The sequence below is a fragment of the Pyrus communis genome, chromosome 6 (assembly GCF_041283825.1).
Source record: "Pyrus communis isolate YQ-2024b chromosome 6, ASM4128382v1, whole genome shotgun sequence".
NCBI classification, from domain to species: domain Eukaryota; kingdom Viridiplantae; phylum Streptophyta; class Magnoliopsida; order Rosales; family Rosaceae; genus Pyrus; species Pyrus communis.
Window position 1 is genome coordinate 5766421 of NC_142570.1, and position 137568 is coordinate 5903988.

Genomic DNA, 137568 nt, shown 5'->3' on the forward strand with positions numbered 1-137568 from the left:
CGGAATAGTTTCTTGATATTTTGTCATACATATTATGATTGGGAATATTCCTATAAGAAATTGAATGGGTTTCATGTTTCCAACCTCTACAATGAAAATTTGGTTTCATGTTTCCAACCTCTACAATGAAAGATTAATCATAAAATGATTTCATATTGAGGAAATTTAATTGTCATACCTTTCATTTGAGTTATAAAAAGGATCTCATAATGTTTAGTTGATGTGCTTTGGTGATACCTGCACTCAGGTTTAGCAAGCATCTCATAATGTTTGGTAGTACTTTGGTTTCTTTTATCTTCAAGGGAAGGGATCCTTACTTTTTTTTTTATTTTATGAAAATAGGGTTTAGTTGTAGTGTCCATACTACATTGAACTTTAATGCTAAACCGTTTATTTTTCAAGTTGCACCTCATAGATCATCCTTGCAAAATATTAGCCAAATCGGAAGTGTTTAAAACATCTAATTGGGTTCAAAGAAATTAACAAATACTTTGTTATATAAGAAAAAATGAAACTTTATCCTGATAATTAAATAGGTAAATGGTTTCGGATTGAATTGAATTTTTGCAAGGATGATCTATGAATCGAGACTTACAAAATAGATGTTCGGATCCTTGAAGTTCAATGTGGAGTGAACCCCACACCTAATCCTTTTTTTTTTTGAAAAAAAAGAAAAGGAAAAGGGATCCCTTTGCATAAAGGCTTGCTCCTTTAAATTTTGAATTGTAAATCTCATGAGGTTGCTATGAAATTGTGTTTGCACGATGGAATGATGATCCTCTCCAGATTCTATTTACGAGAATCCTGAGAATCCTTCAATCACATTCGTTTATCGTACATCGTGCGGCTAGTTTTCATCAAGTACTGTTTATATTTAATCTTAAATAAAAAGATTTACAATGATTTATGACCATACAATATACGATAAACGGATATGATTAGAGAATTCCCAGGATCCTCAAAAAGAGGATTCGAAGAGGATCCTCATTCTGCACGATGAAATTGCCATGTTCAAGATTTTTTTGTTTAATGTTAAAATTTCCACATGGCAATCAATCCACGTGGCATTTCTTAAACCATGTGGCATCTTAGGTTCTACGAGTAGGATCCAAATTGTAAGATCCAACATCGCCCAGGGGAGTGATCTTTATATGTATATTCTTATCTCTACCTAGCACGAGGCCTTTTGGGAACTCACTGGCTTCGGGTTCCATCGGAACTCCGAAGTTAAGCAAGTAGCGCGCGAGAGCATTCCCAAGATGGGTGACCTATCGGGAAGTTCTCATGTGAGTTCCCAAAAACAAAACCGTGAGGGCGTGGTTGGGGCCCAAAGCGGACAATATCGTGCTACAGTGGAGTTGGGCCCGGGAAATGGTCCCGCCCGGGCCGGGATGTGACAATTTGGTATCAAAGCCTAACCTTAGCCGTGATGTGTCGACGAGGACGTCGGGCCCCTAAGGGGGGTGGATTATAAGATCCCACATTGTCCAAGTGAGTGATCCTTATATGTATATTCTCATCTCTACCTAGCATGAGGCCTTTTGGGAGCTTACTGGCTTCAGGTTCCATCGGAACTCCGAAATTAAACGAGTAGCGCGCGAGAGCATTCCCAGGATGGGTGACCCATCGGAAAGTTCTCGTGTGAGTTCCCAAAAACAAAACCGTGAAGGCGTGGTTGGGGCCCAAAGCGAACAATATTGTGCTACGGTGGAGTCGGGCCCGGGAAGTGGTCTCGCCCGTGCCGGGATGTGACATAAATCCTCTCCGGATCTAAGGATCCTGAACCTAAGGATCAAATGATTCGACCTGTTGAAATTTGATCCAACGGTTACAAACAGGAGACCCGTTTAAAAGTTATAATAATTGTAGCCGTTGGATCAAATTTCAACGGACCGGATCATTTGATCCTTAGGCTTAGGATCCTTAGATCTGGAGAGGATCTGGATCCCTATGAGTGCAACTTTTGGCAGGATAACTGGGAGATATTTTTCAATGTGATCGGTACACGGGGTAATACACCACGTGTTACTATACAAATTGTGGGATACGTGTGTTAAAAAGTTAATAACTTAAAAAATAAAATTTCACCACTTATATAAAAACACGTGGTGTACCACTCGTGTTCCTGTCACAATAAAAAATTACTTGATAATTGGGTCTGATTAGGTGATGTGGTTACTAACAGTAGTGAAAGTGGCGAGATGCTAAAGTTTTTGTTTATGCGTGCTTAGAGACTTCCAATATAGGTCTACATTTATAAGAGGAGAATGTAGCAATGATCCTTCAATTTTAACTGAATTTGGAGCAATGGTTCCTCAATTAAAAATTTGTAACCAATGATCCCTTTCTCATCAAAGATTCAAAACGTACGGATAAGATCATTTTTATTAACTCCGTCAGAAGTTCCGTCAAAATGGAGTCACGTTGAACACAAGTGAGATTGAATCAATGGCTAATATGAAAAACCAAATGAGAAAATTATAGCAATAGTCCTTTAACTTTAACCAAATTAGAGCAACGGTCCCTCAACTTTAACTCAACTAAAGCATTGGTCCCTCAACTTTAACTAAAAATTTTGACGGAGTTGACTAAAAGAAGTATAGCTACACGTTTTAATAAGTTAAGAGATTAATAATTATAGATTATAGTTAAGAGACCAACACTCTAAGTAATTAAACTTAAGAAACTAATACTACAATTTTCTCGATTTATAAATTGTACTAATTTTATAAAATGACCACAAACTCTGAAAATTAGAAATACTTTTGTCTCATGTGCAAATTGCTCTAAAAAGTACAAAGACCTTTGTCTCATGTGCAAATTGATCCCATCGATACGTTTTGATATTTATTTTCTTCCCAAAACCCCTTTATTAATAATATCATATAGAATTATACAATATTGTATGCACGTAAGGTGCACCAAATACTTTTTATTTTTGCAAGTTGAGTACAACATTTTGGATGAAATTAATCATCTAATTTTAGCCCCTAGTTGCTAAAATGATTAGCTCTTGACACATGGTTGATATTTGAGCGATATGTCGTCACCAAGGAAATTTGATTTTGGTCGAAATTTAATCAAAAACTTTGAACCACATGGTTATGGGATGACACAAACGTCATCGACATTTGAGGGGTTCATACATAAAAAATTTCCCATCACATCTGTGGTCTCCAACTCGCTCTAAAGTGCAAGTGGCCCTTATCACAATGATGAAAATATATTGAGCCCTTACATGACGGTGTAGATTCAAACCCTATCAGTAGCTAATTTAACATCTAATCGAACAACATCTATTGTTTGACCAAAAAAAACCCTCTAAAGTCGTATGCAGCCGTTCGGACATAAGTTTATGAGAATTTAGGCAACGCAAAAAGTCCAAAAGGACAAACCAAACAGGCATACATGATTCATAAGTCCGAGGAGAATAAATTTGAGAATTTAACCGGAAATTTCAGATAATGTAACATGAAGAAACCTCCATGTCTTTGAAGTGTGAGAAGTTAGTATTATCCATCTCATGTACACCCCACTTCTGGGTGTCACCATAACCTTAAAACCACGAAAGCTGCAGGTCGATTTCGATTGCTAAAGCAATAATTGGGATGGACCATATCAAAAAAGAACGTCTACGATGTATTCAAGAATTTAGGGCCTGAAGTTGCCTTCGAAGATCTTCTAGGTCGTCGATAGTACCCTCTGTAGCTTCAGTTGGCGGTTTTTGGAACTCATCTGCACTGGGGAGCTCGCGAACAAGACCTTCTGGAAGTGCATCTGATGACAGGTGATGATGAGAAAACAAGTGATTCATAAATTTGGAAACTCATAAACAGATCAAATATAAAAGGAATTGTAAAACCTTACATAATTTCAGTTTTAAAAGGTGGAAAAGTGTGTTGAGTGAAATCAATAGAACTTGCAACATTAAAGGATAAATCACCTGAAGTTTTGGCATCTGTACTTTCCGGCTCGGTATCATCAACAACACTGCAAACAAACACAAACCGAACGTATGTTTTCATTTCCACGAAACTAGTCCTCCGAAATGCATGTCATTCTTTTTATATGCAACATAGGACACATCCCTGATGTGCGTAAGTATTAACATGAAGAAACATTAACTACTAAATATGAAGAACGTTCCATTGTTGGTAGAATTACCTTATTTCCCATTCATTATCAAGATGAAGTGGAGATTCCGGAACTGATGATGCTTCAGCTTCCATCTTTGCTTTAATTGCAGCATCCCTAGCTGGCTTTACAAGCAAGTATTCTTTCTGCACGGTAGACATTGCCTCAGCGTCAATGACAAACCAATTAACCAGATGTTTAAATAATCATTAGGTTCAGTTCCGGTGCCCAAGGCTGGATCTTAGTTTCTTTACCTGCCGTTCCAGACAAGCAAAATTAGAACACTGAGGGTTTGGCTTCATTTCCATGGTTGGGAAGAAGTCTTTAAGAGAATTATATCCCTGCAACCAAGAAAATCAAAATTTAGGCGGATCAGCATGGAGCAGTGACGAAGCATTTGATGCTAAATGTTAAAAATATAGATCTATGAACTTACTAAATCCTTTGAGATGTTTTTGCCAAATAAAAGCAGAACAAGAGAGAATGCAACATACAACTTACCAAGTATGGGGAGACGTTTCCGAAGTTCAGCAAGTATTTTAGTGTATTTTGGACTAGAAGCCCAGCAACAACTCCCTGTAAGATGAAACGAAAGTTAGTTGCTATTGCTATATGAATAACAGCTGTACAATTGTCCATAGTACCACAACATAAATCTGAAGCAAAGTACCAGTGCAAACCCAAACACTAATAAGTTTGAATAACAAAAGTCCCAAGAAGGGACAGCCACCAGAGATTGGAAGGGAAACCTTCTTACCATAGTGGTAGGTAAAGATGCAGCACAAACCCCTTCACGCTTAAGTGTACGTTCATCCACTCCAGATGCTACAACCTAAGGAAGAGATACAGAAGAAGAAAAAAGTTATCACTTTTCCAGCATTCATGTTCCATGTTTCTCACTGAGAATCCTCCAACATCATCAAAATTCAAACAAAAACAAAACAAGCATACCAAAGGTGGTGCACATGCAAAACATGCAGTTTCACCAGGAATCAGCAACTGAATATGGCCTGAAACGGCATCCTCAGACACACCTGTCAAAGTTTATGTTCTTCGTGTGAATTTCCACGTAAATTATAACTAGATTTCGTATAGATATGTATTTCAAAAATTTTCTTTTTTCAAGATATAGCCCGTATGTCTCTTTGATTAAGAAAAACACATGCAGAATAAAGTTTGTATGTCTAACAAATGCGAGTACCATATATTTCATACATACAAATGATACATGCACATATATCTACAGCTGAGATGCATCTGATCAACTGTGCACTTCAGCCTTGTATATCTGATCTAGATGTGGGTATCTTAGGTCCTGATTAGATCTCACCAAATATGAATGTCAATGCATGTTGCACACCATGGGACCTTCAGTTAACGCTTAGGGTACTACAATTAGTAACTACTTTGCTTACCAGACTCCATCCATGTCTGATTCAGTTCATTGCAAGCCTGTATCAGACAGGGAAAGAAATTAGACAAAAGTTTTCTTGGAGGCAGAAGGAACAAAGACAACTAACTATATAACCTCATACCTGATTAACAGCCATTCTTGCTTCATAATTATCAACACAGCTTAACACAAGGTCTATTCCAGTGCCTTCTTTATTTGGGCGAAACGATTTATTTTTTAAACTAGACATAAAGGTATCAAAACCTTGCACTGTTGTGATGTTCAGTGTATAGCTCTAAACACAAAGAAGTTGATCAGCACGGTTATAAAATTGGCACTATGTTTGAACAATTAAATATACAAGGATCCGTACTAATAGCATCAACATATAATCACTCATCTACGCCTAGAAACTATAGATGGAAATTCAAGATTGGATGCATTTTACAGACATAATGAAATTAGGTAGAAGAAAAATCATGAGAAATGATTACCTCGAGTATAACATCGGGATTTATGTCTGAAAGGGTCTGTACAGCAGCATCTGTTTTTGTCATGCCACTCTGAAACGGAAAAAAAAAATCACATTAAAATTTTAATCATGAAGTACTTGGAAATTATAATGATGATCGCAGCACCTAACCTTTGAAGCAGAAAATGACATGACTGAGACAAAACTAGTGAAGACAATTCAAAAACAAAGAATGACGAATGAGAAAAACAAGTATCAATACCTGTTCTGGTCGAAAGAATAACCTATTCATGTTAGCTAACTCTACTTTGTCATAATCATACAACAAAAGGCGACCAATACCACATCTTGTAAGCATCTCAGCTGCTACACTTCCTACACCGCCTACTCCCTGCAAACAAACCAAATAGGAAGTCAGGCATTGATATAACAAAATTAAATTTCATTCTACAATAACAGAAGGAACACTAAAGAGGAGATAAATACAGACAACAATGGCAACTGAGAAATCCCGTATTCTTTCATAGTTCTCCACAATACCCATCCTCTGAAGTGCCATAAGCCTACTGTAAGGATTGCTATCTACCACCTCGGCGCTCATATCCTGTCAACACAAACATGTAATGCATGAACCAACAATACAATCATCATCACACATTTTGACAATGATAGTAGATAAACCGTAAAATTACCTTCACTTTTGAACGCCGGACAGGTCCAGACTTTGAAAGGCTCGTAAGGCGTTCTACGCGCAATTGTAGCTACAAATTACATTTTTCATGAAGCAAATAGAAAAGTCAGTTCTACAAGAAAAAATTACAAAACTTTAAACTCATCCTTTAAACTTATCAGCATTCGGCGAGCTGAAACTCACAATTTACTAAATTTTCATAAATTAAACTTCAAGCTGAACAAAGATAAAATCAATTATCCTTGTTTCTTTCTCTTAATTTCTCAGGAAACAAACAACCACCATAAAACTAAACTAATAAAACATGCAACCAATAAACAAGCAATCCTAATCAAATGATTGCGCATATATTACTGAAAATTATCACAGATTAACGACCGGCACCTGAATTTTCACATGAACAATTAACAATATTTAATAAAACAAAAAACTGATCCGTTTCAGCCAAATCAAGCAGCTAATTCGATCGAAACCAGTAAAATCCAAACCAAAAGCTCTCACAAATTCTCATCTGTATCTCAAACGAATCGGAAATGTGAGATTTCACCTTATCGATTGGAGCATGATGAGAAGGATCGGCCAGCGATCTCTTCAGCGATTCCAGATCGTTCAGCATCTCCTTCAGTTCCACCTCCATTGCCTCTCTCTCTCTCTCTCCTCCCTCTCTCTCTCTCTCAAAAAGGCTCTTAAATTCGGTCCTATTCGGATCGCTACCTTCCTTGCGAGAAGCGTTTACATGCGATGCACTTTACCGTTGCGAATTGTTTTTATTTATTTTTTTCTTGGCGGAATTGGAATTTGGCAGCGAAGGAATTGCCGTCACTGTTGCCACTTCGCCGGAGCTGGTCTGTGAGTCTGTGAGACTGAGAGTGGAACAACAACCAACTTTGCTACCTTTTGCGTTGTTGGGCCGAGTTGAGGCCGGCCCAATTATAATTTGGGCTCATGTACGACAGCAAAGCACGCTTTTGGGGTGTTGGCACGGAATTCCACTTTCGTTTTTGTTGATTGACGAAATTAAGCTATTATTATCCTTGGTCAAATTAGCAAGCTACACGACTTAAATTGTGACAATTTAGTGGTGTATTCCATTGGGATATAAGGTCAAAGTTGAACTTCGTTGCCAATAGCAATATGGCTTGTGATATTCCTCGTCCTATGAAGTGGGAGGTTTTATGATCGATTCAGTTTGATGATAAATTTGATATCTAATTATTATGGATGCTTTATTGTACGTGTTAGCCTAAATTTCGCACCCTTAATGTAGAATATTGTCATATCAACAGTATAACTTCATCCAAACTACATGAATCAAAGCCATTATTTTCCCTTTGTATGTAACGTAAAGGTGGAGCCTAAAGTGAAGGAAACCTTTCGACTTATTGTAATATTGTGTGCAATTGTGCATCCCGACTTTTGTTCCTGCTGGCGAAATTTCAGATGGAATTATCGAAATTTCAGATGGAATTATCAATCATACAGTTTGATACGCCACCCCAACAGCCACCACCCAATTTTTTGTCAACCATATATTTCCATGTTTTAGTGGGTCTAAGTTGTGGTCTTGTACAACTTCCCACACCTTTCAGTTTCCATTTTGTCCTCTCTCTAGAATTCTAGGACCATTTTAATCCTAAAGAAAAATTGATGGGAAGTAGGAACATATTCTTTGGTGCACTGAACCAAGTAAAAGCTTTCATGAACTTGGACTAATTCAATCCTAGGTATGATGGTATCTGTTCGTGATTGAGATACGATTGGAACTGAACTATGAATCTATTCTAATTTTATTTCTTCCCATTTAGGACAACACCAAACGCAACTCATATACAACTTTTACTATGATGAATCCCATGTTCTTCATCAATTTAGATGTATTCGATCTTACGTATAACGTGTGTGTGTGTGTGTGTATGGTATGTAGTGTGTGGTATTTACAAGGTTATCATTTTGTAGTTTTTGGCTTTGACCAAAAGCAGACAAGCAAGCTGTTGTCATTTGTCAGGAATGCAACCTTATAGCTGCAATAGCAACAGTAAAGCTCATGATAAAACCGATAGCGTACCACATATCATGGTATTATTCATATATATGTGCCCTTAGCGTGCACAAAAAGGAAGGTGCACTCCTAGGGTTCTAGCTTCACAATTGATCACAATCCACATTTGATGACCTAAAAACCTTAGCCAACACTAAATCAATCGATCGATCGCACAGATTTTGTGTCAGTTCGGAAGGTAGCAGCCGAGCTTTTCGGCCTTAGCATGCCGCGGCAAGAGAAGCAACAGCACCATCCATGTATCATTACAAGAATGAATGCCAATCAAGTAGTGAAGTTTCACTGCATATATTCTTCGTTTAGTAGTGAAATTATTGTTGCACAAAAGTTGCAGATAAATGGGTCTCTAAAATTTGTTTGGATAGATTTGGGAATCCTTCAACAATGAGCATTGTTTTACAAATAATTTAGGGTTTAAATTTATCATTGAGTCTTTTTCACTCAATATGCATGCATGTGAAGAAGCACTTGGTGTTGTGATTATGCCCCTCAACATGAGTTATAATCACTTGTAAATTCTCTCAACAAACTTGTACACTGCTTTTGAATAGAACAGCTTATATAAAACGGATTAACCGCTAAATAACATGCTTAATAATGAAGTATTATGTCAATAAAAAATTTATGCATGACATACAATGACTTAATAAATCCCTTTCATATATATCCATATCGATTTTAAAGAGTGGTTTATCCTTCTATCTCAAATTCTCATAAGCACAGAAAATAGTTAATTTAAGATGTGGGGAACCTTACATCAGTCAGTCACTGTCATTCCCTCTTGAGTTGCGAAGTCAATAAGCGAAATCTAGCTATGACACTCAGAAATTTGCATCATTTACTTGCCCAGGTATTTGAGAAAACAATCATGTGAATATAAAACAAGAACAGATGACCGACCATGCTCTAGAAGTTATCTAAAAAATTATTAACCCCTGATGATGCAACTTTGCTTGTTGTTATGGCTAATTAGTAATTAACCCCTCCTAATTAATATTAATATATATATATATATGATATAAATATCTGTGGGTATATCTGTCTCTTTTGAAACGTGGGTTCTCACTTCTCATTATGTTTTTCTGGGCTGGAGACGATGAAAAATATTAAAACAAATATTTAATCGTATTATAGTTGCTCCGAAAGTACCGTTGTTAGTTAATTAGTATGTGTTCTTGTGTATAGATTTATATATTAGTACTGTCGTTGGAGACTCAAGTGAGGTCTTCATATATTAATTAAGCAGCTAGTCATCGGATTGGGATAACTTGCAGAAGAAGATGGACATTATTTAGATGTTTATGCAGCACGCAACGCAACCACGTATATAATTGCATCGCATGGATGATGAACAAGTTAATGTCGACATTTTCTATTGATTTAATCGTTAAAACAATAACTTTCTTCATCAACTGAGATTAATCATGGCTGACTTCTAAGTTCTATATCTTTCTCTATCAAATGAAATTATTAATTGTCGCCCAAGTTTCCTTTTCGCGAGAAATTTTAGTAAAATGTGATATATATAGCATTACTCAAGTTTCACACATAATATCGTATGTACATCATATACTTACGTAAAATCGTCATAAATGTAGAGATTTTTCACAATATGAATTTTACATAATGACGCCACAATGGAATGACAAACGTATCCTTTCTCTACTTAAAGTTAAATCGATATCTAATATCGTAATGCATACAATCGAGTTCATACTGCACATAAAAATATAAAGAGTAATGTGTAGGTAGATCAAATTTTAGACCAAATTTGCAAATCATGTTATGTATCACCAATAGAAAATAAGCACGTTAATCAGTACTTAAGTAATAATCCAATCATCAACAACCACGTCATATGATTTACATAATTTGGTCTAAATAATTAGTCTTCCTAACATTAACCGAGTATAAAATATGTCACCTAGATGAGCCATCGCACACCTAATTAAAAGATGTGGACAAGGTTTTGGTCGGTAATATGGTACAAATAATTTTGATTAACAAATTTGTCACTTAGCGTTAGCGTAACAAAACTATGGCCGGACCCCAAAATTGAAAAGATCTAAGTCTACTTTCTCACGAGGCTTCAGTAATGATGCATGTATATAGCCAACTAACTGGTTCTAATTATTTGAGGTCTTTAGCATTAGCCATATGTAATCCATTAAACGACGTCGCAACTACCTTAAAAAGCTTAAATTGATTGATGACATTGCCACCTTAACCTAATAGGCAAAAGATTAAGCCAAGTGTTTGAACATGCAGTTAGCCTAATAGCCTCCTTTCCAGATTAGTTTAGTGGTATAATTTTGTCCTGGACCAAAGCACCTACATTGCGACTGCTTTACATCATGGGGGTTTTAATTAATTAATTAATTAACCATTGATTTAGCTCCTTGTGTCTAGATTATGATTGAGTTAAACAAAATGATTATAAATCTGAATAAATAAATAAACGATAAGGCCTAAAGAGATACAATTGTTAAATTGTTAATATCTGAAATGTCAAAGGTGAATGCATGCTTGTGGCAAATGGCGGCAACGCAGCACTCAGTTTCCACCAAACTGTTTTGAAATGGGCAAGAGTTGTATTCCACCAACAGATCCACATCTTCACGCCTTATCCAAATCCTCATTTCGATAACCAAACTGTAGAGGTTTGGAATTTTTTTACTATTTTTGGTATTCAATTTTCGTTCATGTCCCCACCGAGGTGAAATATATATGTATCCACGTTAATAACTTGGTTTGCAAAACTTTCCCACCTCACAACTTGCACCATCATGCCCTAGGGTATGAAATGTGTAATCAAGATAAAGATGGGGGCAGATGGAGACATCGTATTAGGGCCTTGACTCTGATGAAAAGTTTTGAGTGCATGAGCCGGTAATATTAGAGTGATTTTTGAAAGAATCGAATCGGAAGTAACAAGCAGCATTCTCATGAAGAACTGTTTCTTTGTTTTATGCATATAAATGGCGAAAAGGTCTCCAAATTGAATTATTATTTTGCATATATTATCTTTAAATGATGATAGAAAACATGAACTATTCCGATTATGATGCTCAGATGGTAAAGATTCGTTAATTGTAAGTAGGGAGGACAAGTAGGTTTTTCTATGGGAGAACACAAGTATTATAATTATGTATATGCTTATGTATAAATTCATTAAATTTCGTGGTATACTATAGTATGTTTATACTTTTTTTTTATACACAAGTGTATGATTAATATGAAAACCATGAACGAAATGTATCCACAACTAACATTAAAATACAAAAGTTAATTACAAATTACATCACTTTAGAAAATAATTAACATTAAACATCAAAATATTTCATAATTATTTTAACGAAATAAGTTTGAAACACTTGGAAATTTTTTAAACCGGGAATTCAGAATTGTCGAAATCTCTAATTAAATGCAATTGAATTTTCCCCATTTCAAATTTTCAGAATAAAAATACTATTCCAACTTGCACCTTAGGTAATACCGCCATGTGTTATTTGTACGAGTGACGTAATTAGTTTATTTCTAAAATAAAATAATAATAAAAGTACGTATATAAAATAAACAACTATACTTTGTGTGACGACACTTTACGCGACAACGATTGGCGTCGCACAAAACTGTTTTGCGCGACATAGGTGCACCTGCGTCACTCAAACAGTTTTGCGCAACGTTTGGTGTTTAGTATCGCGCAAACATACTTTGCGCGACAAAATTTACTGCGTCACTCAAGTTGCCATCGTGCAAATATATTTTTGTACTAGTGCTAGATTAATAATACTACATAACAATATTGCAAAAAGTCTAGAAAAATGCCTCCTACATTATATAATAATCCCTAACAACTAATATTTGCATGAAAATTTGAGACTTAAACAATGGTTTATGCATGTGACAACTTCCATGTTTAATTACAAGAGAAAAGATAAGACACGTGTATATATTTTTTATAAAAGGTTGTGAAACTTTCACGACTCTCAGTTTGCAACTTGCACGACCATGGGCTAGAGTATGAAATATGTAATGAATCGATGGGGGCAGATATAGACATCGTATTAGGGTTTTGACTGTCATGATTTTTTTTTTTCTTCCATAAAATCGTAATACCGTTACGTCTTATAGTATGAGTGTGATTATTTTTTTGTTTTTTTTGTTGAAAATTATGAAAGATTACATAAGAATATCACGAGACTACAAGACATCAACTATAACTGCAACTAGCAACCGATAACAAGAAGAAAGAGCTTGCTCAAAAAAATTGGACCCAAACTGCATGACAAACCCAAACAAACCAAATCATCACTAACAAAATTCTTTTCACTATAAATATGACGAATTTCACAAGACGTGCATAAAGACACGATAATTCAGTACTAAACTTTCTAAAGGATGATTATCCACTTTTGCATTTAAAATCAATTGTAGTGAAATTGGAGATCCAATTTCACCATCATTTTCTTATTTCCATTATTCCATCCAAGTTGCAGCTCAATAAAACATCTCAACTTCAACACATAGAATCTCACCTCGACCAAAATTAGCATAAAAATACTTAATATTATTAAAGTAAATACGTATTATTACATAAATGAGTTGACAACATCACATGGTACTGTTACGATCTGTTCACAAAATTTATCATACATCAAATGAGATTATATTTATTACAAGAGATTATACTTGCATGAATATTCGAACTTACAAAATGGTGTATGTATGTGCCGACCTTCCACCTTTAATTCAACGAGAAAAAAGGATATGCATGCACACATTGGTTGTTTGGATTGAATAATGTAAGGTCTTACTCTTACCCAATTTTCTGATGGCAGTTAGGACCGAGAAAATGATGAAGACTTAGACCCTTCGACTTGGAAAGTTTGGCTTTTCCGTCGCTCATACTGACAGCGCTAAAAATAAAGTAATAGTCAATAAACATGTTTTTCATGCTGCTTGCCATGAGAACGAAACATATATTCTGCAATCAATAAAGTTATTTAGACACACAGAACAGATGCGTTACTATTCTACGTAGAATCTACGTACGTAAAATAGTGTACTAACAAGTGTTCTAGTTTTGTACATTCAAATAACAGCCACAAATTGTGGGCAAATACACTTCTAAGCATATAAACATTTATATTTTTTCCATTGCACAAGATCCACGTGCTACCAGTGCCGGTCCTAGTGCCATAAATTGTCGACAGCCACCTTCATTGTGGCCAAAACTTTTTTCCAATTGCTGGAAAATTTCAAGTTCAACAATGGCTTAAAAAAAGCAATATGTGCAACTTTTAAGCTTCAATTATGTTTTGTTGTGTGAGTTTATTATTGTTTTAGATATATACACACCAAAATTAGAGAACATATGAAAAAATTCATTACGAAACATGTTTTTTTGAAGGTCAATGTTGGACAATGACCTTTAAGAATGAAAATTTTGAATGGCCGATTGCAGAAAAATTTGATTAACCGATTGTAGGAAAAGGTTGGTTGGCCGAAAGAATTGAGTGACAATCATGTAATTATTTTGAGTTATGATAGTACTTATAGAATTGTTGTGGTTGAATTTTTCATTGGTACCTATACTAAAAACATGATATTTTAGCTAAAAGTTTTTTAAGAATTGGTAACTAAAAGATTCTGTATTTTTATTCATGTGTTTACTGAAAAACAAGAAATAAAAAAGTAAGTACATCTCATACCCGTTATATTCCTCGAATATCTAAAAAGTAAAGGTATGAGATAACTAAGACTATCTCCAAATGAGATGTCAAATTCTAAGTGAAATGTCATATGATTAAATTTGAAAGTAGGAGCAAGCTCCAACCGATATGTTAATCCTATATGGATTGACATTTGAAAACTCATATGTTAATCCACATAGGATTGACATATCGGTTGGAGCTTACTTCTACCTTAAAATTTGATTGCATGACATTTCACTTAGGATTTGAAATCTCATTTGGAGGTAGTGTGAGAAAATGTGATGTCAAATAATTTTTAATTATTTTATTGTGTGGGTCCCATTACTACACCAATTAGGCCATTTCCAACCGATGGCTGGTCAGAGGGCTCGTTTTAGCCCTTTGGCCCTCCAAGATTCTCCAAGATATTAATATTTTAATTAACAGTACATGGCCATATTTGCCTCTGTCTCCAACCGAGGGCCAGAGGGCTTGTTTTAGCCCTACCACAAAAAATCGTCTCCAATCGAGGGCCAAATAGCCAAACATAATTTATTATTTAAATTTAAAAACTACAACAACTTAAATTTAAAAAAACAACTTAAATTTAAAAATTACAACTAAAATTTAAAAACGACAAATTAAATTTAAAAACTACAAATTAAATTCGAAAACAACATTAACTTAAATTTAAAAACTAAAACAACTTAAATTTAATATCCATAATCAACTTAAATTTAAAAACGACAAATTAAATTTAAAAACTAAAACAACTTAAATTTAAATTCCATTTTCATCCATATCTACAGTTGAGGATGCAATTTCGAACACCAGCGTAGGAGCTCTCTTTGGCGGATCTTCAAATAACACCCACCCTTTACAAATTTCCCAACAACTGTGAAACTGAAAGGGTTTTGAGCTGCTCTCCATATACAATTCCTCCGCTTGGCGTACCTAGAAAAAAATTAAAGGAAATTAATTTATGAAATTAAATGTAATATAATTAAATATTTAAAATAAATTGTGAAAACATTTACTTCGTCGTAGTAATTAGCGCCGCTTTCATGTCTACTTGCGGCTACTAACAATGCTTGATGCCATTTGTTCAAACTTGGCTGAAGATGTTTCTTTCATCTTGAAGAACAACTCTCGTGGATTCGAATATTCACTGGAGTGGTGCCTTCATAGAATTCTAAGTATTTTTTGGACACACGAGTCCAAACACCGTCATTTGTTTGACAATTCCCCCTCACACTATCTTCCGACACCCATCTATAAGCCTTGCAAAGAGCTTCATCTTCTTTTCGGGTCCAAGCCCTACCTTTCATTGCAGAAGAGGCCATTTCAAAATTATTCAAAAAATTGAAGGATAGATTTTTGAAAGAGGAAGGAAAATGGTAGGAATGGTGAAAATTTTGTGAGGAATGGTTTAGGTATTTATAGGAAGAAAAGAAGGCCCAAAAAACCCTTAAAAAAAAAATTGAATCCAACGGTAACCGGCGCCAGCTAGCTGTTGGTTTCAAAATTATTTTTAAAAATTCCTGTCAGTTATAACTAACAAGATTCTAAGTATTTCTGGCCAGCCCCAGGCTGACTAGCTGGCTGCTTGCAGCTAGCCCTCCAGCCCTCCAACCCTCTAGCCCTCTCCGATTCCGTGGGGCTCTCCGAGATTTCACAGCCCTCTGGCCTAGCCCTCGGTTGGAGATGGTTTTCAGGCTATTTTCGGCCCTCTGACCCTCTGGACCCTTTGGTTGGAGATGGCCTTATAGATCTTAAAAATTATTTTAATTAATTTCTTTTTAAAATAGGCCCTACAAATATTATTTATAATGAAAAAATATATCGGTTGGAAAAAGATAAAATTTGACATTGCCACGTCAGCCATCAAATTATCATTTAACATTTATCTTTTGACATCTCCATTGGAGATGGTCTAAGGCAGACAACTTATTCTATACTTGTTCATTCTCATGATCACACTAAGTAAACATATCCTAAATTATTATTATTTTCTTTATCTAGTTACAGTAAAAATGAAATACGCACAAATAACATTTCACTCAACTATAAACATGGATTTGCTTTTTTCCTAACAATGGAATTGTTTTTTTTTTCTTAACAAATGGATTTGTTTTCTTAACTATAAAACTAAATTGGATGTTAAAAATCCAATGATGGTCAGAGGGAGGCTGAAATACCTCCGTGAGTTTTTTCGGCTCCTCGAAAGGATGAACTGTTGTAGCAAAGCCACCATCTGGTCCCTATTTTGGATGAATAAAATTTCAATTGTGCCCAAGTTTTATATATTTTGACCATCCTTGTAGTTTGAATCTAATCACTTCCCAATTCCAAAACAAGGAAAATAGTGATTAATTGTAGAAAAAAAGTTTATAGCTACCAAACCAAATATATAGTCTAATTAGATGTTTAAATTAAACTAAATATTATATAAGGGGACTTTTCAAATCACTTGTCAAAAAGAAAAAATGTTTGCAAACCTAAATTTGTTACAAAAAAGATTTTTGATTGGCTAATAGTTTAATTAGACGTTATGTCTAGTAAGGTATTTGACAAAGAACATGTACTACATCATTATGAATACGACCATAGTGAAAATTCCAAGGAAGTTTTCAATTCCATCTCTCATGGAAGTTTCATGGAAGTTTAAGGCCAATGGAAGTGATGTCACATCCTAGATCGGCTCCGCCGTAGAACGACATTATCTGTTTTGGGCTACGCCCCATGGTTTTGTTTATGGGAACTCATACGAGAACTTCCCAGTAGGTCACTCATCCTAGGATTGCTCTCGCCCAAACTCGCTTAACTTCGAAGTTCCGATAGAAACCGAAGCCAGTGAGTTCTCAAAAGGGCTCGTGCTATAAAGAGGGGAGCCTGTACATATAAGGCACATCACCCCCTCTCCGTTGGTCGATGTGGGATGTTACAGGTGTTGTTAGCAAGTGGTGGAATGTCGTGGTGAATAGAAATTTTCTATTTAATCTACTACGTTATTTTCAACTCTCTCATCTCTATAATTTAGTTGAATTACGTTCGTTTGCAAGTTTTTTAAAATGATTAAAATCGATTTTGGTAAAAATATTTTGTAACAAATTTTCAATAAAAATATAAATGAATTTAAAAAAAAAAAAGCAGTTGAAGTACAGAAATACATAATTGATATTTTAGTTTTTCAAAAAAAAAACTTGAAATCCTCTCGAAATCCAAAACAATTTTAGTCAAAGCCGTTTTCAACCATTGCAAAACACTTCAACCGAGCTTTATCATAGATTATTCAATTATTGTTTTTAGAAATTATCAATAACTCCAAGGAGAATTATGAATAAATAAATTGATTAAAAAAAAAGAAAAGAAAGAGGATTCGAAGGTGAATTCGGCAGAACAATCGGGCGCGTACTGGGCCTGCACTTGCTGGCCTAAAGCTCAATCGGGGGTCCACGGTGAGTCCTTTGACCATTCCTTTCGTCTCACCCCAAACCACTAGAGCCGGAGAGCATTTCCCACTTAAAATTAAATTAAATCAAACAAAAAACGTAATCAAGAATTAAAAGTTAATTTAATTAATTAATATCATTATTTAACTCTCGATCAATTAATAACTGATTCTCTTCAAATCAATCTCGCGGGCCCCACGCATTGGCTTGTCTTTTGCTGTATATAAGTCCCTCCCGACGCCATCGTGCTCGCCCTTCATCTCCACACTCACACAACACACAAACATCCAATCATACGCAGAGAGAGAGAGAGAGAGAGAGAGAGAGCGGTTGGATTATGTGAAGGTTCTGCAGAAGAAGAAGAAGAAGAAAGCTAAACATGGAGGCGGCGACGCCGCAAATAAAAAGGCTCAGAAGCTCGCGAAGATCGACCACCGCCGCGAAGTCGGATTTCTTCGACGGCTTGCCCGACGATCTCGTCGTATTCATCCTCTGCAAGCTCAGCTCCTCCGCTTCCTCGCCGTCCGATCTCATCAGCGTCCTCATCACGTAAGCACTGTGAGAACTCGGATTTCTTTTCTTTTTTTCTCTTGGTTTAGATGAAGGTGTTAATTTTTTATTTTTGGATAATTATATAAATTTTAGGTGTAAGAGATTGAACCGGTTAGGACTCTACTCCCTGGTGTTATCAAAAGCCGGTCCAAAAGCATTCGCAATCCGGGCCAAAAACTGGTCCGATTCGGCTCACCGGTTTCTCAAACAGTGCGTCAGCGCCGGTAACGTTGAAGCCTCCTACACTCTCGGAATGGTCAGACACTTAAATTTATATTTTTATTTGATTTTTTTTTTTTTTTTTTGTAATTTTTAAAAATAATTTTACGCTTTTGTTGCTACAGATCCAATTTTACTGTTTACAAAACCGAGCAAGCGGAGCCTCGCTCATGGCAAAAGCCGCCATGAGATCCCACGCGCCGGCGCTGTACTCGCTAGCGGTGATTCAGTTCAACGGCAGCGGCTGTTCGAAGAAAGGGAAGGACTTAAGAGCCGGCGTGGCATTTTGCGCGCGAGCCGCTTCGCTCGGCCTCGTCGACGCACTCCGCGAGCTCGGCCATTGCCTCCAGGACGGTTACGGAGTCAAGCAAAACGTCGCCGAGGGACGCCGATTGCTGGTCCAGGCCAACGCGCGGGAGCTCGCGTCCGTTCTACGTTCTTCCGCGGCGTGGCGGTCCCACCACTACCAGCACTTCTACGCGTGCTTGACAGGGCTGGTCTGCTGCCCTCTGCTGAGCGACTACGGATGCAACGTCCCCGTCCAGGAGTTCCACCCCGTAAACCGGTTCATGAGGGAGTGGTACGGGTCGAGTCGGTGGATGGCGGGGCAGGGTATGAGGCTGTGCTCTCACATGGGGTGCGGGCGGCCGGAGACGAGGCCGCACGAGTTTAGGAGGTGCTCGGTTTGCGGGACGGTGAATTATTGCTCGCGTGGGTGCCAAGCGCTGGACTGGAAGCTGAGACACAATGTGAAGTGTAAGCCAATGGAACGGTGGCTGGCGGTTGACGGTGAGGCGGAGGAGGAGTTGGGGGGACTGGTGGAGGGTGGGGAAGGTGAGAATGTGGCAGTTGGATAATAAATTGATATATTTAATGGAAATATAAAAAAGAAAAAAATTTAATTAATTTCGATGCTTTTTTTTTATTTTTTATTATTATGGGTAAAATTACATGTATGTACATTGTACAGTATGCAGAAAGGGCAATTAGCATTTTATGTTGGACTTGTTAATAATCTGTCAAGTTAGTTGGGTGTTGGGGGAAATTCGTACTTACATTTACAAACCCCACAAAAACATGCATGCAAATTGCAATGCCTATGGAGTAATTTTATTTTATGCTGTAATTAGTGTGTTTTTAAATAATTAAAGGCAAAATATGATTTATTAGATTTTGTTGACTGTTGTTAAATTATCCTAAAAAGCGTTAACCTAAAATTGGCATGGGAGGAATCAATACGTGTGCATATATAGGGTATCATAAGTAACAGGCTCTTTGTGCAAAAAGATTCTCATTTTTTTTCTAAAAAATAGAGATTAGGTGTGGAACCTACTACACAACAAATTTCAACGATTCAAACCGTCTAGTTTGTAAGTCTTGATTCATAGATCATCCTAGCAAAAATTCAATTCAATCCAAAATCATTTGCCTATTTAATTATCAAGATATAATTTTATTGTTTCTTATATAACTAAGTATTCGTTAATTTTTTTGAACCAAGTTAGATATCTTAAACATTTCCGATTTGGCTAATATTTTGCAAGGATTATCTATGCAACTTGAAAAATAAATGGTTCGACATGTTAAAATTCGATGTCATATGGACCCCACAATTAATCCCCATTTTTATAAAAAAAAAATAATAAGGATCCCTTCCCTTAAAAGCTTTCCAGAAATAAAATCATTTACTTGTGACTGTTTTTCTATTTATTTATGTTGTACTATTTAATGTTGTCGTGTTTCTTTTTTCTTCATTTTGATTTCTGAGTTTCTTATGCCTACTAAAATATATGAATGGGTATTAGTTTATTTTTAAACTTTCTCATGTTAAGACGTAAGGAATCAGAAAATTGTTGATTTTTCTTAAAATCCGTAATCAAATATCTAAATATTAGAAATCGGTCAACTAGGGTGCTAGCTAATACAATTTCTTTTGCTTACTTTTCCTATTTTTAAGTTCTCTCGTTCCTTCCTCATTCTATTTCTATTAAGTAAACGTGTTACCAACAATTCTGTTAAAATGGTTGTTTGATAACCATTTCGTTTTCATTTTTTAGTAATGATTTTCAATTTAGTATTTTTCTTTAACTGAAATTTGTTCTATAATTACTTTCAGTTTTCAAAAAAAATGAAAACTTAAAAACCAAAAAGTGGAATTCAAGGTCAAAATTTGAAACTATTTTGATTAGTTTTAAAAAATGTGGAAACAAAAACCTAAAAAACTAAAAAAAAAACGATTATCTCCTTATTTTCTCACGCACCTTATGTTACTTTATCATCTATAATTTTTGTTATGAACTACTGATTTTCACCCATCATTTACTGGCCAACCCTTGCAATGGATCAAATGTCAAAGGTGTTCAAAATGATTTAACGAAATTAACCATTCTTACCAGGAATCATAATTCTATCTTCAGTTTAATTGAAAAAATTAAGCTTTTGTTTTTTCAATTTCGTTTTCATCGTAGGCCAGCCACCCACAGAGGGATTTAGGAATTAGGATCCTAATTTCTACATTACTTTCCGTCCATGTACCATCTAAACTTGTAATCATGTGCGATAATACCACCTAAACTTTCAACTTTTATTTCTTACCACATGTGTTATCTTAACTGTTGGAATCTACCACCTATGTTATTTTCCGTCCATTTTTCCATTAATTGTAAGGGACAATTAAAAACCCTTATTCCCTTCTATCTCCTCCTAAAACCAACATAAATGGTGTTTCGATACATGTTTTCATATATTCCAAACTTCCCGCAGAAATATTGAAATCGGAAGATGAAAAGTCACTTCCACAAGAAGATCACAATGGGTTGCTAGCAGAGCAGAGTGCAGAATTGAACATAAACATTGTACCTACAAGTGATTCATGATTCAAGAGACAACCAAAAAACAGATGCGTACAGAAGCGAGGCGAAAAGGTGTTACCGCGAGCATGAAGACCCGTTTACCAGTTTATTGTACGGTTGATGTTTCCTGACCTGCAATTTGAGACGCAACAACAGAGATATCAGTTGAGTTTTCGGCACCTGTATTAAGTAAGAAGGATTTGAAGGTTCACACAATTGGATAACTCTTTGGAGGTTCACGCAAGCAATCTCATAGACGCATTAGCATTATAAAGGCCAAATTAGCGAAACTATTAGGGACCGCTCATCGAAACAAGGAAACGCGAAGCTCAATAGATTAAAAGCGTACGGTTCTAATTGTAAACAGCATATGCTAAATCAAAATGAATTTGATAGAACAGTTCAAGAAATGAATGAGACTTACTTTCACGCCAGCCAACGATAGTAGTATGTGGGAAGCAATGTAGGAGACATCTGGATTGTTTAACCTCTTTTCCACAAAATATACAACTTCAGCGACTCCTGACTGCAAGTAAGAAGAAATTGGCAGGAAAAAGAAACTGTTAGACACTGGCAACGTACCAGATTGGACGTGCAAAATGCAGTTTAAGTGATGCTCATTAGTAGAGTTTTGGCGGTTGGGAGGGACTACGAAGGGAGGGGAAGGCAGGAGGTGGGAAGAACATAAGCATGGTAGTTTCAAATTCGTATACCGTATATTACAAGCACAAAAAAAGCATAGGAAAAACCTGAATGATTATCTTGGCACACTCATTGCAGGGGAACATGGTCACATGAAGCCTCTGCAAAGAAATAGAGAATAAGCATTCACACAGTACTTTCAGTCGCAGAGGGCAACAAAACAAAAGAACCACAAAAGAGAAAAGAAGTGAATATAGTCGACCATCATTTAAACTTGAGCACATTTTACGAGTTTATACCGAAACATATCCACGTAAAAGTCCCTAAGGGATGATCATTTCATCAAGTTGGTCGATGACAACATTTCAGTTCAGCAGATGGAGATGATATGTTCATGGTAAATGGGAAAGGGGAAGTGTAATTAGAAGTAACCTGTCCAGCAGCAGAAGCAACATAACTTCAAAACAAAATCAGAAATACCAAGAGCAATAACCAGAGATTTGAAAGAAAATAAAAATTATTAGTAGGGGTAAAGGATAAATCAGTATACAATGAAGCACAGCCGTTAGATATGATCATATGCGTGATAACGGTGGAAAGATAGATTTCACTAGTGCAGTAGAAAGAAGACAGATATTAGATGCCAAGTTGCCAACTTCAGAACAAGTTCAGAGTAAACAGCAGACCACGAATCAAGAAATTAATTTCAGATACCTTGTCTCCAAAGGATCCCCAGTTCTGGATTTCTGAACAAGAAAGGACAGCTTTACTGATTACTACTCTGAGTACTCACCAGAGCATCATACAATCATTCTTTTTGCATTTTGCAATTTCATGAAATAACGTACATAAACCTTGCCCGAGGAAGCCTGTCATCCGAACAACCTCTCGGGAACCCATTATACCCAATTCATGAAAAGAGATAAATTAGCTTGGAAGTCGAATGGAACTACATTCGTGGAAATTCAATGCTCATAAAAATCATAGACAAAGTAATGTACGATTCGATGCAACTTTGGATGTATAATTACACCATTTGGGAACCCATTCTTACCTAGAATTACACCATTTTCACTCACTAAGCAGGCTCCAACCTATACACCACAAATACAAAACATACCACCAATCAATATACTGTCTAACTCACCAAGTTCTTACCAAATACAAATCGAAAAAATTCGCAACACTCTCATTGCTAAATCTCAAAACATTTAATTCCTCCTCATTTATTCACAAATTCATCAGCATTCATGGAGGAAAAAAAAAAAAAAAGGAGCAGATAACAATGACCTGCTTGTTAGAGTTTTTGGATCTTTCCGCTGATAAAAATGCAATTGCCATGAAATAATCATCCCATGACAAATATCTGCAATCAAAACAAAAAAAATACAGTAAAAAGCCAAAAATAATATGACTGAAAATTAACCATTTTCGTAACATTTTGCCACTAATTAGGCATACATTTGTTACTTCAACACAACAGCCTGACCAAAAACAAAACTTGGAATTTTCGACACTAACCCTTGGCGCTTTGAAGGGTCAAAACGGCTATGAGAAGGGCGTTTCCTGAAACGACGCCGTTTTTGGACAAATCGAGTTTGGTGGACTGCCTCTTAGACCATCTCCAATGGTGACCTAAAACCTAAAAATATTTAGCCCAGAAACAGCTTTTCTACTCCAACCCTTCTGGCTTAAAATTTTAACCCAGATTATCAAAGAATGAATTAAGGCTATTTTTTTAAATTAACTTTTTTTTAAAAACAAATTTATGTAGACTATCCTAAATTAATTTTATGAACATTTTAACCTAAAAATATTTAAATTCCGATAAATTTTGAAAAATTACTAAATCAATACATGAAAATATAAAACTAAAAAAAATAAAAAAGTAGCCGTTGGATCCATTTAACATCACCATTCAATTACAAAAAGCTGCCTAACAGCTACTTTTTGCTTTGAAACATGAGGGAACAGCCCCACGTGGGGTTGTTGTGGCAGACAGTTGGTGGGGCCCATTTTGGTTTGTGGCTTAAATCTGGATTGGTATTTGACCTTCAAATGAGTTTTAGTTTTTAGGTTAATTTTGGGTCATGGGTTGGAGTAGGTTTTTGGGGGGGGAAGGGAAATTTTAGGTTTTAGGTCATTGTTGGAGATGATCTTAGGGTTTGAAAAGAAGAAGCGGCAAGTGAGCGCAGAGGCCAGGGCACCGAAAACGGCTGCCGTGGAGACCAGAGCGAGCTCGCGGCAGTTCATCGAGTTCGAAAGGGCGAAACTTCGGCGGCACTGTCACTTTCCCGAGAAGAATTCCAGCTTCGAGCTATGGTGGTCGAAGAAATAGCGGGAAAATTAGGTAGAGAACTGGGGTGAAGAAACCGAAACGCGCGGCAAAATGCGGTTGAGAAAGTTTTGTGGTCTGTTTAGAAATATGTAGCCCAATCCAATAGTCTTTCTTTAGGTGGGCTAAGCCCATATAGAATCTTTGCGCAATAATCTAAAACTTGTGGAGTAATATGTAAGCCCAATCCAATAGTCTTTCTTTAGGTTGGGCCCCGATTTTATTTTCAAAATTCTTATATTAAAGGACACAATTTGCTAGCTTGAAGAAGTAGCAACTGATACTGTAAATATACAATGCTAAATTTTTAAATTGCTAATTGGGTTGCTACCTTCGTTTGAGATGTATTTTTCTTACGGGGCATAGCAAATCTAACTTTGTTACCTAAATACTACCTTCCTTGGAGATGCTCTAAGCACATATGTTCATAATTTCCATAAGTGCCATGGAGCAAATCTTTTCGGCCTCGATTTTTTTTTTTTTTAAATGACTCCTTAAACAATGGCACATCTTGTGATGTTTAAAAACGCAATGGAATGGTTTTCAACTTTTCATGACGTTTTTTCAGGCATCACAATAAGTGGATTTCTTAGTAGTGGTTGTTTGTGTGCGATGGTCATTTCCCGAAGATTGTTAGAATGGATTCCAAGTATAATACTTTAGGTATGATCTCAATGTTGTTTGGGCAAACTCTTAAAATTAATGGAGAAGATGAAATTCAAAATTGGGTACAGTTCATTTTATTTTTGGAGAAGATGAAATTTAAGATAGTACAATACTCAAACAGTGTGAGACTCGAACTTAAGATATCTAATATAGAGACAAAAATAGAATATTCTAGCTCAAATTGGTTGTGTACATGCATACGATAGATTATTAAAACCGATAATTTAAGCATATTAAAAAATAAATATTCTTAATCATTTTAAACTACGAATCTCTGGCCGTCATTGTTGTTACTACTCAATAGTCATAAGGTGTAGGTCCTCCAAATTTACCGACATTTCGAAGGGGACACTCCCACTGTCCCACACTTGACTTACCATAGGATTGTCCTCCTAGACATTATCTCCCTAGGAATACTTTAGGGTTGAAATACGTGATAGAGGTGTAGGGATTGGGGTGGGGTGGGGGACCCAAAAGAAGAAAAATTGATGAAAGTCTTAGTTGGAGGGCATGATAAATTAATCATTGTCCTAAAGTTTGAGTGAGCTCCATCACTACCCCCAAATGAGGTGGGTTAATTTGGGCAGATAGAAAAGGATGATACCTATAGATTAGCGGCACATACCCTTAGAAAAGCCCTCTCCAATTCCCAAACTTCCACATGCACCTTGCCCACCCCAAAACCTACCACTTTCCCTTTTAAAGAAAGAATAATGATTAGAAGACTAAATTTATAGACTAAATTTTGTAAACTAAATGGCATGAAAGTTGATGATTGGATTATTACTTAAATGTTGATAAACGTGCTTATTTCCTACTGGTGACACATCATTTAGTTTGCAAATTTAGAAGGGGTGTATTCAATTGGGATTTTGAGGGATTTTAATTCTTTTAATGAATCTAGGTGTATTCAATCAGGATTTTAAGTGATTCTTTGAAATTCAATGTGTATTCAATCAAGATCTTAAGATAGTTTATTAAAATCCTTAAAAATCCTGGTGTATTCAATTATAATTTTAAAGAAGTTTATAACATTCCAGGTATATTCAATGAAAATTAAAATTTAGAGAATTTGGAAAAGTTGAGGAATTAGAGGGAATTAGAGAGATTTTGTAGTGTATTTTAAGCATCCACAAATCTCACCTCTTCCCATGAGATTTCGAGGGAATTGAATCAAAATTTTACATAGAATCTCTACAAATCAGTTAAACTCCGTAAAAAATCTATGGATTTATAAATCCATTAAAATCTCTCAAATTCCCAATTGAATACACCCCCCTTAATATATAAATTTAGGGGGTGTATTAAATTGGGAATTTGAGAGATTTTCATGGATTTTTATGGAGTTTAACTGATTTGTAGAAATTCCATATAAAATTTTAATTCAATTCCCTCGAAATCTCATGGGGAGAGGTGAGATTTGTGGATGCTTAAAATACACTACAAAATCTCTCTAAATCCTCAATTTTTCCAAATTCTAATTGAATACACCTAGAATGTTATAAACTTCTTTAAAATTCTAATTAAATACACCCGGATTTCTAAGAATTTTAATAAACTATCTTAAAATCCTGATTGAATACACATTGAATTTCAGATAATCATTTAAAATCCTGATTGAATACCCCTATATTCATTAAAAGAATTAAAATCCCTCAAAATTCCAATTGAATACACCCTATATTCATTAAAAGAATTAAAATCCCTCAAAATTTCAATTAAATACACATCCCTTAGTCTCCCTAACATTACTCTTAAAGAAAACTTTCCACTTGATTTTTAAAACTTTCCACTTGATTTTTATGGTGGCATCTTAGTGACAAATGAATAACAACAACCTAAGTTATTGGTGGGACTTGTCACGTCCATGATCCGATTTCACTTGCATTTCAATCACACGTTGATACACATATAATTAATTTTTAGTTTTTAATTTCCAATCGATAATTATTGTTCATGAGAATTGAATTTGGTACCTCATTGAATAAAATAAAAATTGAAGCGTGGCAAGATCAAATCCTCGTGTGCAATAAAATGGTTGATTAAATTGAATTTATTAGTTTCAATGAACTTTGAACACACTATGGACGTATCGTCATGTATGTTGTGTAAATGTCGTCACTTTTTTTATTCATCATAAGAGGCTGTTTTTTAACTTTTGATCCTCCTTTTAAAAAAATAAATAAATAAATGTATCGTCATGTTCTTCAAGAGATTTTTCAATGTGCATAGAACACCACATGTCATTATGCAATTGGAAGAAATTTTTTTTCTAAGTGTCCCTCTAATTATATAATGATATGTGGTATTCCGGGCACAGTGAAAAATCTCTCGTTCTGCGATGATGTGCCAGTAATATTTCTGTCATATGTTTATCTTTCACATGTAACACCACCAAGTTGATATGGCCGAGTTGGTCTAAGGCGCCAGATTAAGGTTCTGGTCCGAAAGGGCGTGGGTTCAAATCCCACTGTCAACATTCCTTTTTGCCTTTTTGTTTGCAGCATTCCTTTTTCTACTGCATCATGTCACATGTTTGTTTATACGGAATGTGATCTAAAATTATTATGATTCATGACCTTTAAGAGTTCATTAAAATATGAATGTTTAATTTGATTTTAATTCTAAACTTTTCATCCATGAATTATATGCAAGTTTCACATTTAAATTCGTAATCTGAAACTTCAAAAAAAAAAAAAAAAAAAAAGGATCAAATCAAGTTTATAGGGTTCATTGATCACATAGCCGATCATTCATTTTCCGACTCACAATTTTTGTCTTTCTAAGTAGATATGTCATAAGAAGCAAAATAAGAATCTAAACATCATGGAATCTAGGTAAATAACCGACACAGTTGAATCCTACATGTTTACTACAATAACTATAATTTTTTACCTCCATGCGTATTAAGACATGAGTATTGAAATTATTCCAATTTCACACGTTTCTTGTGTTAGTGCATATCGAATATAAAAAAAAAACTTGAGTTTTCACATTTAAATTTGTAATGCAATACTTGAAATATCAAGAATCAAATCACCTATGATTAGTTGATAGCATATTCATTCCTTTTTTCTCCTTTTTAATTTACAGTTTATATCGTTTCAAGTAAATAAACATGCCGAACTCAAAAATTGTATCGGCCAGCAAGTTAAAAGAATTTGATGCGCACAATGTTCCTCTTTTATTAAACAGCAAATTTCATTTGATGAATTGATAATATACCAAACGTTTTGTTATTAACGTGTTATTAAAGTTACCAACCGCACCTTATAAAGTACATACGTCAAATCCAAGGAAGTACTAAACTCAAGCAAAGTTGTGCGTTCAACTGCGTACCCACCATTTTTTCGGTGAACCTCCCAATCACACGATGTCACAGTAAGGGAGGTCTGTTAAGGGGGACCCGGTGATCCAACGGTTCAAGTGGCAGGATCAGAGACCCAATCATGGTCCTCATCTCACAGTTCACACTTTGAGGGTGAGCCCATCCCCACGTGCCAATCTGCCCGAAGCGTGAGCTGCCGAGATAGAAAGTGGGTCGCTTTTTTGGAACAAGAGGGCCGACAACCTTGGGCCTACCAATAAAGCTTATAAATCCACGTCCAAAAAACAAATTTAAAAAAATTGTGAGGAGAAAAAAAAGCCCATCTCAAAACCGAAACGCACGTGAGATTGTAATTATTACATGCCCTTTCCTCCTCGTCCTTGAATTGCAATCCTTTTTGGATTTCTGTATCTAGAAACAACGAATTTAGAAATTCAGACCATTCATTTTAAATTACGTTATTCTTATTAACGCATTTTGCATGTTCATCGCGTACGGATTAAGAATCCAAGTCTTTCTTTTTTTCTCTTCAGTAGTCCAAATCTCTAAATTCTCATACTTCAAACACAAAAATTCAAAGAGAATCTCGACTACTCATCTCTCTCAAAAAGAAAAGTCAAAGAGATTAAATATTAAGAATGAAGGGGGAAAAAGGAAAAACCACTCCATATAAGTCCACATGAACACATAAAAAAGGCAAATCATACCCCAATTACGTTATCCGTTAGTTTTTTCATAGGGTTTGGGTCTTCTATAACGGACATTGGGATTCACGTTGTTCAAATCTTTCTAAAATTGTGTAAATTCACCAATATACCCTTCTACTTAAGAATAGGACGTTTAAAACTCATGTGAGTAACGTTTTCTTACCCCATATATATTTTTTTAGTAAATTGGGGGTCAAAAGACCAAAGAAAAACAACTACTATTGACAAAACGGGTTTGAGGAAACCCAACTGCATCCTCAAAAATCAATTTATCCACAAGAGGAGGAGGCACATAAAATACATAAAGACCAATGTCAAACTCAGGGCCTAATTCTATCATTAGCCACCTTATCATTTTCACGATAAACATGTGAAAGTGAGCTAATTCAATTCCTCCGCAATAACTCCCAGCAAGCAGTAATGAGATGAGTTTGACAAAAAGATGGATTGACCAGTAAACATTTCTTGGATATATGTAAGACTGTTTGACCATAAAACATTTATCAAACTATATGCAAATGAAGGTTATAAATGTCTAAGGCGGATATTATAATATAACATGTGAGACAGTTTGACAAGGGAAGATTTCTCAAATTATATGTTAAATATCCTCGTTATCTATCTTCATCACCGGTTATGCCTTTTTTTTATTCTTTGATTGATTAATCTCCTTGACTTCTCTTTTAAATAATTAATTTTGAAATAATATAACATGTGAGACTGTTTGACAATAAATAGACGTCTCTCTTGATTAGTATTTTTGACTTTCTAGATTACCTTTCTGAGTTCCATTATCCCTTTGAATAATCCACAAATTAACATTAAACATGGGCATGATGGTAATTTGGGTTTGCTTGAGTTGCGTGTATATATAGGGCGCACAAGTTTTGGAATATCGCACAAGCTATTTTGCATCAGTCATATCTCTACTCAAAACCTTTCATTTGCTTCTTTTTTATCTCCAATGGATGGAGATGATCAAAAGGAGTTGCAGCTCCTCCCTTCTCCTCACTTGATGACATCTCGGCCGTCGGGTTCTTCAGTAAGATATCATCGATCAAAGTCAGCGGTGCAGGAAGGGCCTAATAATTCCCAGCTTGACCTGCAATTATCAATCAGTGTAAGGCCAGCCAAACCTTCTTCCTCGGATCATTACGTTTTCGCAAATCCAAACACTTCCGAGTTTGATGCCTTGAATCCCAAGGCAGCCGGCCGCGTGGAGTCTTTGAAATGGCAGGCGGCGGAGCAAATCAGACTGGCGGCAATGGAGAAGGCCTACGCGGAGCGAGTGAGGGAGCTGACGAGGAGAGAGATGGAGTTGGCTCAGTCGGAGTTTGCGCGTGCCCGGAACGTGTGGGAGAGAGCGAGAGAGGAAGTGGAGAAGGCTGAGAGAATGAAGGAGAAGGCAATGCTTCAGATGGACTCTACGTGCATGGAGATCACTTGCCAGTCGTGCCGGCAAAGGTTTAGGCCGTAAAAAAGAAAGGGTCCGTTTGGTTCGCGGATTCAAGACGAGAGATCAAGAGAAGAAGATTTTTGTGTATTTCTTTCCTGATTGAGTATTGGATTTTGTGGAATGTTTCTTTGGAGAAAACACAAGGAAAATAATTACAAATTGATGAATACAATAAAAGTGTAACATGATGAGATTTGAACTATGTTCACTTTTTGTGATGAAGGTGTTATGTTTAATTTGTAAAATTTAGAGTTGAACCAGCCTATGCATGTGTGTTCTAAATGTTTAATTTGTATTCCAACTGGATAAGGTTGAAGGAAAATTTTCTTTTGATACGAGGACTAATCCTCACCTCTTACTTCGCATCCTCTAGCGATCCTGAATATGGTATACACCAGAGAGGAAAGAAAGCAAAATTTTATTTACACGAACCAAACTGGGTCAAGCTTGAAGCGCATTTTTGTTTTTGTACTAGGACAAATTCTCCCATTCTAGTTTGCACCCTCGAGTATCTCTGAAGATGTACACCGGAGAGAAAATACGGCAAAACTTTGATCACACAAACCTAATTGGAAGAAGTTTAATTAAAGCCCCATTTTATATGCTGCATAATTCTATCTGAACAATTTATGCATTAATTGACTGGGGAACTTGATTGAAAAATGTTTAATTATCTGGAGGCTACAAGATAATTTCAGCAAAAATACAGCATATATATTAATATGAAATAATTTGGAATCTGGACCCAAAAATTATGCTTCTATGAATGCCAAGGAACATAAACAAAACCAGACTTTTTAGGCTTCCATATCGAGCATGTGGACTTGGAGCAGACTGCAAACAAATTGACTCAGTTCATCAACCATTCTCTTAATTAAAGAGAATAATTAGGATTAGGATTTTAATTAAGCTAATTGCATTTGACTGACTGAACCATCATACATAAGATTGGCCAAGATTGCATAGAATTCAGAGCAAAGAAAAAGTATCCTCTTTTATCAGTTTCTGAGCCTTTGCAGTTATCGACTTCGCAGTATCTGAACATATACAACAAATTAGCCTGTTGGACTTGGGTAGAAATTAGAATTAGTATGACAAATTATAAAAACTACTTTTTAACCTAACTATGATTTCTTTATGCCAGAAAACGATATTTTATGCTATATTCTTTAAGTTGATTTGGATGCAATAAGGCAGGTACATTATCCGATGATATTCTTAAATCGCAAGCAAAACCACAAAACTAACAACCTTAGTTTGAATATTGTACATCTCTTTCTAAATGTTTGAAGAGATTTTTAAGTTCGAATATCTCTCCGTTGATTGAAAAATGTAGTCGTAAGAAAACCCTAACTCCAAGATTTTTTATTTTACATGGATTAGAATATGTATATTGAAATTTGAAACCCAAGTGAAGTGAAGACAGGGAAAGATCGATCGGGCTAGGGTACGGTCAAATCTGACGTAAAAAGGGTCAAGTTTCAGAACTTGATGTCGATATAGAAAGGCAAATGGCAAATGAATCAGAACAAAAAGGGGCAAGTAATTCAGCGGCAACAAGACATTATTGCTGTGCATCCACTTGGATTCAACCTCTTAAACTTTTGTTCATGAAACCAAACACCCACTACCCATGTCTCCGATCCAACACAAAAAGGAAAGCATTTCTTGGGATAAGATCATGACTCTACTAAAAAAGCTTCAATCACAGCACTCAACAGTACTAGTGACCAAACATTCATCGATGCCTTATACGTAATGAGTCATTCCTCCTTAACTGCAAATTATTGTCCGGTTGACGCTACACAAAAACATCTCATTAAAACCTCAAAAGTAAAAGTTTTGCCGACATATCGATTTATAAATGTCTTATTACATGTAAAGAGACAAGTATTTTCTCAAGCTAGCTAGCTTCGTTTGTCAATAGCTTCTACACATAGTCAAATACAATTAATCAGGGAAGGATATATATGGTTGCCTACAATAATGCAATGACTTTGATTCTGGATGAGTTCATAAGAGCAAGAGCTAGACATAGTTTAGTGGGCACAAAGGATCACAAACTTTCAAAAACTAGGTGCTTCTGAAAAGTGCAAGGAGGCATGGGAAGGAAAACAAAGGGTAATAAAAGATTTGGCTAATTATTTCAAGACAGATCCTTTATTTGATTTTCGAATCCCAGTATAAAAAGAAAGATACACTGCCTTAATGAACTGTATGTCATCCTCTTTTTTCACTTTTTGGGTTTACTGCTTAGCTCCCCAACTGTCCTAACATTAAACTTACAAAGACAGAAATACCCACCACCCTTCCCTTGTTCACTGTTTGTCCTTTGAAAAAGATGATTCCCTACAACAATCTTTTGGTCTGCAGATATGAGCATGGCCTTGTGGTTTCATTATCATGGCTGCTTTTTATTTTAAGTGATTTTCCTTTGCATGTTTCTATATTTACTCCTGTGAAAAGGATCAAAATCTTCACCAATGAGCAAAAGAAAGATAATATTTTAAAGAATTGAATGTACTTGTCCTATAGGAACCCAACAGTTGTTATCATGAGATGCCCTCTGCTCAAAAGTTGGAAACCAATGATGGAAGTTCATGGCTCTTGAAAGCATAAAAGTTAACAAAAATAAAATAAGGGTATTATAACTTAGTTGATTAAGAATATTCATTATTGAACTCGATATTCTGTGTTCAATGAAAGAAGTTAAGTTGAGGTTCTTTCTCAGGGTCAAGTGCCAATGAGGGGAGTAAATCAACTTTTTATAAGCCTTTATGAGGTTTCTTAACTTTCTGATATTGAAACAATTCTTCACGTCCTCATACATCGATTTCACACATAAGTAAACTTGCTATGATACTAAGAAGAAAATTGAAGTTCCACTTCAAAGCTAATTGTCATGCAATTAGGAAAGTTGATCAACGTCTATAAACCCTTGCAAGGTTTGTCAATCTTTACGATGTTGATAAGTCTCCAAATCCTCACATTCGACTCCTCTCTTTCTCAATACCATTTGTACCAAAAAAAAATATAATTATAAAAAGTGCCTACTAATGGAGCCTAATTGATTTAAGGTCGTGTGGTAGCTAAGGTCTCTGAACTTACCACATGTTAGTTTTCGTCCTTTAATTCTCATATTGGTTTCTCTATCAAATTTAATTGTATAGTGGTTTTTTCAAAATTGTCTCTCAACTTAACAGAAAAGTTGAAAGAATTAACCAAAATGACTACTAGTGCAACAAATGACATAATTTGAAGACAAGATAAACTATTAGTAGGTTTAAGGACGAAACAAAACTCATGGTATATAATATATCATAGTCCTTTCCTAAATTTTGCCTTGATTTAATGTATGATGTAATAGTAAACTTTGATGATATATATACAGGCAGTACTCTGACAGATGACTACCCACAGTATGGGTGATGCCTTGTCTTTGAATTTCTTATCTGCAGAAATACCAAATACTACCAAAATACGAGGGCCATCCATCAATTCTTTCAGAAGGTTGGAAGAGCAAAGGGATAAAAGATGTAGGGCATCTGCTTGTTGAACCATCAAACTAGGCCATCATGACATAACCTTAACATTTGTCTTTTCATATTGTCCACTTATGATGCATTTGATGCTCTTATTTCTGTAGAGATTTATACTTTTAACCATACATATAACTCTACATTTTACTTACTCTTACGATCTTTATTACATTAGGGTTATACTGTTGTACCATCCACACGCGCGATGACTATTGATTAATATTTATGTATTGGTGCGTGGACAGCTGATATATTAGTATGAGTCCTGACTCGAGAACGTTAGACAATCATAGAAATTAATTAATGTTCACGTATGGGTGCATGGATGGTTGATATACTAGTACGAGTCACAACGCGAGAGCGTTAGACAATTATTGATTAATGTTCTCGTATTGGTGCGTGAACGGCTGATATACTAGTACGAGTCACACCTCGAGGGCATTAGACTATTATTAATTAATGTTCATGTTAATGCGTGGACGGCTGATATGCTAGTACGAGTCACAACTCGAGAGCATTAGACGATTATTAATTAATGTTCACATATTGGTGCGTGGATGGCTGATATACTAGTATGAGTCATGACTCGAGACCGTTAGACATATCAAGTGAGACGTTCTTGGTAGGACAAAGAAATCTTTTTCCAATATCTCGTAGATGAGCAAAGGGGGAACCACAGAACCCACAGATATCACAAACAAATAGACAACACATTCATACGTTTGATATTTTTTTTTGTACAAGTTCTACAGAGCATTCAAGTATTATTGTGGAGCATATAATTTACTGTTCATATGCTGTGCAGCATGACCGAATCTAAATGGAATTCAGAACCAACCATTGTCCATGTGGCACAATAAAATGTTGTAGATATTATCATAGAACCAACTTTTGGAGTTTTGAAAAGTAGTCGAATTCTCGACATGTTAAAGACTTTTAGCTGTATTTTCATTTTCAACATTTTAATCACTTGCGAGGAGTTTGAGTACTGCTCAAACGTCTCAAGAGGAGTTCGAGCACTGCTCAGGAATCTCAAGAAAAATCCGATCACTGCTCGAGCTCCCAAGAGTAGTAGTGCCTATGCTTTTACAATAACTGAGAGTTGGCAAAAGATTTGGCAAGATGTGGGAGACATGATAGGGTGGAGTTCATAGTCACATGCATTCATTTGTTCATAGATTTGATCTGGGAATGTTAAATTTCCATAAATAATGAGACTTTTGTACATATGTTTTAACAAGTAACAAAGTAGAGATAGACATTAGTATTATTGTTGTGCAGTCAACTCAAGTCTATCATCTTCCATGAACCAAATGGAGAAAAAAGAGGAGGTCACTTTTGAAGATGGGAAAGTTCAGACGATCATGGATTCATGGTGGGACTCAAATTGTTGCAGTCATACATGTGGAAATGTCATTCACACCCCATTGCATCACTGGATTGTACCGTTATCTTGATATTTCAGTTGTGTGAAAGTTTTTCTCTGAGAACATAAACGTTTGATTAATTTGAAATATCGACATTTTGATGTTCCAGTTGTGTGAGAGTTTCTCTCTAACAACTAGAAAATTTATCGTCGCGTGATTGATTTAGAATACCGTCATCTTAATGTTCCAATTACTTGAACGATGAGACTGAGTTTATTCCCACAAAAAAGAACTTATCCTGTAAAGTTTTTCTCCAACAGTAAAATCCTCAAAATTTTGTTACCAGCAGTAATAAAAACTTTACTCGAAATTAACCAAGGAAAAAATGTTGATCACGTCGGTCCAAACGTCGTGACTAACATTTTTTCTTGCAGTAGCGATATTCGACTATGGTACGGGAAACAGCGCCGTTATCAGACTGTGAAATCGTTGACAGAAACCGCGACTTCAGTGGCAGTTAGCGACGGTTAAACGTTTGCCTCCAAATTCCGAACAAAATAGAGGGAGGAAGGGGACGATCACAGTCGAACCCTAAAACCCAATCGAAAGATGCAGGAGAAGAGGCAAGAGATCACGAAGAAGAAGAAGAAGTACGAGTTCGAGTACTGCGTGGTTTGCAAGCTCAATCACGACCAAGGTCCGAGCCACAAGTACATCCCGAACCACACCAAGTCCCTCTCCGCCTTCCTCTCTCGCTTCCAGTCCAAGCTCGCCGACGTCCGCTTCTTTCTCAAAAACCCTAGCCCTCTCCGCCCCGAACACGCCTCCCGCAATCGCCTCTGGTGCGTCTTCTGCGACTCCGATATCGACGAGCTCTATAGCTCCTTCGCCTGGTAAGATTTCTGTCCTTAATTTTCAATTAGCTGTTTAAGTTTTGTTTGTTTGCCGAGAAATCAAACGAAAGTGGTAGAAAATAGGGAGACTTGTGCAGTTTGTATAATTGGAAAAAAATTGAATCGTGCATTGTGATATATTGATATATATCACATTGGGTTTATGCTCTGTTTTTGGTTTTCTAATTGTCAGTGGTAATGCGATTAATCACCTTGCGACCGCTGAACATCTGAAGAATTTGAAGCATTTCTTGTGGAAATACGGTGGAGGAATGGACCGCATCGATACATTTAGAATTTCGGAAAATGAACTTGCTAAGGTATATATATATATATATATATATATATATATGCTTTCAGTTTCAGTCATCATTGATGTGATTTGTTGAGAAAAGATACTAGAATAGTGACTTCTAGTCAATTTTAGAGGCAATTCATTAACGAACGGTGATTATTTTGTGTCTGCAGTGGGAGAAGAAGTGTAATTCACTGAAGCTTGAAGCTGTGCCTTGTGGTGAAGGCTCTCGAGGACCGGCATTTGGACCTTCGAATGATATCCATACTGAACTGAAATATGGAATTATAGATACTTCTGAAAATAATAGTAATTCATGTTTTTCCCATGGTGTCATTCCTTTACCATATCATACAAATGAGAATCAGGTATCCCATTCAGGACTCCCTCAAGATACAAATGTTGGCTGCTTTCCGCAAGCTGTTGCTAACGTTTCTTATCATGTGGGAATACGGTCTGGTACAAATTCCATAAATTCAAACGGTTTAACAGGTATGCATGTTCAATTATGTGATGTTGATATCATATTTATTATCTGTTTGGTTTGTATGTAATAGAAGCTCCTCCCGTATGAGTAAAAGGCTTATGCGTGTTTTGTGTTCTCTGGTGCTTACTCACTCACCCAGTTAGCAGGAGTACCCAACATCCTTTGGTTTCTAATGGTAGAAAATTCTCAGCTGATGGTTACTTCGATAACGAAAGGGTAAGTTTGATCATCCACACTCTTCACTAAAAGCATCTGGTTCTTGTGATTGCATTTAAATGAATGGCTATAAAATTGGAAAACACGTGATATGTTTGGTGTAGATGAGAGAGGGGTCTCAGCATGGAAGAATGACAAAAGGGCAGAGCAGTTCTCCAGGTATCAACCTTTGGTTTTTTTTTTTCTTTTTCTTTTTATGTTCGTATTCTCTCTGCTTCTGTTCAGCTGATCATCCTGATGCACAATGTATGCATAACTTGAGCAATGAGCCATCAATTCTTAGGAATTGTAGCAAAACTCGTATGCATCTGTCTCGAATCTGAATGGCTTGGCATAGGAGGTTGATATAGTATGTTCTAGCTGTGGATCCTCATTTAAGATTTCTCTTCAGGTTTTCAGAATCTCACTCAAATATCATCCTTGGGTCCTAAAGAGGCTAGTGGAAATGTGCATACTGGGGCACCTCCTCCTTGGCTTCAAGCAGATGAAGAAATTCAGTTTAGTGTTCCACTGACACCAGTTTCAGGTAGCCTTATCTCCCTGTCAAATAAGTCGGGGAAGTCCAAGAAATTGAATCCAAACCGTGTCGGAGCAGCTTGGGCAGAAAGGAGAAAGAGGGAGATGGAGATGGAGAAAAGAGGGGAAATTGTCATGAGTGACTGTGATGCCAATTGGCTCCCTAATTTTGGTAGAGTTTGGCAGTCTGGTAGCCGAAAAGAGTCCAGAAAAGAATTTGAGTTGGAGAAACACAAATTACGTAAGGTTGAGATTCAGTCGGACATGCCAATTAAGATACAGCCTTACGTCAGCAAACGAATGGTGAGTTCCATGTTCCATCTTAGCTTTAAGTTTTTGGTGGATTCAAGATTTTTAAAGCTAGTTTTTTTTCCGTTTTAGTAGATTTTTCTTTGAAGTAATCCCCATCCCTCATATTGGTTGAGCATATTCACTCATATACATACTTAAACCCACTTTCCACCTCATGGTTATGAGGATGAGATGTTTGGCGCGGCCCCAAAAAGAAGTTTCCACCATTGGGTCTCCAAAGGGTTTTTTTTTTTTTTTTTTTTTAAACAAACGATATTATCTACACTAAGGGGGTGGGGGAGGAAACTGACCCTAAGCCCAAAGGGTTTAGTTTAGTGGCTTTTATTTTATTGCTTTGGGATTATAGATTTCTGAACTTATCACAGTCCAGACCATGCAGAGAACTGACCAGAGGCTTTCATTTTAGTGTTTTTGTGAGTAAAGTTCATGAAATTTAGGCAGACACAACACCACACACTCTTCAAGATTTACCGATTCCTTAGGCACTTAATTTGTTTCCCTCTTCTTGTAGAGAACTGATGCGAGTGAATAATTTTGCCGTGATGGTTATGCAAGTTGACAGTAGCTCCAATGACAGACATGTCGGAAGAATGAATGTGCATGTTCTCTACTTTTTCCCTTGAATTTGGAGGTGTAGATCTCGTCAAATGGAGCTAGAAGTATGAAGGCAGGCAGGTAGCACACTTGTGAAATTCAACCGGAATTTGATTATTAGTCTACTGTACAAAATAGAGCTGTAAGTTCAAACGACTATGGCACTCATTTGTATCCAACTTGAATTTTTCCTGATAAAATATATTCAATGAAAATTTTGCCTTAGATCTTATGCATGTTGCAAATGAGAACAATATTTCTTTGGTGACATTAATGCCTAGATCATCTTTAATTAGTTCATGTTCAAACAGCGTAATTAGTAGAATTGATTTTGTTAGGCACTGGATATCAGAGCCTGCAAGGCCCTGCACTTGGACTGCAGATTTATCATCTGTACATTTCCGCATTCCAGTCATAGACACAGAGATTTGCACACAAATAATGATTCTTATTTGTAAAGAAAATAAAAATAATTGTTGTAAATCTTTGTCTACTAGGTCTCTGTACCCCAAGAGAAATAGAAAGAGCTCCTACTCTATTTGTGATTGAAATCTCACAATTTGAAATAACCGTCTTTCTATCTTCGATGTTGAGCTGGTTCACGAGGAACTGCTTTGGCATCCGGTTTTCCTACTTTTTACCACTGCTCTATTGAAAAAGCTTAATAATCAAGGGAGCTTGTTCTTTGTACTTATGGCTCAGGGTGACAAGCTAAATTATAAAGCTATTATGTTACTCTATCCTAATTGCTTTGGCAGGGCAAAAATTTGTAGAATTTGATTGGCTTGTGATCCTAAAGTTCCATAATCTCCCCTTGGAAGAAACTAAGTTCTCATCACACAGAAACTCCCAGGAAAACCACTTCTCGATCATTCGGTCTACATCATGCACTACCACATGCGTAATGTTTGCATTTCTTGCTATCATACTAGCAGAATAGATTGCTGACATCCTACCTGGTTCCTCTGGTGCATTCCCGCTCGGTCCATCCACCACCACCACATCCCATTTAAGCTGGTAAACTTCTTGTGGTAAATTTTTCAATGCAAGTTGACATTTTGATCGTTGAAGCAGTTTTGAGCTGGGTGCGCAGTCTGGGTGTTCCCTTGCGTGCTTGAGCAGCCTGTACGCCTCTTTTGCAGGTATCTGGTAGTCCACCTTGTAGACTCTGGTGGTGTTGGAATTTGGTTTCAGTGTGCTTATCTTCTTTTGATCATCCTCTAGAAAGACAGTGATGCCGCCTGCATTGATTGATGACAGAGACATATACTGAGGTTCAAGCCCGAATATGAGGAGGTTGCAGGGAGCTTTCTGCGAAATGAGATTCAACAGCAGTTGGTATTCCTTTTTCATGAGGCCGGAGGTGTTGGCAGAGGCGTTTGTTTCTGCACGAAACTTGGTGCATGTGGAAGAGAAAGAACATGTCTTTCCAAGAGTAGGAGGCGGAGGAGGTGTAGTTACAGCAATTCTAACTAGTCTGAGCACCGAAACGATCGAAAGGATCAAAACAAGGAAAGGGAAGAGTTTGGTTCTGGAAAAGTTCATGGCTTTAGATCCTCTCGATTGCTTGTGTCTATGAGGCTGGCACTCTTGTGCTTCTGGTGAGACAGGAGAAGAGAACCGAACCAGAGGAGTTACGATAGAGCGAAAATGAGGCACTTCTGGTGGCATTTTTTCGGGTCTCTCTTTTCTTTCACCTCCTCTGCAGCCGCTATCACACCTTGTAAGGAGATGTCCGGTGGTGGGGTATTTGATGGTTGAAGCAGTTAGGCTGAAGGACAGCGTGGTGGCTCACCGGCTGGTTGAGTGAAGACCAAGTAAAGGTTTGCTTTGGTTTCAAGGGTTTCTTTTGTTTTTTTATTAGTCAGGTGCGTGGTTGTTACATAATAAAACGCTGCGTTTTGGTATCCAGTTGCTATTTGTTTACCTCTGGAAAATGAATAACAACAATTTCTACGGGTGAGTAGTTGCTGGGCAACTTTCAATGACTTTTTTTCCACCATTTGTTAGGTTCTAACAAAGTAACAATATGACTGATGATTGATTTTGATGGCTTGTAGGCACCGATGTAAACGATTTGGGAAGTAATTTTCACGCATCATTTTTCTTCCATGGCGCACACTCGTTCACCTTTGACATTTCAATTGAAGAACTCAATGAAAGATCTGAAGATAGAAATAAAGATGGACGTGCATAATGAGAAAAAAAGTGTGCGGATATCACCTCTAAAAGTTTGTATAGTACGTAACTGTATTAGTCACGACTTGGGTGCTTTGGAGTACGGCATGCTCTGAATATTCTAACCGCTAAATCTTGATTTTTATATTTTGAAATAAAGATCTAATGGTTAAGATATTCGGAGTATCCGTTACTCTATACTCATGCAGTACCCAAGAAAGTACCGTCACATAATTTAATTATTAAAAAAAAAAAAAAATCCCTAACTGAAGAGCCGTTGAAGCATCCGACATCGAAAAGAACTAAGAACATTCAATGATTCTACGTTGAACGCTGAAAATTATGACATCCTCAAACTATTAATAATGGTAACAGAGTTTCTCCGCCTTATTGCTTTACGAATGGAAAATGACTTTCACTAGCTTCTTACGCACCCCACATTATTCCTAGTCATCGGATTCAATAAATCAAACAAAATCAACGGCCATGATTAAACATGAGTGCGTAAGTGGCTAAAAATGATGCGTGTATCATTTTCTGAGAGAGAGAGAGAGAGAGAGAGAGAGAGAGAGAGAGAGAGAGATTAAACATGAGTGCGTACGTGGCTAAAAATGGTGCATCTATCATTTTCTGAGAGAGAGAGAGAGAGAGAGAGAGAGCTAAAACCTAGGAGGTTTGATTAATAAGAAATGAGCCACAATGATTGGAGTTAGCAACAAGAGAGAAGATAGCCTAAATTATAGAAGACTGCACATTTAATATTACACAGCAGTGATTTTCCAACGGCTCTGGATCAATAGTCTTACCAGGTCTTTAAGTCATCCTCATAAGAAAGAACAATAATATTAATTCAGCAATTCAAAAATCATCCGCCGATCGTTCCTCCGTGCCCCCCACGCAGCAAATCATCCTCAAATTAGTCTCTTTAACTGCATACAGAAATTGGAAACACTCGGTATTAGTATTTGTTTCGAGTTACAAAGGTTGGTGCTACAGCTTAGAAAGTTTCATGCTAATGGTTCAATAATCACAATTCCACGGCCAATCAGTAAGGTCACCTTTACTGATGCACCCAAGGAACTAAATTCCCTTCACAAAATGACTTGTTTGCAGAAGGAACTAAAATCCCGGAAGGAATTTAAACCGACAATAAACTCAACAGGCATTTTGAACCATCACCGCGAAATGCAGGTTTTTTAATGCATGATCACGAAGTTTTGTAATATACAGTCCATAGCAGGTCAGCGAAGTGATGGCAAAGAAAATGCAGAAGGTAGTCCGTTCGGAAGATAAATCAATCAATCGATACAAAGCAAATTGGCTTGATTTCAGTTTTTGGGATGGCAAGTACCCGTCATTTAAGTTGACTCCAGACACAGAAAACATAAAGGCAACTCTGCAAAGAAGATCATCGGACAGTATCATAGACTACTGCAATGGTTCCAAGACCACTCTTCCCCGTTACATAGAAGGTGAAAGTGTGAAACTCATAAGGAATTTGACTTGGATCATTACTATACCACTAGTAAAGGGAACATCTTTGTCGTGCTAATAATTTTCCTTGTTCTCCTCAAACTCTTTTCCCCAAACAAGCAGATCCATAAATCACCAAGCCATTGAATTTGAGTACATAACCCCATAGCAACAATACCCACAGAAATACTACTTTCAAGAGTTGGATGCAAATGGCAGTCTCAAGTTTCATGTTGCGTCAACTTCGATACTATAAGACCTATTCCAACCCTGGGAGTAAAACTCAAATTTTAGGTTCTAAACTTACCCCAACTTGCTACAACCCTTAGCAAATATGAGTTTTAACCCAAAATTCATTTCTGCGGCAAATTTAGGCCAGATTCCCTTGGGTTAGTGGGGTTGGCTCACCATATATGTGTATTTTTTTTAGTTTTATATTCATAAATTCATTCACTCCAACAGCTAAGATCTAATATGATCAAATCCAATGATAAAAAAAAAAGATCTAACGGTTCAAATTTAAATCCAACAGCTAAAGTAATTAAAAATAATTCTTGTATGTGTTTCATATTATTTCATAGTGTTTCACGAGTTTCATGGTGTCGGTTTAGTAATTTTTCAATATTTATCCGAATCTAAATATTTTTAAGTTAAAATGTTCATAAAATTAAATTATGAGAGTCTACTTAATTTTTTTTTTTTTTTAAATGTTACTTCTATAAAACAATTATCCTAAATTCATTCTTTAATAAAATTTAACCTAGAAGAATTGGAGGACAAAAATTGTTTCTGGATTAAAACTTAAATTTTACAAGTTAAAAATTTTAGGTTTTAACCGAGGGTTGGAGATGGTCTAATTAGATTATCCAATTCATCCAAGATTTCCATTTTCTTAATAAGCAATGAAATATAATCTTTGCAAACTCGAAAGTCCGAATCACACAACACTCAAATGCTTCTCTTGGAATAAAGATAAGTTATGCCTCGAAACCTATAAAATTTAGCTCCTTCAGGCAACTTCCGTAACTCCTATTCAACGCAGAAGACACTCACAAAGAAACCATTTCAAACTTCACAAATTAAGCTACACATTTCGCCTAATCACGCTAACGAAAACAGAACATAACCGAAAAGAAGCTAAATTTGTCGAAGAAGCCGTGAAACTGTCACAAACCCAGTTACTGAATACTTCAAAAGTACAATTCCCACATCAAGAATCATCAAAGTTTTTCCGAAAAGAAGCCACATTTCGATAGATAAGTACGATACACAGTACCTTTGACCGTCGAGGTTGCCCTGTCCACTGCTCCCTCCACTCCCGTACGACCCATCATCCGCCGCAGTCTGCCACACCGACTGCCACGCCTGCGACGGCGGCTGCACGCCATAAACCCCAGCAGGGTCCACCGCAGGCCTCCCTATCATCATCCCTCCGGGGCCACCAGCCGGCTGCCCCATCGGCGGATAGTAGTACGGCACCCCACTAGCCGTCGCCCCGACCATCCCTCCAAGCCCCACCGCCTCCTCCTTGATCTCGTCGCGGGGTACTATATCCACCAAGAAATCGAATATGTCGGTGCGGGTAATGGCAGCGGCAATGTCGTTTTTCTGGAGGGTCCGGCGCTTGTTCTCCTCGGCGTGGAGCCAGGAGCGGATGGTGAGCTCGAGGATGAAGAGCTCGCAGGCTTTGGCGAAGAGGACGGGGGCCTCGGCGGAGATCATGCGGACGTCCTCGTCGGCCTTCATGATCTTCTTGATGCGGGCAAGCGGCAGCTGGTGGTTCTTGAAGTCGTTGACGCTCTCAATCTCGTGGCGCTGGTAGGTCCAGAACATCTGGAGCTGCTGCTGCTGCTGCTGGAGGAGGTGGTGGAATGGGAGGGCGGGGACGGAGGATTGGGTTGCTCCGTAAGGGGAGGATTGGGCTTGCGGTGGTTGCTGGGTCGGGGCGGCGGCGGCGGAGGTGGGTGCGCCGGAGTTGGGGTTGGGGTCCATTGGTGGGATGGGAAGGAACTAAATGGTGGGTTTTTTTGGGGGGAGTGGGGGTGTGGGATTGAGATTTGATTTTTGGTGATTTTTGTGGTGGGGATTTGAGGATTTCAAGGGCTGGAGATGTATATCATACGAGGACAGAGAGAGGAATCGAGACAGGGATGGGATATAATACAGCACTGCAGATGCTCTTTTATTGGGGGGTTTTCTTGCCTTCCAATATGCTTTATACCACCTAAGTATTTTTTTTTTTGTTTTTTGTTTTTTGCTTTTAAATACTGGGACATAAATTAAACCAAATGCCAACGGTTACAATGAGTTTTCATACACTCAAATAAATAGACCTTGTGAGCCATAATAGATATCGATCTATCCCACACATAGAAGATTATTAAAATGAAATCTAGCACTAGTAATCGCATCTGGTAAAAAATTTGCTTCTCTAACTACGTGAATCCAAGAAATAGAATAAAAAAAAGACCGCCAAACTTTTAAACGCCAAGGAATATTGCAAGATCCTAAAATGGTATCAATCACTAATTTAGAATCAACTTCCACATAAATTTTCTTAAAACCTCTACTTCTCGCCATCCAGAGAGCATCCCACAAAGCCGCATTCGGCAACAGACATTGAATTTTCCCCCAAGTATCTAGCAAAATTGCACATTACACATAGGGCAAGTAGCAACATTGCAATATATCTCCCACCTTTTAGTGTATCGTTGTATAAAAAAATTAAGTAATCATTTATCATTGTTTATTTTTTATTATATTAACTTCTTTTTTTTTTCTTTTTTTTTTTTTTTGTAAATACAAATAAGGTATAGCTGAACATTATCAAAAGTAATCGACGAAGAGCCTTCTCTTAAGTATCCTACATATGCATAATATGTTGCAAAGTATACATACTTGGAGTGAATATTTTATAGTACTATTTTGTTACTTAGTACTACAGTCTAGTAATATTCATCTTTGTTTGTAAGTGAGAGATCTTAGGTTTGATTCTCGTCAAAGACGAATTCAAACCATATTATTGATAACTTATTGTGAGGTGAGTACACTCGTGTCAGTTTGTTCGAGTTTCGTATTGACATGAGAAAAAGAAAAGATATTTTATACAAACGTCTCGCCCATAAGAGTTTCATACACTGGAATCTTGAGGAAATACAATATAGAGGAAGAATTATTTTGAAATGATTTTCGGTCACCAAATTTCTATTTCTACACATTCCTGCTTATTTATGTTTGTTAAATTTTGTTGGTTTGGTCACTTCAAAAATTAAAAATGAACAGATGTGTGCTAATGTGAAAAATAATACTGCAAAAATCGCTTCCTTTGTTATTAACACTTTAAAATAATCACCATATGCATAGGCATAAGTGCATAATATAAGTTTGTGATAAAACTAAAAAATTAAAAAAATAATAATATCGAAAATTTAAGAATTAAATCTCTTCAACCATGATGCAAACAATCTTTTTACTTATTTAATATACATGTATCATAGATTTTTTTTTTGTCGATAATCTACTTATATCACATATAAATCATTTTTAACTACCTATATTATAAATATTGTTTACTTGTAATCAACCTATTCGGAATTCGTTATATTTAATTTATCTTAAACACATTTCGCTTGGAAAACTTTATAGTATCTTGATATAAATATTTTGTAATTAAACTTAATTTAAAAAACAGGTTGAACCACAACAAGTGGCTCAATAGTTGAGGCGCGAACTACAGCTCTTCAATAAATAAATAAATATGAGAGATTTCGAATTCGATGTTCCGAACTGATGAGTCTCTAACAGAACCTGCAAGTTAGGCTTGCCAATGATTTAAAAGTCAATGAGCAAAAGCAAACACTTTGTCGTTGACGTATGCCTACTGTCCCTTACTTTAAACAACATTTACCAAAACAAGAATGAGAATCTCGTATCCAGTTTTCATGCAGTGCTTTATTCTAAGACACTCTCGAACTCTCTAAAAAAAACTTGTGCACGGACCCTTGGATCACACTATTTGAAGCGTCAACACTGTTCTTACAAACACATAAGATTTTATGTATTTTAGTTTTACTTGGTGTGATAATTGCTTTATTGAAATTTTCCGTCATCTGTAATGTAGTTCTCACGAAAACATAAGACTTTATGGATACGGATCTCATCTAGAGTTGGTTACCTGCCGAAGTTTCTCTCTATTTCTACGTTGCATTTTCTTAACCTACCAAACATTATTTTTAACTCCTTTTTGTGTAACTCAGTTTTTAGTACCATTTGCTTACCCAAAGCTATGAAAACACAGGGATTTCACAAGTATTCCTGCAATCTTAGCATTTTCTTTGAAAACCACAAGACCTGTAGAAACTTACTAAAACATTTACAAGACAAATACCACGATTCGATTCGAAATCCCTCAAAAATGAATGTGAAATGCTGAAATTTAATACGATCAAGAATCAAGTATATGATAAAGTTATGAGAACAGCAATCAAAAGCAAGTAACACAAGGAACTAACAACTTGAATATTTCATTCAGTTTACTCTTTCTGCTTTGGCTCAAGAGTTTATCCAAGTTTGATACAACACAGAAAACAAACCCATAAACCATTTTTTGGTATACCAATAAAAAGATCTAGCAGCTCCTAGGTCTGCATTTTCGACCAGCTGCAACAACATCGAAAAAGTCCTTCTCCGGGTACTAAAACTTCGAAAATAAAAGCTCCTAAACTGTTGTTCAAATTGAAAATACAACTGAAACTTGTCTCATGGGCATTTGCACGCCTTCGGACTAAACTGTGGATTCATCAATATAAAGATACGAGAACTAAAACCGATATACCTTAGTATTGTGACTCATTATAACTGATCTGCTTAATTGGAGAAGAAGATGCAGGAAAAGGGGATGAACTTCCAATTCCACGGGTGGATACGAGATTGCAAGTCTTCTACTTCTGTTAACGACCAGTCCACTAAATCTGCAATCACTTAGCAGTCGGCACCCTTCTTTTTGTCTTCCCTGAAACATTTCCGACTATACACTAGCAACGTCGGCCCTTTGTGTTCCTTCTCCCTCTTCATCATGTCTGCCAAGTCTTTTTTCTCAGCCTCTTCTATCAAGCCTGTTTCTGTAGTTACTTTGCCATTATCCAACAGAGCCTCTTCCTTGGTGGTTTTTGACAATCCAACTGGATCTTCACCATCACATCCTTCACCTGTCACCTCCATGTCATCCTCATATTCTTCTGATTCCACCTGAAGCAGTTCCAAGGGAGTAGCCGCCGGATCAAGCTCCAAGCATCCTTTCGGAGCATTGTGACCTTCATTTCCGGTGAGAATTATAGAAGGGACCTGGTGAGAGAAACGAAAGAGTTCTTCCCTTGGAAATTTCATGATTTTACCTTGGTCCCAATGTTGGCGGAACACTGTTTTGAAACCCGCTACTTTAAAGAGTGGGACAACTTTCACGCCTTGCTCCTCATTGTAATCTTCAAGCACTTGCACCATATCATATTTCTGAATAACGTCATCTGGGGTATGTTCGTTCCAAACGGGGGACCAGTTCCTGAACAGTCCCCAGACTTCTCCTTTTGATGGATATATGCAGATAACTCCTCTTTTGCCTTTTGTCCACCTAACCACCTTGTGTGAGAAAGAAGGAAGATGGTCATAGACTACAAGCTTCCCTTTCCGAAGTTCCCCGCTAGTCTTAGAAAAACCACAAGCAATCCAATCTAGCGGAGCAATCTCGCTGTTGGTTTTGGCGTTGAGCCAGTTCATGCTAAGTTTGAACGGTTTCAAAGATATCACACTGTGAACCATAGCATAATAACGGGGCATGGCATCATCTTCATCGTAGACGGCCCAAACCTGGTTGCTACCAAATGACTTTTCTGTACGATCCTTGTCGAAATCATGAAAATCAGGGTCTGGAACAGTCATTTTCACTGTACCTTGTTGCTCCATATCAGTGTCCACATGAGAATTGGCAAGGGAAGACTTCTTGGGATTCACAAATGCCGTACATCCTGTAACACTAGTTTTTACACCACGCTGACCAGCTTCTTCCTTTTGCTTCTCTTTCACCTGGTTATTATCTGCAGCAGCTTTTGGTGTAAATGAAGTCTTCGACGCAGGAGCCTCCTTCCACACTTTAAGCTTCTGGGAAATTTCTTTCTGAATCATTCCTTGCAACGCACTCCTCGCTTGTATTTTGGGCAGATCCCCTGTGAAGTTAAGTCCATGCGTTCCAGCTACATCAAAACTTCCTGTACCAACACTACCATTGTTAGGTCCGAATACACTTTCCATAGCAACTCCTCCATTAGTCATTCCCATCTCTTGCCCGCTCAGATGCCTTTTCTTCGTAGGCATCTCTTTGTTGGGTACGGAACTAGAAGCAGAGGCAGGAGACTCAGACGCTAAGGCAGCATCTGTTTTTTTAAAAGCATCAAGATTGCACGTATGCGCCTCCTTATTTGGAAACGCCTCTTCATGCCTTCTCTTTGATTCCCCAAATTCTTGGCGAACGTCACTTGCAGTTTGACCAGCACAGGAACCTGGTACTTGCCCACTGTCTAAATTTTCCGGTTCGAACAATTTGCCTGCCAAATCTTGCGTTGATGTGTCAACTCCAGAATTTCCAGTTAATCCCACATTTATGCTAGCAGTTTGTGAACTTCCTGGAGCACAGGTCTTCTTGGTCCTGGTGCGCTGCCCAGAAATCTTTTGCTGAAAGTAGGAAATCCATGGAGAGGATGTCAAATTGGGTACTTTTGGGGCTGGTGTCTCAAGAGCTAAAAAGCCCTGATTGCAGTTGCGACACAGAAGGTGGTGGTTCAGATAAGTCTTAAGATACTCAAAATGCATCTTGCAACTACTGCACACTGTCCAAAATGTCTGTTTCGGTAGAGAAGGAGGTCTACTAGGCTTGGTATTGCGTCTAGTAGGCTTGGTACTGCGTCTAGTAGGCTTGGTATGACTAGCACTAGCACTACTCTGATCCCTTCCGTTAGAACGATTATCGTTGGAGGAGGTATGGAAATCATTCCGGCACACTGGTGTAGTAGGCTCAACAGAAGGCTCAACAGAAGTAGCACCCTTCTGATCCCTTCTGTTTGAACGACTATCATTGGAGGGGGTATGGAAATCATTCTGGCACACTGGTCTAGCAGGCTCGACAGAAGTAGCACTCCTCTGATCCCTTCCGTTTGAATGATTAATGTGGGAGGTATAGAAACCATCCTGACTTGTTACTCTTGTTGGCTCAGAATGAGTAGCACTAATCTGATCCCTTCCGTTTGAATGCTTATAGTTCGAGGAGGTACGGGAACCATTCTGACACATTGGTGTAGGCTCGGTAGGAGTAGCACTCCTCTGATCCATTCCGTTTGAATGATTATAGTCGGAGGAGGTATAAAAGCCATCCTGACTCGTTACTCCAGCAGGCTCATTACGAGTAGCACTCCTCTGGTCCCTTCCGTTTGAATGATTACAGTTGGAGGAGGTATGGTAACCATTCTGACTCATAGTAACAGGATCGGTATAACTAGCACTCCACTGATCCCTTCCGTTTGACTGATTATAGTTGGAGAAGGTGTGGAAACCATTCCGCCTCATTGCAGTAACAGGATCGGTATAATTAGAACTCCACTGATCCTTTCTGTTTGACTGGTTATAGTTGGAGAAGGTATGGAAAGCATTCCAACTCATTGTCGTAAAAGGGTCAGTGTAATTAGCACTCCACTGATCCCTTCCGTTTGACTGATTATGGTTGGAGAAGGTATGAAAACCATTCTGACTCATCACTGCAGATGATTTGCAATCCGAAACTCTTTCAACCATGTAGCTTAAGCTCCGCCTCTGGTCATAAAGAAATCTCTCGGCTTCATCAGACAACAAATTCCAGGCTTCCTTAACAATTTGGAAAGCACTGTCCGCGCCTACAGATTTATTTTTGTCTGGATGAAGAGAGAGAGCCAGTCTCTTGTATTGCTTTCGGATTGTGTCCTTGTCAGCCAACGGTTCCACAGCAAGGACCTTATAGTAATCGGTCTCACCAGTTGTTCCCTTCTGAGCGGAGGTGTGAACATAAAGAGTTATCAAAAGTTGAGGAAGACCATCAAGCTCGGGATACAAGCTCTGCGCCTTTAAAGCAAATCTTAGAGCCCCAGAGAAGTCACGCTCTGAAGCCTTCAACTCTGCGACCTCTTTCGCCTTGAGGGCCTCGTCTTTATTACATTCCATTTTCACTGGTTGGTGACTCTCTGTGTCTGCGCACGATATTTCCTTTGATGCTTCTTTTATCGATAGACTGCCACGTTGCGAAATAAGAATCAACCTGGATATTGTTCTTATCTGACACCCGATATTTTCAGCTGAGATTGGAAGACAGAAAAACCACAATAAGGAAACTGAATTAACTCAGATATTAGACAAAGATGCAAAGATTATCAAGAGAAATACAGACATGATCAATCAAACACAACAACTACAAACATAGAAAAAAAGAGCTAATGAATGCTTCTCCGATATATCAGTTACCGAATCTTCAACACCTTCTAATCTAGAATTCCTCAATTCAACGATAACAAATATACGCGGGAAATCACATATCCACCAACAAGTTAAAGAACTGAACTTCCAAATAAACACAGGATGAATTGACAAAAGTACAGTAAGGATCATATGACTGCAATGTGACACATTCAACATTCAGTTATCGAATCTTCCTAATATATATCAGTTACCAAATCGTTAACACCTCCTAATCTAGAATACTCAATACAACGATCAAATAAATTACGCGGGAAATCACGTATCTACAAAGCTCAACAAGTTAAAATTTTGAACTTTCAAATAAACACAGGTTGAATTAACAAAATCACATTGAGGACCATATGATTGCAATGTTACACAAATTCCACATTTAGTTACCGAATCTTCCTAAGATATGTCAGTTACTGAATCTTTAACACCTCCTAATCTAGAATACTCAATACAACGATCAAACAAATTACGCGGGAAATCACGTATCTACAAAACTCAACAAGTTAAAAGCACTGAACTTTCAAATAAACACAGGTTGAATTAACAAAAGCATATTGAGAATCATATGATTGCACTGTCCTAAGATATATCAGTTACCGAATCTTTAACACCTCCTAATCTAGAATACTCAATACAACAAATTACGCGGGAAATCACGTATCTACAAAACTCAACAAGTTAAAGCATTGAACTTTCAAATAAACACAGGTTGAATCAACAAAAGCACAATGAAATCCAACTAATCGGAAAAACCATGATCCCAATCAACAAGAGGCCGCAAAATGAAATCCAACGGCCTATTTTGTTCCCACGAAACTCTGGTAATCCTAATGACAGATCACAGGGTGTATGTATATATCTGAATTCCAAGTTTTTCGTTTCCCACAATTCATCACAAAACCAAATGAGAATTCCTTTTAGAAGTAAAATCTCAGCTATCAAACACTTCAAGTGAATAAGAAAAAAACCAAACTCCAAGTTTGAACAATTAAGAACAAAAACCAAACATCCAGTTCTCAAATTTACTAAAATTTGAAGATATATGATGAAATATGCAAATCCCACACAAGCAAAAAGACATGCAAACAATCCAAATAGCTTCCAATAAGAGTTCAAATTACACATCCAACCTGCCCAATTTCAGTAGCTTTGACTAAATCCCTAGATTCTCATTAGCATTGCTGATAACTTATGAGAAGAAACAGCAAAAAAAAAAAATCCATATATGCCACAGTGAAACCATACAGAAACATATATACAAGAGATATGAACTTTACCAGTTTCAATATTTTGGTCAAAGAGACGCCTTAGATGAATTCTCCACAAAATTCTTATGCTCGCCCTCTATTTCCCTTGATCAAAATTCAAATAATCCCAACTTCAGGACTTTGTTTTTTTTTTTTTTTTTTTTTTGGTGCAATTCTTTCAATGGCTGAGGAGTTTTGCATGTACATTTTTCTATACATCCAGAAACATATATATGGGTGTAGCATCGGCTTTTGTAAAATGATGCCACCAAATCATTTGTTGGCCTATGGTTAAAACCCTAACCATGGTTAATTTTTTGGTGAAATTGCAACGACAGTCCCTGTAGTTTGCCTGAGATTTCACTTTCGACCTCATAGAAAGTGAAACAAAAAACCTACAATGGCAAAATGAAATCTCGGATAAACTACAGGGAGCATCTATGTAATTTCAGTTTTTTGTAAATCGTGCCACATGTCCATTTTAAAACCCTAACCATGGTTATATTTTGCGCCGATTTGCAACAATAGTCCTAGTTTATTTGAGATTTCACTTTTGTCCTCGTAGAAAGTGAAACAAATTTCTACAATGACAAAAGTGAAATCTCGGATAAATACAGGGACCATTGTTGCAATTTGGCTTAATTTTTGTTTTGGTATGCATGGTTGCTATTTTCCTAAGTTGCCATATTTATTTTTCCCTAATACGGCAATTTTAATTAGGAATACAAGGTTAACAAAATTTAAATCTTGTTTTGCCACATATTTTGTCTAAGTTTATTTTATTCTCATCGATGTTATATTACGTAATGTCCCTTTCGGTCACATTCTTGAACCGTTGTACAAGTTATGAGCGTATCTATTTAAAAGAACTGCTCAAAAATGCGGCGTAACTAACTTCGCAAGGCCGCACACACAACAACGTTAGGTTAAATGAATGACACATGAGTACCACTCCTTATATATGTGTAAAATTAAAACTTAATTATCACATAACTTTTTTTTTTTGAACAAAATTATCACATAACTTAGTTTGCAAGTAAACACAATGAAAATTTAAAATTTATTATCTTATCCTCCAATTTCACTTTTATTGTTCAAGTCATGGGTAGATTTTCTTTTATTACTCATGGATTTGAAATTAATTATGTAATCCTCCCAAAAATGGATATTTTTTGAAAAATATTTAATGGATATTAAGTTCAATGTATTTTCTTTTTACTATTTTTGGCAAACAAAATCCAATGTATACAACCTCAGATTCGCTTAGGTGAATATGCATGTATATGTGTTTAGTTTCTTTCCAAATGTTGAAGGATTTATGTAGATTTTTTTTTACCAAGAAAATTCATTTCATGCTGACGTGGAAACCAACAAAATTTGCCATATTAAGTAAGAGAGTTAGCTAATTACCTTATTAAAGCAACCATATTAGGCATTCCCAAAAAATTATATATGTTTCTTATTTTTGTATATTTTCCATATTAATAATCTTGACTGTACGAGGAAGAGTTGAAACCATAACATAAATGGTGGTGCTATCAACACACTTCTTTTTATCTCTTACACACTCTTCTTAATTTTTTAACTGTCGGATCAAATAAAAAGATCAATGTACAAAAACTAACATGGGTGTGTAGAAGGTAACCAGAGTGTATAAACAACTCCACCCTAATAGAAAGTGTGAAATACTACACTATGAATTTGTTTGGTGGGCTGGATGAGATTAAACCTTAGGGATCGGATTAGATTGGCATGGACTTTAGGATAAGTTAGATAACTGATAACCCATTCTATTGTAATTCATAACTCATCATGTCTCGTTTGATCATCTCATACTTTGACATAATAAACAATAGACTAGACTTAAGTATATTTTAGTTGATCACAACTTATTCTATCTAGCCCACCAAACAGTTCCTATAGGCATTTTTGCCTTCAATTGGATTTTGGGCCACTTGGCGGGCTTCGCTTTCCGGGTATCTTTCCGTAACCCTCAAGAAATCTCAGCCTTCTGAAGCCATTGATGTTGTAGCTATCAAGAAGTTGAAGCGTTATTCATTTTTCATTGAACTGTAATATGTCTGAGCTCCAGTCATGAATAAAAAATCTACTGTGCTCACATATCGTGATCAGTCGGATGAAATATTCTTCATATCTTTCGAATGAAAGATGATAGAATGTATTTGTAGAACTCAACTCAATGAATGAGTGAGCCAATTATTATTGATATATACAGGGCTACAAAGTAATCGTGTAGACAGAAAACATAAAATACAATCAGTATAGGAGAATATAAATCCTTCTCGGACTGGGACTGGGCTGCTGCTTGCGTGTCCTTGTTGGAGATGGAGTGAAGAACCTTATCCTTGTTGGAGTGGGAACGTGTTGCAGCAACCAGAGAGGACTCTGGTTTATCATCGAATTGTTCTTCCGTTGTAACACGAAAAGGAAAAGAATTCCATTTCATGTTCAGTGCAGAACTTGGATTCATAGGGAAGAAAGGCCTTTCAGGCGCAATGTGCTGATCGCCATAGGTATCCAGTTGCCTTTCACTTTCGCAGCTCAACTGCTCGATCCATAGAGCTGCGTATAAACCCTCCTAGTCCGATAAATAACGATTAAACTTAAGACACAAGCAACAATGCATAGTCCTGAAAGTATTCCACAAGTGATGGAATAGCATACAGTGCCAACACAAGTGAGTGAGTCGTCATCCCGGAGGGGTTTTATGAGCATTGAACCCGAAATTTGGCGTCTGAGCACGGCTTGTTCCTTTGCGTAGTGATCGTATATTCCACTGGCAATCACTTCTGAGAATATAAGAGAACCAGCAGGATTTGCCATTGTAAGAAAATTGTACAAGGCCCCGAAACTCTTCAGCCCGAATAGCTCTGAGACTGCAGCTGGCAAAATTGCCCAGTGAGCACCATAACCAAGTCCTACCAGCACAGTTATCACATAAATCTGCCCTGGCAATCCCATGGCATAGTAGAAAAGCCCGAGTGCCATGATGACCTGAACTACCGCCATGGCCACGGGTCTAGGGTATGCGTAATCTCTGGTAAAAACAACACAGATGCACATTAGGACTAGTAGGTCATCGTATGAAATGTATTAAGGAAATATTTACCGAAATTTATGATTGCAAATTATGTCACCTTACTATAATCTCAGAGAAGTAACCGCCCCCAACGCGTCCAAGAAAGTTCCAAATGCTGATCATGGAAACATAAATACTCGAATCATCGTACCCAAGTGACTCGGTTATTTGACCTAAATTGTCAATAATTGTCAAACCAGAACCAGCAGCCAGCAGTAGGGAAACAAATATGAGCCAGAAATCTGCCTTTACCAATGCCTGTAACAAAGTAAAATTCTCTCCTCTACGAGGGCCTTTTCGCCTCTTAACTCTCACTGCTCCGACAGCAGCTGCCTGGAACAGCTTAGCCTGAAGCTGAGCAATTCTTTTCTGTCTTTCGGACATGGGAAGCGAATCCACTTCCCGGGACTTCTCATCCTCCACCTCACTCTCCACCTCACTTAAAATGACCTCAGTCTTGTCCCGCTCAGATTTTCCAGCCTCTTCACTTTGCGATTCGAGGAGAAGGCTCTCCTGCACCGAATGTGTTGGCTCGGAAAAGAAAACCAGTATGACGGGGATCACAATTGGAAGCAGAATGAGAATGATTAAGATAACTGCACACAATGTGATCAAAGTTTGACTTATGTTGACCAAATCCTCAAGGAGCAAAACTCCCAACAAATAAGCTGCCAGAACAAGGCAAACGCTGTAAGTAAATAGGAAGCTTGAATTGTCAGATGGCCTCACTTGCCTGTGACCTCCCACAGGCCTAACAATGAACATCAGAGCAACAGCAACCATCGATGGACCGACTGCAATCATAAAAATAAACGAGGATTCATTCGGAGCATTGATCATTGCATAAATCTGAGTCAGTATTGCGCCACTCAACCCGGCGTAGCCTTTTAGAATACCGACTATAGGACCCCGGCTTTTGGGGAAGTTTTGCACACATGATATCAATGCTGCTGTGTTGAAGAAGGTCTCTCCGTTGGTTCCCACATATATACAAATGCAGAGCTGCAGAGAAAGGGGAAATAAAACTTGGTTACCAATTTTGGACACAACAAAATGCAGATGCAGACGAGTTTTGAAATATCAATGAACAAATTGCACGTCCAATTCAGTACACCGAAAGTACGAGCCTAAACGGGCAGCGAATAATCAATTGAACCAAATCCACACCCCAATTCAGCTTCGACATGAACAGAAACTGTATGACAGTTTATGCCAAGAAAAAAACATTAAGATAGACTACAACAACTCTTTCCAATTGAATGCACAAACAAATTTCCATAGATAATTCTAACCGTACATCAAAGACGTCTACAGAAGCAAAAGCAGCGAGCTCAAAAGGCAGCAAAGAATCAGCAGTCAGCACTTAACTCCTCTCTTTTCCTACCATTTGATTTACCAACCGAAAAAATTTCGACCTATTTACCCTTTCCAAATCCGAAGCCCGGTTCGAGACTACTTTTATAGAAAGTACTCAAGTTCGTAAGGAGTTTTGCTAAAAGTGTTTTTGTTAAAAACATGGATGCTGTTTATTAAAAATCCAACTACTTTCTAAAAAAGTTAGTTCGAAGTGTTTCCTGAAGAAGCGTGAAGCGCCTTACTTCTCCACACAGTGCTCCTATGATCTAGAATCACAAAAGCACTTTTGGTTGCCAGAAAACGCTTTTGGCCCTTATAGGAGCCATCCCGAACATCCAAAACCAATCATAAAAATGAAAATTGAAAAAAAAAAAAAAAAAAAAAGACAAGAAGACTTTGATGAAGAGAATGAGACTTTGGATTGAAGTTGAACAAATTAACTCACCACCCAGAGAGGGAAAGCAGGCAAAGTCTGAGAGACTATAAGCCAAAGCAAGCCATACCCAACAAGGTTGAAGGCTGCTCCAATTACCAAAAGTCCCCAGGTGGGCAATATTTCAGACAGGCTTCCAGCCACAAACCCTACAGAGTCCCCCAAGTCCTTGGCCACTCCAAGAATTGCCAACTGTCTCTGGCTGTAGCCCATGGTGGACTTGATCACAGGTGATATGCTCCCAAACAGGTACCCTATTCCTGCGAAGGATTGGATCCACATTGCACACACGAACACCAGCCATCTGCTGTTGGCGAAGGCCTTGAACTTCCCATGGAGTTGGACCATCTTGTATTTCCAGATGGAGTCGACGGCTGGCGATCACTGATCAGAGAAGCTAAGTCTGATGCTGCATCACAATTCCATCTGCTAAGTCTGATGCTGCATCACAATTCTATGTGGGATAGTTGAGATCTCTGATGAACGTGAAAAATGGATGAGCGGTGAATGATTGGTTTTTTGGTTGTCTGGCTTGAACTTGCTATATAAATATAATATGGATTTGACCGCAGGTGAGTGATATTTGTAGATCGCATAGCTGTAAACTAATCTTCCTGGTCTGACCAAAGGTCACTATAACCACGAGAAGGTCAATACGTATGTCTCTCTTATAATGATAACATGAGGGATCAACGGTAGTAATAATAATACCGATATTATCTTCAGTTTAACTGTTCGTGTATACTAATAGGTGTGAGGTTTTTTACAAAAAGCTTCGATTGATGATATTAGTGTTGAGAGTTGTCCGATATTGGTGAGGGACAAGATTTATTATGTGCTTATATGATCTTGGACTACTCCCCATATTGTCAATTAGTTTTATGGTGGAACTCCAATTTCATCATAGTAATAATAATACCGATATTATCTTTAGTTTAACTGTTCGTGTATACTAATAGGTGTGAGGTTTGTACAAAAAGCTTCGATATATCGATGATATTAGAGTAGTTTTGGTTTTTTTTTTTTTTTTCCTTCCTATATTGGCCTTACATTCTTCAATAAGAAGACATGCTACTATGCCATCTACGAAATAATTTTGAGTGATAGTCATACTGCTATAATATGAGTGACCAACATGTTATTATTAATCTCACTTCCTATAATATGAGTGAAAGACATGATTAATATATGTCATAGACCTAGTAAAAACAATCCATGTATTACAATATGAGTGAAAAACATGACGAATATTTCATGAACCAATGATCTAGCATTAATACATTGATACAGGGCTTATAATATGGGTGGATTGATGACACCACTTGATAACCACTTATTGGTGTGATGATTATACTGAAAAATTACTCATAATCAGCCTATGAAGCACTAACTTTATGTGTTTTAGTTAAAGAATGACGCCAATCGATTTCAGTTTTTTTTTTTTTTTTTAACAAACAATATTATTTACACTAAGGAGAGGTGGGCCGAGCCTCACAATAAGTTAGTATAATGTGGTTCAAATTCACCTTTGGCCAGTCGATTTTAGTTATCATAACAAATTGTAAGATTTGCTTCACTAGGGATAGAGTATTAATCAGGATACAAATGTTTTAAAGAGTTCCAATTTCTTAATTTAGGTTCTTGTTGTTTTCCACATTCTATGAGGCAGTGGAGTACGTGGTGTGGTCAAATAAGTTACTTGATAAGATATGAACGTGATGGGATCATAGGAGGATTGGAAATTAGCATCTCAAACAAATCTGAGGATGATTAATTTACGAGTTGACAAAATTAAAAGAAAAAGTGCTTAATTACTTCTTAGTCTCTTGCCCTCACGTTATCATTTTTTAAGTATTAATTTGGAAATTTCATTACAGGTGTGATTGCTTATCTGTCACAATTTAAGCAGTTTTTGTGCACATTAAAATATTCTCTCTCATGTGGCATGAATATGTTTTGTGTGTTTCTTATATTTTTTTACTCATTCTTTATTTTTAGACAAAAGGGTAGAACTCGAACTTGAAATATCTCCCAACTTTAAGAGGAATGAAACAAAAACAAACTCTCGTAGTTCCATGTGTGCGCTCCAACTATTTCTTCAATAGTCAGCTAGAGACTTCTTTCGATTTGAATATAAAATGTCAAGATTTTAGAGTTGGTCCAGCAGTCCACTACTTGTTACATCAATATTGTCTGAACTTAACCATTTGCATAACCAACAAATGTTTGGTTTTATCATAAAATATCTTAGTAATATTAGTACTTGAACTATTGACCATAATATTGATTAGATATTTCAGATTAATCCACCCAACTTTTTTTTTTGTCGGATTAATCCCCCAATACGAACGAGGATCCTCTCTCGATCCTCTTTGTGGGGATCTCGGAGATCCTCGCATCGTGCAGTAAAAAATTATTTTATTTAAAATTAAACATAAACAATACTTAAAAAAAACTGATCGCATGATATACAATGAATGGACACGATGTAGGAATCCCTGAAATTATGACGAAGAATCCGGAAAGGATCCTCATTCCCCCTATATATATAATCGACCTTGATTGTCACACGTGTATAAAATGTAAGGCCCTTTGTCAAGTGGCTGTTTCATCATTGGCCTTCTCTGTACGTTGATTTGATGTCTTTTCCATAAGAATTGGAATCAATTTTGAGCCTGCATGTGACCCGATAGTGACATAAATTCCAAGGACCCAAATTCCAAACCCAACACAAGGTCGTCGTTCAGGAGGGAGTAGACAATGTGTATCCAAAGGATACATAACTACCAGTCTACCACCGCTACCTTTGCTATCACCACCGCCGCATCTCCAATACCATCCCTACCTACCGCCATTTTTTGTCACTACCACCATCAACGTCATATTTATAATACCAAATGGAAATTGGGTACTCATTCACAGAGTCTGTGATCTGGCAAGCTTATCAACAGTTGAATGTATGTTCTGCAACTTAAAGCATCAATTGGGGGGTTTTTCTGAGATTTTGGTAACCTTAGACGTAAAGTTACAGTTAATGTCACCCTTTTTGATACTCTGTTTTCACGTCCAGCGTTACACGCAAGGTTTTAAATATTGATCGTTACGGGAATATTCATTTTACGGATGTATCGACGGATATTTAAAAAAGTTATTTTGTACATGAATATAAAAATTAAGTAATTGTTGTGAGTAAAATTATTAATTAGGAATGTGATTGTATAGACTTAAAAGTAGAATCTCAATATGATTGGAGACCAAATCCTCATAAATTTGTATTACTTGCAATGCTTCTCCAATATGTGCTAATATATACAAACAAATACGGTAACTGATGGAAGAGGGGTAGCCTAAGGGGTATGTAAACTAACTTTACCTTGATTGAAGCTGCAGAATACTTGGCCTCGAAGGAAATTCGACATGCTAGTTGAGGGCGGGGTAGCGAAGGACGAAAATGATAAATTCATTTTCAGTTTGTCGCTCGTGGGTCAAAAGCACAGGTTGGGGTGGGAATAAATTATGAGGGTGGAAAGTAGAGGGAGGGGATGGGGGAAAATGAAGGTTTATGTTTGTAAAATGGGGTGTGCTATCCACACACCCCATTTTACTTCTCATACACCTCTTGATAATTTATGTCCGTTGATCTTCTTCAATTCATCCAATCTGACGGCCGAAAATTAAAAAGGTGTGTGAGAAGTAAAATAAGGTGTGTGGATATCACACCCCTTGTAAAATGACAACAAGCAGATAGAAAAGGTGGAAGACTAATAAAAATAAAGCAAGAAAAGCTAGTGATAAATGCTGGGGAAGTGGCGCTAAACGTAAGAATGTTCCTTTTCCTGATTTTCGACTTGACTGTGGGTTAATCATGGTGGGTGGTTCCCATCTAATGCCTAGGTCGATTTTTAAAACAATGGTTACCGTCAATCTCGAGCAAGGACGAGGGGCGGCAGCTATCAGATCTCTGGTTTTTAATTTTTTACAAAGAGAGAGGCTCGAGCATAAACATGCCCTAGGGTTTGTGAGAATTTGGCTATCTATCAATTTACTTTCCTAGTGCATGTGATCTTGCAACCCCATTCTTTTAACAACCGTGTAATTGAAGTGGCGGTGGCAAGTTGAACTTTCCTCTTCCCACATACACCAAATTTGTACAACAAATTATGTGTGGGTGGTCGGTTGAACTTTTCGATTTTTAAAACCCTTTTCACATGTACTTTTTTTTTTTTTTGTGGGATCATAATAGTTTAACTAAAATAAAATTATGTAATCCAAAACTAGGGTACTTAAAGAGAAATTGAAAAATTCTTCCATATATGCTACATAGTATGAAATGTAACGAGTATTGAATATTTTAGATTGGTTTGAATTATTAATTTTATTATGGTTCATTCATCCATACTATTCAATACTCATAACATTTAACATCACGTCACATGAAAAATGAAATACGAGAGATCGAAGAAAAAGAGAACAGAGAAAAGTAAAAATAAGCTTTGCATGTTTGGATTATAAATTTAATACTCCTTTTTCTTTAGTCTGGTTTTATAAGTTTATACTTAATTTGTCCACTTAGTTAATACACTAGTAATCAAGGAATTAGTTTAATCAACACCTGACATGACATGTATAGCCAACAATTGAAAATGAAAGAAGAGCCAAGAGTAAATCAACTTGAATACGCATGCACCACATCGTCGATTGTTTGTTCGGATTATAAATAGAGTATTTTCTGTCACCTCCTAATCAACTTGGACACCTATGCACCACTTGTTGGGATTATAAATAGAGTATTTTCTGTCACCTCCTAATTCAAAGTAGTGATTGTTTTTCTTTTTCAGATACTGTTAATTTTAACGAAAAATTATATTTTTACACTAAAAGTCAATCTTGTTATTGTTCATTTTCACGAAAAATCACATTTTTACACTAAAAAATCAATCATGATACTATTTACTTTACCCCTTATTTTGTCATTGTCGTTAAAACTCAAAATTTTCAAGTTATTTTCATTTGTTTTCCTTTAAATATATTTGAAAAAAATATTATACAATTTATTCCTTACTATATCCATCAATTATAAACTGATTGACACACCCCGACCGAAAACAAGGCGTGCTGGCCGTCACATGAACCCACATTGCCCAGGGGAGTGATCCTTATATGTATATTCCCATCCCTACCTAGCATAAGGCCTTTTTTGAGCTCACTGGCTTCAGGTTCCATTGGAACTCAGAAGTTAAGCAAGTAGCGCGTGAGAGCAATCTTATGATGAATGACCCACTAGGAAGTTCTCGTGTAAGTTCCTAGAAACAAAACCGTGAGGGCATGGTCGGGGCCCAAAGCAGACAATATCGTGCTACGGTGGAGTTGAGCCCGGGATGTAGTGGTGGCTCGGGTCAGGATGTGACAATTTGGTATGAGAGCCTAACATTGGCCATGGTGTGCCGACAAGAACGTCGGGCCCCTAAGGGGGGTGGATTGTTAGAGCCCAGGAAAGTGATCCTTATATGTATATTCCCATCCCTACCTAGCACGAGGCCTTTTAGGAGCTCACTGGCTTCGGGTTCTATCAGAACTCCGAAGTTAAGCAAGTACCGCGCAAGAGCAATCCCATGATCGGTGACCCACTGGGAAGTTCTCGTGTGAATTCTCAGAAACAAAACCGTGAGAGCGTGGTCGGGACCCAAAGCGGACAATATCTTGCTACGGTGGAGTTGAGCCTGAGATGCGATGAAGGCCTGAGTCGAGATGTGACACTGATTTTGAAGTACTTTTAAAATGACTGAAAGTGTTTTTAGCGAAAATATTTTTGAAACTTAAAGTGCACTTGCATTTTTACTAGATGATTGGTTTAAAAAATATTTTCACCAAAAATATTTTCAACTATTTTAAAAATACTTCCAAACGAGCTATATGAATTAACTGAATTAACCTCTTTAACTCTCCTGCTACAAGATCGAAAGAAAAAGAATCAAGGGTTCACCGACCGCAGTTCGCACATATTGATACTGGCTACCTTAGGTTAAGGGAGTAAGCAAAAATTACCTTAGGTTAAGGGAGTAAGCAAAAACAGACTCTCATATATACAGAGAAGGTGTTATGCTATATGCAGCACATTGAGATCAAGGTAGCCCCAGAACTATTAGGAGTTTGAGAAATATACTTGAGAATGTCTTTTGAGGATCATCTGAATGTTTTGTACGAATCTTTTTTGCACCTCCTAAGTGTTTGATGTAATACCTGTTAGGCATATCTCGACATGTTGCATCGACAATACTCGCCAAATTCTCTCATGTCACTTATTAGATTATTTCAACATATATCGATATTTGTTAACATGTGCACAACATAATTTAACCGACAATAACATATCCACCAAGTATTCGATAAAATTTGTTAGTAAATAATTTAATTGCGCACTTTTGTTCTGTCATAATCTAAAAAAATATAAATTGAGACCTCAAGATTCGAGCCAGATTTTCGATAAGACAAATTTACCTTATTGCCTTGCCTTATCCATTGGAGTGGTGAAATGTTGAGGTGGCAAGATTATTGAATTGGATTTACTTTCTCATTTGCCTTGTCATACAACGCGCGAGAATAAGCAGGATATTGAATGAACTACTTTAAATTAGAAGTTACTAGCAAATCTAACTTACGAGGGTAAGTGGTTCTTTATTACGGTGGTAGAATTGTGTTGAGTCTTTACATGACAGCGTAAGTTCAAATTCTGTTGGTGACTAATCTAATAAAATCTATCATTTGTCAAAAAAAAAAAAAAAACTTACGAGGAATCAAGAACTCCACAATTAGATTAAATGATAATAAGAGATAACCACCATAACATTTATACCAAAAAAATGTCACGGGAAATATTCTAAAATCTTAAATGATAAACATTTACACCAAGAAATTTGACCTAAAACACCCATATGTCACGAAAAAAAAAAACCATTCCCTACGACTCATGATTCTGTTCTCTTAGAAATGACAGCTTATGGGCCCAAGCCAGAAACTGTAGCTCAGATCTACAATACTTGATCTTTGTTGCCGATTTTACTCTTACATAGTTGGCACAGAGATTTCAGCCATAATTCTCCCACCAAGTTCTAAGGATTTGAATATTTAGATTTTTGAAATTTAATTCAACGGTTACAATTATAATTACTTTTAGAATGACCTCCTGTTTTGTAGCCGTTGAATCAAATTTTAACAATTCACATATTTGAATCCTTAAGATTTGATGGGATGAGATCCAGCTGGGATATCTGTCTATATAATTGTACTTCAATTCTTTCAGTCATATGTTGTACACCACTTTGTCTGTTAGAGATGTTTTAATCAATGAACCTCATTCTAAATGGAAGAAACACATCAATCATAGACCATGTGCCCCTAACTAAATAAATGGCCCTTTCAAAAAACAAATGCTTATCACATTTAAAATATGGTCCTTTCAATATGTTTTTTGAAATGCTTATCACATTAAAAATACAGTTTCTTTCTACATCTAGGCAAAGTTAAAAAAGAAAACAAGTTAGACAGAGAGATTATAAATGTACCACATGACCATTAATAAGAGAGAAATTGGCAAAAGGTGTACTTAGAATCAATCATTTATAAATTCCTCTTATATACCATTGTAATGCTCATGTAATGAATTTTCTAAATCCTGTTATTCCACTTTTTATGATCAATTTGTTTTTCATCTTGCCTTACAATTTGGATATCCCTCGACCAAACATAACGTAACTTTGTAGATTCATCTACGCGCAACTACGACTAACAGATGTTGATTTATGCAAACCCGAAATCCATCCAAGTGTTCACAGTATTTGTACCACAATTTTATAACCGGGCATTGTAAATAGAAACTCAAATACTAGCTCCAATCATGTGTCTCATACAAATTATATATATATATATATATAAGGGTAAAAAGGAAATTAAAAAAACAAGAACCATGAACACATTAACTATTAACAAAATCCAAATTAATTATTAATTAGTCCATGGCTTCAAAACTTGGAGCATACCAACCCAACTGGTCAGTAATTTTCTTCATCCGCTCTTCTTGTCCCTGTGAATTTCCTAGAGCTGTTGTGAAAGGGTACAAATATGTTACTTTTGTGGCCATGCACCTGTACGAAGCCAAGTCTCCTTTCACCAGAAACTCCACCACATCTCTGCCAAAACCTCCATCGAACTCGGCTTGTAAATATTGCCCTGGGAAAATATTCCCTTGTTAATTTTCCCTTTAAATTTGGTTTAAACTTAGTTAAGTAAGCTTATGCATGTGCTTAATATACTTACCATCAGGGGTATCTTCCACGATCTGAATTTTTGGGTTCTTTTGGGTTTCTAAGATTGCTTCTTTCAACCTCTGCATAATTTTACGAAACAAGTGACTCAAAAAATATTAAAACTAGGCTAGTGATTTTCGCACCCTTTTTAAACTCGAAAGAATTGTAAATATTCAGTTCGGAGTGGATATGATCAAACGAGGAGTGTTAAAATCGCTACACTAAAGCTACTTAACTTAAGATGCAAGAAAGTGAACGCTAAACATTCAGAACAAAGCAAGTATGATTGCTTGATAAAAGCACAGGTTTAAGTCAAATTTTAATAAGAAGAGAGGGGGGGGGGGGGTTATGCATTAATTCTCTATGAACCTGAATTGCATTGTCTAAAGAATTTGCAGGAATCTCCAATGGAAATGCAAACGATGACGATCTTGGATTTGTCGACACACAGCCAGGATTTATCGATGGGCAAGGTCTAATTTTCCTGCAAGTTCAAGACACACAAATCACATTTAGCAAAAAACAGCAAAGCACATTGTGGAAGGCAGAGCAAAAAAACCACAAACTTCTACTTTCTTTCCAACGAACACATTTTATTTCTCACAACATTATATGCCAATTACCAAAAATGGAAAGAACTAACAACGAGAAATGGATTCAGAACAAACCCAAGCAAATAAGTTATCTAAAACTCCTTGAAAAACACTAATTTGGGACTGTAGTTGGATTATATTCTAATGTAACTGTGATCTAACTACAGGAGCGGAATTCGAATTTAGGCACAAAGGGGAGTGCACTACGCTAACCAACTTGACTAGAATGTCGTCTACTGAGACAGTAATTAACCCTTATTTGTACGTATCTAGCAAATTAAAATAGCAAAAATCCAGTTAAAGAAACAATGAATTGAACTTGAAAAAACTGAAGTGTACCCGAATTCGAGGCCAGTCTTCAAATTCTTGGCCTGAGAGAATGGAGTGGTGGGAGGAGGAGGGGCTAAATTGGACTGAGAGTTGAGAGAAGGGATTGCCAAAACAGGTAAAGGTGAGCCAAGTGTGACAGTGAGAGCTAGAGAGAGGAGACTAGGGAGGATTATCGGCTTTCGGGTCGAGTTCTGCAAACTGGATTTCGGGTTTTGGAGGCAAGGAGAGGTTGTGGGGATTGAGTGATTGGAAGTTGGAGGAAGAAGATGATGACCCATCAAATTGAAGCTCATGTTGGTCATGGCTTATCCTCAACCTTTTACTGCCATGCGCTTTCTCTGGTTCCATTTGATTAAACGTAGTGTTTTGGTCTCCAAAACAATGCCGTTCTATATCATGCAAACGACAACCACATGTCCAAAATGTGTCGTTTCTTTGTGCTTTTCGAATGACTCAACAAAACAACCTAAAGAACCTAAGATCTTGTTTGATAACATAATATGTCGGATTATTGCTGAGGTAAATTTGTATTGAATGAGTGGCTAAAATCGATCATTTGGCTTGATGAAAAAATCATAATAATTTGACAACATAATACGTTAAATTGTATGGTAATAAAATATTACTATAAAAGCGCTTTCAATCATTTTAAAAACACATCTAAACGAGTCATAAGTTTTAAACTTGCGCTAGTAATTGAGTTGGGAATTCATGGAAGAAAAAAAAAATTAAATTGGGAGTTCATGGAAAAATAATTGAGTTGGGAGTTCAAAATTTAGCATTAGTTTTGTTGTTACCTATTGTATTTCTGTGTTTGTGTGATTTTACAATATTATCTCTATCAGCAAGTTGAGAATGTATACGTGTTTGAATTCAAATATTTTATTATTTTTATTATCCAACATGAGACGTAAACTCATAATTACTTTATGCAACAAGATAAATTTAATTTTATTTATGTATCGTTGAACACGTTTAAATTCGTATTTACTTTATGCAACATGGTAAAGACTAAATGAATTTAAACATGAGAAACGTGACGCAAGACTTTATGCAACATCCGATGTAACTCTATTTTATAATTTTATAATTTTATTTTTAACTTTTGAGTATATTGATATTTTTATACTAAGAGGAGGGGAAGTTCGGCAAAATCACACAATGAGTAGCCTAATTTGGTATCAAATTTGTCATCCATGAGATTCGAATTTAAAACCTTTCACTTCCAAGTGAAGAGGGACACTTTCACAATTACCATCTTGGAGTTTATGCTCTCTTTTTCCTTTTACGCTTTCTTTTAAATAAATTTAAAACAACAGTACGAACAATTAGTCGATATGTCCGAGTGGTTAAGGAGACAGACTTGAAATCTGTTGGGCTACGCCCGCGCAGGTTCGAACCCTGCTGTCGACGATTTCCATTTTATTTTTTTCAACAGGTAAATTTTATGTCTTTTATTTTCATGAATTTGCTTATTTCCCACCATTCTCTTTCATCTTTGATTGAGGCTTAAATTTTATCTCTTTAATATTTGTTCAATATTTTCTCAGAACACAATGGATGAAGTGCTATACTGGATGACATGTTTACTCGCTTAGAATAAAAAAGTCATGAATCGGAAAGCGGAATCAATGAAGTCTCTAATTCCGGGTTTTTGATATACGTATTGCTTACCACGGTTAAAGTCATGCGTCTGAATAATTTCAATTCTCATTCTGTTTGCATAAACACGCCAATGGACTTGGATAGAAAAACTGAAATAACTCTATCAAATGGTACTTCCTTTACTGTCATTGCATTTCTACAACCACAAACACAAGAACTTATGCATGTATAGAAACCCTAAGAGGAGGAGGAGGAGGATCCAAGTTAATTTTTAATATTTGAGGACCTAGTTGTGAGGGAAGATCTCATATCTACAATTGCTGACTCTTCTGCTCCCAGTTTTATAGCCTCCTTGCTTGCTCTAATGAACCTTGAAACTGCACCTTTCACGTACCCATGAGCTTCCCTCACACTCATCTTCTTGCTCATTTCGTCCGGGTAGCTGCTCAAGAAGTGGTCGCCGTTGAGCACGGCCCCTAACTGCACTACCTCCCCCTGAAACTCGGATAAATTACTGTCTTCCTTGGCCTCCGTTTTCCTCAGAGGCACTACGTCCGGCAAGGTCACTGCAAGAACTCAGCAGAGCAGTATGCACATTAATAAGTTTTCTTACAATGTCAACCTCAAATTACACACAGTGACAAATGTACTTTCGTGATTGTTTGGGATTGATTGTTCCTGAAAGGGTCAAAAGCACTTTCCGACAACTAAAAACGCTTCTAATTCTGTTATTTTGTAATATCTCTGCACAAGTTAATTATAATTGGGAGCATAAACTAGATAGATACCTGGGCAGTCAGTTCTGGGAGAAGATAATTGCCCAACAACCTGCTCGAATGTCCCGGCCCATGCGTCTCTGTGAGTTAAGAAGTTAGAGCTGAGGTTGAACATTTTCTTTATGGTGGCGGGGATTGAAGAGTGCTCAAACTCGGAGTTCGGTGTAGGTCCTTGAGGACCACTCATCACTGAAAAACCAAACAAACCACTAGCAAATTACAGCAAACAAACGCAGAAGCACCATGTAATCAATGAAAACTTAGCAAATATGGGTTGAACTCAATACAATAACTTCCCAACAACCTAAATTCTACTTCTACTCAATCCACAATAAACAATGTGCTGAAGAAAACTCTCAATGAGTAAAAAGTTGTTTTCTTTTCTATACTTGGAGGCATTTATGTGCTTGTTCGGGACTACTTTTGGAATGGCTAAAAGCGTTTCTGACTGCGTTTGGCAGAAGATGTTAGGAAGTGTTTTTGGGTTATAGAAACACTTTCTAGATAAGCACCTGCCAAGAGCATAAGTAATTCCTACAAATGCAATCTTAAACGGGGCCACAACAGAATCAAAACCAAATGATACTAGATGATCGATCACGCAGAACGAGCCGAGCTAATGAACCAATACCACAACCAACATTCAAGAAAAACTAATATCCACTTAAAATTGCTACCAAAAACAGTTGAACACGTCAAACATTCAACACAAACGCATTAAAAAACAAAGCGAATTCAATCTTACCAGTCCCCTTCTTAATCCACGGCGACACCATAATCGTCGGCACGCGAACTCCGAGCCGATCGAACTTAAAAAAAGAAGGAGCCGGACCGCTATTCCCGTCCGGGTTCGGAACATTAACATACGGAGTCTTGACATGATCGAAAAAGCCGCCATGCTCGTCGTACGTGATCACCAAAAGCGTCTCGTTCCACTGAGGACTCGCCCTCAACGTCTCATAAACATCCTTAACCAGCCTCTGTCCGTTGGCGACATCATGGGACGGGTGGTCGTCGTTCGCCGGCATGCCCTTGAGGTCGAAGTAACGCGGTTCGATCACCGTCAAGCTCGGGAGCTTCCCCTTCCGAGCATCTTTCTTGAACTTCAAATCGTACTGGTGGAACTTGAAAATGTACTTCAGTTTCCGCATGTTTCGGTAGAACATTGTTGTCGGGATGTTCTGGAAGTAGACACCGAAACCCAACCCGTTTTCATGGACCGAATCGAAGATTGTTTTTTGTGGGTACCCGGAAGCTAATTGTTTCTTGACGTGGCTGGTCGAGCCGTGGGAAGTTGCGGAGTAGACGAACAGCCGGTTGGGTTGAGTCGGACCGGGAATTGAAGAGAACCACCGGTCGAACACCGCGAATTCGCTGACCAGGGCCGCGTAGACCGGAACGGATTCCGGTCTGAAGCCTTTCATGACGGTTTCGGAGAGGTTTGGGGACATTGACAATGCTTGTTCGACGAACCCGGTCATCGAAGGGAGGGAACCCGACCCGAATACCTGCTGCTCGACCGCTTCGAATGAGTGACCGGGATCCGGGTCCACGAACTCGGCGTCGTCGGAGAAACAGATGGATTTTTCCGGGTCGGCGGGTTTGGTTGAAACCGGGTTGCATTCTTTGCCAGTGACGCCGTTGATTGCTGGGTTAACGGATTTTTTCATCCAACCCAGTATGTGGTCGAAGGAGCGGTTTTCCATGACCAAAACGACGATGGTTTTGATGGGTTGCTGCTGCTGGGCAGAGCAGAAATGGGTTGGCCGGAAAGTCGATGAGAGAGTGAGAAAGAGTGAGAAAACGAAGGAAAACGATGGAAAATGTGGGAAAGTTTTGGTCTTGGAAGCTCCCATTGCTTAGAGAGAGAGAGAGAGGGGGAGGACAGAGAGTTCTTCAGCTAAATGGGTTGCTTTCTTATAGGTGATGAAGAAGAAGGAAAATCTGGATAAATATAGTAGTTATTTAATTACTGCATCTATGGTTGGATTTTTTTTTTATTTTGATTTATTTATGGAAAAAACGGAGCGAGAGAGAGATCCAGGAGGCAATGGATTTTTTTGGGCAGAGAGTATAAAACAGCAGAGGAGAAGCTTCTGGTTTTGTAGTGGTGAGGTCCCATTCGTTTTGATGGTGCTTTGTTTCTTTTGAAAAAGGAAAAGTTAAAGGGGATGCGTAAATCACTTAAGTTTTGCAAAATTAATTAAATTTGTTTATAATTTTATTTTACTTTAATTTATGATAAACATGGTAATAAAGATTGTGCGTGGTCCCATCTATTTCGCAAAGTTTAGTTTTGCATGGGGAGAGAATGTCAAATCTTTGACTGAAATACGCGTACATATCCCGTGATGCTTTTCTTTTCAGTTTCTTTTTTTTTTTAGATTATACTTGCATGCCATGAAGGGATACACAACTCTTTTTTTTTTTTTTTTTAATCTCCGTATTAGAGCTTAGATGATAAGTGTCTAGTCACAGTCTCAATTAATTCATTTAAAAATTAAAAAATAACGTCTAAACATATCGAGGTGCTTACCTAGCCTCGCCTAGATCGTAATTCTCATTTAAAAATCGCCTAGGAGCTAGGCCCTTGCCTATCGTCTGACTAGCACTTAACGTCTTTCAGAGCCTTGCAAATAATGTATCTTGATCTAATAGCATTCATAATCAAAATCGTTCAACTTCTTAATCTTCATTTGTAGATTACTTCTACAAAAAAAAAAAATTTTAATACGAGATCATTTAATCATTTAGATACATAAAATAAACCGAGGTGTATGTACAGAAAAAATTTGTTAAAGATGCAAAAATTTTACCTACAATATTTTTTAAAATACTAATTTTTAAAAGACCATGTTTAACATAATAATCAAAAGCTACGTTTAAGTTACTATATTAAATCGTAATGTCACCATGTGAGTGTTTCATACAAATTACTCTTGAGAAAAACAGAGGAATCATGGTGTGGTGGCATTAAATGACTGACGTTATTTCCTTGAGGAAGACAAGTGTGGTATGTCATTGAGTTCATAACTGCCGACAGCAACCCAATAAACCCGTGAGAAATAAACTAATGTCATTGAATTGTTGTAAGTTACTGCTTAGAATTCAACACACTCTTCATTTCTCATCCGTTTCGGAAGTAAATGATTTTTCTACTGTTTCACTAGATATGGTGAACGCCGTCTAATTCTTAAGTTTAAAGATCGATTAAACTCTATTTAGTCCAGTTTATGGCTTTTTATGTATTGGATTACGAATTGCCAGTAATCGGAATAATTTTATTCGTAAGACCATTTTCAGTTATAGCAAGTAAAACGTAGCTTTTGATTATGTTAAATATGGTATTTTAACAATAAGTATTTTAAAAAATATTGTAGGCAAAAAAAATTCATCTTCAACCATGCAGGATTAAATTTTTCTATCTTGATCTGGGACGCGCATTTTGGAGCCCATGCAAGAGGCTTGAGGGCTTGCTATATGCGATCAGTCGTCGGCTAAATATGGCCTTCATCGTTTTTAACATATTCATTTAGGTCTTTGACTGATGACGGGTTTTGCACGAATTCAGACTTAACATACCTTGTAAACGTTGGCTGGATATGTCGTAAGTGTAATAAAATATCAAAGTAATTACAATGCATAGGTATTCTTCTCCTATAACTAATCATTGTATGACTCGAATTTCTAACTCCTTAATATCAAAAATTATAAAAAAAAAATGTTAAAAAGACTTTTTTAAAGGTGGGATTTTCTATTGAATATTCACCCTCTCATATTTTCTGCATAATTTTCGTACCAACATTATAAAATATTATGTCAAAAACATAAAGTGACGAAAAATCCATAAAAAGTCAAACTTTAAAAAATATCTCGATAGCATTTCTCTATTTTATATTGTGCAAATTCTGTGCGCAGGATTAGGAAATGGACCTGGCTTCTCTGCCCTTCCAGTTTCCATACACTCTCATCCCTTCTTATTTTGTACGATCACGATTAAGCCACGTCAATATTTTATATTGATTTTTTTTATAGAGATAATAAGAAAAAAAATAATAGTGATATAAAATATTGACGTGACTTAATCATAATTGCACAAATAAGAGGGAACGAAAGTGTATGGAAATGAGAGGGCAAGCCAGGTCCTTAGGAAATTGGGGCACAGGTCTGTGGGGGCGTCAGATACCATCGTTCCTAGTGGACAAAAGTTGGTGGGTGCTGCTAAGCATGTGAAAGCATGCCACATGTGATGTGAGATTTGGTATCAAAAGATTATGGGGCTCTTTTTATTCTTTTTCTCTTTTAATTTTTTTTTGGCCTTTTTCACTTTGGTGGGTCGGTGGGTGGGGCTAAATCCAATAGTATACAAACTTATAAAGTATGTAACATTTTAATGTGAATGTGCGACTCTAAGTGACATGTTTATGCTTTTTAAAGTTGCCCTGCTCACGGGATTCAATCATTTTGATGGCCCTGATTTAAGGTAATCAAGTTGTGGTTCATGTAGAACTAAAAATAATAATTGAACTTTTTTACAAAGCAATATAATTAAACTTGAAGGCATATGGGCTGTTGCAATCAGTGTTTAAAATATCAATATTAGTGAAAATATCGATATCGGTTATCTTTGATGTAAATTATGGAAGAGATATCAAACACTAGTTTAAACAAAATATAAGAGTTTCTCCGATATTTAATCGATATGTTGAAAATTGGCATATCGATGAAATCTATCAATTTTAGGGGAAATTTTTGTGGAAATAGCGACAATATCGAAGAAATATCAAACATTGGTTTGGTCTAATTATATGAGCTAAAACGAATGTCTCTTCTTCATGCAATTGAGTTCAAAATCCTCACTTTACAATCCATATTAGTTTAAAGTATAGTATCATTTTTATAGAAAATTCAAAATTATATGATCAGTTAGTTTAGCTACACCGGATCTCCATTGAACAAGTGCGTAAATATTCTATCATTTATCAAAAAAAACAAACTTAAAAAAATAACAATGAACTTGTAGCTAAAATAGTTAAGAACGTTAACTATTACATAAATAGTCTTAAGAGATCATCATCATGTTAATATATCTTGTATTTAAAAATACAATAAAAAATGTACTTGTCAACTTAAAGATATGCCTGTAATGTAAGGAACCCAATAAATTGGCAATTTGACAGCTACTTAAAGTCAAATTTTGCTACCACAAAAAATAAAATTGCAAAAAAGGGATAGAAGTTCTTGGGCCAGGAGGGCCCACAAACCGGCAGAGATAATTAAGAATACGCAGCTCCACCTCCTCACTGGACGGCCCAGACAGACACCAACCGAAGTGGATGCTGTGGTTGTCGTCCACCGCGATGGAAGAAAACGACATCAAGGAGAAGAAACCATACTCCGTATAATTGTCTACGATATTTTGGCTCTCGGTATTTTCCCCTTAGGGGTCACCACATCTTCTGTTGATTTCCACTTTGATTGCATGGTTGCGATTATGTTACACTGATCCAATTAGCTGTTAGTCAAACACAAAACCTGCTGACCTTTCGTTGTACAACATAGGACAACATTTTACGATTACGAGTTTGCGTAGAAGACGATGATGAGCTTAAATTATTATTGGAAAATCTTCACAAGTGAAGTGAAATAATGTCTTCTTAGATATCACAAGAAACTGTTGTCGGCACGCCAAAATAATCACACTAGTTGCTCATATTTTTCTCTTTAAGGAGTATGACAGCTCGTAGTGCCAATAACATCTCTCGTGTCCATGCATCAGCTTGTCAATCATAGACCCAAATAAAGTTCCTAAAACGACACTCTTAACAACAACAATAACATAACACTTTGAACTGTTTTGACAAGAGGAAATCAAGAATCCAAATTCCCCCAAGTCCAAGAACTTGTACATTTCATGTGGCGGTGTTTAGTTCTTGCTTTACACAAGTACACGAAGCTGCGAGAGTACGCATCGGAGAAAAAACAACGCCGCGCATGTTATCGATCAATGATCAGCAAAGGAAGAAGTGAATTTCACTTGTATATGTCGTATAGTTTGTATAAAAAGCACGTATGAAGCACGAAGTTTGCCCTCCCAGCCAATTCCAATGAGTTTCTGCTGCTCTAGGAAAATCTGTCTAGGCTTCAAAACAGAAAAAAAATGAAATCACTCAGTTACCGGATCTCTTCAAGTACGCTAACACGCCTAAGCCGACAGCAACGGCAGCCCCAGCTGCAACAGCATTGTATGCTGATGCCCATGCAGAATCTGCATATGCATAATCCACATTTCCTGTAGCTGAACCCCTTCGGCGGCGAGTGCGTGTTCCTGAATAATCCAAATGCAGTCTCAAACCCTGCATAGTTGATCTTTTCAACGTCAGACTGAGCTCAATACCTAATCACAAACGTATATTATTGTCCCGGACGACATAATTTCATGACCATGGCCTATAATTTCAGTCTCGGGTTGGAATAAGTAGAGTACAGGATATTCTGATCCACAGCTGTAGACATATAAATCATCTAGCAACTGTAGACATATAAATCATACCTTCCAACCAACTTGCTTTGCATGATCCACAGCTGCCAAAAGATCACTATCTGATGCCAACATAACTTTATCACGGTCTTCATCTTCATACTACAAAATGCGACACCAATTGAAATAATAAGATTAGGATGAGGGAACTCTAGCGCCAGACTGAAAAACAGATTAAAAGAATTTAAGATGTTAATCTAAGAAATACCAAAATTTGAGGAAGGTTGTTGCGGTCAATGTCATCTCCCATTCTCTGAATGATGGAGGTTATAAGTTCTGTCAAACTCTGAATATCTGAAGAGGAAGCAAGTACAGAGGAAACTCAGTTAAGAGCTAAATTTATCCCAAGGAACAGTGTTGGACAATAATATTACATGCTTCTAATTTAAAGCTCGATTGGGGTTTCGGGAGAAATTTGAGGGCAAAACCTAGAGCTAAAAATGGTCAGTCCTTTTGTGTAAACTGGATGCAACAATGGACTCGCAGTATAAGCCAACCATGTCCTGCAAATGTTCCAGATGCAGAATAGAAGCAGCGCGCACACACACACACGCATGCACCCATTAAGTGACTAAATTGACAAGTAATTAGAACAAGGAGCATACTGCAAGTGAATCTATGCATTCGACCCCTCTTATCTTGAAGTTTGAAAGCAAAGGTATTTGGAAAATTGGATGGTGGAAATGGTAGCGATCTCCCTGTCTCTGCGCTCTCAGAAGCCAGTTTCAACGAATTTTCACTGAGATGACAATTATAATGCATAAGTACATATAAACTGCAAAAAGAGTTGAAACTTTCATGTTTATTATCCATCATATGCATGTATAGATGTATAACCTCCGAGACTCCTCATCATCATCATTGGGACCCAAGGCCATGGCAGAATCCCAAAACTTTTGCATCATAGTGGTTGCGGCCTCGTTGCTCACTCCAGCTGTATTTCCAACCTGGTTAGCAACAAATATTATGTAAGAAATCTTCTATTGCCGAAGGTGAAGAAATATTAAAAAGAATATTGAACAAAGAAAACAAAACAGAAATGTCAACATGATGTGTTTCTTCTGAATGTTAGATACCCTAAACAACCAAAGTGAAGCTTATGTAGGTTTTCCCCACCAGGAAATTTCAAGTTGTGAAAGCCACTAGTAAACAAGACAATCGAGAAGAGCAAAAGTGTGCAATAGGTTAGAACTACAGACTGATTCATAAGTAGTGCTGAAAGCATGAGTCAGCAGTAGATAATATATTCCTGTTATCCTATACATATATAGAAAGATTGAAATAGATTGTAATAATTAACAGTACGCAAGGACTAGACTTACAGTGGCCACAGCAGCATGAGTGATATGAATTACATCAACAACAGCAACGACAGCTCCATCTGCATCCCAGTCATCATTAACTATCATAAACTAAAAGTCTTCTGTTACTTGACAAAGCAAAACAACATTACTCTTATTCTCAGTATTGTACCTCTGTCTACAACGGGAAGGTGCAAAAACTTTCCATCATGCATGGTATGCAATGCATCAACAATTGGTGTATCAACTGTAGCACATTCTGGGTTTGGAGTCATGACCTATTAATCAAATCAAGAGAATGCTAAGATAGTTGGACTATATGTATTCCTCAGTCATACAAGCATAAAATGAGGCGCTACTTGGAATCAGCAGAGGTTACAACATCTGGCCTTATAGAACAATGACATAGGGATTCATTTGCGGTTTTCATTAGGATAGCCCTAAGAACAATATTTCAAAACTGATGGAGACGTGTACCTTCTCTACAAGAGTGGTCTTCGGAGGAAGATTTTGTGATATTACACGCATTAAGATATCTTTTGAGCTGACAAGAACCAAAAGCACAGATTAGAATCTCACTTATCTATAAAACAATAAAATTATCAGTGACAAAAAAAAAGATATAGAATTACTGTGAAAAAGGTAAACTGCAACTTTTTTACTTTAAAAAACATAAGGCAATAAACTCACGTAAGAATTCCTCGTGGCTTGTTATCAACCGTCACAATTGCCGAGCTTACTCGCATTTCCTGCATCTTCTTTGTTGTCATCAAAACCGTATCTGCTGGTGAAACTGTTAAGACCCTGAAGACAAACATCTGTTAAATCAAAACTGGTAAATTTTATCAGTGTGTGGCCACATATATCATCAGACATAAAAATATTACCTACTTTGTACTATCTGGAATGATTGTAGACAAAGATGGCCTAAACAAACGCTCTCGAAGTGTCTCAACAAATGAATTGGAACCTGCATCTCCAGGAAAGAAAAAATTGCAAAAGTTACTATTGTTTTTTCAGAAAACTGTCTACTCGTCATCACGCAGGCCTACCAATAAAACACATAGATATTCCTGCAAAAATATCTAAAGTCTCTGACATAAACTTCTAACAGAAAACACTAAACTCTCTACCAACCAGTACTAGATGTTCCCCAATGTTTTTCAACACCTTCCACAGCAGCAGCAATAGCCTTTCCCTTCTCAGCTGCTCTTTCCATTCGAGCAATGGCATCATATAAACACTTTGCTATATCAAGTAAAGCAATGACCTCTCCATTCTCCACAACAGGCAAATGCCTGAATTTCCCTGTAAATGCAGAAATCATCATGTAGAAAGAGCAAGCGACAATAAGAACGTATGCCAAGAAGTAAATTTGCCTCTCATTTAATACTAACCTTGCACCATTTTCTGAAGGGCCTCAACAGCAAGAGTGTCTGAAAGAACAAATATCGGGTTCTTTGTCATAACTTTAGAAACAAGGGTTTCCTCAAGATTAAGCTCACGGGAAATAACCCTTGTCGCTATATCCTTCAACCAAATAAAGGAATAGATGCATAAGGAAACATTATGGGGGCTAATAGAATCCTTGAAAATAAGCAAGCAAGTCTGGTTTTTTGTTTTTCTGTGAACGGTATTTTCTTGCAAAATGCGACACTGAGTTCAAAGTCATACCTTGTCCGTAAGAATTCCACAGAGCAACGCATTAGAATCAGTTAACAACAAAGCATCAACCCTACGAGCAGCCATCCGACGACAAGCTTCTTGAACACTAGTATTTTCAGGTACTGTCAGAGCCTTTGATAGCCGCAATCGTTTCACAGTCCGCTCTCCAGTTAGCCCCCTGGCCCAAAATGCAAACATAGAAGAGACTATTGTCACTTTCATTCCAATGCACAAAACTTCAAACAGAACATGCCTATTAATTATCTGTCCTCTACATCAAAAACTTATTCAATCTCAATATCTACCAGTTCCCAACTTCTAATCAGAACATCGAAATCAATCACCAAAAAATTTTACTGTTCTACAATTACACAATCATGGGGTTTTTCAGGCAACTCACATTCATGTAAAAGCTCAATTCTTTCAAAAAAAAAAAAAATTCATTCATTGAATATATACTTATACATATACATACACATACATAAATATATATATATATATATATCAAAAATCGATACACACATGGGACGAGAAGCCGTGAAAGATTTTCGGGCAGAATCAGGGCCTCCGTTATTAGCATCAGAGGATTTCTTCTTGTCATGCAACGATGCGTTCGTCAATGACAGACTTCTTCTCGAAGAACCGCCTTGACTAGCCATCGTCGCCTTCAATCAAACACCTTTTATACTCTCCCTCTTCAAATCCCTGCAGCAAAATTAATTATCCAAAAATTATTGTTCAAAATTCAAAGCAATTCACGAATTTAATTTCCAAATTTTATTCATCCCCATAATAGAAAGTTTCCCAATCTTTGATTCCGACGCTGGTTTTTTACATCTCCAAACAAAGAAATGAGAAAATTTTTGAATTTCAACGCGTTTTTATTGAATTTTCTTCGATTTTCTCTGCAACCAAATAGAAACAGAAACTCACCGGACCCAGAAAAAATCTCTTCCTCCTCTTCTATAATCCGAAGTTTAAGACTGCTTCAGAACCAGAATCCGAAAACCTCAACGAAAATTCACAATCCCATTGAATCGCATCTTATCCCAGGTCCGCGTCCCAGGAATTCGAAACTACCGAGCGACTCGATTCGAATTGGACGGGATTGGAGGCGGTGCTTCGAGAAAATGAAACGCTCGCGGTCGGGGAATCTGGTCAGAAAATCGGGAATTTCCCGGGAAATTACACCGACCGGCGAGAGTGAATGAGACCCAGAGAGAGGGAGAGAGAAAGTTTCAATAAACCTAAAACGATGGGATGGCCGCCAATCGAAACCTCCCACGTCGATGATTCTAACTGAAGTTTTCAAATACCTCCAATTTTACTGGCGCTTTTTTTCAGGCCCTCCAAAATTCGTTTGCTGTAGTTTACGGATTTGGCCTTGGAATTTGAGGAACCGTATGCACCTTATCCTCGTCGCAGCTGGAACGGGGAGGGCTTCCTGGTCATTTCATGAAGAGGTTTGTGCAAACTGTGACAAAATGTGTATTTCTCGAATCTATGAAAAAATAGTCAACTCGTGCTCAAATATTAATGTTTCTTTTTCTTCTTTAAAAAATAATTGACTGGTTATGTATCATGTGAAATATGAGTATTGTAAGTCATCGGCTCAAATAATAATGTTGGTCTTACTTCTAACAAGAGAGAAAATCTTAAACCTATAAATAGTATTAGGTTTATGGTAATCTATTTTATATAAAGAGAATAGAAAACGTGAATAGTGATTTGGTGTAGTCATGCTTCAATAAAAATATATGGACAAAAATGTCCTCAAAACAAAAAACTTCAATGGCATTCCAAAATAATACATTAAATAAGATAGGGGCATTTTCGTCATTTTAACAATATTTCTTTAATAATTTACTTTTTGGTGCTTTTTTTTTTTTTTAAATTAGTACCTCACAATAAACTAGTAATAATATGATTCAATTTCTTTATTTTTAAACACGTTCAAAACATCTTAAGAGATGTATAATGCCGGTTATAAAAAAAAGTTTTTCGCACGCGAATAACAATGTGATTAAATAAGTTATCAAATGATTGTTTTTTTTTCTTTCTAGCAAACGATATTATCTACACTAAGAGGGAGGGGTGGGCTTAGCCTCACAATAGGCTAGCAATAATATGATTCAATCAGTTATTTAATAAATATTATTTTCTCTATTTTTAAACACGTTTAAAATATCTTAAGAGACGTGTAATGCCGATTATAAAAAAATGTCTTTCGCACACGGATAATAATGTGATTAAATTAATTGTCAAATGATTTTTTTTTTAAATAAACAATATTATCTACACTAAGGGGGAGGGGTGGGTTTAGCCTCACAATAGGCTAGCAATAATATGATTCAATCAATTGTTTATTAAATATTATTTTCTCTATTCTTAATGTAAATTCTATAGAGACCGATTTTATTATGTGAATTCAGCTGTTTTAATTGGTTTATGAGGGGTTTCTTCTAGCATTATCTAAGATTATTCATTTATTTCAAATATTTGACTTTCCTTTTGTCAATTTACGCATATAAATACATTTAAAACATATAAGTCGTGAGTAGCACGCTATGATTCAAAAAATACCTTCTGCACACATGTGAGCACGTGCATGAAGGCTAGTACTATAAATTCCAGATTGTGATTAGTTGCTTGCATAGTATAATTTTTTTTTATAAATAAAAAAATAAAGGAACTTTAACTAAAAGTACTGTTCACTTTAACGAAAAATCACATTTTAACACTAAAAAGTCAATCATGATATTATTCATTTTACCCTTTATTTTGTTCTTATAGTTAAAACTTAAAATTTTCATGCCTTTTTCATTAGTTTTCCTTAAAAAATAAAATAAAATAAAATAAAACTAGTCATTTGTTATCTGTCAACCTCTTACAATTTAAATACACAAAATATTTTTCTTTAAAAACATTTTGTATTGATATAAGTGATGAATTGTCATGACAGGTAAGTATTCTTTTCCAATTCTTGCATCTCGAGTTTAAACTTTTTGCTTCTCGTAGCATAGAATAGTAGTATCATTTGTAATAAAAGACTTTTTAGTTAAAATGGTCTATAAGATTGTTATAACTCCTTACTTTGGTCATTGAGATTTAAAATTGATAAAAGTGGTCTCTGAGTTTGTTCACCGTCAATCATTTTGGTTTTTTCGTGAAAAACAGCCGTTAAATATGGAGAAAATGTCAAAAATACCCTCAATTTTTGTTAAATCATTTGGCCATTGTTTATTAATTTGTGGGTATTTTTATCAGTTTGGTTCTTATGTAATAGATATTTTTTCACGGGAGAACCAAAATAATTGACATTGGCCAAAATCAGGGACCACTCTTATCAATTTCAAATCTCATTGATCAAAGTGAAAAGTTATGTCAATCTCATCAGGGACCATTTTGGCGAAAATGCCTAAAAAAACACGTATACTTTAGTTAAAAGCCTATGATTCAAGCTCGTTAAGTATGTGTATCATCTCAATCTTGACGTATTATGTGTTTACTAATGCATAAGGAATGAATATGTAAGGCCATTTCCAACCGAAAGGTCTAGAGGGCCAAAAGGCCGAAAATAGCTTGAAAACCGTCTCCAACCGAGAGCTAGGCTAGAGGGTTGTGGAATCTTAGACGGCCCCATGGAATCGGAGAGAGCTAGAGGGCTGAAGGGCTGGCTATAGCCTGGGGCTGGCCAGAAAAACTGGAAATCCTGTCGGTTATAACCGACAGGATTTCGTTTATATTATTTAATATAAATGTATTCCTATCAATTATTTTGAATCCAACGGCTAGCTGACGTCAGCTAGTCGTTGCTAGCTAGCCCTAGTTACCGTTGGGTTCAAAAAAAAAAAAATTTAAGGGTTTTTTGGGCCTTTTTAAAAAAAAAAAAAAAATTTCTATTTTTTTCCCTATAAATACCTAAACCATTCCTCACAAAATTTTCACTATTCCTACCATTTCAATTCTCTTATTTTCCTTCCTCTTTCAAAAATCTATCCTTCAATTTTTTTAATAATTTTGAAATGGCCTTTTCTGCAATGAAAGGTAGGGCTTGGACCCGAAAAGAAGATGAAGCTCTTTGCAAGGCTTATAGATGGGTGTTGGAAGATAGTGTGAAGGGGAATTGTCAAACAAATGACGGTGTTTGGACTCGTGTGTGCAAAAAATACTTAGAGTTCTATGAAGGCACCACTCCAGTGAATATTCGAAACCACGAGAGTTGTCCTTCAAGATGGAAGAAACATCTTCAGCCAAGTTTGAACAAATGGCATCAAGCATTGTTAGCAGCCGCAAGTATACATGAAAGCAGCGCTAATTACTACGACGAAGTAAGTGTTTTCACAATTTATTTTAAATATTTAATTATATTACATTTAATTTCATAAATTAATTTCCTTTAATTTTTTTCTAGGCACGCCAAGTGGAGGAATTGTATATGGAGAGCAGCTCAAAACCCTTTCAGTTTCACAGTTATTGGGAAATTTGTAAAGGGTGGGTGTTATTTGAAGATCCACCAAAGAAAGCTCCTACGCCGGTGTTCGAAACTGCATCCTCAGCTGTAGATATGGATGAAGATGGATCTCCAACCATTCAACAAAAAAGGGTAAAAAATCCGTCTTCGGGTGAAGGTTCCATATCTAGGGCTATGGGACGAAACAAGGCGCGAAGGTTGAAGGAAAAGGGTAAGGCAAATGATAATTACGTTGCTCAACATGAAGTGGCTACCGCATTGCGATTATTGGCGGAGCAAAATGCCCTTGAGGCCGAAGAAATGAAGCGTAGGCATGAAGAACGGGCGAAACAAATACAAGAAGAGATGGATGATAAGAATATGGAAAGGAACACTTCGAATTACACTTCAATGAGTAAGGCCTATTTTGATAGGAAAAAAAAAGAAATTATGAGCCGACGGCAGTTGTTTACCTCTGACTATACTCCTACGAAGGCGGATGATGAAGATGATGTTGATTATGGATATTAAATTTAAGTTGTTTTAGTTTTTAAATTTAAGTTAATGTTGTTTTCGAATTTAATTTGTCGTTTTTAAATTTTAGTTGTAATTTTTAAATATAAGTTGTAGTTTTTAAATTTAAGTTGTTGTAGTTTTAAATTTAAATATAAATTATGTTTGGCCATTTGGCCATCAGTTGGAGACGGTTTTTTGTGGTAGGGCTAAAACGAGCCCTCTGGCCCTCGGTTGGAGACTGAGCAAATATAGCTCTGTACTGTTCATTAAAATATTAATATCTTGGAGAATCTTGGAGGGCCAGAGGGCTAAAACGAGCCCTCTGGCCAGCCCTCGGTTGGAAATGACCTAAGTAGTTCTCACATTGAGATTGACTATGTCATACTCAATTTTAAACAAGTATCAGTATGATGGGATTGTTTATCCCATACCTTAACAACTAAACATCATTTAGATACCTAAAAAGTATATAAATATGCCCCTAACTACTTGGTATGCTTGATTATGATTAATCGTGCTGAGTAACTGTGACATCAATCCTAAAATTTTATTGGATGAATCCAGGGTCTGCCCCGCATGTAGGCGAGGATTAATCCCTTAAGCCGGATCAGACCCCATTCGAAGGACAAGCTCTCTCAATGATGAGTGCTCCATTCACAAGGCTCGAACTCGAGACCTTACCCTTAATAACCTTATAGGATATGTCCGCTTTGGGCCCCGATCACGCCCTCACGGTTTTGTTTCTGGGAACTCAGACGAGAACTTAGGGTCACCCATCCTGGGAATGCTCTCGCCCCATACTCGCTTAACTTCGGAACTCCTACGAAACCCGAAGCCAGTGAGCTCCAAAAAAACCTCGTGCTAGGTAGATATGAGAATATACATATAAGGCTTACATGATCCATTCCCCTGAGTGATGTGAGATGTTACATTAGGACTTTTAGCAATGGGTGGCACTATCCATACACCTCTTTCCACCTCACACACATTCTTTGGATTTTTGTTATTTAATTCTTTTTAATTTATTCGATCTAACGGTCAAAAATTGAAAGGTGTGTGTCGAAGATAAAAATTAATGTATGGATTAGTAAATTATGATGTGATAATCAGATTCTAAATTCTAATAGTAAGGTTTGCGCAAAGCATCAATGATGCATTTCTTTAGAGAAAAGAAAAGGCCCATTGCGTGCGAATTTTGCCTTTATATTCAAGAATCTATATATAACTTCTCTTAAAAAAGTAGTGGTGTTGAATTTATCATACAGAACTTGAAATCCAAAGGAACATTACCAAAACAAATAGCTAAATTTACATTGTAGATGTTATCCACATTTAAAAATGTCATTCTGCACTGAATTTTATAGAAAATTTTCTTTGTATTTTTATATATCTAAAGTATAAAATGGTAATTTTAGAGTGTCAATAATAGCTCACAATTACGAAAAAAAATCTCAAAAACTAAAATACAAAAGAAATTGGCTAAAAAATAAAAGAGAATTAAAGTATTAAAGCTAGCTTGATTTGAGTTTACATAGTTCATAAGGAATCCACTTTTTTCGTTAACATGTGTTGTATAAAACTCGTGTTCCTGTTGGATCAGAGTGTTCAATTTCTTGCCATCAATTGTTACAACAAACACAGAAGAAAAATGGTGGATTGGGCACCAATTTTGATTGGGTTGTTGCTGTTCATACTGCTCTCCCCTGGCCTCTTGTTTCAGATACCAGGAAATGTCAAGCATGTTGAGTTTGGTAGCTTCACCACAAATGGCAGAGCAATTATGGTCCACACTCTTATTTTCTTTGGCATCTTCACCATCCTCATTTTGGCAGTGGGAATCCACATCCACACCGGCTGATCCAGGTGATAGTCGAACTCAAGACCTGTTGACGTTGAGTTTTATTGCAAAATCAACAAGTTGTAAAGAGATTGATATTTCATATTAAATTTTCCTTGATTTGCAATTTCTTGTTCATGACTTAATTGGAGTTGAACTGTTTAGTCTTTGTTTCCCTTCTTTTACTATATATGTTAGGATATTGCTTGCAACTAACGTATCTTCATCGAAAAAGTTCTTTAATCGGAACTGTTAAATCTTTTAATATTTATTTGAAGATCATCCCTACAAAATATCGGTTAGTCATTCAAATATATCAAACAAATCAATAGTTCATTATGAATATGCTATTTGCTACCTACACCAGTAATTTATTTTGATATATTTGAATGACAAACGGTCTACGATTCAAATAATTTTTTATATGAATAATCTTCAAATAAAAATCAAGAGATTGAGCGATTTTAATTATGAAGTGTAGAAATGAGCTCATTTCGAATACTTTAGTTTATGAGAAGGGTGAAATAGATGAGTGTTGTGAAATTAATTAAGGGAAATGTTAGGGAGAACACCTACTTAGGACAAACTTTGTAAACCTTATGACATGGTTATTGATATGATTGGATTATTATTTAAGTATTGATTAATGTTCTTATTTTCTATTAGGAAAACATCACATATTTTACAAATTTGGTCAAAAAAATTAGTTTACCTAGCATTACTCATTAAGAGTTCCTTCGCAGACATTCGATAAAATTGGAACAATACAGAGAAAATTAGCATGACCCTTGCTCAGGGCATTACTCATTAAGAAAATTTAACATTTGAGCAATTTAGATCATTTGTTCCAAATTGCATAACCCGTCAAAGCTTGATTGGTAAGAAAATGAGGAAGAAAACAAAGTTAAAATATACACACAAATATATACAAATTTTTTTTGGTATACAACTATATATTTGGATCTAGAAATTGTAAAAGGACCCAGATTCTCTCTCCTCCATTCATCCATAGTCATTCAAAACATTTCCAAGTTGATTCAAAATGCAATATTATGCCACATAAGAAAAAATCCAAATTGAGCCGTCGGAAAAAGATGGAATCGATAAAAGGCGCCATCACCCACCATGCTGCTGGGTCCTAATATGACGAGGTCGAACCAGAATGTCTTCTGCATGTGTCATCGTCTCCATAATCGTCACCACCGCCACTGCAATCACCACCACCACAACCACAATCGTCATTACTGTTGCCATTACTTCTTCCACCATTGTAACCTTTGCACCCTAACCACCACATCCCACTATTCGCACCACCAATTGCACCCTTACAATTGTTGCTACCATCACCGTTGCAACTAGTGTTGTCACCACCACCTACGACTACAACTACTAGCGTTACACCACCACCTCCCACCATTGACTCCATTACCACTGCTGTTGTTTTCACCGTTGTTGCCAACAGTGCTACATTCGCCACCATTGCTACCTCTATTCTTCAACCACTAAACCTTATTATTGGCACCACCACCACACCCCTACTATTGTTGCTACCATCACCACCACTACCCCCTGCCACCACTATCATTGTCACCACCCCACTACTATGTCCATTTTTATCATTATATATGATTATATCACTTTTACATCAAAATTTACCTCTCGCTTTTACATTGCTTTTCATATTCATGACACTTTCAAAAGAATACAGTTTATCAAATGCTAAATTGGTTCTTTTACATCTGATTATTCTTAAAGCACATCAGAAGCAATTTAAAAAACAAAAAACAAAAAACACGAAAATCCATCTAGGATCGATCATCAAGATCCTAGATCCTTGCGAGAATCATTCATCAGGATCCTTCCATGCTGCTGATACAGATTTGCAGTAGAGTATACTGCAAGCGATGTTGCCTTGCACGGATTGCCAAATCCATGACAAGACCATGTCGTTACATCTATGCCAAATTGAATACTTGGTATTAGTGATTGCAAGGCTCTTGATTGATCCATCAATAAACCCAAGTTTGTTTTTGGCGCTGAGAGCGATGCGCATAAAGCGGCTTCACTGTCCATAGTCGTGTCCGTCAAGAAGCTGTGAGACTAAAACAAGACTTGGTGAATCTTAGTGATGTAAGATGAGAGGATTAGATGCGTGTGGCATTGCCTCTGTTGGTTTTTCGTCGCTTATGTTGGCTGTGTTTAATGGAAGGAATTTAGGTTGCGTTCGTAGCGGAAGTGAAATGGGCTTCTAGAGTCACCAAGATCGGTGCTATGATGCTATATAAAATTGTTATGTGAATGTATTTTGTATTGCATAACTGAAGTTATACAGAGATGTGAATTTATTCAAGAATTGTGAAGCTATTCTAGGTAAACCGAAACTAATTTTATGCTATTACGATCCTCTCCTACAATCACTTCAACATGAATTATTGTATCCTACCATCACTCCAAATCATATCAGATAGTTGACTATTTTATTTCTTTTAACAAAAATTGGTTGACATTCTCTGTAAATTTCTTTTGTCCAAAAACGGTAAACCAATATGCAGTGTGACATCAAATTCTTAAAAAAAAAAAAAAGAAGCAATTTCCTTGTAAAATTTAAACATAAAAATGCTTAGTCCAAAAAAGCTTAAATCCCAAATTCAAATTCATACTCATCCCCCCCAAGAAGATCCCATCCATCGAAATCCAACGGTCAAGATCCTGACACGTCACAGAATTGGCACGTGCACTCGTCCATTGTCACGAGAAAAACACATGGCACCTAGGCACTTGTCCGACAATTTATGTTCCCAACCTCCTATCTCTTCACAAACTTCCAAAACCCATCCACTTTCCTCTCAGATCTTCCAAACCCGTCTATAACTTTCTCCTCCTCCTCCTCCTCCTCCTCCTCGCTGATCTGGTTTTGAAGAGAAGAGCAGGTGCAAAAATGGCAGACTGGGGTCCGGTGGTGATAGCGGTGGTGCTGTTTGTGCTGTTGACACCCGGGCTTTTGTTTCAGATACCCGGACGTGGGACGTTGGTGGAGTTCGGGAACATGCAGACCAGCGCCGCTTCCATCGTGGTGCACGCCATCATCTACTTTGGCCTCCTCACCATCTTCCTTATTGCCATTGGAGTTCACATCTATGCTGGTTAAGATGTTTTATTCTTATTTATGTACTATTTACTTAATTATGTGAGTTGAGTGATTAGATTTTTAGAGTGTGTGAACTCGATCAACATATTAGATCTCGTTCGAAAATGACTTTTAAAATATCTGAAAGCGCAATTAGAGAAAAGTGTTTTTGTGTTTTAAAAGTGCTTTATGCAAAAGCCCCACTTATTTACTTGCATTCATGCTAAGAATTTGTTCAAAAAATATTTTTATCAAAAACGCTTTCGGTCATTTTAAAAACACTTCTAAACGATATCTTAATCTTGTACTGTTTAATTAGTTTGTTTACTATAATCTATGTTAATTTGGTTTAGTCTTGTTTCTTTATCTTTGATAATGAAGCTTTGTATTTTCTTACGCATTTTAGACCAACTGGTTCTTAGTTTAGTGGTATTTTTATTTTAAAACATTTGAACGAGGGTTTACCCAAAAGAAACGTTTTGAAAGGGGTTTCGAGTTCGATGTCGATGAAAATAAAAGTAAGCATTGTTGGGGTTGAAATGGTTGGACACTTGGGGGTTAAAACAATATCTCAAGGGCAAATTGCGGTTTTACCTCTGAACTATCGTGTATTGGTAGGTAAATTGACAATCGCATGACGGATCGGGTGTAAAATAGCAGTTGGGTTAACCCAATCCATAGAAATTCATGGTGTACAAGAATTTGGGTCACTTGCAGTTCAGTCGTTCCAGACGGCGTTGGTCCTTTTTGGGCCCTTGCAAGCAAGAATTGGTGTAAAATTGCAAGAGACTCATATGTAGATAGGGCTGTTTCGGTTCGGGATACTGAATCGGAACTTAAAGACCGAAAATCGAACCAAAATGTTTCTGGACGGACTGTGAATATCCAAACCAAACCGAAATTTCGGTTTTCCGAAACTTGGTGACACCGAAACAATTTGGGTTTTTCAGTTTGGAGTCGGGAATGGGCCTTTAGGCCCAATTTGTTTGCATCCTGATTTGAACTGGTTTTTGGGCTCAAATTTTATCAACCCAAATTTTCTGGGCTTCTGAAGTATGTAATTTTTGTTTGGAATATTCTTAATTATTCTTATGAAACTGGATTCTCTCCGGATCCATTCCTCCTACTTCACCAAGTCTAGGGATTCGGGTCATTGAAATTTGATTCAACGTTAAAGTTATTATAACTTTTAAAGTGAGTTCCTATTTGTAACCGTTTGATCAAATTTCAATGGTTCGGATCTCCAGACTTGGTGGATTAGGAGGAAGAGATCCGGACAGGATCTCTTTCCTATTCTTACAACCTTAGTTTTGGGCCTTTGTCACATACACAATTCCTTACAAAATCTAGTTTAGGATAACCAAGTTACTAACAAACTACTAGCAAACTACTTAATTTAATGTTCATTACTATCTCTATACTAGCAAGTAGCAAACTACTTAAATTAAAACTATATGCAACCAAAACCCAAAAGCAACAAATTAAGTTACAATCCGAAATGGAATATTTTAAGTTGCAAACCAAAAAGCAACAAATTAAAGTTACACACCAAAGTTCCAAATGAATTTTAAATTGTTTGTTTGAACTTGAAAGTTCAAGTTCATGAAGATTTCCCCCCTTCTTGTTGATGGTTGACCCATTCCACTTAATGTTCAAGTCATGGATTTAATCTCTGAAGTCCTCTTGATCAACCATCTTAAAAGACATCTCGGCCTTTATAATTCATTTCACACATGTCATATCAAGTCTTTTTTTTCATTTTTTTATTGAAAGTGTAAGAGACAATTGAACCGCCCATGTGACAACAATGGTTGATTTAATCGGGACCCTCGAAGAGACTGCAACCGGGGGCATTTCCTCAAGTGCTTCAGAATTCTCGTTGTTCCATGTTTGGAGGAACCTGTCGGTACTTGCAATTTGCAAAGGTTGCATTCCACTATCACCCTTGTCACCCCACTTTCACCGGTGAATGGTATCTTAGTGGCATTTTGCGATGCCAAGCTTGGGCCCTTTCTTCTATTACCTTTTTTCCGATTGCTTCCCACGGCCGGCCTCTCCATACTTCCCACTGCCACCCTCCCCATACTTTCTTCTTCCACTACTTCTTCTAATTGTATGCCACCATTCACATCAGGATCATCGTCCCAATCATCTTCATAATAATCATCACGAAGATATTCTTCATTTGAGGGAGCTTCTACTTGAGGGGGTGTAGGTGCACTAGATTGGCTTATTTATTTCCATTTACCCAAGACCGTAGGTGTTATAGATTGGCTTTTAGACCCGTCCATCCTAACAATGCACAATAACATATCACAACCATTAGTTCAACATATATCAATATAGGACACATCCAATTTTCAATCACATACCCAATTTTCAATCACAAAATGAATCGATCAAAACCCTAAACTATTAACTCGTAAGAAAGTCACCGACCTTGCTTGCCTGTTCCAAATTAAGTAGATCCAAATTTGCCTTCTTGTAAAATTTGTAATTCAATGGCCCTGATCAAAATTTGAACAACACACAGAGTCACCGACTATTACAAATTTAGATTCGAATGAATATATTAAACAGGTTTATCAGCTTTGATCATTGGTCGTTGATGATAAGTCCCAGGCAACAAATACTGATAGTTGAATGATGGGGTTGGGGTAGGGTGAGGGAAGACGAGATGGTAGGGAGAGAGGTGTGTGTGCCCATATTTTATTTTATTTTCAACTTTTAGATTTATTAAAAGGGTAAAGAGGAAGGAAAATAATGTCTTTTCACATTATTAGATTTAGTGAGTGGAGTAGGAGAGGAACAAAGGAAAAGGAAGATGGCGAAGGTAACTAGTATTTTTTTTCGGAAAATATAAAAAACGAAGAGCAAAAAGTTGATCTCTCCCAACGTTAGCAAATCTTTGATTAAAGAGTAGGGCTCCACTTACCATCTATTTGTGTCATCATTTATACAATTTCTCTAATAGAGGTATGATCCATCAACACATTTGGATTCCATCTCTTTTGGATGTGGCACAATACAACGTGTTTCAGCTTCAGCTTAGCTATACCAATCAACATGCTTGACCTCTAGGGCAACTTGAAAAGATGTTTTTTTTTTTTTCGATCGTACTTGAAAAGATGTTAACCCACGTTCGATTATTGCTGGAATCATAAAATAATAAAGCTTTTGATTTGATGATTTGTTAGCTGAGGGAAGAGCCATGGAAAGGAAAATGTGGGAGACATGTCGACATTTTTCTCTTAAATCACATGTTATGGGCAGATGAGCAATTCAAATGACAAAGTGGTTGATAAAAGAGATATGGTCACATGAGAATTTTATGGTTTGGATTTCAGTTTAAGCCTATGAGTTGCGAGCTGGAGTTGGAGTCTAAATACGTTTAAGAGTGCAAATCCTAGTAACATGTTGATGACATGTTGCTATTCACGTACTAGGTCTAACGATCATTAGTGCTCTTACGTGTATTGGTGTTATGCTATATATGTGAGGGGCCTTGCTGATATTGTTCTTTTACATTTAAGATAAAAGCGTTGAATAAAGTGCTTGAAAACATATATAAACATGGATTTACTGCTAATTCATTTTAGGTCAGAATTCTATTATTGAATATTTGATTCAATGGATGCGCATTGAATCTATAATTGACCTTGAAGTTGAGTTGACAAATATGAAGAAAAATTTTCAGGCGCTGTGAAACTCATATGACTGGTTTTTTATTTTTTTTCATAAAAATGGGAAGGATATCTCCTAAAACCCCTTCTTTTGTGTGTGTGTGTGTGTGTGTTTTAAGTGTAAAAGAGTTAATAATGTCATAAAACTATAAGCACTGTTCTAAAAATAGGTCTAGGTGGCGTCTAGACCATGGACCTAGGTCAAAATGTTCACTAATTGGAGAGGATTTAGGTGGCCGCCTAGGGGCTCTAGGCGGTTTGTCTGCTACAAGTTGCATTGATGCTACAGTGCGTCTGCTACTGTGATGCTGCTTCTGATACTACATTTGTGTTAAGTATGGTGCTTTGTGGAGGTGGATTCGGTGGTCAGTGTTTATGAGTATGGTGTTGCGATGGTGGTGGATCTGCTGGCGATGGGTCTGGTGTTGCGGTGGTGGTGCATTTGTTGGCGAGGTGTATGGTGTTGCGGGGTGATATATCTATGGTGGTGGACTGAGAGGATGAGTGAGATTCGGGTTTCGGGAGAGAGATAATACAAAAGATGAGAAAAAGATAATGAAGAACAGAGAAGGGAAAGGAAGAAGGTGGGTGCGAACCTCAGTAGAAAAAGGAGTTGAGTAGATTTGGGAAAAGTAGTGGTAAAATATTTTAACTTCAAGTTAAAATAGCTAGTAGTGCTGGAAGATGTGAATAGCTAAATTAATATTAGGAAACGTTAACGAAAAATTTTCGGTATTGTTCATTCTAACGAAAAATCATATTTTTATACTAAAAAATCAATCCTGGTACTATTCATTTTACCCTTTATTTTTTCCTTATCGTTAAAACTCAAAATTTTTAAATCATTTTCATTAGTTTTCCTTAATATCTAAGCCATTTGGCTAACTATAATAGCAAAGATTTAGCTACTATTGTTAGAGATACTCTTAACATATTAGATGCTTATGAGCTTAATTTCTAGTACAAATATAAATTTTAAAAGTATAAATATGTACTTATTTACCTCCACCGGAGGATTCCCACTTTTGTTTTTTGTAATGTCCTATCAAAAAAAAAGTTTTAAGGTTGTGGTGTCCTAGGTTTAAGTCCATCGCCATCATATTGAAGTGGACTACCATTGAGGCACAGCTCCAATCATGACTTAACATGTCTCCATTCATCTCCCCTAAGATAAGTCGTAGTTTGACGCTTGTAACCACATTTTTCATGTAAAAGGGAATTGGATCTCATTAGGATGATCCTCTCGTCACATCTTATTCGTTCTTCGTATATCGTATGGTCAAAAATTATTTTGAATTTTTTAATTTAAAATTAAGCACAAACAGTATCTAACAAAAATTGATCGCAAAATAATAAAATGTGAAAATCCCTAATACCTTGAGAAAGAGGATCCGGAACGATCCTCTTCCCAACAAAAGTTCTTTACCTCTCATTTTATTTACGTATTTTATTCAAAAGGTGTTGTTAGGTTTCACGAGCCTTTTGAGTTATAAGTTTTACGCTTCAACAACTGATTGATATAATCTCGAATGCAATTTATATATACTAGCATATGAGCACACACAAAGTGTGTGTGAAAATTTTTAATTTTTGTTTTTGAAATAAAAGGAGAGTGGAAGAGAGTGTGAGAGTGGGAAGTTTTTTTTTTTTTAATTAGAGATATGTTAGGATTACACGTAGGTGAGGCCTTGAAAAAAAAAAACAGCAAAATTTGATTATGTGAAATTACATTTCTGCCCATATTTCTTAGTCATGTTCTGTTTTAATTAGAAGGTTAAACTTGTAATTTCATAGGATTTTGGTTGACAATGAGTGTTTTATTAAGTAGTAGAGATTAATGGAGAAATTCTTCTTATGCATTTAATTAATAATTACTAACTACATTGTTCATCACATTTTCTTTAGAGGGGTTGCATTGTTAAATCACACTAGCTAGTAATTAGCTTACACGATACGGTATTTAACAAAATTAGTTATGTTTAGTAACACTTCATGTGGTCAGCTAATATTTATTAACAATATGGTCTACACAAAACTTATTCAAATGTGATTCATAATCTATTGATTTAAAGTTGAAGGAGAAATCAAGTTCGAATTTCTCATTTATTTAATAAGAAACATATATACGAGGTTCATTATCGTTCTATCTTTATAAGAGAAATGATGCTTAGATGTAACCTATAGCTAGAATGATATAATTTTACATACATATGCTCGTTAATTTATTTGAGGGTTCATAAACATGGGCACGTAGCTGGGGAATAGCACAACTCAAGGATCCGATGCCTTTTCGACGGAGATAGTTTCTTATCCAGTCAAGATTTATTTTCAGTGACGTCACCATCCAATAAATATTTGCCGCTTGTTGAAAAAGTGCACTAACTGTCTAGTAACGATTAATACAAGCTGAATTTGTGACGTAATAAAATCTCTCATTTTCCACAACATTTTTGAGTTACTGCAGTAGTTTTAGCACAGACACACCCCCGCAAGCCAAACCATAATATTAAAGAGGTTTGTGAGGAGAGGACTGAGGAAGTTAGGTTTCAGAAAGAAGCCGAAGCTTCACATAACTGAATGATTAGGGTTCTTAACAGTAACAGATTAGGGTTTGTCATTATATATAGTACCAATAATAATGAAAGAGAGTAGGATGATTGCAAAAGGGGAATTTGGTAGTGACGTCGTGTCAAAAATTAAAAAAAAATTATTAACCAGCACCTTCATCTGCGCTAATCACAAATCAATCTCCTAATTAATTACAAATTAACATGAATATTCTTCTATATATAGTATGGAACGGTGAGTAAGTTGCAGTGGACAAATATAATAAGGTATTAGTAAAAATGGGGAGGGGGAAAGTGGAGCTGAAGAGAATAGATAACCCAATAAGCAGACATGTGACCTTCTCCAAACGCAGAAATGGACTGCTGAAGAAGGCTTTTGAGCTCTCTATCCTCTGCGATGCTGAAGTTGCCGTCATCGTCTTCTCTCACTCTGGCAAGGCCTACGAATTTGCAAGCCACGAGTACGTTTAATTAACAAGTAATTAAACTAGCTAGGTAGGTTTAATGATGATCATATTAATTAATAATTTGTTATGTTAACTTGTGATGCAGCATAAATAGGACCATTGCCATGTATAGACGTGAAGTAGGGTTGCCTGAATCAAACAACTCAACCTTCAGAAGGGCCAGAACCATGGAGGTATAATACATTTATATATTGCTTTTTTTGGTAAAAATTTTATGGCATGACCGTACATAACACCTAAACATGGCAATACTAATTCACATGTCATGAAGTTCTGAAGAACACGATTAATATTTGGGTATTTCATGTCCTATCAGTGTGACCACTAACAACATCATGTGAACTATGGAGTAATAGTAAATAAAAAAGAAGAAGATAATATATCAAGAAAAATAATTTAAGTTCTTAACCGGTACGTTTAGACGAAGGACTCCAAAGTTTCATGAAAGTTAGGCTAATTTTGTTATAGGATATATTGCACTACAAAAAATTATGTAGAGGGACCTAAAAATGACTAGAAGCATCATGTGAGAGAACTTTCAAATGACACCTTTCACGTGTTGGTTTAACTGGTACTTGAAAGTTCTTTGTTTAGTTTCCTGCATGCATTACATTAATTTTTAACAATTCAGTCTGAAACTCTTTGGTACTTCCTCGTCCATGGTAAAATATTTTATTCTTTCAATTCAAATGGGTCCCTAATGTAGATCCTAATTCTGTTCAACCGAGATAACCACTCTGATCTTTTGTCTAAGCCAAACAAATATATGAGAGTTATTCCCAATTGGTCCCTAGAGGGAAGAAAAACACCTCTAATTACTAGTTATTAATCACTTCCAAAAGAGTAGTGAACCAAAAAAACTTTTTCGGAGTTAAATTTGCTGTCATTATTCTATCACATCTCTTGTCTCTGCAACAAACGGTAAATATATTACTTTGATCTGCGGTGTTTATTTTGCAGTACTGGAGGAATGAAACCGAAGAGTTAAGAAGAACTACACAGAACCTCGAAATGCGGCTGAAGTAGGTCTTCTAGCATCTACAACAATTTTATTCCGTTCATCGTATAGGAGCTTATGTATATATATGGTTGTTCTCAACATATTTTAAAATAATTAACATGGTATTATGAACATCTATATGTAGGAACTTGGCTGGAGAAGAGCTATCAACGCTTGGTATGCAAGAATTAAAGCAGTTGGAAAGACAGTTAAAAACTGGGGTTGAACGCATCCGTTCTAAATCGGTATATACTCATAGAAAAATAGTAATACATAACTAATCAGTCACAACTAGTACTATATTTTAGGTTTAGTTTGTAGCACCAAAGTGAACACCTACAAATTTATGCTTAACTGATATGTGATTAAACTAATAAACAGAGACAGATCATTTCGGAGAACGTCAACTTGCTGAAAAGAAAGGTAACAACCCTCGTAATTTCCTACTTAATTACGTTGTTTCGATTAATTCAAATGCATTGTTACTTTGGACGTGCGGAAATAGTAGTTCGTGTAATTAAGTTGTATAAAATGCTGCTGCAGCATAAAGAATTGCAAGAAGAAAACAAGCGTCTGCTAAAAAGAGTGAGTAAACATTGCCCTAATTTCCTCTACTAATTAGTTTCTAATTGCTTTGCAAATTGCAATCAGGCATATAGAAATGCATAGTTAATTGGACATTTTCGTTTGGTTAACACATGCTACTTTGTCTTGTGAATTGAGGTTAAGTCGAAGGAGTTTCATTTTGCTGATGTCACCTCGTCGACCTCGACAACTACTTCGGGAGCAAATGCATGCATGAGTGCATTTCCAAGTTACATAGATTTGCTAAACTAAGTATTATGTTAATTATGTTGATCGCTACTTAAGCTTGCTGTTAATCAACTATAATCTTATTGTGTGAGTGAACTAATTTGAAATTCAGGGTTATGTTCTCGCAGCAACACCAGCTGCTGCCTAATTAATTTGAAAAAGCTGCTTATATATAATTAGTGGCTGCAGCTTTTGCTGTTGTGAGGGACTGCGATCATAGCTTTTGCTGTTGTGTGTTTCTAATTTCTTGTGTACGAACTATATGAAGTTCGTGGAAATTAATGTACATTATATGATGTTGTGGATCAATGTTATGCATAAGTTTCTATCCATATAAACGATGATAAAAAGGAATATTTCTTTGCCTATGTACGTACATAATTTTTATCTTCTTATTTCAAAGAAACAAGAACTACAGAAAGAACTCATACAAATTAGACTGATTAAGATCAACTAAACTAAAACCCAAAGAGAAAAACAGAAAAAAGTTCTTATTAGATCACCCAAGAACTTCCACAATCCATGAATGGAGAAGTACTTCTGCACAAAACTCTTGAAAAAGTAATGATTCTCGACATATTGGCTACTGGCTCAAGCATGCCATAACATTAGAGAAGCACGAATTAAATAGGTAAAGTTGCAAACAAAATTCTGTAGAACACAAGAATATATGTATTCAACACGAACGCTTTTTATCAACTAACTCTTAATTTATCAAATTTTTCTTCCAAATGTTGAAAGATTCAAATTCGGGTTGCCCTCCCGAAGACAAATGAACACTTTTTCAAGTATAGAAGTAATATATTCACTTTTAATGCTAGAGTTTAAGCTTGATTCATGAGAAAATTTTCAGTGTGACTGTCACACCGCCACGTGATATTATTAATTCACTTATATTATAATCCGTATATCTACTTATCAACATTATACCATGTATCCATGACATATTAGCGTTTGTTGTTCATTCATATGTTAATGCATGAGCGGGTATGGTAACACTACGTGACGGAAAATTTCTCATCGTCGTATGCAAGAGTATTCTAATTCCACTTGGTTGGGGCTTACATTGATTGGATCATAATAATTGGGCTTTTGGCATAAAAATTCCCGGGCTTCCGCCCATGATACACACATCATAATCTACGGCCCACATCCAAATCAAACCCCCACCCGACTCGCCCACCTCGCTCTCTCCTCCATTTCCAGCTCCCACTCCCAATACACCTCTCCCTCTCTCTCTCTCCTCTCTCTCTCTCTCTCTCTCTCTGCTCCTCTCCAATGGCAGCCATAGCTCGCGTCTCCAGGAGAGCCTTAACCTCCTTCTCCAGCTCAGCCCAGCCATCCGCCTTCCACCGCACCTTCTCTGCCGAAGCAGCAAAAGCCGCGGCAATAACACCCTCGCCGGATCGGGTCAAGTGGGACTACAGAGGCCAGAGAAGGATAATTCCACTCGGCCAGTGGCTCCCGAAGATCGCCGTCGACGCATACGTGGCACCCAACGTGGTCTTGGCGGGTCAGGTCACGGTCTGCGACGGAGCATCCGTTTGGCCAGGGTCGGTCCTCCGCGGCGATCTCAATAAGATCACCGTCGGATTCTGCTCCAATGTTCAGGAAAGATGTGTCCTCCACGCCGCTTGGTCTTCCCCCACAGGTAGGTTCTTCAATTTTCTAGCTTTTCGATTTTATATTCCATTTGATTTCTTAATTTTTGGTTATTTCTATTTTTTTTTGTTTTGTTTGAGATTCTGTTAATTGTTCGATTAAAAGTGAGTTGGTAGCTGAATTGTAGTGTCAGATTGCTGCAGTGACTATAATTGTTGTGCATTTGTTAAGCTGTTGAGGTTAATTGGCTGAGAATTCGAAGAAAAATTTGAAACTTGTAAGTAAATACTGGAATTTCGTAGTACATTTGGGCCTTTCACTAGGTGTAATGTAACTCGCGAGCTGTTAGTTTTTTGGGTTCGGTGGTTGAGAAGATGGATAAGAGGAAGATGGCAAGAGGTGTACACATTTAAAGGAGATGAATTTACACTAATTCAGTGAATTTTTAATGGCTTTTAGTTCAGTTTTCTTCTCTTCGTTTGGATTTCGAGAAAAGTGATTTAAAGAATGGAAAAACAGATACTAGGGGTAGATTTTTTGTAGGGGAGAAGGAAAAAAGGCATCTCGTGTTGGGTGGGAAATTGTATCTTGTTAATGTAAGATGGATCATGTTTCGTGGAAGGTGTAGGCAATTTTAAAATCATAAATTTTACTCCTTTAGGATAAGGTGGCTGCGATTTCATTTTAGAAGAAAAAAAGGGTAATTCCCTTTCCCATAGTGTCATCACAAGAAAATATAGATATGTCAATAACGGGCGATATAGTGGTTAGACCGGTAGAGGTTTGAGTCAATGTCCTTGTAAAGACACTTCAAAAGGTTGTTACTCGTTATTTCCTCCTGTCCCACTCTTCAACTTGTGGGGATTTCAATAAAATTAGACGGGAAGGATAAGTGGATTGGAAACTCTCCTTTGTGCGAATTAGGGAAGTATTTCCTAATCTGCCAATGTGTACGCTGTCTCTTCTCTGCTGAGCGGTTGAAGTTTTACTTTTTGTAGAATTTGAATGATTTGGAAGTTAGGCAGCTTTCTTCTTTACTTTCATGGATATAAATTTCTCCATACTATCTCTTAGAAGGAATAAAATATTTTGGGGAGTTGATGCTGGCTGTCTATTTTCATGCAACCACTGTTGAGTAGTGACTCTTGAGATATCCTTTCCTAGTTTTAATTCTTATGCAATGATTCGGAAGGAGTACTTTTGATGGTACAAATTTGTGCTTGCATTATTGCTCATGGTAGGAATTGGGATATCATTCGGAGGAAAGGCCTTAATTTTTTATGTCACCCTGTTGGTACATTATATCCGAAAAGGTTGGCAAGAATATTGACCTTTTTTTCTTGATTGCAATATTGCTTTGAACGTATGCCACAAGTTGATAAGGGAAACAAAGTTGTTGTGGGTGGTACGGGCTTCATGCATTTCTTTGTTCTTTGAGATTCATTGTGCTTTTGTTGGTGGGAAGAAAGCGACTGTCTTGTATCACCTGGGTGGTATGGGCATAAATAAATAGAAGGGGATTTTTAAAAACAAGGGAGGGCAGGAGGTAGTGTTCTTTTAGAGGCAGCGTGTAATTGCCTCTGTCATTTGCAGTTTCTTTTCAGATATGGGGCCTATTAGATCATCCTTAGTCCGTTCTCCATTTTCTGAGTTCATGGGTAGAGAGATATGCTAGGCATGGGTGTCAATCATTCATTATACAATATAGAAGTTCTCTTCGTTGTGAGGAACAGCGGGTTCCAATAATTATTGATGGATAAGATCAGTGGCATTTTTGCAGAGTTTTTTTTTATTTCAAGTGATAAGTAAGAAAGTTATAGTGTCGATTAGTTGGCATTTGTATTTAATATTTTTAAACAGGTGACCGTTTATGGGCATCTGGCCATTCCTGAACTTATATCCATACAACATCTCTTGCTAGAAACTTATTGAACGTTAAAGACTTACTTGGGATGTAAATACTGAGTTGGAATTCTTTAAAAACTTTGAGGATACAACCCTAGAGCATTATATTTCTAAATTCGTTTTACTCCAAGTTTCCACAGATCTCTACATTGTTCCTGGTCCTAACCAGAGACTAACCTTATGCAAGTGATCTGATCTATCATCTTCATTGTCTTTGTATAAAGAGCAAATGTTAATGTTATCAATTTGTTTTAAAAATACATCGGTTGTTTGTGCATCTCTGAAGGCAGTAATGATTTGTTTGTATTCCATTGTTATTAGTTGATGTTTCTTGACACGCATATCAGGTGTTCTTCGGATTTTTTTTTTAATTTTAAATTTTTATTGTTATTAGGGGAAGGGGGAAGAGTTCGAAACTATTACAATAACTTAGGGGAGGGGAAGTTTCAAACCCGGGACGCATGGGTAGGAACTTAGCACCCTATCCACTAGGATATTGGACCACATGCAAGAAATCATTGTTAGGATATGTTTAAATATGCAAGGAATCTATTGCTATTTGATCTGCTGGGATTTTCTGAGTTTATAATACGCAACACTTTCATTATCTCAGGACTTCCAGCAGAGACATCCATTGAGAGGTTTGTGACTATTGGCGCATACAGTCTGTTGCGGTCCTGCACGATTGAGCCAGAATGCATTGTTGGACAGCATTCGATCCTAATGGAAGGTTCCTTGGTGGAGACCCACGCTATCCTTGAAGCTGGATCTGTACTTCCCCCGGGGAGGAGAATTCCAACTGGTGAACTTTGGGCTGGAAACCCGGCAAGGTTTGTCCGAACTCTAACGCATGAAGAGACCTTGGAGATCCCCAAACTCGCGGTCGCGATAAATGATTTAAGCAAAGAATATTTCCAAGAATTCCTCCCGTACTCCACAGTATATTTGGAGGTTGAAAAGTTCAAGAAGTCTTTGGGGATTTCCATTTGATCAGTTTCATCGTCATGTTTCCTTGTATCGTTTAGTTGGAGGCTTTCCTTGCAAGGAAGGAAATAAGCAGCTCCGAGACAGCAGAGCTATCTTTTTTGGGTGTCTACCTTGTATTTCGATCGAATTGTTAGAAATATCAACCGACAATCCGATGTTTAATAGTAGTTTCCAGCCAAGACTTGTCCGAAAATTCTGATCACTTGTTTCCCCATTTGTTTAGCTCTTTGTTTAAGCTCAATGTGTGTGGTTGTAGCTGACTTGATGTCATATATAAAAGATTCACCATTGCTGTTCTTCTAAAGTCATATAAACATATCGGCATATCGTGATGGCATCTAAAAAGTTTTTGAGTCGTTTTTAATTCAACAATTATCGTCCATGAGATTCTCATTATTCGTTTGTATGGACTGTGGTATATTATAGATTCTTAGGTTTGGTGGAAAATATTCCACCCAGCTGACCACTTCCTCTTCCTTTCCCCTTTTGGTTGGTGTAGCAATCCAGAACAAAACCATTATCTACTTTTCATGGAGAAATCATTTGTTTCACTACTTAGAGCAATAATTTACTCAAATGTTCACTTCTACGTCTGAGATTCAGTGTTCGACTCTTTCTCCAACAAATGATATCAAAAGACTTAAATTACTTGATCATATCCCACAATGTATCCGAGATACTGATATCCCACAATGCAGACAATGATTGATCCAAATACACTTAAACACCGAATCATGGAGGGTTTAAATCTTTTTATTTCCCCTCTTCAAACTTTTTTGTGGCCTAAGTGTGAAACTTGAAAGATGGATAACTTTTCTTTTTGGTTGACAACAGGCCGTAAGCCCAAAAGAAAAAGAAAAATTACATAAGAATATCACGAGACCACGAAACTCCAGCTATATCTGCAACTAGTAACCGACGACACGAAGAAGGAGCTTGCTAAAATGATACTAGACATTTTTCTGACTGTTTTTGTTTGTATGTTTTTTTGTCGGCTGCCGACTGTTTATTAATTTCCATTTTTCTTTTTGGTCAGATGCCGGCTATAACTTGTTTTTATGTTTTTGATTTGATTAATGGAAAATGGCTATTTCCGATTCTTCTTAAATCACTATTATACCTGCAATGTATACTATTGCAACATTCGATTAGTGTGGGGATACGCAATTTTATATTTTTGCAAGAAAAAGGGTGAGACTATATTGAATTCCGTTCATTTGTATTAAAAGAAAATAGAGAGATTTTTCGACTAAGTTAAGCATTCAATTCTCTTTTATGATGACAAAAGCTAAAGTAGGATTCGATTCCAATAGCAATGTCAAAGGTTAAATAAAGAAAGCTCTTATAAAATCTCTCTCTCTCTCTCGCTCTCTATTGTGAGTAGAAATGGGAGCAATAGTCAATTTAGATCATCGTGTAACGTTACGGACAAACAACAATACTGCAACCACTTTCTTCTAGAGGGTGGCTCTAAGTAATCCTGAGGTCAAATCTAGTTTCGTTTTCAGTTGGGTTGTTAGTTGTAGATATATTCATTTTTTCTTCAAAGACATGCACTAAATCATGAAGAAAATGGGACAAGAAATTAGGTCAAGTCATTGACTGTTTTGGCTTAATGGGTTGGCGAATATGCAAACGTAGTTTTTGTGTCTTTTGTGAGATAATGAACACGCCATTGCCATGCATTATCAGACGGCCTCTGCAACGTCTACTAAACATAATTAATTCCAACTTGGATTTTAAGCCTATATTTAAGTTGTGTGGATTTCGACTTGTATTTGATTTAGCGGATGCTAGCAACCTTTTCATTCAGACGTTTAATTTCTTAGCTTTCTCTACATCATACAATGTTGCTTGATGAACGAAAAGTTTAGGTTACATTTAAAAATCAATTCTGAAGAAAAAAACAACCAAACTAGAAACCGTTCGATTAACGTTGTCAAAATTTTAGCATTCAAGTAGGAAACATGATTCGTCTATTTATTGGATATAGTTAATTTATTGTAATAATGATTTTGAAGAGATGACACAGAAAATAGATAGTTTGAACCATCGATGCAACATGCAGATTGAGAAGGATAGCCGAAAAGATTAAACCGAATGAAAGTATTCCCTCTAAACTCTTCAAGCGTGACAATTTGCACCCCTAAAAAAATGATTTGGTTAGGTGAAGAGTTTCAATTATCTTCCATTTATAAACCTATTTAACGTATGCATTTTAAAGTCGTAGTTATGAGAATCTAAGAACTTTTCAAAGCACCAACCACAAATGAGACCTTCACTAGAACACATCTATCTCGGACGGCAATGAATTTCATACAATATTGTTGGCTGTTTAATTTCATGGTTTGCCTGTTCAACCTCACTGTTTTTCATTGATAATACTATAATTTGAATTCGTTTATTAGGGTTCTAAACAGAGCCGGCTTTGAGGGTGTGCAAGTAATGACACTCCATAGGGCTCTTCATTCGGGAGGCCCACCATTTACGATTTCATTTTACATCTATGTAAAGTATATATATCTAAAGGTGCACTCGAACAGTTATATTTCTATTTGTTTGCAACCCCTCTCTATAAATTCCACTCTTTTCCTCATCACATCTGCAAATTCAATGGCTTCTCCACATCCATCACCTCTCTTTTTCCCTCTGCATCATCGACTACCTCGCGGTGGATGTGTCACGGTGGAGACCAAGGCGATCGATATGTGTCACGGCGAAAACCAAATAAAGTAGGAAGTTTTTGAGAGAGTGATATGATCCATGGAGGTGGAAGTGATGACTCGTGCCCTTGTGGTTTTGTGTTCTTGTTTTGCTGGAAAATGTGGGATGTTGGAATGGCTCAATCAAATAAAATCTCCCAGAGGATTGGGTCATTTAATTTGATTGAGCCGTGCCAATATCTCAGTTGCATTTTAACTTTATCGCAATTTTTATTTTATAAAAGTAAGTAAATATATACAAATAGAATAGAACCAGTTATAAACAAAACAAGATAGAATTAGAAGCCGTACTTTGGAGTATTTAGAGCTAATGGAAGATTTGATGCAATACAGAGTGCAGTGGCATTCAAAGATTTATACAATCCACCCTACTTACTAGGATAAGGCTTTATTGCTTTTTATTGTTGTCGTACACATACGAGTTGATGCCCTTCTCTTGTATGTTTTGTGTCGGGTTTATTGGATGTTTAGTGTCATTCGAGAAATATTTTTTATTAGAAGTTTGTAACCGATTCTATTTTTGCAGCTTTCCTTGTTTCTAATTAGTATATATACACACATACATAGTACAACATATACGTAGACATAATCATAACTGAGAGAAATCATGTTTTATATCAGAAATACACCAAACATGATCAACGCACCTTCCCATTCATGATTTTCTATATTTTCTTGAAAAATAATCTCGCACATAATATAAATGTCTGGATCATCAACTGTATATAAAGCTTTTTGTGTATTGCATGAAAGCGTGCTATGCAGAAAAGAAAACACCTAACTGCAAATTGAAGCGTGCTATATCGATCACCGACTGTATAGCCGAAATGTACATAAACAGTTAGTGTACTAAAACAAAGAGATTCAAAGGAAGAGCAGCGGGCAACATCTAATGCTCCAATGGTGCTGGTGCTGGAGTATATGACAGCACAAGATAAATGGTGCAGTAGACATGCAGAGTGCAACGAGCATCGCTATCTTTCTGAGATTCCCCGGTCAACCTCAAAGAGCCACGTGCAATTTCTCCCCCGCAAAATATTCCTGCCAACGGAACCGTGGAGAAGTTCTCCACAAAAGGAGAGCCATCAACATTGGCGCGTCCAAAGAATGGCTCACCACGGCCACAACAAGCGAACATAAAACCCCCAAATACTTCGCTCATGTGACAGTGATGTTTTTGAGTTTGATTGACCTTCAATTTTTTCAGGCCTGAAGAGATGCTGCTACATGAAGCTAATGCAGTTTCGGGGTCTGAACGGTAGAAGTTGAAGTAATCGCCAGTTTTTATGCCAACGCCACTGACATAAAGGTACTGATCATCTCCTCTGCAGAATAGCTTCATGTTAATAGTTAAATCAAAATCATAAATGATTTATCAAATCATCAAACATACTTAAAAGGATAGAAACAAGTATATTTCCGATCAAACGATCAATTAGTTCAATTCATCCATTGAGATCTATTACTAGTTTCCTAGAAATCAATCACTTTACCGCAACCAGGAATTTATAGTCATTGCCCACAATAGAATTTCTAGGTTTAGGTTAGACGTAGAGGCTTTTATGAATTCCATTTCTGAATAGTTCAGATGGAGCATAATAAGAAAAAAGCATGTGTGTATATATAAGAACAATTCTGAAGCCCATTAAATAACAGTCATTATTGAAAATAGTTGTGGCATTATACATGTTATAGCCAGTGACCCGAGACCACACGACAACACAGACTGGTCTCAGCAAAGGCAGATGCAGATGATGGGATATATAATACATGAAGAAGAAGATCGTAGTACCGCCTCCAAATTAAGGTATTTTACTTTACATTCTTAAATTGATTTTCCAGCTACGATCCTGTACTAACCACTATTTGATAGTGGAAAACAAACAGTAACAACAGTGAAGTGGCAGATGGAGCAAGGAGTTTGACAGGGAGCAAGGAGTTTTACAGGGATGAGCAGACGAACCATAAATCGAAGTGTAGGACGCAGAGAAGGATGTTCTTGTTTTAAAGAATTTCGTATTTCTTCATTACAGGAACATATGCAGCAACAATTAGACAATACTAGCCAATTAAAAAAGTAGTCCTGAGTGTTACCCTACAACTCCATGGTATTCCAAGGACGTGATCCACCTTGGCTTCTCTGACCCAATAGAGATTTTTCTACGTTTCGTAACCCCAATGTACAGATCCGAAGAATCAACGTGATTTGCTAACTGTCAAATATATCATTTGAAAAACAAACACAGGCACTTGTAAGAAGCATGATAGTTCTAAAATAATCAGATTTCTTAAACAGAACTCACTTGTAATATATTTAATTCACTAGACTAACGTAAAACAACGCTTCAAGCCAACTGGCACTTTCAGCAGACTTTTGAAATGCACCACCTGGAAAATTTAACTGTAAGTTTTACCTCATCGTTGATATCATCGAGAATTTGTTGACCGTCCAGAATTTCTGGGTGTCCTTCTCTTCTAGCAGTAAGCCAAGTAGAACGCTCACAGTCATTCACTTTGACAGAAACAGCCTTGTGCCGGGAACCGACCGTGGACACTCCATTTGATAATGCAATTTGGAATTGAATGTCTCCAATACCTTTTCATTTATACAAAACCGAATAAGTGCCTAACAAAACACATTGGGTAGTTTGACATGATAACTTTACAGAACAAGAAAGCCACCATAGATATGTAGTTAGAGTAAGAAGGAAGCAAATAAGTTTCAAGGAAAAAACGGAAGCAAATGTGCATGAAACCTTACGAGTGCATAATGAGGCATACAATATATCTGAAGCGCACTTATAAAATAAGAAATATTTGGAAAAAGCTATGCATGAAAGAGCGATGAAAAATCTTCACTTGTGAAAATTAAAGATCAGCATGCATCTCTCAAATACGAGAACCCTTAAAGTTATTCAATTTTGATAAAATATGGTTCCAAAATTTGGAGATATACTGCAATTGAAAGTTTGAAACCGAAAGAAATTTTATAAAGCATGAAAGCATTAAACATGTTTACCTAGGAAAAAAAACATTAAACACGAAAAGGACTAGTTCACAAATGAATACATCTTGATGTGTTTCAAATCTTCTAGGGAGATTGCAAAACAGACTGCACCTGAAGTGGCTCTGATATTGGAAGGCCCTATCGAGAAGTGATACGTGCCTTTTATTTCTTTCTTTACTTTGTATCTGACACTTCTGAAGGCATGCAAGCAGCTATTTGAACAGAAACCTATGCTGGAAACAAGGGAAAAACGATGCTGTATAAATGAATAAACCAAATACTTACCATGTGGCTTGTCTTTATCCTTGGCAAATACAAGAGTAACAGCATCGGTAAAGTATTTTGCACTCCCACAGACATTTCTAGACTCGTTCTCACTTCTATATAAAAAGCGACCTCTCTCATCGCCCACGATGACAGTTTCCGCAGGCATAGCATAATCTGCAACAAATTGAGACATTGAGATATAATCAAAAAAAATTGAGTCCCAGCATGAGCATGCAACATTAAAGTTTATCACAACACAAAATCTGAAAGCAGCAGCTTATCTCCCTAATGTTTCGAGCAGTAAATAAATGGTTCCTTGTTTTTATTTATTATGTCCTCAGGACTCACTACTCACCCAACGCATCAACAATCGGTTTCATGTCACGAAGGCCATCCTGTACCATTAATCATTCACATGTTAGCAATGCGGCAAAGGGAAGCTACATCTGCTTAAAAGAAAGAAAGAATGAGTGAAATAAATAGGCAATAAAGTATGAGGACAGCCACTCACTCCAAACATCATAATTCCAACCGGGGACGTGCAATCTGAAACTGAGGCTGTGTAATCCTTAATATCCATGATGAATTTATCAAGCAAGACTTCTCGAGGATCCTGATATCATTAGAAACTATTTATGTGTCAAGAAAATCCATTATTCAAACTGCAGAAAGAGCTTGAAAGATGACAATAAAAAACCAAAGACTGTGTGCCCTAAGTTTCCCTCATTTGAAATTCACCGCTGTGGAATTCTCATAGAAATCAGATTTGTAGTTATACTGTAAAATTTGGCACCTTTATTGTTCGTAACAGCGGGATGGCATCAACTTTCAATCCTGGCACAAAGCCAACAGTCAAAAGGATGCCGTAGTTCGCATCCTTTGCTGGTATAGAGCAATCTTCATCAATTCCATCACCACAAACCTCTCCCCACTTAACCTAAACAATCACATTTCATCCGAAATCAGTAAAGACTTAAACTTGCTGCAAACTAATGAACAAAAACCCGGCAAACCCGAAAAACACAACCACGAAACCTCTTTGAATTCATGGGTAAGAGCATCTCTTCCAAATATTCCACTTGAAGTAGAAATGATGAATGGAACACTGGACCCCAATTTTTTCGATATCTGCAATTTCAAACATAGAACAAAATAAAAATCCATAATTTGGTTCTCTTCATTCAAATGTATCTAATTATATACTAATTAAGATTAAGGGGTTTATAAGAGCAAGAACACATACAAGCTTGGAAATGTCATACAATCCAAATCCACTTCCAATATTAGCTACAACAAAATGAGGCCGTATCGGCTCAGCTAGAACCTTTTCGATAGCCTCCTTCACCGCAACCTATCAATTCCAACACCAAAATTGAGAAAATGTGCGACAAAATTTGAGCTTGTGATTTTCTCGGAAACCAAACAGGGGTTTAGACCCTAAACCAAACCTTAGGCGAGGGGTGGAGAGAGAGGGCGGAGGCGAGCTTCGGGCGAGTGAGGATTCGGCTGCAGATTTGGTTCCAGGATTTGCTAACGCACGCCGCTGATGCGAAGGATAAGGCGGGTAGGCGCGAGAGGATTTTGTGGAGAAGGTCGTCGTTTATCGGCGAAAACAACCCTGCCGCCGCCGTTTGGGGCCGTTTTGTGTCGGTTTTTATCGCCGCAGCCGCCGACGACGATGCCCCGTCCATCGGAGAGCTGCTTGTTTCGTAAAGATGCCGACTTTCAGAGTCTCAAGTCTCAAGTAATTGTAAAAGTCTGAAGCTTCGGTGTGTGCATGTTTTGGTTTGGTTGGAAAAATCGAACGTAAAGGTAATTTTCTCATTTTATTTATTTTATTTATTTATTTTTATTATTTTAATACGATTGATATTTTACATTAATAGAAAAGAGAGAATTTGATTCCAAGATGGCTTGGTCGAATAAAAAAATTCAATTTTATGTATAACTAATATTACAGGTCAAATAAAGCTGATAAATTTTCTTACAAAAATTATCGGATATTTCAAAACTCATCTACACAAGACTAACTATTTAAAAACTGACGTGTTACAAACTGTTAACCATAAAATTAAGCAAAAAATACACATCAATTAACTGTACCACTTTTTATTAAATTTGTAACAAACATACATAAACATAACACACTACTAATTATCAACACTACAAGCACTTCTTATTTGACTACAGAAGCCATAGTGAAATGCTTGCCCTAGACCTAGTACATAAAAACACTTACAACATATGACAACACAAACACACCAACTTCTGCCCAACACCCCAACAAAAACAACAAACTTTATTCTTTTTCAATGGGAGAAGACGGACCAAACATCTACTCCTCCAAGTAACATGGAGCTTGGGGAGGAACATAAGTGATGGCCGGGTACTCAGAGCTACAAGCATGGACACAACAACGAGGATGACCGAGTTCTTGATCTTCTTCTTCACCAAGCAAACCACCACACGCGATCTCCCCATTGCCAAACATTCTGGCTACCGGAACTCCCGGGAAGTTGTCAGCAAACGGCTTACAATCAACATTAGGTCTATTGAACATCGATGTGCCGCGTTTCTTGCTGGAGAAGATAAACCATCCGACCACCTCTGGCTGGATTTCGGAATTGTGGACCAAAGTTTGAAGGTTATCAGATGTATAATCAATGGTGTTCGATGCAATTGCAGCATCTGAATGGTAGAAGAAGAAGCCGTCGTCGGGTTGGATTCCCACACCATCAACAAGAATGAAGTCCCAATATCAACTGTTGCAAATTTCAAACATAAACGTAGATATAAATACATATATGTATATATGTCTGTGTTTTCTGTGTTTTCTGTGTTCCATGCAGAATTACCCTGAGCCCAGTTCACCTACACAAACGTTACAATGTTCAACAACATGATCCTAATTGGTGCCCAAATGTTATTAACCAAACTTTAAAATTTTCATAAACTTAAGAACATGCCTCGTTCAGATTATGAGTTTCGACATCAGCGCCGAGTAGTCCCATAGCTCTGTTGGTAATGATTGGAACTCCAGAACCTATTTTCTCAGTGATCTGCTCGCTGATACCATAACAATTAATCAAAAAAACAAAACAAAAAACTTAAATTTACAAGTTGGTGAGTTTCTTCCAAGCTGAAATTTGTTCCGATGTATGCGACAATGAAGTCCGGTCAAAGTGGCTTTAGAGAAAACCTCGTCAAGAACTTCATCCATCGCATTCTTCAAAAATGAACAACCAGGGTTTAAAAAACGGAGCATTTAAGGAAACATAGAATTTTAAGAAAACAGAGAGCATTTAAGGAAAACAGAGCATTTAGTAAAACAGAGTATTTACAGACATACGTGCAGGTCGGGGTTGAGAGAAAGGGCAGAAGAAAATTTGGGTCGAGAGAGCATTTGGCCACAGTTCTTGTTCCAATTTGTGTTGACGCCGGCTGCTGATGAGAACTCAACCCCCGGTAGCCTCCCCATAATGTTCTGCAAATATTGTCGTCGACCCGAGAAAACACTCCTTGTTCACGATCAATTTTCAGTTTTGCAACCGCCATCGAATTACCCTTACCACCTCTGCTTTGTCGATGAGAACAGAACATGAGTTTGTTTAGAGTAGCTCTGTTCTGTGGTGATAGTGGTAGAGGGAGGTGCTTTTTTTGATGAACACCATAGACTTTTCTATCTACTCTGGAAAAGAGAACAATCCAATAAAACCGTTTATCACATGTAGAGCTAACAAGGAAAAGCAAAAATTTAATGGGGTTTTGGATTCTCTGAATTTACCATTTTGGTGTGAGCAGTACGTTACGAACGAGCGTCATCAGCGTGTTATAGAGTTAATATGTGATTCTACTATAACCATATCTATATTCAATTGTCGTATATTTTGTCTTAAAATTGTTTGTCGGTTTTTACCTAAATGTCAGAAACACAATTAATCCGTATCTGGTCATATTGAATTCTTTAAAAAGTCGTCTGTCTTTTTCATCACGGACGTCTGATAACGTAATAGTCGAATATAGATTCACTGAGTTGTTTTTAACTCGTATGTTAATTTTGACAGAAATGTTAAAAACCAGTTAAATAGTAATTGTTCTTATAGACTTGTGTTTAAATCCTTTGTTGCACACAAATAATTTAATTTTAAGCTCATATTATGCTTAAGATTTGAACATAGACGTAATTACATGATACTTAAGTGTTAATAGCACGATCATTGCGAATTACAAAAACGAAACTCTAGAAACATGTGATTATTGGAGCTTACTTAGGTGTATTATGAATGATTTATGTGCTTTAGGCATTTAAGATTTGGACTTGGCATGTTTTTATCAACTTTTGCAATTTAGGGTTTTGGAATCGTTTTCTTTTCTTTTCTTTTTTGATATACCCACACATATAGATCAACATATAAAATGCATATAGCGTAGAACAATAATCATAGTATTCATAGCATAAAATAACTTGAAACCGAAGAGATTAGGGTTTAGTATTTCTTGGATGTTGATGAAGATGGTGAAAAGCCTTCGCGAGGTTTCTTTCAAGGATCTCTCCTTCTCGCAAAGAGAGACATTTCGTGCTGATAACGTGCTGTAATACTAACTTTGAGAAGGGTGAGAGACAAGGATGACTGGGAGAAAGAAGGGCCAAGGTGTTTGAGAATTGTATGTTCACGCCCCCTGATTTTTTACCTTTATTTATACTAATCATGATGGGCATTCTTGCCTTAAAAGTAATACAAACTCTATAAAGATTTGATCTCCAAAACCTATTGGGACTCTACTCTCAGTTTACACGATCATATTACTAAATAACCACATTAATGACAACAATTCTTCACTCAAGACATCTAGAAATTTTCACAATTATTTTTAACATCTTATACACCTCTCTTTATTTCTAACCATTGGATTGAATAAATCAAAGAAAACAACGGACATGATTAGTATAAAAAGGAAAAAATGATGCATGTTTATCATTTCTCTAATAATATAAGAAAGAAAATACACTTAAAATTAGTCTCTTGAATTTTTTTTAAATGCCAATAACGCCGCCCTTTAAAAAAACCACCATGTAAATTTTGTACAAAAGTAATTGCAAGTTAAGAAATTGTGAATGCAAAAACATTTTTGTCCATCACGATTAGTAAGGAGCCCATATAATTAATCATAGTTGAAGAGTATAAATAAATGGTATACTTATGTTTACATGAACAAAAGAAAAGGCATCCAAAATCATACAAAGAGGTTCTAAATTCCAATCTGCAACAACTGATCTAGAAATCCTGCAAATAATTTTTGCTACTGCCAATGAAAGGGAAGTGTTTGAGGGGATTGATGGTGTTGATTCCCATTGCCCTGAGAACCATCAGAGATTAACCGAAACATTCCGGGGCAATGGACATTTGCATCACCACTTCCATTGGAGACCAAAACTGAATCCATGGGCTCCATGGCACTGTTGTTTCCGCGTAGACCGTTGGGGCCTGGTCGTTGTTGCATCAGAGAGATTGAGTTAGGCTGCTGCACTGTGTGTCTCAAACCTATTTCAGATGTCTGCTGCGTCTGTGGTGATGACAGAAGAGAGAGAGCACAGTCCGAATCATGGATTTGAGTTGTTAACCTGTCACAAAACATCTTGCTCTTTGTTGTCCCACCACCACCACTAGCAGTTTCGGAGGATGAAATGTTGTTGAGAAGGGGTTGGCAGACAGAAGTGCCGTGATGATGAGATGTTTGGTGGTTGTGGTAAAGTGGAGAGCTGTTGTTGCTCTGGAAGAGCGAGAACTGCTTTCCTCCCTCGTAACCGCTGCTGCTAGTGCTGCCTGAGGACCCAAGGAACATGTTTTGCTTATCAATCAATGGCAGTTGGAGGTTATGAACCCCGGAATCTGGCTCAGTTTTGACAATGCCGGCCCAGGCAGGGTTTATGACATTGGTGGAGGGGTATACAAGTGAACTAGAGAATGGCAACAATTGGGTACCTGCAACAAGTGGAAAAACAAATTTTAGTGCAATAAATCCACATTGGTTTTTTCTCAGCTTACCCTCTCAGCATCCGTTCGTGCGAAAGTTCAATTTCAACACTCATACAAGGTTGTGATTTATGATCAGTTTAGTGACAGCAGAGAAATTAAGCAGCACCTGACAGGAAGATTAATAGTTCCGAAGAATCTTATAAAAAATTGATTTGAAGAGAAGGATCAGCTAGTGGCCACTAGATCATCAACTGTGGCAGGACCACCGCACATAGTTGATGAAGCACTCAACCAAGTGGATGTTCAAATAAAATGCCTGCTTTCACAGCTTTAATTTTGATAAAGTACTCCTCCACAAACAAAGGTTGCAGCTAACCTTGGTAATTGGACAGAAAGCTTCCCGGGTGCGACAAGGGTTCTGGTTGAGGCTTCCTTCGCCGCCGGTTGTGTCCATCAAGACGTTTCCTGCAACTTCTCTTTCCCTCATCAAATTCCTCCGGAGCATGGAACCTTCAGAGAGAAAAAAAAAAAAACAAAAACAAAAACAAAAAGCTCACGTAAGGGACTTGATCTTGCCAGGATCGTGGCTCAAAACAGAGGGAATAACTCATGTGAATGAAGCTAACGAATACGCACATATCAGTTGAAACATTTGCCAGTTTATCATTGAAGTTCCATAAAAAATAATACACACAATACAAGAGTCTGGCTAAAATTAGGAGTTAACAAAAAGGATGTGCAATTTGTTCCATATCGAAGCAAGTAAGCAGCTGGAAAGAAAATTTCAGCTCAGTATAGTGGCAATTCTGTATGACGATCCTTCGAAACAACACTGTATATCCGAAATAATCAACCAGCTTACCCTTTATCTCATAAGTAACAGGGATCGGCGCACTAGATCCTTCAAACGAATTCAATGAAGCATTGCAGAAACATAAAATGGCCTTAAATATGAACTTTTTATTTGATGTCTCTACAATTATAGCACTAAACAAAACTACATGATGATCCATTAAGGCAGCAGACAGCAGAATGCAAGATGGATGAACAAACTCCAATTGACAATAATTTCGGATGATCATTCTACAAATGAAATCGAAATGCAAATTCAAAATATGCAAATGACACATTCATCAAATCTCACACCTGCTACACTGCTGGCAAAATCGTTGCTTGTTACCGTTAATAGTGACCTGAGGAGTCTTTGAATGTAGCTCACAGACCTTATGCCGCCGATGGTAATCCCTACAAGTACTAAGGTCCGAATTGCATCCATCAACGAGGCATGAAACCATCTGAGATCCACTGTAAGCCGCTCTTGACCTCTTTAATGGTCCAGAAGGAGATGATGAGGTAGTTTTCGGACCACCCGGCTCCTTCAGCATACCCACGAGCTCATTATTCCCAGGGGCACCCAACTGACCAAGCTTCAAATCAACCGAAAAGTTGCTGCCTTTGAAGGTCCTATGATCTCCAAAGCTGCTAGACCCATCAACTGTAGAGTCTAAGTTAGAAAAGGTTCCTTGTTCTAGTTCAGGCAAATCCCAAGAAGCTGCTTTCAAGTTCCAGTCCATAAAAGCACTTATTTCAAAAGCTGATTGTTCCTTTTTGCTTTCCCCACCCTCCCCCCACCCCTCCCTCAACCCCCCTCAATTAAGCTTCTCTCTGGCTGTTTGCAACTGCAACACCTTCAATAAGAATGTAAATTCAAAAATTCACACAACAAACAACATCAACAGATTAAAAATACCAAAATTAACCACATCAAAAATCAAATTATGCAAAGATTTAGTTCTGGATTATCTTATGGACTCTCAAATTCAAAAGGGTATTAATGTATTACATCATATAAAACAGCAAAATGCAGAATTAAGAAGAATTGACTACTTAACAAAGAAAACACAAAGTAGGAAAGCAAGAACTGCAGCTCTGGACATTGCAATTTTTTAGAATCCCAAACTAGAAGTCAGAGACTTTTGTTCCTTCCAGTAAATTAATGATATGGAAGCAGTGTTTTTCCAAGAATTTGGGAAGCTAAGAAGATGGAAAACTTTACTATTTTAGACCATTATTAAACAAATAAATAAAAACAAACGAACAAAGAGAGAGTGAGAGAGGCGGAGGAGAGAGAGAGTAAACTTACAGATAAGGGGTGCAGAAGAAGTATGGTTTTCCAGCCATTTATTCACTGACATGGATTCCATTAATAACCAATAAAGTGGGTAGTAAAGGAAATAAAATATAAAGCTAAAGCTTGAAAATTGATTAGTTGGGGGTGTGTAGGTTAGGAAGTGAAGAATCACTTATTGTACCTGTCAGCAAAATACCATTGGACGTATCTGCTGCACAACACACTGAAAGTAGAGAGAGAGAGAGAGGGAGGCGGATAAAGAGAGAGGGGGGGAGAGAGAGAGAGAGGCACTAGAAAGAAGGGGCCAAGCTCGCTTGAGCTTTATTAAAATATTTCTTTTTGTCCATTTTAGGGTTTGTATGAAATTGGTGAGGGAGGAGAGAAGGGAAAATAGCGACAGTTTGTTTGTAGCTTTCAGACTTTCACAAACCAAAGAAAAAGAAGTACAAGGATGGATGCTCAGGACAACCCATGTGGCATTGTGTTTCACATTTCATGGCATGTCCTTCCTTTTGGGTTCCTTTTACTTCATAGTTCAGACCCCTCTTGTGCACCCCACGCTACTCTCATGGCGAGTGGGAAACTCACATCCCCCATTCAACTTTTTCGTTCAAGATTTAATTATAGCAGATACATCGTTATCTTAATATTCTTAAGGTAATAACATTAGTCGTATGTTTTTACTTTCTCACACAACTATACGATATTATCTTCAAATACCATTCCAGTTACATACCTGATCCAAGTAAGTGTCTCTCAAGATGAAGCCTAAAGCACTAAAATTCCAATGCTTTGCTTTCATTTGAATTGAAACTTTTAAAAATTTATGCAAAGACTTTTGCTGGGCTGTCTGTCGCTAGGATTGTTAGAAATGGGTCCCTTAATAGCTTGGATTAATAATTGTATACCTTAATTACCAAAACATAAATAAAATAAAGAAAAACTAATGACAAGTGTTTCAAAATTTTGAGTTTTAACAATACGGTAAAAAAAAAAAAAAAGAAGATAAATGAATAGTACCATGATTGACTTTTTAGTGTAAAAATATAGTTTTTCGTTAAAGTGAATAATAACGGGAGCTTTTCGTTAAAGTGTCAATAAAATAATTGAACACTTTGTTAACTACATTAGTACCGACCTATCTTGGGACATTAAGGGAAGGGGCTTTCCATGTTATGTTAGGTGGTGAAGAAGAAGAATAAGAGGAGAGATTTTTCAATGAGTTTGGAAAGCGGGATGAAACACCACGTATCTTTATATAATTGGTCTACCCGTGTTCCGAGCACACTAAAAAAATCTCTCAAATAAGAGGAGAAAGATTTAGAAGTAAGACATTGAGAGCAAAACATGCAAAATGTGGGACAAGTTTTGGGTATGAATCACATTTCCAATGGAATTTGATTAACTGCATTAGTACTTTACATCAATTTCAGGTCGGGAAGTCAATTAGCCAAAGGTATAATATTCAAATTCTCTTTGTCTATTTGTGTGTGCTATACCAATGATACCGTTTCATACGAATATTTGGGTTTCTTGCATTCAAATTGACAATGAAGAATTTCACCAATGTAATGGATTCCATGGACATGAATAATTTTGAGCTTTTTGAGACCTTGGTATCTAATTGATAAATTAAAATTAGCTAATTTCAATGCAATCATAATGTATTTTCTCACTCAACCTGATCACTTAGGTTAATTTTCATTATTGCGGACCGCTAAAGTGAACACATTTTTGAACCGCATATTGGAACACCTCTTTAATAGATGTGTTGCCATTGTTCACTAATACGAGTTGGATAGTCAACGCTCTCATAAAGAAACAAGTCTCAATGCATTTGAGTATTATCCGGCCATACGCTGTGATTCCCAAAATTTTCATACAAGAAAGAGACGTTACAATGTGATGTAAATAACATACTTTCCTCGTTATGTTCCTATTACTCTTTGTCTCTGAAATTTCAAACATAGTAATAGTTATGGTCCTTGTAAATTTGACAACCAAATAGCTAGAAATATTTGGTCCTTGGACTTTTGAGGAGTGCCGCTACTTGCTAGCCGAGCGCGTGAGACTTAAATATAAATGTAATCATTGTGCATCTTTGCAGGCCCATTAAAGGAAAGAGAGAAGGGAAGGTAGGCGCTGTCAGAGTCGGACTCAAAAATCTTCACCTCCAACTTTGATTTTCATGGCCCAAAACATCACTCCTGTCCTAAATTTCTCAATTTTTTTAGGTACAGCAGTCCTGAAATTGTTATGATTTCTTATTTTAGTAATTGAAATTTAAAATCGATAGAACTAGTTTTTTAGTTTGTTTACCATTAATTATTTTAATCATTTCATAAAAAATATTCGTTAAATAAGGGTGAAATGATAAAAATACTCAATTTTTGTCAAATTATTTTGACGCATTGTTATTAAATTGAGGTATTTTGTCATTTTTGTCTTTATTTAACAGAGACTTTCACAGAAGAACCAAAATAATTGATGGTGGGTAAATTCAGAAACCACTCATATCGATTTCAAATTTCAATGAGAAGTTATGTCAATCTGATTTACTATTTTTGTTAATTTCATGAAAATAGAAGTATGACCACGTATAGTTTGATAATAGTCTAATTTTATGAAATAATTTGAGAAATATGCTTATAGACTAATTTTATAAAATTTCAATTAGAGAGGGGTAATTTTGAAATTATGAATGTTTTACCTTTTTTGTCTGACTATATATATATATATATAAATATAACATTTTTAATTAATAAAATTCTAAATATAAAACAAAAAATGCAAGAAAAAATTTAGATGTAAAAAAGTAAATTGCTACACGCGTGAAGTAATTGTTTAAGTGTGAAGATGAAAATACATGATTTGTGGAATATTCATCACCATACAATTTTTCCCTCGGAAAGCTACATTGGTATAATAATTGGAGGTATATCATACTTGTACAACAATGTATCTACTCTAAACCTTTCACTTACAAATAAAAATAAATATCGTCATTTATCATATTTGAATTCTAAACCTTTCACTTATAAGTAAAAACAAATATCTTTAATTGTAGTACTAAGTGATTTTTTTTCTTTTTATTTATTAATTTAAAGAAAGGCCAATAAGGAGTTAATAACTTTTTTTCGGTACAAAAAAGTTTCGAACAAGGAGAGGCTTTGAGAGTCAGAGTATACCATAAGTTTTTTTTTTTAACTTATAATAAAAGTTTTAATACAATTTTTATGATTTTTACAAATTATTTATAGAAAAATTACCAGCATCAAGACTCGAATAAAAAAAGGTGTGATGTATAAATTATTGAAGGGTGAAAAAGTCCTGCTCTAGCAGCGAGACAAATCCTTTAAATCTGCAAATAACAAAAAAGTCAGTGTGGGCAGCTGTATTGGGACTGTCCGTGGGACCAAACTCTTTGTCAGTCGGGGAAGAAAGGTTTCTTCATCGAGATTAGAGAGTAGGCTGAAAATTACTTGTCATGTGTTGCCTTACCTACTTTTTTTAAAGGAAAGCAACTGGTATGAAACGTGTTTAATATTATCGTACTATATTATTGAATTCACGTAACGATTTTAATGTAATTCATCGCTTGAGAGAGAAAGATTCCTTTAGCATGCAATCGTAACCAATAAAACGTCAAAATGCATTAATTTTGTTAATTTAAAATGACACGATAATGTATCAAAGAACGTAACGTAATTCCATTTCCTTCTCCACCTCCAACACCTCGAAGGAAAAAATCCTAAGGTGTAGTTTTCAGTTGTCGGCACCATGGCATGCCATGCTACCATAAATTTGTCATATTGATTTTGTCACCAACCTCAAAGTACATCATCTACACGAACATGATTGATACATTTATACAAAAATCTTGACAGACCTCAACATGATTCTTTTCGGATTTTTTATGAGTATTCTAGGAATTCGTAAATTATGTCTGTTCATTGTACATTTTGTGGTTTATTTTTATCAGGTACTGTTTGTATTTAATTTTAAATAAAAATATTTAAAATGATTTCTGACCACATAAAGAACAAATAGGATTCACAAATTTCTGAATCCTCATAACAAAAATCTGGTGAGATTTCGGATTCTGATAGACTCATTTGATTTGTGATTTGGATGTAGAGTTTCAAAACATAGGATTCGTGAGTCACATAAAATTTCGTGTGTCAAGTTTCGTCGTGAATTCTACAGCTGGTACAAGATGTCATTTCACTAATTAGCAAATGCTAAATTTTTTAACATAAAAAATGTATATTAGCTAGCTTGACGTTGACATGCTCATATTATGCATCATATGTGGACAACTCAATTTCGGACTTTCTTGCTTACCATTTGGTTTTAGATAGGGATGGGCAAACGGGTCCTGGATTTGCAGGTTTGGGTGGATCCTTGCGTTTCGAGACGGGTATGGGACGGGTCTAGAAATTATAAATACAAAACGAGCTGGGTCGATTCCTGGTAAATAACAAGGTGGGTCGATTCTAAAAGTTAGAGAAAACGAGCCCCCTGCCCGGACCGTTCATTCCTACTAACTATTGTTTATTACCCTTCTCAGACCTAATTTCACTTAAGGCTCGCCCCCACCCTCTCTCTCTCTCTCTCCCAAGTCCACTCTATGTCTTTTCCCTCATCTCTCGATCTCTTCCCGATCTCCTATCTCTCGATCTCCTCCCGATCTCCTACCTCTCGATCTCCTCCCTTTCTCTTTCTCTCTCTCCCATAGTCTTTCTCTCTCTCTCTCTCTCTCTCTCTCTCTCTCTCTCTCTCTCCTATCTCACCCGCCCTAAACCCAACTCAACCTCTTTCTTCCTCTTGTCTTCTCTAACCTTCACAAAGCATAACCAGGCATATACCCAGGAACCGGCTTAAGATCCGCGACGTCAAGCTCCGCTTCCGGCGCCATCTTCCACAGGTACAGTAAAATTATACACACACACGCGCACGCGCGCGCACACACACACACATACACATGTATATGTGTATCTAAATATTTTAATTTAAAATGTTAGCTTTGAATTTATGAAATGATTGTTAGGTTTTATGCGGCAGATGTGAGGGCGGAGAGCTTCGAGGTGCTCGACAAGTGTAAGAGGAAGGTTGTGGTGACGGCGAATCTGACGGTGATGGTGGAGCGAGTTTGGGTCTGGGTCGGGTCAAGCTTGGCTGAGACGATGAGCGAGTTGAAGATCGGGAGGATGAACAAGTCTGGGAGACGATCAAAACCAGAAGAAAGAAAAAAAAAAAAAGTAAAGAGGACATGTGGACCCGTCCCGAACCAGCCCATTTGAAATGGGCCGGGTTAGGTCCGGTTCCAATGATCAGATTTGCAATACCTGGCCTTGCCCATTTCCTTTTTAAGCGGGTCCGATTCGGTCCCTCTAAATTTGAGCCCGGCCCGGCCCATGCTCACCCCTAGTTTTAGGGCCAAAATCTTTGAAATATGAGGAATATGTTATGAAAGACATAGAGATAGGAATAAACCACCAGTATACTGTATAATTTTTTTTTTTCATTTTAAAGATCCAAATCTAAATTTGTGTCATGACACCGCCTTTTTAAATTCTTTATTTTAGGAAATTGTTATATGTATTTTGGAGATTTAATTGGGCACTACTCACCTGTGTATTTTTCTTTTTAAGTTTGAAGTGCACAATAAGAATTTTGGAGTGCTAATAACACCGAAAGGTTTATAGATTCGAACACAAAACATCTCGGTGAAAAGTGCATGCTCTTAACTAGTTGAGCTACAACCAACTTAGAAACAAGTTAAAATATTTGATATGCAAATTTATGAAAATATCGATGTATATATTGATATCGGTTGCCTTCTACTGAAATTATAAAAATATGCAATGAGATGGGTATATCAACTTATTTAGATTTAGTTGATATTCATTGAGTTTCCTAAATTTTGCCCGACATGGGGTGAAGTTTTCATTTCACCCCTTTTTATATCGACAGAAATATCAACAATTTCGTGGATATTTTAAACATGGCTTGCAAAAGGTTTTTAGTTTTAGAAGGATAAAAACAAAAAAGTGGTTTTAGTTCTAACAATGCCTTCAAAATAGATGTTGTTCATACATTCTTAATTGGAATCGTTTTTCTCCACATAGGTTTCATACCAGCCTAAACCTAGTTAATATTCTTTTGCAATTATAAGGATTGGTGATTGTTGAATTGACCGAGTCACGTTCATACCCATGGCTTTATACCATGCATGAAATTTGTAATTCAAGTAATAAAGAGCGGTTATTACTGTATTCGAAGTTTTACCATCTTTTAACTAATATCATTTGTATAAGAAAAGAAAAATAACTAGTTGTGGTCTCTGAAGCTACGGTTGACTGCATCATTTTCGATATTTGTAAGCTTGCAATAGGGCGGCTCACTCGGTCGCTTTGTATGTCAACCGGAAGAGGGGTTATCATAGATGGAGATTATTGTTTCTTGATTTTCTATTTAATATTCTAGCTGACGATGTAAACATTGTTATTCGACTTGATTAATAAACCCTTTTATCATTCGATAAAAAAAAAAAAGCATGGATACGACGAATACACATTTCGAACCAATCACGTAACATGGTATTTGGAACAAAGCTCAAGTCTTTAATATGGGAAGGTACACAAACTATATAGGTTTCTTGGACTCAAAGTTCCATGTATAACACCTGAATTAATTTAAACATTGGCTGATCATATTTTTGTATCCATACATGCATCATGCATGGTCTATGTACACTTCGCATGATATATCTTAATAACCCTTAGAAATTCTGATCAATAAATATATGTGTTGACCCTAAAAATTACAAAGCCTACGTGGCGCGCAGGCCGAGTAATTAATAAGCTAACTACGTCCTTCGGTCGAATGCGGGGCGTGCCAACTCGTCGGCCAAGCTCGGCCGAGGAGTAAAATTTGTTGATGTTGCGTTGAGCGCGTCGGTGACTTCTTTATCTTGCGATTGCGGCCGAGGAAGGAACAAATCTCGGCCTTTGGATTCTCGAGCCTGAAGACAAGGCTGCTAGTTCTACGAAGTTTAATATCAAATTCGGCTTTTATGGTGCCGAATGTAGTAACCTGGTAACACCTCACTTCGCCGGGAAGGCTAATGAGATGACCTCTGCCAATAAGGATTTGAAAATCCTTCTCGACCGAGACTTGGATAGATAACCAGTCGGCCTCGACGCAGTGCTGTTTATCCAAACTGAAGGTGCTTCGGGAATGGCTGATTCTACGGCAACAGTGCTGTTTATCCAAACTGAAGATGTTCGCCGGTTGCCTTCACAGTGCTGTTTATCCAAACTGAAGATGTGTCGGCGGAAAAAAGAAAATAAAAAATCTCAAGATGTTTGAGAGGTTTTGCGCAGGGCAATTGGGTGTTGAATTGGAGGTCCTTTGAATGGTGTTCGCAGGCTTGTATTTATAGAAGCAGATGTGTGGTGCGGCTTCACTTGTGTAGAATTTGATTTTAATTCAAACTCATCAGCTAGAGTCTAGGTCAAAGACTTCTCAAGGTAAGCAACAACCTATCTTTTAGATATCATTTATCTTTAAACGATCCGCTGGATATAGCTAATATTAGGCTTAGATAATCCAATATATATTAAGAGATAATATTATGATTAAAACCACAATATTATTCCTTAATAATAATTGAAAATTATCTCAACCACTTTATCATCCAACGGTCTAGAACTTTACTCATCTAACGGCCTTGATTGTATGGGCCGATAGCGTAAATTTAGGTCCAAACAATATGACATCATAGTTCTCCAATTTTTTCACTGGATTTTGTGCTTGGAGCCTTGGACGACCGAGGAGGTAGCTATATATTAGGGCACTCGCCATGACAAGAAACCCAAAGCAAGTTTTTAACCAATATGCAGGTAATTATAATTCCGTAATTTTACCCATCAAGGTGAAATTTTTTTGAGTTATCATCATTCACTGTGATCACGACCAGCAGTTTGGAACTATTCACACCTTTACGCGAACAATTTACTGCAGGAGTGGGACTAAAATCACTGTCATGCATTTTGGAGGAAGCAAGTGAGTGCTGTATGTTCACAAATTCACAGCAGGTTTCGATTTGAATTTTCCCGAACAGTAGTTTTGCTGCAGGAGCTGGACTAAAGGAGCTATTGTGCACTGTGGACTGTGGAGGAAGCAAAGACGAGTCATATTGTTTCAAGGGAGTTGTTCCTGATTCCCATGTTTAACAGGCATGTAATCCACAACTTATCTTGTAACGCTATGTGACAGAGACTAACGTGTTTTGTTATGAATCCACTTAAATTATATCGTATGTGCAATGATCAATTTGAATGTGTGCATCCAATGTACAGGAGAGAAAATTTCTTTAAGCATATACTTTGTATTATCGGGTTTAACTTTCATGCTACGTAGCGTTAAATGTTATGAGCATTAGAAGGTCTGAATTTACTGGACCATAATAAAAGCAATAATTTAGACCAACTAGATTATTCCATTCTAGTAGCATTTAATGCTACGTAGCATGAAAAATTTATTGTATGATTGTTAGTTTCCAATGGAAAAAATAAATGAATGTGACAAAACATTATTGGTTTTTGTTTTATGCGAAATAAACTTTAGTAGGGTTGCCTAACACAGAAAATTGGTTGCATGGTTCAGAAATTGTACTTACATGGAGTCGGATAATACGTAAATATTTTTTTGTGACAATTCCTAATTATCCAGCTGGTCAAGCTTACCCTTGTTCTTCTTGTATATGTTTCCAGTGTCAAGTTGGGCTACCAATATCTTACGGGTGACTTCATACAAACCCAAAAATGAGGCCCAATATTTGACGAATGAAAAGGCCCAATCCAAGTTGGGTCAAAATAAAGCGAAATAAGTCTGAATATATGCCTTGAAAATCAAAATTCCCGAAATTCAATTCGGAAGCCCCGCGTCACTGTCCGTCTGTTTTCTCAGCAATTCAAATTCTCAGTTTTTCTAGGGTTTTTTTTCTCTCTCTCCTCTCAAGTTTTCGAGTTAGAAATGTGGATTTTATTTTGTTGATTTTCAAAATTTCAGGTTGCGTTTGGGAATGGACGGCGAGGAGTTGACTGAGCAGGAGACTGCACTTTACGATCGCCAAATTAGGGTTTGGGGCGCTGGTGCCCAAAGAAGGTAAGCATTTTTTTTATATATATATTTCATGAATAATTGTTATGAATTAATTAATCTTATTTTTTTTCAGAATTTTGAGCTACTGTTTGCCTTGAACTTTTTCCCCCTATTTTTTTAGGCTTAGCAAAGCTCATGTATTGGTCTGTGGAATTACTGGAACTATTGCCGAGGTAAATTCAACACCTTTATATATATATATATATATATATATATATATATATATCATATATATTTGTCTTTGGCTGGTGATGTTTGTTACCTTGTTATTCTCTTGTGGGTAGTTTTGCAAGAACATTGTCCTAGCCGGAGTTGGTAGTTTGACACTGGTGGATGATCGGGTAGTGAACGAAGATGCACTTTCTGCCAACTTTTTGATACCTTCTGATGAAAATGTTTATGCTGGAAAAACTCTGACTGAGCTTTGCCGTGATTCTCTGAAAGATTTCAATCCAATGGTTCGTGTTTCTGTAGAAAAAGGTCCGCCCTCTAATGCCACTGTTTCCCTATATTATTGGTTCGCCGTTATTACAATCCAGTGGTTAATAGTGTAGCTCAACATCTTGTTTGAGTTGCATGACTTTGAAATTTTATCCCACTTAAGACAGACTAGTTAAATAATGCTTTGTAATAAGTCGTCCGAGGTAAGCGAGAAGAGAAATTAAGAATATACTTCATCTTGATCTCACAGGTGACTTGTCAAACTTTGGGTCAGAGTTCTATGGTAAATTTGATGTCGTCGTTGTCAGCTGTTGCTCCTTCACAACTAAAGTACTACACATACCCATCCTCTTTGATGTTTAAATTTAACTTCTTGAAACATCCGTTGCTAATGAATTCATATTCTTATTTTCCATCTCAATTCTTCTTTTACAGAAATTGATCAATGAAAAATGCCGAAAGTCCTCGAAGCGTGTAGCGTTTTATACAGTTGACTGTAGAGACTCCTGTGGTGAAATATTTGTTGATCTGCAACACCATAAATATTCGAAGGTGATCATCGTATTTGATTTCTCAGACTTTTCGAATGTCATTATGTTAGTTTGCTTAGTTTCCTTGTTCATTTTATGTCTAATGAGTTGATAGAATCATTGCTAGAACTTCAAGAAAGTTTCTAAGGGCTATGAAATTTTAGATTACATGTACATGGAGAAATATAGCATTGCCAGCCTATATTCTCTACCTGTAATGACAGAAGCATGAGTAAATTTTTTCTTGTTTTTCTTGACAGAAAAAAAATGAGGAAACAATCGAATGCGAACTACATTATCCAAGCTTTGAGGTATGACTCGTTGGTCAATGTTCTTTCTTATGATGTTATTTTAAATTTCATATCGTGCTCATGCTTACCTCCCATCTGGGCGATAATTAAGTATAGGACCTTCTTAGAGGATTGATCAAATTAAGACCACAAGATCAATATTTTCCGGTGGTATTAACCCTTGTTCATACAACATGTATTTAGGATTGCCATCTGTCTAATATAGCTTATTATATTGACCAACGTCCCATAAGGTAACGATAATTTGTTTTTATGCAAATTGTGCTGTAGTGTGCATCGTAATTATTTTTAGCGTATTAATCGTGACGTATAATATGGAACTTACATTACAGGAATCAATTTCAGTACCTTGGAAATCATTTCCCAGGAGATTCTCAAAGCTATACTTTGCTATGCGAGGTGTGTTTAATTATTGTTATTTAATTTTTTTTACTTGTTATGAAAGAAGTTGTGTAAAAGAAATATAGCAATACAATAAAAGAGGTAGGTAAGAAAACTCTTGGTTTTACTAAAGGGAAGAGGGATGGTGCCTTGGAGACTACTTCCATGAAGTTGTCAAAGCTATAATTTGCTATATGAGAAGTGAAATTATTACATTTAAAAAGAATTATGATTACCAAAATGGTGAAGATAAAGAGGATTAACTTTGAACTTGAAGAGAGATCAATGCTTTATTGAAGGGATGAGTGATGCAGATATCATTTTAATACCACCGGAATGCCTCATTCATAGGGTGCATTGTATTTGCTGCTTTCTTATTAGTCTCACTCCTATGCTGCGGTTCTACTTCTAATACACCTTGTGCGAATTGGTTAACATTAAATGATTTTGAATTTTCCCATTAAGAAGATTTTTCCCTTAATCCATTATAAATCTCGTGTGAATAGGTTACCATTTGTTTATAAATAGACTGACCGAGACTATCCTCACCTTTCTTGCAGTAATTGAAAGGTTTGAAGAAGCCGAGCAACGTAAACCTGGAGAGTTATCGATTGCAGATCTTCCTGCTGTTCTGAAGCTGAAAAAAGAACTCTGTGAAGCACAGGTATGGGTACTTAGAGTTGTTATTGTTTGTGTGTTGTGCATTTTCTTATGCTTGCTTTCGTGACAAATTTGCAGTCACTGAATGAGTCTCATATTCCAAATACACTCCTGGAAAGATTGGTGACGGATACAAGAGAGTTTCCTCCAGTTTGTCCCATCATTGGAGGGATTCTTGGGCAGGTGCTCCGCCTATCCATTTTCTTTCCCATAAAAAATTATAGTGGAAGTGTTGGTTACCTTATATTGACATCTAGTTATTTAACTTCTCAGGAGGTAATTAAGACAATATCAGAGAAAGGAGACCCTGTCAAGAATTTCTTCTTCTTCGATGCTATGGATGGAAAGGGCATAATCGAGGACGTATCAGGGAACCCATGAATGCAAGCAGCCTTGCAGAGGAAAAGCTTTGACATTTCAAAGAACATGGGAAGTACGAGACTACCTAATTGCAATCATGCAGCAACAGGTTGTTAGTGATAGAATTTTAAGAGAGTTGACCCCTTTTCATGGATACTGATCTTGCGTATAACGTAGTTTCATACATATTCTACGTTGACAGATTCGGATGTATGTTTTCACTTCGTTTATTTGATTAGCCAAATTTTCAGACCCTACAAAGTCGAGTCGATGGAGCGTGGCTTTTTCGTGCTCTATCTTTTGAAGGGAAAATTGAAAATTCAAGAGTGGAGCTATATAGAATGAGGGTAGGGACCTGGAGTTAGTCATCAGGAATCAGGTCATATGGGTGGTGGGGATATGGAAGGAGCAATCAATTGTGTCTGGTAAAGTAAAAGAAGGAAAAGGGAATGCAAAAGTTAATATCATTATAGCTGCTTATTGATTCAATGAACAAAATAATAAAAATCTGCTTTTTGGACTTTTTTTTTTATAGTTTTTTTCATTTTCTTTTAAGATCATTAGGATCACGATTGTTATAAAGTGAAATTAGGATCATGGTTAAATTTGATTGAAATTCACATGTTTTTGCATGAGTGATTGATTGAGATTTAACTAAAAATGTGCGGTGAGAGAAATTCTCAATTTTGAATAGTAATTTTCTTGGGAATTTGATCACGAAAATTTTTTTGGTTAAGAATATAGTACTATAAGTCTGTAACTAGTAGTTGTTATTGACATTCTAAAAATACTATTTTTGCACTAGCTTGATTTACTTCCAAACTAAAATCTTTTGTTTCTATATTTTTGAGAAATGTTTCCTCTTTTTCACGAAAGGAGATTTTTTTTTTCGTTTTTTGATAACTGAGCGGGAATCGAACTTGGGATGCCCTCTGCTACTTGAGCAAGAGCTAACAGCCTAACAGTGTTTTTTTTCTTTTAAAATATTTTTAACAGATGATATTATCTAGACTAAAGACGTAGATGAGATAAGCCTTACAATGTGCTGCAATAATATGGTTCAAAATTATCATTGGCAAAAATCGAACTTAAATCTTCTTACTTATAAATGAAAAAGAATACTACTATACCGTATTTTTACTAAGTGAAATTGGCAAGGATGGAGTAAAAAGGATTCCTTCTTTCTTAATTAGAAAGTAAAAGTAATTAAAAGCAAAAAAGAAAACAGAAAGAATCGGATCCTAAGACCAGAAAAGGGCAGCTGTAAAACCTGGGTAGTGATTTAACGGTCCAGATTAACAGTAGTGTACTGTAAGATCAAAACTCACAAACGATAATTAGAACGTGGGCAGTCCTCATCCAAGTTGAACCATTTTTGACCGATTTTTAAATTCAAAATTAACCCACCAAATTCTCTCTAATCCAGATTATCCCTTCACACTAATCAATCAAAGGGATTCAAAAAGAAAACGATTTATAATTTTCAGCGGACCCCACCATGAAGGAAGACCCCACCATGAAAACTCACCAAGAAAAAGAAGAGAGATTAGTGGCCAAACTGCAGAAGCAGTTCATGAGTCTGCAGCAGGACTGGAACTCTTACAAAAACTCAAACCCTAAAACCAAGAGGAGACACTCAACAAATTACTCATCAAAATTTTCAATGGTGAAAAATCTTGACCAACTGCTTGATTCTTCCCCAAGGCATCTCATGTGTTCACTTCAACATCATAGGGTTTCTCCTTCTGAGGGAGGAGAGTGGAAGGTGAGGAGTAATGATTGGGCGGTGGAGGAGATAAAGAGAGAGAGAAGGGCTGCCATTGAGAGCGGCAGGTTGAAGGGGAGGAGGCTTTTTGAGGCGGAGGATGGCGAAAGGGAGATGGGTTTTGGAGGAAAAGAGGAGGGGACATGGTGTGGTGGTTGGAATAATGGTTTGGCTCAAGAGAGTGAGGTGAGATCAGTGTCTTTTTATGGTAGTTCTGATGGTGAGGATGGTGACGATGAGTCTGGTAAGAGCAAAGAGATTGGCGTTTGTTTTCAGCGGTGCTCAAGAGCGAAATCTTCGGGTTCTTCGTCTTCTTTGGCTGATGAGAATTTGAAGATGGAGGAAGGAGTGAAAAAGGTTGATAGCAATGAAGGTGGTAATAATGGAGGAAGGTGCATTGTTATGGCGATGCGTGTGGTTGCTGTTGCTTCAATTGTATTTGGAATTTGCTGTATCAGAGGCTTTGCTGGATATGGAAATGAAAACGAGGTGATACTAGTTCCAACATGATGTTGTGTCTCTCAATCATCTTGGTTTTTCTGACGAGCGATATTCTAAACTACTATGATCTATGGGGAGGGAGATTCAAATATAGCTGCAAGGGATGCACACAATGCTCTGGCCAACTGGTCTAACCATCATTTGCTCTCTCAATCATCTTAGTTTGTTTTCACTATTTTGTTTGATCCTCTTCTCCATGGATGTCGATGAGCCCTTTTTTTTTTCCAATCACTATTATGAAGTGAATTTTCATTTCTTTTTTTAGCAGCCTTGTAGTGAAAATAATATTTAGAATCCAGAAAATGGTAATTTTCTAAAGTAGAGTGAGCAGATTTATCTTATAAAGTAAATTTGAGCATAAAAACAAGGGTCCTTAAAAACAATCTTCATTGGAAGACCCTACAAACTATATGTTACATGGTGGAAATATCTCCAGAAGCTTTAATTATTAGGCACAGTAGATGCTTGTATATGCCTAATTATCTGCTCAAGATTTTCGGCAGAATACTCATCAATCCGATGCGTATGGATTCCATCGTATGTCGTTACCACAATCCCTTCGTCCTTCGACAGGCGTTGGACTTGTTTCTTCACCATGCAGCCTTGATGCGTACACTTATAGTAACTTCTGCATAAATAGTCAAACACAAATCCAGTTTACAGGCAGAACAAGACGAAGAACGCATAGTAAAGATTTAAGGAATTTTCAAGCATTAGGTAAACCATTTAACTAGAGTACTTTCGTAACCGAAAAATAGTACGAACTAGACGTTTTTTTTTTACCGTTTTAGGTATAAAATCTACAAATATAATATCCAGTATATTCCGTACTAGAGCAAATATAAAGAACCAAGATATCAAAAAACCTGATAAACTCAGGTTATAATACGAAATTCCCTAGAAAATTCAATAGCGAAAATTCAAAATTAAAAAATTATGTTATAATAGTCAGGAGATAGTGCTACTAACCTAGGAAACTTATTGTTCTTAACAACTTTTTGCCCGTATTTTCGCCATCGGTAGCCGTCGTCAAGTATATCAACCTGGCTCCTTGTTTGAAATGCATATTTCTGCTTCTTGTTCACCTTATCACCTTCTTTTCTTCCTGACTTCATCATGCCTGCATTTCTGTCACCAAGACAAAGTGGAAAACTTGACTGACTCGATGAAAAAATAGGAGATGCTGATGAGGACGCTGATGAACCAAGGAAGAATATTTGGCTGTTGTGATCCATCTGAGAGGAAAATTTATGACTAGAAGTATAGTGTATACGTATTTATTCTGACAAAGTAAAACGTGAAACATATAGAACACTGTGGGCGGCTCAGTGGTCAGAGCCAACGCACATCGTCACTAAACTATGAAGGAAAGTTATGTCGGCACGTATTCTTTTATGTCATACTCAAATGGTGTTTTTATCACAGGGATAATTTTTCTTTTTGATCATACCAACAGTAAGGAATTTGAATATGATATGTTATGTGACTTATGGTCATAAAATTCCTCACCCCCAAACCCTAGTCATTATCTTGGATAGGGACCAAGTAAAAGTTTAATTTTACTTGGTTGTCACATGAGATTGGAAAGCTAAAAATCCATGTTGCATGAGAATTTTGGGCAATTCTTAAGAGAATGGAATTGTTCTTAACTCAGCAGTAAAGTAAAGAAATATTATTTCCGTGTTGAAAATGAAGAGTAAGAGAAACTTTAGACCAATCTAAACAACCATCACCAGCCCACCTGTCAAAAAGATTGCTACATTAGATGCTAACAAGGAAAGAGATATTCGTTCTCCTCTTAGATGAGAATTTAATTTTTAGTATGTCGGAATCACGGTCTGATATATCAAGTGTAATAATCTAATTGGTTGGAAACTTGAAAAAAAAAATTTCAAACAATTGTATTATGACACTTCGTGTATCAATACGCGTTTCCGACACACTGCAAAAAAAAAAAATCCCTTAGAGAATCGAGGTACAAATAACGGATTGAGTAGATCGAGGAGAAGAAAACTAGAGTGTGAAGTCATAGTCTTAAATAATTATGAAAATTTCTAACAACACACAAAGGTATGCTCTTTCAGCTCAAACAACTTTGTAAGAACAATTTTAGTACAATAAAATGAGAAATGTGAAAATCACTACCTTACTAATACAGTAAAAGTTCATAACAACTCAATAGTAAATTTAGCAATTTGGATGATTTTTCATATAAAACCATTTGATCGGGCCAAATTAGTTGGCTGTTTGTGGTGGTGGGTTGAGCTCATTCCAGGCTTCAATCCAAGTAACCATGGCATCCCCAAGCTTCTCAAAGTAGGGATCAAGAGGGCCAACCTTTTCTTTGACCTTGTTGGCAAGCTCAATGTAGCAATCTTGGACAGTTTTGCACCCTTTTGGGAGCACAATCTGTTGGAAAAATGGAATCATATCTTCCTGCCAGTAAATCCCCTTGTACTCTTTCTTCAAGTTCACAAATGGATTGCTCGCCTTATGCCATATGTATGGCAGTCCTGTCTTAACCCCTAGACCCAAATGGTCACATATCACCTAAAAAAGAAACATATGTCATTGTCCAAGGACTTATGCAAATGGATGTATGTCACATAATGACGTCAAAATGGTTAATGAAAATCATGCTAAGATCAGTCGTTCATTCACGTCTAGGTGACTATGAGTTTTTGAAGCATAAAGAGACTTATATGCATCAATGGCTCACATTCAACTACACTTGTGTGGCCTCTAAAAGCCTAGAGTTCCTCCAAACACTAAAGCATGTTTATTTATTAATTATCAACGAGGAGTATAATTAAGAAGAAGAAAGTCATTCCAATTCCTAACTCCAACGTTTATTAACACATAAGAATTAGCAAGAAATATGTGAGTCCTACCTTAAATTCAGTTTTCATAATCTCCAATAAAAAAATAAAAAAAAAGGATCAAGTGTGTGAGTAGTTGATGCAGTTCACATTTTTTTACTTCCTCTGTTTATGAGTTAATTATATGTTAAATAAACATGTCAAGATTCATTATTTAGTATTACAATTTAATGGTATTTCTCTTCATTTGCAAGTGAGATGTCTTGAGTTTAAAAAGTTAAAACATATTTTTTACATTAAATTATTCTTCAACCTTGTTAATGTAAATATATCATTTGTATAAAAAAAAAACAAAGGGAAAATTTGAAATAGGTCTAATTTTATGGGCCAACTTTTGAAATAGATCCAATTATTAGTGACTTTTTAACTTTTGAAATAGGTCTAATTTTTAGTTATTTTGGACCTATATCAAAAGACCCCAAAAAAATAAACATGTCAAAACTCAAAAGACTAAAATGAGATGGGATTGATTTACCTTGGCACACCAGCCAGCCCACATGTCAACATATCCACAAAGCTGTTGGCCATCACCCATGAGCCCAAAGTACATGGTTGGGCCTATCACCTTCCTATTGAAAGCCAGGTTCATCCCACACATTGGGAAAAGGGTGCCTTTGGGGATCGTCATCACAGCATCCACATACCTAGATAAGCTAAAAAAACTCAATCCTCAATTATTTTAAACCAAATCCAAAATCTAAACAGTAATGTTATTTAGACACAAAATCGATCAAAAGCATTGTTAATACATTTTTTTCTTAAATAAGCCCTATTATTGTATGTTGGATTAATTCGTATTTAAAAATGCATCAATAATGTTTTTTTTTTGTCAAACGATATATTTTGTTAGATTAGCTACCAACGGAGTTTGAACCCACGACGCCATGCAAGGGCTCAACACCTTTCCACCAGTGTGGTAAAGGGTCACTTGCTATCAACAATGTAGTTAATTTTATGCGTCTAAAATCTAAATTAAATCTAGAAGATTGAAAAATTTCAATGCATGAAAATGGATGGGTTATGGTAATCTGGTGTTGCGCTCAAGAGGCTTGACTAGCTGAGTTGGGGCATCATAGTCAGGGATATTGAGCCAAAGGCCGTGAGAAATAGCAGTGGGCACACCTTCTCTTAAGCTAAATGGATACCCGTGAACAAAGTCCGCCCCATTTGCAAACGGGTCGTAGAGAGCGTTGAAGAAAAATGGAGTTGAAGGTGTCAGCAGGTTCTTAATGTGCTGTGCCAAAGCATTTATCTGCTTCCCACTAGGCTTCTTCGCCACCTTTAATTTTTCTCAACAACAAAAAAGTTGATTCAATATATCGTTAAATGAATACAAACACGTCATTTGATAAATCACGGAGAGGAACATTGTTAAGGAGCGCAAGACTTCCAAAGCAATCGTCATCGATGGTGAAGATGTGCTTTTTCTTGGAAACCAAGAAGCCGAAGCAACGACAAGTGGAGTCCTTGAAAGAAATGCAGGTAGCCTTGGGACCTAGGACCTTGTTCACATCATTGCGGTTGTAGAGCTCATGGTCGAAGCCATCAGGGACGGCGATGGTGTTGGAGGGGTCGCCATCTTGGACGATGATGAGGTGGTAGGGCTGGAAGAAAGGCCTCCACATCTCCAAGAAATCAAGGTTTCTGATGGTTGGGATCACAATGTCTAGGTCATCTTTCAGATCACGCAGCTGCTCCATCCCTGAGAATATTTAGGGAAAAAAGAAAGAGGTTTGATGGACTGTAATTTTAATGGAGGGATGGAGAATTTATAGTAGGGAGGAGCGTAGGGTTTGGTTGAAAAGGTGAATGAAAAGAGTGGAGGTTACATTAAACTCTTCAACCAGGCTAGTATGGTGGGAGCGTTTTATATTTGTGCCTTTTAGGACATATATTTTCTCGTGACAATAGAAGTATATGATTTACAACTGATGGGCAACCGTTAATGTTCGAGCTAACACGTGGCAATTCACTTTTGGGAAAAAAACACGAAATAAACTTGGCTATAGAGAAAAACTTGCATATATCATTTTTGTTACTGTTTCGATATCCTATTACAATATCACATGGAGTTACCAATCGATGAAATATCAACATGTCGTTCAACTATGTAATCAAACATGTTAATCACACGTGAATGATTTTATGGTCAAACTAACTTATTATATGAAGAGAAAAACAAAGAAAAATGAATATACACCTAGTTGCGTGCAAGTTCTTTAGTTTCAAAAACCATGCACAGATAATGGGTCTACAGTCTATAAACCCATGCTTGACTACTCTACCTCTTTCTCACATGGTCTACATACTTCGCTCGCTAATAAAGAAAAGACTCCTCTATACAATGGATTCTAAGATCATTATTTGAATTAATGGACAACTAAATAAGTTACGTTTTGCGTTAGAGAAGGAAAGCGCACCCCTAATTTCAACTGATGAAGTTACTTGAGCTACTACACATATTCTGGTACTATGAATCCAGTGCAAAAAAAAGTTATAAAATCAATAAGTAAACACACATACAAATTCATTTACTTCAACGGTGTTCGCAGAATACAATCAAGTACATCGAAAAAAAAACCTAAACATGTTAATTCTAATGAAGCAGAATTTAAAATAGAACGACACATTGATATACAATAGTCAATTTTAAAGATGATATTAATCGATCTTCATCTTCACAAAATGAAAAGAGGTTAATTTCAAAAATGGTTTGTAATGAAAAGCCTAAATAAAAAGAGAAGACATCAAAAAACCGAATGTCGTTGAAGGGAGCTTACAAATTCACAACCCCATTGCAAGAATGTACATAGGGTAGTTTTCCAACAACCCAATAGTGTCTTAATAAATTATTAAGCTATAGTCTTCAACTTTTACATTACTCGACCAAAGTGAATACTGACAGCGCTATTAGAGGTTTTTGCCCCTTACAATGGCAAAAGTTGAAGAATACGAATTTTTCATAAACTAAACTAAGCAGTCACGACTCTTTCGACCAAAAAAAAAAAATTGAGTAGTCACGACTCACGATGTGAATCGGGGTAATAGTTACAAGGATAAACAAGACTACAAATTTACCATTTACTACAGAAAATAACTGGATTTTCTTAACCCATGGTAGGTTATCATATTAAGCTTTCTTAGCGAATCTCCAAACGACAAGACAAAGGCAAACCTAATTTTCTTGCTAACTCAGCATTTCATTACTTAAGGGACGAAATAATATTTAAGTTAAATTTGTCGAATTAGATTGATTTTATGAGCAAAAGACATAATATATATATATATATATATATATATATATGTTGAAAAAGTGTTGTTTTATAGGAGATTCTCATATGTTACAAGGATTGTAGACAATAGATCACAAATGTAGGTATTCATGCATGGCTACTGAGATCCTCTTTGGATCTCAAAGTCCGGAGTCAGTAGATCTAGAGATCCGGGTCGTTCAAGGAAGAGAAAGATCCAAATGCTTGTTTGTGTGGGGTGGAAATAAAATGGACTAATAGGGGCGTCTAATTTAAATTGAGTGGTCTAAATCTCTGAATCCAATAGTTCCGGACAAAGAAATCCAGTGAAGATCTAAGTTCCATGCATGGAGCATGGGTATGGGCAATGAATCGCATCCGAATTTTGTTTAAATTTTTAGTGAACAATCAAGTACTTTGATGAGATGGTGCATCATCATGTCTGCCTGTTATGGGTACGTAAAAGCTTGTGTCTTGTAGAATCTCCAATATCTTACCTGTTTAACTCACAATATCGATTCGTGTATGCATGTAACCATATATATTTCCAATGGCCTCCAACACATGCATTACAGTAATATTTGTTAGGCTTTCCTCGAACACATTGCCATTCAGCATCTTTAAAAAGCTGTGTTATTAACTTATTACCGGTACGAATTTAGTCTCTGAATCTCGATGCATTGGGGTTTTGAACATTTACATAACATTATACAATATGTATCAATTGTACGCAAATTTCATGTAATGAGGGGATCCTACTGACCGTCTTAGTTGGACTTTCTTGTTCAAACTTCTTGATTCTTTTTCTCATCTTATGGTCGACTAATAGTACATGATGATTAGAATTGTCACTTTCTAGTTCAGCCTTTAAATATCAACTAAATCAGAAATGGTCAAAATTTTAATATATATAAGTAAATAACATAATTTGTCTATTTATTGAATAATATTTTAGATTTAGTTAATTCTTGACATATTTGATTTTAAAAGGTGACCTATAAAATAGACAATTTACATCATCATTTAACATTGCAAGATAAAGAGGATTGAAATAGAGAAAAAAATAACAAGAATCTCGCTAGTATTCTTTAGCTAAATAATTGAATTTACATATATAGATGTGAAGAAAAACTTGTGTGGGGCTTGTCTTGCCACTGGATTTTGCTGAGTAGCACTACAATCCAATCAAAACTCACCGCATGACAATTCTACAATATAAAACTTTTATTACTTTTTTATAATTAAAGCTCTCATAATTATTTTTTTTCTATTAATTAATACACACCATGAGATTAATCTAATATTTTTTTTTTCCTACTCGTGTCTTCCTTTCCTTTCTTCATAAGAATATGATAAAAAAAAATTAAGCCATTAAAATTTTCTTCCCAGGTCCTTTCAATTGCTGGGAAAAAGGAAAATGGAGATGGAAGTTTGTTCCTTTTTCCTTTGTTGTGTAATATTTTTCAAAATCTATTTTTCCTTTTTTACTTTTCACCTTCCTCAATGTATATATAAAAATATAGTTTTCTTCAGGTATGTGATTCTAACTCACCTTGTATCAACAGTCGGTTTTGGTCACTGGGTTTCCAACGTTTGCAATTTTATTCACTTTAGTAAGTTTTGTGTTCAAAATATCAAAATGTTCATTATTATTTATAATATTGTTAAAAATATATAATTAAATTTTAAATGAATGAACAACTCTTGTAAAAATGCAGCTTTTGTAAAATATAAAATATGTGTTGGAATTTTTTTTTTCCATTTCATGATAGTGGGAGAAGATGACTTAATTGTTTTTTGAGAGTTTTAACGAAAAGCCTACGGTACTGTTCACTTTAACGAAAAACCACATTTTTACACTAAAAAGTCAAACCTAATACTATTCACTTTACCCTTTATTTTGTCCTTATCGTTAAAATTCAAAGTTTTCAAGTCATTTT

General features: G+C 36.7%; 21 protein-coding genes, 2 long non-coding RNA genes, 3 other non-coding genes and 1 pseudogene across 35 annotated transcripts; 12 read left to right on the plus strand and 15 right to left on the minus strand.

The window, feature by feature from the left end:
• Positions 1-3435: 3435 nt before the first annotated feature.
• On the minus strand, positions 3436-7594 carry LOC137710623 (ubiquitin-like modifier-activating enzyme 5). Of its 3 annotated transcripts, none has more exons than XM_068449696.2 (14): positions 7238-7594; positions 6692-6760; positions 6490-6603; positions 6262-6390; positions 6022-6090; positions 5670-5822; positions 5550-5586; positions 5086-5168; positions 4892-4966; positions 4636-4710; positions 4389-4475; positions 4165-4280; positions 3944-3990; positions 3436-3777 (listed from the first exon to the last, which is right to left on the minus strand). In XM_068449696.2, the coding sequence occupies exons 1-14, from the start codon at positions 7325-7327 to the stop codon at positions 3644-3646; spliced, it is 1278 nt and encodes a 425-aa protein (XP_068305797.2). In that variant the 5' UTR covers positions 7328-7594; the 3' UTR covers positions 3436-3643. The 3 variants fall into 3 exon arrangements, with proteins under 3 accessions (XP_068305797.2, XP_068305798.2, XP_088551715.1); XM_068449697.2 differs by having other exon boundaries at positions 6486-6603; positions 7238-7549; XM_088695589.1 differs by lacking the exon at positions 5670-5822 and having other exon boundaries at positions 7238-7555.
• Positions 7595-18146: 10552 nt separating this feature from the next.
• On the plus strand, positions 18147-19848 carry LOC137711037 (F-box protein At5g50450). Its single transcript, XM_068450233.2, has 3 exons — positions 18147-18446; positions 18543-18705; positions 18794-19848. Exons 1-3 carry the CDS (start codon positions 18277-18279, stop codon positions 19523-19525), a joined length of 1065 nt encoding a protein of 354 aa, XP_068306334.1. The 5' UTR covers positions 18147-18276; the 3' UTR covers positions 19526-19848.
• Positions 19849-21387: 1539 nt separating this feature from the next.
• On the minus strand, positions 21388-22867 carry LOC148696166 (uncharacterized). Its single transcript, XR_015963481.1, has 4 exons — positions 22462-22867; positions 22270-22323; positions 21945-22046; positions 21388-21652 (listed from the first exon to the last, which is right to left on the minus strand). It is a non-coding gene; the product is annotated as an uncharacterized LOC148696166 (long non-coding RNA).
• Positions 22868-22877: 10 nt separating this feature from the next.
• Positions 22878-23779, minus strand: LOC137710137 (uncharacterized). The gene is made up of 3 exons (XR_015963482.1): positions 23684-23779; positions 23453-23528; positions 22878-23256 (listed from the first exon to the last, which is right to left on the minus strand). It is a non-coding gene; the product is annotated as an uncharacterized LOC137710137 (long non-coding RNA).
• Positions 23780-27561: 3782 nt separating this feature from the next.
• On the plus strand, positions 27562-27642 carry TRNAL-AAG (transfer RNA leucine (anticodon AAG)). The gene has a single exon. It is a non-coding gene; the product is annotated as a tRNA-Leu (tRNA).
• Positions 27643-30103: 2461 nt separating this feature from the next.
• LOC137711612 (uncharacterized) lies at positions 30104-30856 on the plus strand. Its single transcript, XM_068450868.2, has one exon. It carries the CDS (start codon positions 30163-30165, stop codon positions 30673-30675), a length of 513 nt encoding a protein of 170 aa, XP_068306969.2. The 5' UTR covers positions 30104-30162; the 3' UTR covers positions 30676-30856.
• A 5153-nt stretch (positions 30857-36009) lies between these two features.
• LOC137711170 (coiled coil protein) lies at positions 36010-40971 on the plus strand. 6 transcript variants are annotated; one of them, XR_015963484.1, is made up of 10 exons: positions 36010-36453; positions 36647-36773; positions 36922-37240; positions 37375-37451; positions 37556-37610; positions 37843-38270; positions 38791-39015; positions 39632-39890; positions 40016-40832; positions 40934-40971. XR_015963484.1 is itself a non-coding variant. In XM_088695591.1 (8 exons), the coding sequence occupies exons 1-8, from the start codon at positions 36170-36172 to the stop codon at positions 38809-38811; spliced, it is 1386 nt and encodes a 461-aa protein (XP_088551717.1). In that variant the 5' UTR covers positions 36010-36169; the 3' UTR covers positions 38812-40875. The 6 variants fall into 6 exon arrangements, 2 of the variants coding, with proteins under 2 accessions (XP_088551717.1, XP_088551716.1); XR_015963486.1 differs by lacking the exon at positions 40934-40971 and having other exon boundaries at positions 38791-38954; positions 40016-40875; XR_015963483.1 differs by lacking the exon at positions 40934-40971 and having other exon boundaries at positions 38791-39890; positions 40016-40875.
• On the minus strand, positions 39301-40544 carry LOC137710136 (glucuronoxylan 4-O-methyltransferase-like protein (DUF579)). The gene has a single exon (XM_068449087.2). The coding sequence runs from the start codon at positions 40542-40544 to the stop codon at positions 39606-39608; it is 939 nt and encodes a 312-aa protein (XP_068305188.2). The 3' UTR covers positions 39301-39605.
• A 736-nt stretch (positions 40972-41707) lies between the features above and the next one.
• Positions 41708-44722, minus strand: LOC137711334 (nuclear transcription factor Y subunit C-1). The gene is made up of 2 exons (XM_068450564.2): positions 43801-44722; positions 41708-41980 (listed from the first exon to the last, which is right to left on the minus strand). Exons 1-2 carry the CDS (start codon positions 44514-44516, stop codon positions 41977-41979), a joined length of 720 nt encoding a protein of 239 aa, XP_068306665.2. The 5' UTR covers positions 44517-44722; the 3' UTR covers positions 41708-41976.
• A 2482-nt stretch (positions 44723-47204) lies between these two features.
• Positions 47205-50779, minus strand: LOC137710135 (uncharacterized). The gene has a single exon (XM_068449086.2). It carries the CDS (start codon positions 50760-50762, stop codon positions 47505-47507), a length of 3258 nt encoding a protein of 1085 aa, XP_068305187.2. The 5' UTR covers positions 50763-50779; the 3' UTR covers positions 47205-47504.
• Positions 50780-54494: 3715 nt separating this feature from the next.
• Positions 54495-57838, minus strand: LOC137711133 (protein NUCLEAR FUSION DEFECTIVE 4). The gene is made up of 3 exons (XM_068450340.2): positions 57214-57838; positions 55471-56414; positions 54495-55370 (listed from the first exon to the last, which is right to left on the minus strand). Exons 1-3 carry the CDS (start codon positions 57547-57549, stop codon positions 54875-54877), a joined length of 1776 nt encoding a protein of 591 aa, XP_068306441.2. The 5' UTR covers positions 57550-57838; the 3' UTR covers positions 54495-54874.
• Positions 57839-65026: 7188 nt separating this feature from the next.
• Positions 65027-66784, minus strand: LOC137711602 (thylakoid lumenal 17.9 kDa protein, chloroplast). Its single transcript, XM_068450858.2, has 4 exons — positions 66437-66784; positions 65874-65988; positions 65515-65584; positions 65027-65427 (listed from the first exon to the last, which is right to left on the minus strand). Exons 1-4 carry the CDS (start codon positions 66727-66729, stop codon positions 65207-65209), a joined length of 699 nt encoding a protein of 232 aa, XP_068306959.2. The 5' UTR covers positions 66730-66784; the 3' UTR covers positions 65027-65206.
• Positions 66785-67758: 974 nt separating this feature from the next.
• Positions 67759-67840, plus strand: TRNAS-UGA (transfer RNA serine (anticodon UGA)). The gene has a single exon. It is a non-coding gene; the product is annotated as a tRNA-Ser (tRNA).
• Positions 67841-68121: 281 nt separating this feature from the next.
• Positions 68122-70963, minus strand: LOC137710631 (non-specific phospholipase C6). The gene is made up of 3 exons (XM_068449706.2): positions 69554-70963; positions 68821-68997; positions 68122-68598 (listed from the first exon to the last, which is right to left on the minus strand). The coding sequence occupies exons 1-3, from the start codon at positions 70662-70664 to the stop codon at positions 68297-68299; spliced, it is 1590 nt and encodes a 529-aa protein (XP_068305807.2). The 5' UTR covers positions 70665-70963; the 3' UTR covers positions 68122-68296.
• Positions 70964-74630: 3667 nt separating this feature from the next.
• On the minus strand, positions 74631-79818 carry LOC137710514 (CBS domain-containing protein CBSCBSPB1). 2 transcript variants are annotated; one of them, XM_068449558.2, is made up of 15 exons: positions 79249-79818; positions 78838-79020; positions 78325-78493; positions 78048-78180; positions 77788-77958; positions 77542-77620; positions 77341-77454; positions 77128-77194; positions 76823-76928; positions 76672-76730; positions 76187-76296; positions 75955-76088; positions 75558-75643; positions 75362-75451; positions 74631-75164 (listed from the first exon to the last, which is right to left on the minus strand). In XM_068449558.2, the coding sequence occupies exons 2-15, from the start codon at positions 78972-78974 to the stop codon at positions 74979-74981; spliced, it is 1641 nt and encodes a 546-aa protein (XP_068305659.2). In that variant the 5' UTR covers positions 78975-79020; positions 79249-79818; the 3' UTR covers positions 74631-74978. The 2 variants fall into 2 exon arrangements, with proteins under 2 accessions (XP_068305659.2, XP_068305658.2); XM_068449557.2 differs by having other exon boundaries at positions 77542-77626; positions 79249-79699.
• Positions 79819-84594: 4776 nt separating this feature from the next.
• Positions 84595-85290, plus strand: LOC148696167 (uncharacterized). The gene has a single exon (XM_088696203.1). It carries the CDS (start codon positions 84849-84851, stop codon positions 85140-85142), a length of 294 nt encoding a protein of 97 aa, XP_088552329.1. The 5' UTR covers positions 84595-84848; the 3' UTR covers positions 85143-85290.
• Positions 85291-85852: 562 nt separating this feature from the next.
• Positions 85853-85950, plus strand: LOC137711762 (U6 spliceosomal RNA). Its single transcript, XR_011065109.1, has one exon. It is a non-coding gene; the product is annotated as a U6 spliceosomal RNA (small nuclear RNA).
• A 1978-nt stretch (positions 85951-87928) lies between these two features.
• On the plus strand, positions 87929-88600 carry LOC137711541 (uncharacterized). The gene has a single exon (XM_068450791.2). The coding sequence runs from the start codon at positions 88060-88062 to the stop codon at positions 88267-88269; it is 210 nt and encodes a 69-aa protein (XP_068306892.2). The 5' UTR covers positions 87929-88059; the 3' UTR covers positions 88270-88600.
• Positions 88601-94753: 6153 nt separating this feature from the next.
• Positions 94754-97074, plus strand: LOC137711651 (agamous-like MADS-box protein AGL11). Its single transcript, XM_068450906.2, has 7 exons — positions 94754-94959; positions 95051-95138; positions 95926-95987; positions 96111-96210; positions 96347-96388; positions 96509-96550; positions 96689-97074. The coding sequence occupies exons 1-7, from the start codon at positions 94778-94780 to the stop codon at positions 96800-96802; spliced, it is 630 nt and encodes a 209-aa protein (XP_068307007.2). The 5' UTR covers positions 94754-94777; the 3' UTR covers positions 96803-97074.
• Positions 97075-97972: 898 nt separating this feature from the next.
• LOC137711103 (gamma carbonic anhydrase-like 2, mitochondrial) lies at positions 97973-101568 on the plus strand. The gene is made up of 2 exons (XM_068450306.2): positions 97973-98429; positions 100899-101568. The coding sequence occupies exons 1-2, from the start codon at positions 98057-98059 to the stop codon at positions 101273-101275; spliced, it is 750 nt and encodes a 249-aa protein (XP_068306407.2). The 5' UTR covers positions 97973-98056; the 3' UTR covers positions 101276-101568.
• Positions 101569-104630: 3062 nt separating this feature from the next.
• On the minus strand, positions 104631-109079 carry LOC137710843 (F-box/LRR-repeat protein At5g63520). The gene is made up of 10 exons (XM_068449985.2): positions 108718-109079; positions 108513-108620; positions 108305-108397; positions 108063-108206; positions 107781-107882; positions 107625-107664; positions 107288-107443; positions 106410-106591; positions 106090-106208; positions 104631-105320 (listed from the first exon to the last, which is right to left on the minus strand). The coding sequence occupies exons 1-10, from the start codon at positions 108958-108960 to the stop codon at positions 104885-104887; spliced, it is 1623 nt and encodes a 540-aa protein (XP_068306086.2). The 5' UTR covers positions 108961-109079; the 3' UTR covers positions 104631-104884.
• Positions 109080-109513: 434 nt separating this feature from the next.
• LOC148696168 (uncharacterized) lies at positions 109514-110824 on the minus strand (annotated as a pseudogene).
• Positions 110825-112412: 1588 nt separating this feature from the next.
• LOC137710768 (squamosa promoter-binding-like protein 13A) lies at positions 112413-115785 on the minus strand. Of its 2 annotated transcripts, none has more exons than XM_068449891.2 (4): positions 115391-115785; positions 114394-114935; positions 113624-113757; positions 112413-113253 (listed from the first exon to the last, which is right to left on the minus strand). In XM_068449891.2, exons 2-4 carry the CDS (start codon positions 114819-114821, stop codon positions 112571-112573), a joined length of 1245 nt encoding a protein of 414 aa, XP_068305992.2. In that variant the 5' UTR covers positions 114822-114935; positions 115391-115785; the 3' UTR covers positions 112413-112570. The 2 variants fall into 2 exon arrangements, with proteins under 2 accessions (XP_068305992.2, XP_088551718.1); XM_088695592.1 differs by having other exon boundaries at positions 114394-114926; positions 115391-115690.
• An 8501-nt stretch (positions 115786-124286) lies between these two features.
• LOC137710903 (SUMO-activating enzyme subunit 1A) lies at positions 124287-127752 on the plus strand. Its single transcript, XM_068450062.2, has 11 exons — positions 124287-124380; positions 124457-124552; positions 124671-124722; positions 124834-125029; positions 125241-125320; positions 125426-125542; positions 125781-125831; positions 126164-126230; positions 126773-126876; positions 126951-127055; positions 127146-127752. The coding sequence occupies exons 2-11, from the start codon at positions 124470-124472 to the stop codon at positions 127251-127253; spliced, it is 963 nt and encodes a 320-aa protein (XP_068306163.2). The 5' UTR covers positions 124287-124380; positions 124457-124469; the 3' UTR covers positions 127254-127752.
• A 987-nt stretch (positions 127753-128739) lies between these two features.
• Positions 128740-129816, plus strand: LOC148696169 (uncharacterized). The gene has a single exon (XM_088695593.1). It carries the CDS (start codon positions 128749-128751, stop codon positions 129505-129507), a length of 759 nt encoding a protein of 252 aa, XP_088551719.1. The 5' UTR covers positions 128740-128748; the 3' UTR covers positions 129508-129816.
• Positions 129802-130767, minus strand: LOC137710133 (putative WRKY transcription factor 43). The gene is made up of 2 exons (XM_068449085.2): positions 130468-130767; positions 129802-130126 (listed from the first exon to the last, which is right to left on the minus strand). Exons 1-2 carry the CDS (start codon positions 130731-130733, stop codon positions 129940-129942), a joined length of 453 nt encoding a protein of 150 aa, XP_068305186.2. The 5' UTR covers positions 130734-130767; the 3' UTR covers positions 129802-129939.
• Positions 130768-131733: 966 nt separating this feature from the next.
• LOC137710132 (UDP-arabinopyranose mutase 1-like) lies at positions 131734-134077 on the minus strand. The gene is made up of 4 exons (XM_088696175.1): positions 133712-134077; positions 133411-133656; positions 132853-133026; positions 131734-132048 (listed from the first exon to the last, which is right to left on the minus strand). The coding sequence occupies exons 1-4, from the start codon at positions 134075-134077 to the stop codon at positions 131734-131736; spliced, it is 1101 nt and encodes a 366-aa protein (XP_088552301.1).
• Positions 134078-137568: the final 3491 nt, after the last annotated feature.

Bases quoted from the DNA above. Each gene is read 5' to 3' on its own strand.
- LOC137710623 (XM_068449696.2), bottom strand. From the start codon at position 7,327: ATGGAGGTGGAACTGAAGGAGATGCTGAACGATCTGGAATCGCTGAAG. The intron at 4,711-4,891 runs GTAAGAAGGTTT...TTCATCTTACAG, and splicing joins CATCTTTACCTACCACTATG to GGAGTTGTTGCTGGGCTTCT. The intron at 4,476-4,635 runs GTAAGTTGTATG...TCTTGGTTGCAG, and splicing joins GAAACGTCTCCCCATACTTG to GGATATAATTCTCTTAAAGA.
- LOC137711037 (XM_068450233.2), top strand. From the start codon at position 18,277: ATGGAGGCGGCGACGCCGCAAATAAAAAGGCTCAGAAGCTCGCGAAGA. The intron at 18,447-18,542 runs GTAAGCACTGTG...TATAAATTTTAG, and splicing joins CTCATCAGCGTCCTCATCAC to GTGTAAGAGATTGAACCGGT. The intron at 18,706-18,793 runs GTCAGACACTTA...TTGTTGCTACAG, and splicing joins CCTCCTACACTCTCGGAATG to ATCCAATTTTACTGTTTACA.
- LOC137711612 (XM_068450868.2), top strand. From the start codon at position 30,163: ATGGATGGAGATGATCAAAAGGAGTTGCAGCTCCTCCCTTCTCCTCAC.
- LOC137711170 (XM_088695591.1), top strand. From the start codon at position 36,170: ATGCAGGAGAAGAGGCAAGAGATCACGAAGAAGAAGAAGAAGTACGAG. The intron at 36,774-36,921 runs GTATATATATAT...TTGTGTCTGCAG, and splicing joins CGGAAAATGAACTTGCTAAG to TGGGAGAAGAAGTGTAATTC. The intron at 38,271-38,790 runs GTGAGTTCCATG...CTCTTCTTGTAG, and splicing joins CTTACGTCAGCAAACGAATG to AGAACTGATGCGAGTGAATA.
- LOC137710136 (XM_068449087.2), bottom strand. From the start codon at position 40,544: ATGCCACCAGAAGTGCCTCATTTTCGCTCTATCGTAACTCCTCTGGTT.
- LOC137711334 (XM_068450564.2), bottom strand. From the start codon at position 44,516: ATGGACCCCAACCCCAACTCCGGCGCACCCACCTCCGCCGCCGCCGCC.
- LOC137710135 (XM_068449086.2), bottom strand. From the start codon at position 50,762: ATGGAATGTAATAAAGACGAGGCCCTCAAGGCGAAAGAGGTCGCAGAG.
- LOC137711133 (XM_068450340.2), bottom strand. From the start codon at position 57,549: ATGGTCCAACTCCATGGGAAGTTCAAGGCCTTCGCCAACAGCAGATGG. The intron at 56,415-57,213 runs GTGAGTTAATTT...CTTTCTCTGCAG, and splicing joins CTGCTTTCCCTCTCTGGGTG to CTCTGCATTTGTATATATGT. The intron at 55,371-55,470 runs GTGACATAATTT...TGTTTTTACCAG, and splicing joins TTCTCTGAGATTATAGTAAG to AGATTACGCATACCCTAGAC.
- LOC137711602 (XM_068450858.2), bottom strand. From the start codon at position 66,729: ATGACCAACATGAGCTTCAATTTGATGGGTCATCATCTTCTTCCTCCA. The intron at 65,989-66,436 runs GTACACTTCAGT...TTGAACTTGCAG, and splicing joins AAGACTGGCCTCGAATTCGG to GAAAATTAGACCTTGCCCAT. The intron at 65,585-65,873 runs GTTCATAGAGAA...AAAATTATGCAG, and splicing joins CTTTAGACAATGCAATTCAG to AGGTTGAAAGAAGCAATCTT.
- LOC137710631 (XM_068449706.2), bottom strand. From the start codon at position 70,664: ATGGGAGCTTCCAAGACCAAAACTTTCCCACATTTTCCATCGTTTTCC. The intron at 68,998-69,553 runs GTAAGATTGAAT...TTGGTTTTTCAG, and splicing joins GTGGATTAAGAAGGGGACTG to TGATGAGTGGTCCTCAAGGA. The intron at 68,599-68,820 runs GTATCTATCTAG...GAGTTCTTGCAG, and splicing joins TCCCAGAACTGACTGCCCAG to TGACCTTGCCGGACGTAGTG.
- LOC137710514 (XM_068449557.2), bottom strand. From the start codon at position 78,974: ATGGCTAGTCAAGGCGGTTCTTCGAGAAGAAGTCTGTCATTGACGAAC. The intron at 78,181-78,324 runs GTATGACTTTGA...ATTTGGTTGAAG, and splicing joins GTGGAATTCTTACGGACAAG to GATATAGCGACAAGGGTTAT. The intron at 75,644-75,954 runs GTATGCTCCTTG...CTTCCTCTTCAG, and splicing joins AATGCATAGATTCACTTGCA to ATATTCAGAGTTTGACAGAA.
- LOC148696167 (XM_088696203.1), top strand. From the start codon at position 84,849: ATGTGTTGTATAAAACTCGTGTTCCTGTTGGATCAGAGTGTTCAATTT.
- LOC137711541 (XM_068450791.2), top strand. From the start codon at position 88,060: ATGGCAGACTGGGGTCCGGTGGTGATAGCGGTGGTGCTGTTTGTGCTG.
- LOC137711651 (XM_068450906.2), top strand. From the start codon at position 94,778: ATGGGGAGGGGGAAAGTGGAGCTGAAGAGAATAGATAACCCAATAAGC. The intron at 95,139-95,925 runs GTATAATACATT...TTTATTTTGCAG, and splicing joins GAAGGGCCAGAACCATGGAG to TACTGGAGGAATGAAACCGA. The intron at 95,988-96,110 runs GTAGGTCTTCTA...ATCTATATGTAG, and splicing joins AACCTCGAAATGCGGCTGAA to GAACTTGGCTGGAGAAGAGC.
- LOC137711103 (XM_068450306.2), top strand. From the start codon at position 98,057: ATGGCAGCCATAGCTCGCGTCTCCAGGAGAGCCTTAACCTCCTTCTCC. The intron at 98,430-100,898 runs GTAGGTTCTTCA...TCATTATCTCAG, and splicing joins CGCTTGGTCTTCCCCCACAG to GACTTCCAGCAGAGACATCC.
- LOC137710843 (XM_068449985.2), bottom strand. From the start codon at position 108,960: ATGGACGGGGCATCGTCGTCGGCGGCTGCGGCGATAAAAACCGACACA. The intron at 108,621-108,717 runs GTTTGGTTTAGG...TGGAATTGATAG, and splicing joins CTCTCCACCCCTCGCCTAAG to GTTGCGGTGAAGGAGGCTAT. The intron at 106,209-106,409 runs GTAAAACTTACA...TATATTTGACAG, and splicing joins TCGATGATATCAACGATGAG to TTAGCAAATCACGTTGATTC.
- LOC137710768 (XM_068449891.2), bottom strand. From the start codon at position 114,821: ATGGACTGGAACTTGAAAGCAGCTTCTTGGGATTTGCCTGAACTAGAA. The intron at 113,758-114,393 runs GTGTGAGATTTG...TTCTCTCTGAAG, and splicing joins TTTTGCCAGCAGTGTAGCAG to GTTCCATGCTCCGGAGGAAT. The intron at 113,254-113,623 runs GTTAGCTGCAAC...CACTTGTTGCAG, and splicing joins CTTTCTGTCCAATTACCAAG to GTACCCAATTGTTGCCATTC.
- LOC137710903 (XM_068450062.2), top strand. From the start codon at position 124,470: ATGGACGGCGAGGAGTTGACTGAGCAGGAGACTGCACTTTACGATCGC. The intron at 125,321-125,425 runs GTACTACACATA...CTTCTTTTACAG, and splicing joins GTTGCTCCTTCACAACTAAA to AAATTGATCAATGAAAAATG. The intron at 127,056-127,145 runs GTGCTCCGCCTA...TTAACTTCTCAG, and splicing joins TTGGAGGGATTCTTGGGCAG to GAGGTAATTAAGACAATATC.
- LOC148696169 (XM_088695593.1), top strand. From the start codon at position 128,749: ATGAAAACTCACCAAGAAAAAGAAGAGAGATTAGTGGCCAAACTGCAG.
- LOC137710133 (XM_068449085.2), bottom strand. From the start codon at position 130,733: ATGGATCACAACAGCCAAATATTCTTCCTTGGTTCATCAGCGTCCTCA. The intron at 130,127-130,467 runs GTTAGTAGCACT...CTATTTATGCAG, and splicing joins AAGAACAATAAGTTTCCTAG to AAGTTACTATAAGTGTACGC.
- LOC137710132 (XM_088696175.1), bottom strand. From the start codon at position 134,077: ATGGAGCAGCTGCGTGATCTGAAAGATGACCTAGACATTGTGATCCCA. The intron at 133,027-133,410 runs ACCAGATTACCA...TTTTTTAGCTTA, and splicing joins TCAAGCCTCTTGAGCGCAAC to TCTAGGTATGTGGATGCTGT. The intron at 132,049-132,852 runs GTAAATCAATCC...TTTCTTTTTTAG, and splicing joins GGGCTGGCTGGTGTGCCAAG to GTGATATGTGACCATTTGGG.